Source organism: Sesamum indicum, linkage group LG8, assembly GCF_026168435.1.
Source record: "Sesamum indicum cultivar Baizhima isolate 11 linkage group LG8, ASM2616843v1, whole genome shotgun sequence".
Taxonomy (NCBI): domain Eukaryota; kingdom Viridiplantae; phylum Streptophyta; class Magnoliopsida; order Lamiales; family Pedaliaceae; genus Sesamum; species Sesamum indicum.
The window spans coordinates 21,402,785-21,544,395 of NC_142664.1; the positions used below are offsets into that span (position 1 = coordinate 21,402,785).

Sequence of the window (141,611 nt, forward strand, 5' to 3'; positions counted from 1 at the left end):
GGTAGGAGTCACTATTCTGGTTCTTCCTTAGCTTGCTTGATTCTCCTACAATTGTCAGAAAATCATTGTTATCACAACAGAGAGGGGTTCATTTAATCTTACCTATTAGTTTCTTCATATTTTTTTGGATGGATGCTTAATAATAGCTAATCCTTCAGTTTGTCTTTAAGAAAAGAAATCTTCCTTACAATTGAATTCAATTGTCCTTCAAGTAATTTGTATGACTGGATCAACATTTCCCTCCATGGACTGCATATCTTTGCAAAGAACATTGGAGCTACTACTTCTATTGCTACTTCATTCTGAAAGAAATACTTGCGAAGCCAATAGCTCTTTTCATCTACTGCACAAATACTCCTTAGTTTAAGGCCGAAAAGAGCTTATGCATACTCTTGAGCCTTTTCTGCTCTACTTCCTTTGAAGTATCTATTTTTTATGAAGTGTATCTCAATAAGCCTCCCTAGCTGATTTGCTATTGTGCTTTTCAAATCTCCGACAAGGATACTGACTTTGAAATCTTTTGGGGTATTGTCCCATCCAATCTTCACAGAACCACCAAACTTAACTCTACTAGTTTTATGAAATTTTTTTTGTCGAGTTCTAGGATAGTTGTCGTTATCTTTATGACTGCAAACCTACTCATCTATTAGCTTCTCAATGTTTCGGAAGTCGATAACATGCAGGTTGAGTACAGTGCCGAATGGATGCAATGGCTGGAGAGTGGTCTTTGCCCAAGGTGTATTTTCAAGCGCTCTCCTCGAATTTCTTCCTAGATTTTCTCTAAGTCTAGTTCCCACAAACGTTGGTGTGAAAATCTGTACTTTTCCTCTTTAAATGATCCTGTAGAGGATCATTGGAACCTTTGCTTCCCTCCAGCGGGGGTAGTGTTGGAGTAATTTCATTGATTTGAACGTTGACCAAGTCCACAATCCCAAGTTGAAAAAGTGATTAAACCAATTCTTGTAGATCTGATAGATCCGCCTTCCTTACCTCTATTATTTTATAGATTTGATTGCTTCAATCATCAGTTGTCTCTTGTTTTCGGCTTTAGAATCTCCATCGTCATTCCCTTCTAATGTAGAAGAGATATTGATCCAAGAGCGTCCCTGAACCACTCCTATCTGGATTTGGATGTTTAAGGGCTTTTCCTCTGATTTCTCTTTTATCTTCAAATCTATAATATCTTTGTGTAGATCTGGAAGAATCTTAAGGATCTCTTCCATTTTTTGGTTCAAAATTTCTATTGTCATAGGTACATGGATTAACCTATGTCCATAATCTTAAATTGTATTTTGAACTTCTCTCAGATCTTGGGAGCTTTTCAAGGTATCTGGCTCGAGTTCTTTCTAATTAGTTCCTTTAATCATAATTTTTGAAGCTATAATTGTGCAAGAATTTACCCATTCCACTTCTCCTGGCTGGGATCTACCATGGATTTCGGTGGAGTGTAATCATTTTACCACTTTTCCTAGTAGTATTTGGTTGACTTGAAAAGTCAACATCTCTTCCTCTATTTCTTCTTTTGTAAGAAGATTCAAGTCAATCCTCTTGGATTGCATGTCTCTTTAAAAGTCTCCTCCATTAGTTGAAAAAATATCTAAATGCAATATAAATAAATATCTTTTTCAATAAATCTAGACTAATACCATTCAAGGCAAGCATGTGCAAGTGTTTGCATTAAAATGCAAAAGGTAGTGAAAGTGGACTAAAATACTCATTTTAAAGCTAAAAAGGGTAAAGCCATCCATAATTCCGTCAGATTCGTACGGAGGACTAAAATTGCAATTTTCTTAAATTTACTGGACTGAAATTGTCAGTCCTAAATTACAGGACCGTTTCAATCCTAAAATTATAGGACCGAGAACGCCACCCGCCCTTAATTAGATACGGGACAAATTTTGCAATTTTCTCTTTTTTTTCAAATATATAATTTACTCATTTTTAATATTGTAAATAGTAATTATACTAAATCCTATTTATATATATATGTATATGTTCTTAGAACCAAAACACACCAAATTAAACAAGATATTATTATTTTCTTATTCTTTCTTTTTTCAACCTACCAAGAAAACTAGCTACTGTATCGGGAAAATCCTTTTTTTTTTTATAGTGAACCAAAATTATTATAATTGAATTACTCCTTTTTATACATAAGTATGTTATTAAAGTATACAAACAATTATGATCAATTACAAGATAAATATTATTATATTAATAATCAGATGTGATCAACCTACACAAGAACTTCCTGAGAGATTATTACAAGAAAAAATAATTTGGTATACGTTATATGTCTGTTATTGGATCCAAAACCCACCAGAAACTAGGATATTACTATTTTCTTTTTTCTTGTTGTTTCTTAAGAAAACGGTTACTGCCAGTTATATAGGAAATGAAGTTGACAAGAATATGGACTCTGATGTGTATAGTGGACTCTCACTATATATATATATATATATATATATACACCCAATGATTTTTACCAAATCATTATACATATATATATACCTCCACCAAAAATCATTCTACGTACGAACTTCTTGTCCTTCATTCCTCTCCATCTGTGCAGTGTAGTGCATGCACTTATGGCTTCACCAGCATGGCTTCCACCCTTGAATTCACACGAAAATTCCTTCATAAATGTTGAGATCGACGAATTGCAATCCGTTCGAAGTTTTGAGGACCTCACGTTCTTGATCTTGCTTCACGTCGATGTCGATTTCTACTCGGAGAACGATAAGCACACGGGGTTGGTGTTTCCGGGCTATTCCATCACTCATAACAGACCGATCAACGTAAAAGGTGCAGAATCACTGGAGGAGTCATTGTGGGATCTCATCCTGGACGAAGATCTCATCCCCTTCCCATTGCGCAACTGCTGTTGGACGGAACCCCAACTCCACGGCCGTCAGTGGCAGTTGCTTCTACTTACCAACGAGGATGAGCTCGTTGAGAAAATCTCTGATTTCCTTCGTCTGGTGCACAACAAACCAAAGAACAAGGACATGATGGCATTGGTGCGCTTGGAGATCCGGAAAGATGTCATGGTGCCTATGGAGGAATTCGCGTCGTGGGTTTCTTGGTTTGATGAGCAGAAGCGGATTGACCCCACATTTGAGTATGAATACAGCAAAGCCATCAGAAGACCGCGTGACATGAGCGAGGTTCAGCAAGAAGCGGAATCGTTAATGGCGAGGCGTCCGGCAAAGATAGTCAACGGGGAGCTACAAATTGTGGCTGTGAATGGCGGAAAAGATGATGATGGAGCGTCGATGTTGGCGAAAGAGTCATGTTCCATATGTTTGGAAGGGTTTTCCAATGGGGGCCGCGGGACGAGGCTGCCTTGCAGTCATATGTACCATGAAAATTGCATATTGAGGTGGCTGCGAACAAATCATGTTTGTCCTTTGTGTCGCTATGAGTTGGCCATTGACGAGTAATGTAATCTTGAATTTTGTTCAATGATTGATGTATCATTTCTTAATCTTAAATTTTGTTCAAAGATTGAGGTAGCAGTTCTTGATCTTGAGTTTTGTTCAAAGATTGATGAACGAGTTCTTGAATATATTAATGAGTTTTGTAGCTGCGGATATATCTTAATATGTTTCTTGATAATCTGAAGCTTATAGATTGGGTTAAAACATGTTAATTAGTTCCGTCATCAACTGTCATTAATTATGGAAAATGATTATGTCAAGAAATGTATATAATATATACACAGTTAGATTAATTTGGACATATACTGCATTCCCGCATCAAATATGTAGATTTTTGTTTGAGAAAATTATTTCATTTGACTTGATTAATTATGATTTTACAGTCTCTTACTTTCTGGTTCAGTTAATGTATACTATTGCTCATGTTTACGTTAATTAGAACTTATCACATGTGTTGTACGTATAGAAATACCATATGTTATTACTTATTAGCTACAGAATTTATTAATGAAGTACATAATTTATTATATTTTTATTATTAAAATATTAGTATATACATTTATTTTTTTCAAAAATTGAAAATAATTATTTTAGTTGATGAGGAAAGATTTGTTATTGATTTACTTTTAAATTTAATTCATACTATTACATGAAAAGTTTAGTCTTTAAAATTAATTTTTTTGTTTTGTAATTATTGATTATTATACAAAAAATTAACATCGAACTAATTAGAAAGTAAAATTGTCATTGCCAATCTATATTACTTAATATAAGAAATTTACTTGCTAATTAGTAAATTTAAAAATAAAAATCTACTTCCTAATGAATTCCATTGCGACTTGTTTAAAAAATATATTAATTAATGTAGATTAACAATAAAAAATTTACTTGCTCATTAGTTCGACGCTGATTTTTGTCGCAACAACTGAATCATTTTCTTGTTATGTCATGTTCAACTCACATGTAATCTTCTGGTCCAATGGGCTATAAAGTACTAAAAATTGTCAAAATTTTAAAATTACAAAAATCAATTCGTATACAACTAGAATTGCCACCACCACTAAGTTAAATGACTAAATTGCATATTTTTCCTGCCAAAATATAATAAAAGACTAGTCTAATAACATTGTGAGCACAATAATCTTGCTATATATATACATGCGACAATGTTACCAAGAGAAAGAAAGGAAAAAATATATATATACATTGATGGGCAACTATTGACTACAAACTAAAATCATGATAAATAATTATTATTAATTATGATTAAATAAATCAATATATATATTATTATAGGTCAGACTCAATTCTTGCAGGGGAGAAGAGATCTTATTGGAAGAATTGCCACGGGTAGGGTTTCGATGTTTCCGCTGCAAATGTCAAGTGGATGAAATAATTTTCACTGATCGGGGTAGTTTTATGATGAATTTTAGATGGATTATGTTATACTACATCCATTATAAAAAAAATATATATATTTATAGTAACGGTTTTTAAAACGGCTACATGAATATTATATAACAGTTTTTAATCAATTTGAACGGCTACTGAAATGGACAGCCTCTTGCGGCTTTTCTGAGTGCTACAAAATATGTGTAACGGTTTACCTGGTGGCCGTTACAACTGGCAACGTCCTTTATACCAGCCCTAAAAGCCGTTGCAATACTTGACCAAATGCAGAAAATGAGTTTGGACCCTTATTTGGTACTGTCGAATTAAATTTGATAAAAACATTTTTGACAACCCTGACACATAATTATAGGGGCCACCATCGTAATATGAACTAGGACTGACATGAGTAGAACAGGACCTTGTACCATCATCAGACACACCATCGTGGTAAGAAGAAAATCCAGCCGGCTACATAAAAAACCATCCTTTGCGCTAAATCCATCTTCGTTCATCAGCCTAGTGGGAATTACCCTCCTGCTGAGCAATTGAGGTTTGCTCTTCCTGCACTGGAGGGGCAGTCACAACATCAAAGTACTCCTGCATCATATTTTCGCCATGTCAATTCTAATTATAATATTTTGGCAAAAATCATTGCAGACATAGGTGATAATCGATATCATCGGGTGTTTTGAACGTTTCGTTTTTGCACTTTCAGCACGAACACCTAATTTTGTCTCCATCATATGTCCACGCAAACACTTGACCCATTTTATGAAAGTCTTAACGCCATCCTCAAACTCCAGTGTAATACCTGCCCTCCGATGAAGGTTCTTATCAAAAATTCATCTCCTTAGTTGCAGTAACATGATGATATATCACTATATATTCACACATAAATATAATTATATTTCGATCTATAAATTTATAAATATTACATTAGACTAATAATACATAACATATATATAAGTTCAAAAAATAAAAAAACCAAAATAATTGAACAATAATTTTATTAACAAAAAGGATTAAATGTGTTACCTGGTCAACCAACTCAAGAGATCAACAGTTGCTAGTCCAAGAACTAAGCAAATCAACATGATCAAGTGTATATACACGAAAATTAGAGAGAAATTGATATGTGTGTGATTAATAATCAATTTTAGAAGAAATAAAATGAAATAAAAACACCTTGCAACACACATATATATAAGCTAAGGTGTCCCGGCTTTTGGAACAGCCGTTAGAGCGAACAACATAGGCATTGAAATATAGCCATTTAAAAATATAGCCTTTATAAGGTCTGACTTTGGAACGGCCTTTATAATACATATGAAAAAAAAAAAACCTTCCATATTGGTATGGCCTTTGTACATTTGTTTACATAGATTTTGATTCGGTTTTATGTACTGTATCTGTAACAACTCTCTTTTGTTTTTTTTTTTTTCACACACCATTACAAAGTTAAATGACCGTCCCAAAAATCATAGAAAATTAGTAATGACCTAAAATTATTATCGATCTTTGTAACGGTCCGCTACATTTTAACATTTGGTACTTTACATGTTGTATTGGAAAAGCTTCCAGAATAAAAAATGCTGGTCGCCACTAAATCCAAAAATAATTTTAAAAGTTGTTACTAATTGTGATGACCATATTTATTTGAAACGGCTTTAGGGATATAACGATGTAGTAACGGTTTTGGTTGTTGCAAAAAAGTAAAATTGTTATTAGCTCCGACATAACGTCATCAAAACTTATTTCTTACAAACTTATTAGAAAGGTCGTGTGTATGACTGTTCCAAAAAAAATCATTACAAATTCTGTATTTTTTTTTGTAGTAATCTAACATTTTGGGACAAACGCGTTGAGATGGATAACCACCCCAACATTTGCTAAAGTTTCAAACACATTTTGCAATAGTTGTTTGTCGCAAATACCATAAAACAAGTAACTCGATTCTCGATGGCTAGAATATTTATATACTTTTGATGGATTGAATGTCGTAGTTCGTTTCAAAATATCATTTTATTTAAAACAATAAAAATTAATTTTATTATTATGTTTTAATTAAATATTATTTTTAAATTTAATTTAAAAGTTAAATAGAATGCAATTTAAATAAATGCATAATTAATAAATTAAAAAATATTAATAAAAAACTAGTAAAATTTAGTATGATTTTGTTTTAAATAAGAAAAAAAAATCCTATTCTTAAGCGACGTCCTTCCTTGCTCTCCGCAGCCCACTGGTGGGCTTGAACAGTGTCGTTTGCTGGGTTAAGATCATGGGATGAATGCTCGACCGATTTCGGATATGGTGAGACGCCAAATTAAAATATTTCATTATGTACAACATCGTCCCCTCCATCCGCTCAATGCATTGCTAGAGTCCGACGATTTTCGGGTCTGTTGTCGGTGTCGGTGGCCCACTCATCTGCGATGGTGCCGTAGTGGAGGTTTGAGCTTCTGAGCCCAAATGGAAGATTCAGCCCTTGTCTCGACCCCTAGCCACATCGACGTCCCATAACTGCTCCTCTATCACAGCGATCGAGGTTGCTGAAGATGCAGTCTCCAAACAAGCCGTCTACGCTTGGACGGACTGGTTTTTGGACAGTTTCTAGAATATCTCCTAAAATTTGGGGGGTAGGGGACCAAAAAAAAATTTAATTGAAAATGAAACTTGCATACTTACAATCACCAACTCCGCCCTGAAGGTGCTCCAATGGTCGCCCGCCTTATTTTTATTGCATCTCGCGAAGACCTCCTACCATGATTCTTAAATTGTAGTGTTAATGGTATAGGGAAAATCCTTTTTTTTTTTTTATAGTGATCCAAAATTATTAGAATTGAATTACTCCTTTTTATACATAAGTATGTTATTATAGTATACAAAAATTATGATCAATTACAAGATAAATATTATTATATTAATAATCGGATGTGATCAACCTACACAAGAACTTCCTGAGAGATTATTACAAGAAAAAATAATTTGGTATACGTTATATGTCTGTTATTGGATCCAAAACCCACCAGAAACTAGGATATTACTATTTTCTTTTTTCTTGTTGTTTCTTAAGAAAACGGTTACTGCCAGTTATATAGGAAATGAAGTTGACAAGAATATGGACTCTGATGTGTATAGTGGACTCTCACTATATATATATATATACACCCAATGATTTTTACGAAATCATTATACATATATACCTCCACCAAAAATCATTCTACGTACGAAGTTCTTGTCCTTCATTCCTCTCCATCTGTGTAGTGTAGTGCAGTGCATGCACTATGGCTCCACCGGCATGGCTTCCACCCTTGAATTCACATGAAAATTCCTTCATAAATGTTGAGATCGACGAATTGCAATCCGTTCGAAGTTTTGGGGACCTCAGGTTCTTGATCTTGCTTCACGTCGATGTCGATTTCTACTCGGAGAACGATGAGCACACGGGGGTGGTGTTTCCGGGCTATTCCATCACTCACACCAGACCGATCAACGTAAAAGGTGCAGAATCTCTGGAGGAGTCATTGTGGGATCTCATCCTGGACGAAGATCTCATCCCCTTCCCATTGCGCAACTGCTGTTGGACGGAACCCCAACTCCACGGCCGTCAGTGGCAGTTGCTTCTACTTACCAACGAAGATGAGGTCGTTGGGAAAATCTCTGATTTCCTTCGTTTGGTGCACAATAAACCAAAGAACAAGGACATGATGGCATTGGTGCGCTTGGAGATCCGGAAAGACGTGATGGTGCCTGCGGAGGAATTCGCGTCGTGGGTTTCTTGGTTTGATGAGCAGAAACGGATTGACCCCACATTTGAGTATGAATACAGTAAAGCCATCAGAAGACCGCGTGACATGAGCGAGGTTCAGCAAGAAGCGGAATCGTTAATGGCGAGGCGTCCGGCAAAGATAGTCAACGGGGAGCTACAGAATGTGGCTGTGAATGGCGGAAAAGATGATGATGGAGCGTCGATGTTGGCGAAAGAGTCATGTTCCATATGTTTGGAAGGGTTTTCCAATGGGGGACGCGGGACGAGGCTGCCTTGCAGTCATATGTTCCATGAAAATTGCATATTGAGGTGGCTGCGGGAAAATCATGTTTGTCCTTTGTGTCGCTATGAGTTGCCCATTGACGAGTAATGTAATCTTGAATTTTGTTCAATGATTGATGTAGATTATTTTCTTCTTAATGCAAGGAACCGAAAATAAATCAGGAATATAAGAAAATAAATGTCTTAAGCAGCTATCATTTTGAATTTATTAAAATTTGTTTCGTAATAATGCTATTCTTAATTGCATGTATAAAACCAAAATTACTATCTTTTCAAACTAATCAGAATTGTTTTCTTAGTTATATATAATGAAAGAGAATCAATTTTGAAAACCTTTATAAGATTTGCTACTTTTCTAATTTCTACTAGGTTCAGGGTTAATCCCATATATTGCATTCCCGCATAATATGTAGATTTTTGTTTGAGAAAATTATTTCATTTGACCTAATTAATTATGATTTTACAGTCCCGTACTTTCTAATTCAGTTAATCTATACTTGCTGATTAGTTTAATGTTAATTTTAGTATTAGATTTTTTCGCATGAATTGAATTATTTTCTTGCAGTGTCATGTACAATTTACATGAAATCTTCTGGTCAAATAATATATAAAAGTACTAAAATTATCAAAATTTTAAAATTATAATACTAAATTATAAATATGAATTCATATACAACCAAAATTGCCACCACCACTAAGTTAAATGACTAAATTTTCCCTGCCAAAATATAATAAAAGACTGGTCTAATTATATTATGAACACAATAATCTAGCTTTATATATACATGTGACAATGTTACCAAAAGAAAGAAAAAGAAAAACATTTATGGGCAACTATTGATTATGGACTAAAATCATGATAAATAATTATTATTAAATATTATTAAATAAAATATATGTATTACTGTAGGGCAGACTCACTTCTTGCACGGGAGAAGAGACCTTGTTGGAAGAATTGCGACGGGTAAGCACGGTTTCGATGTTTCCGTTGCAATGTCAAGTGGACGAAATATTTTTCACTGATCGGGGTAGTTTTGTGATTAATTTCATATGGATTATATTATACTACATCTACTATTAAAAAAATATATTTCATAGTAATGATTTTTCTAATGACTACATTAATATTATGTAATATTTTTTAATTAATTGCCACGGTTATTGTAAACAAACAGTCTTTTGTGTTTTTTTCAAATGCTACAAAATATTTGTAACGGCCTACTTGATGGCCTATACAACTTGTAACGGCCTTTATACCCGTCCTAAAAGCCGATACAATACTTGACCGAATGCAGAAAATGAGTTTGGACCTTTTTTACAACGGTCAAATTAAATTTGATATAGTTATTATTGGAACAGCTATTATAAAACATATAGCTATGGAATTGCTTCAACTTGGGAACAGTCTTTTGAATTCTCTTTTTTGGCCGTGCATTATTTTTTAACGATTTTTGTCCCGAGTTTTGTAATACTTTTTTCAGTACTCTTTGCAGAGTATGGCCTTTGTAGCTACTTGTTTGAACTATGTTTTTAGTTTTGTACCGACCTTTGTTACTATTTTTTATATTGCTTTAGTAATGATTTTTTGGTTGCCTTTTTAAAAATTGATAACTCTCTTTTATACCGTCTTTAGAACTATATTCGTAGTTATATGATAATAAATTATATTCCAAAAATTGTTACGAAAGCCATTAAAAAAATAAAATATTTTTTATATTATTTATTTGTATTTAATTTATTTTAGTATTCATTTTTGTAAAAGTAATTTATTGGGATTTTTTTATATATATGTAGTTTAATTTCTTAAATGTGTATTATAAAAAATATATTATATAGCAAGAAAATAAAAATAATTAAATTAATAAAATAAAAATATTATTCAATATTGTATTTTTATACATAAAAAAATCCTTATCTAAATCAGTCTCTCCATCGGTAGGGTCTTTCTCGTCCTCGTCAATGAGTGCTACGAGATCAGCTGGAGACTAGGACGGTTGGGGCAACGGAGGAGTGGGCCAGGTGTTCACTGTCCGCTACATCCACTCCTCAAGCCTCGTGACCCGATCATCAAGGTTGGGGCGTGGTAGTTGTGGTGGCGACGGCGATGGAGCAGTGGATGAATCGGGCTGTGATGGTCCAGCAACTGTGTAGTGGGCCTCGAGCCGAGGCTGAATACTCAGCCTCTCTTCCAGGCTCCCACTGCTGCTGGCAATCACAGTTTTTGCTCGATCGAAGCCACCGAGCCTTGAGAGGATGATGAAGGATCTTGATGACTGTTTGGTTGGGTATGTCGTTCCTCCATCATCATCAGGAACAACGCCTACGAATAGATTAATTGATTAGTGAAATTAAAAAATAATTTTAAATTCATAAATTAAATTATAACATACTTACCACACCTCTACTGCCCTTGGGCCTCTCCATTGGCCGTCTTCATTCTTTTTATAGCACTTCTCGAACACCTACTCTATTTGATGGGATTTTCGAGTTGTGCCTCATGTTCAAAAACCATTTAAAAAATTAATTACTAAATTATAAAATTAATTAAACTAATAGCATAGTTTAAATTATTTACCATTTTACGCTTGTCCGCCGCAAAGAAGGACAACCCCCTGTGGTAGATGGTAATAGCTGTGTCCGGGTTAGCCTTATTTTTCGTCGACTATGACTCTCTGGTTTTGCCCAGTAATCTAGGAGCTGGAGTCATATCTCCTCGACCAGCCACAACAGTCGGGCCAACTGATTTCGAGCGTCTGTGAATCGTTTATATAAGAACTTACCTGCCCGCGACTTGATGCCTTGAACATCTACTCATCATCGAAGTCCCACTAGTAAGACAACTGCAAATCTCAAATATTAGAAAAAAAATATAAATATTAGATAAAAATGTAAGTATTATATAAGAAAAATATCATTCTTACCTTTAAATTATTAAACCAAGATAACTGGTGCTCTTGTGAGATCTGCGGACTGTAGCATAGTCATGAATCTACAATTTAAAAAATATAAATATTAAATTATGGCGGTAATCCATTTTTTTAAACAAAAATCTGCGGACTGTAGCATAGTCATGAATCTACAATTTAAAAAATATTAATATTAAATTATGGCGGTAATCCAGCCAGATTTTTGTTTAAGAAAATGATTTCATTTGACCTAATTAATTATGAGTTTACAGTCTCTTACTTTCTGGCTCAGTTAATCTATTCTTGTGCTTATGTTTATGTAAATTAGGACTTACACATGTGTTGTACGTATAGAAATACATACTTAGAGGTGCATATATTATTACTTATTAGCAACGAAATATATTAATTAAGTACATAATTTATTATATTTTATCATTCAAACATTAGTATATATATTTATTTTTTTAAAAATTTGATAATAATTATTTTAGTTGATGAGGAAAGATTTGTTATTTGTTTTCCTTTTAAAATTTAATTGATACTATTAAATTAAAAGTTTAGTCCTTCAAATTAAATTTTGTGTTTTGTACTTATTAATTATTATGTAAAATGATTCTTTTATTGAAACAAACTGATGCAAAAGTAAAATTAATATATAAAAATCCAATAATGAAATAAAATTAATAGTCAAAGTCCCTTATCTTTGAATTCTTTATAAATGATTTAAGTTTAATAAATTGATCGTGTTATTATTTTACCTCTATAATATTATAGAAAAAAGTACAATATAAAAATAATTATATAATATTAATATTAAAATCAAATCAAATATATATTCAAAAATTTCCAAATTTAAAATTTTCAACAACACTTTTAATTTAATAAAATTGAGGATTTTTTTTTATATTTATTCTGTATTAATTCTATATTTACTTTTTGAAGTTTTAATTAGTACGTACATGTTCTTCATACTCTATTCATTTTAAATATTATTGTGCCCTAGTAAATTAATTTTATAAATATCTAAGACTTTTCTACCAAATTAAGCATGTCAAAATATTATTTGCCTATTTATTAGTTAGCTATATTATTTATCTTAAAACTAGTCTCGATGAATAATTAGAAATGCCAAATATTTTTTCTTTGATAGAATTCAATATTATAAATAGTTAATCCCTTATATAAGTTTTTTTTTTTTTCAAATCACCCTTACTCCCTCAAACTTTTTTATTTTTTATTTTTGGAATGGATTTTATTTAATTTGGAACGAGAGGATATATTTTGGAATGGATTTTGTAACGAGCAACTGCCCATTTGTGCTGTTAGGGTTACAAAAACTTTATAACGGGTTAAAAAAATTATATCAATAAATTCAATAAATTTTGATTAACGGATGGACCTATTTGTTAGACGGAAGCAAACCTTATAGGTACTAGATGTAATTTCCTAAACCAAATAGAATTTACGTTTAATTACATCAAAACCTCAAGAGATGAGAGTGTAATTATCCCTATATATTAGTGTTTATGTCAAATCATGTCTCTTTTAGAGAAAATAGCATTTTTGGTCCCATAAATTAGGCTCGTTTCACTTTTGGTCTCATTCATTTTGGGATTAATATTTTCAGTCATGTAACTTATACAAATTAGCACTTTTGATCCCCATCCACTCTTGTGTCTATAATTTAACAATGTAGGTCATGTGGACAACACGTTTTTAGGACAACATAAACCATAAAAGAGAAATCCCCCTTTCTTTGTCTTAATTTTCTTCAAAATTTATTTTTTTTCCCCTCCAATACTGTTATATTTCCTCATCAATTGGTCCAAGCTGGAAAATGCGCTAATTTTTTCTCCAGCTAAAAATACTTAGCCAGCACGTGGCTTATACCGTTAAAGTGTAGACAGAAAAGTGGATGAAGACCAAAAGTACTAATACTTGTAAGTTATGGGATTAAAATGCTAATCCCATAATGAATAGGACCAAAAGCGAAATGGACGTAACTTATGAAACAAAAAATGTTATTTCCCCTCTTTTATATATATTTGGCTTGCATTTGGGAAGGGCCAAAATGAGAGAAAAACATCATGATAAGGTGTCTTTGTACGAGCCCAAACATTGGGTGTGTTTCGATCCATCTCGGAGATAGGACGAAAATAAATACAAACATAGTGTAACTAATGTTTTTCTTATAAAATTATGTACACCATAAGATTGTAACTATAAGAAAAAATTATTTGTTTACTCCTTTATGTTTGTCTGCTATTAATTTTAGTCCATTAAGTTTATGTGTTTTAGTTTTAGTCCTCTAACTTTCAAAAATATGTAATTTTAGTCTTCTAATTCAATTTCTTATAATTTTACTCCTGCACAGTTTTTTAAAGAACAAATTTAGTTCATCTCCATTCATTTTGCCTCTCATAACTAATGCCCACATAGAAAGTATGAATTTATGAAGACTTTATTTTATTTTGAAAGCATTTAAAGGGTTAATGCTTTAAGAGCATTAAGATGGACTACTAAATAAATTTTATCATCAAAAGGGAAAAAGAGTTCTAAATTAAGTTAAAGGGCCAAATCTATACAAAATTAATAGATGAAGGACTAAATCTAATATTGTCAAAATTAAAGGACCATAAAGAATTCAGGTCAAACTTATAGGAACAAAATATTCTTTTTTCCCCTTTGCAAAATATGTGCAGGACAACAACAGAGAACTGTTGATTTTTTACTATTAACTGTGGTAATGGAATAAAGATTTTGCTAAGAGCTCTAAATTTTTGCAACAAATGAGGTGATGATGCCAAATTAACCTATCCAAAAATGTAGGATAAGAGAAATTTTGGCAAAGCTCTTTTTCCTTTCAAGCAACAAGGACTCATCGACAGCGATAACTTTTACAAGAATCTGAAGAAAAAATTAAGAACCTCAAGGAAGAGTTGCAGGAGATAAAGTCACTAGACATAAGTGATGAGAGCAGACTTTCCCTCAAAAATATCAAGAGACTAATCCAGAGGAATTTCAGCACGGACTCTCCTGCATGGTGGGATAGGAATAAGATTGAACCAACTCTGAATGTGACGTCCGTAGAATTTTTTACGTAATTGGAAGACTAATTGATAATTATTAAAAATTTAAATTTAATTAATAAATAAATTATAGATTGAATTTGAAATATAATAAAATTTGAACGGATTAAATTGAATTTCGTTATAGTATTTGAAAGTAAATTATACTAATTAGGAAGTTAGAAAGGACGTAAAAATAATTATTTAAAAAAAATTAAAAAAAAGAAAAAAAAAATAAGATGGTGGGCCGTGGCATGTGCTGCCACCGCCTCACCAATCATCCAATATATATATATACATATATATATATATATATGTATGTTAATTGAAAACATTCACACATTAACACACACACTCACAAAACACACACACACAGACGCGCACAATTGCGGAGGAAACTGAGGTACGGATTTAGATTTTATTTTTTAATAATTTACATAATTATATTATTTAAATAGTTCTTTTATTAAATATAGTTTATATTGAGCGATATACTATTTTATCGGAGTATTTTATGATTTTGGCTATTTAAATTAGTGTCGCATTAAATATCACATATGCTATAAAAATGATATAGTTGGGTAATTAAAATATTAAATTTGTTAGATTTAATTATTATTATAGCTAATTTATACAATTCCATTGGAATGATTAACCAAATATAAAATTTTATGTATTGTTGCTTAATTAATTGTATAGTAACGATAAATTGACAGAAAATTCATAGAAATATTTCGAAAGTTATATTTTAGAAATATTATGTTATTAATGAGAGAAAAGGAAGTTTCAGTGGTAATATAATTTACGAATGTTATTAAAAATGATAGTTATAAATATATGGGGGGTTTGGTTAAGTGAATTCTTATGAATTATTTGGTAAATTAAATATATTGATTATACGTATAACATTCTATTATAGGACGTGACGAAAAAGTAGAGGGTTGAGCAGTCCCTCATGAATCGAAGTATTTTGGAATTTACGGTAAGTATAGCTAATTGAATTTATATATATATATGTAGTATTGTATATATTATATATATTGATTTCTTGGATGCGAACGTGGACTTGGCTTTATATTATTATACGTGGCTTTTGTATATTGATTGTTTATATAATTAGTTGTGGATTATTTGTTAGATTACCATAATATTGGTGAAATTGTTAGTATGTGATATGTGATGGTAATGTAGAGATATGCAGGATATGATTATGTGATAATCATATAATTGATTGTTGATGAAATCAAATTGGGAGTTGTTATTGAGAAAGTGATTATTATAAAGAATAGAATGACGATTGTGAGTTGAAATAAAAGATGATGCTTACCTAGTTGGGAACACAGTCAATGATTTATGAAAATGTGATTGATGATAATGTGATTGATATTGAGATATGAAAAATATATGATTTAAGCTAGGTACCATGGCGCGTAGGATACCGGGGTATTTCGGGCAGCGGGAAATATCCTGTGATGTTAGCTACACACTGGGGTGGTGTGGGGATACCATGTTTGTTGTGATGTCCTGTGCTAATATTGCTACACAGCTGAAGTAAAAGAGTGTGGGGATATCACACAATGGGTATCATGTGATATATATGATATGATGATGGCCGGCGAAACCATTGACTGATGTACTCCAGCTAGAGTAAGTGGGGCCCTTAACTAATAAATGATAACGAATGAATATTATGTCGCGGATTGATTTACAGTTGTGAGTATGTATTACTGCTTATATTTGATGTTGCTATATGACGAATGACTGTTGTCGGTGTGACTGCATGTACGTGAATCTTTGTCTGTGTATGTATATAGACTAATCAGCTATACTTATTGAGTAGGCAGCTCATTCCTTGCCACGTACTTTTCAAGAGATAGGTCACACTGATTAGCCACATTGGACTTTGGGCGGTGCCGTCGTCTTTATTAGATGGGTCAGTCGTGACATTTGAAGTCAGAGTTTTTGATTGTTGGGTCGTTAAATATTCTGATCTTTTATCGAGATTTGTGTTTAAAGTTGTGGTATGATTTTCCTTGAGGTTATGTACATGAGGACATCTAGTGAGGGTAAATATAAACTTTTGATGATATCTAATACCTTTTGTGATATATATATTATATTGATAAATTAAAATTTATTTTACGGGTTGAAGGAGAATTATTTATAGAATGAGTTCTGATTAAAGAAAGGATGAAATAGTAATAATTAGATGTAGCGAGTAGGGGGTGCTACACTGAAAGTCAAATACAAATACAAATATGAGTATGTTCGATACAAGCCTATCCAAATGAACATGGAGGATAAGAAAGATAGGCAAGATCGATTATCAAAGAGCATATCAATCTTGGACTCATTGAGCCTAGAGTCTCTACTGACAGTAGCCTTGGCTTTTTGGTAGGAGACCTTGGTGAGATAAAAAGAGGTCTACCCAGGTTGGTAATAACTATCAAGGTATTAATAGAATATTAAAAGTTGATGGTTATTACATTCCCAGTAGAGAACACTTAATTGATAGCATTAAAGGCGCTAAAGTGCTTTCAAAATTTGACTGTAAATCTGATTTTTATCATATCAAGATGGAGAATCAATCAACGAATTTATTGTATTCTCTACACTGCTGGAATGTGTTTCCAATGAGCTAATCCATCCTAAATATTTCAAAGAAAAATGGATAATCTTTTTAAAAATTATTATGAATTTATGTTTGTCTACATTGACGACATATTGATTGCATCTAACAATATGAAATATCATATTAAACATCTTAAGATATTTTCTAATGCATGCCATAAAGAAGGATTAGTATTTTTCGAAAAGAAAGCTATTATAGCTGTCAATAAAATTGAATTTTAGAAATTCTTATTGAAGAAACATGTAATGAGTTACAGGGTCATATTGTGAAGAAAATCCGCAATTTTCCTGATGTACTCAAGGATAAAAAGCATTTGCAGAGCTTCTTGGGAGTTGTTAATTTTGCAGGTATCTTTATTAAGGATCTTGCAGATATAGAAAATATTTTCGACCACTTTTGAAGAAAACAGAAAGTTCAAAGTGGAAGTGGGAAGAAATTCACACTCAAAGGGTTCGTAAGCTGAAACAGGTTTGCAGGGACATGCTAAAGCTTGCCATATCACAAGATGAGGATGAATTCATACTCTATACAAACGGCAATGACTATAGATGGGCAGTAGTTTTGCTCTTGAAAAAAATTACTATCGGAAGAACCTTGTAGATATATAGGAAGGTTGTTCTTATGACAACAAGCCCATGTTCACATAACAACAAGCCCAAACTTGGGATATTAACGAGAATGAGTTCTTTGCAATTCGGAAGGCTTTAAGAAATAGATTCTATTTTTACTTGCTAAAGAATTCACATTAAAATTTAATAATACTAATGTTAAGGCGTTCCTGAAAAACAAACTAGAATCTAAAAATTGAGAAATCTCATATTTTCAAATGGCAAGCAGAATGTCAATATTATTGTTTTGATATTGTCGTTATAAAATCTATGATATGTTCTTGCAAATTTCCTGACAAGAAATGAAAACATATGAAGCAAACTCCATTATATTGAGGCTCAGGCACCTCAGAGAAAAATCTTGAGGAGCTTGACAAGAAATTTGGACGGTTAGCAATGAATGCCCAAGTAGCCTAACAAATACAAAGAGTTGATCTTGACACTGTCCAATCGAGATAAGAAGTACCATTGTGGCTTAAACCTCGCTATGGAACGACCTACAAGAACCAATTCGAAAGTCATCACCCTCGGGGATGACTCGCGAGTTGAGAGAGCATAACCCTAAACATCCACTTAAAGTACAGGACTACCGATTGCACAAGGTCATCGCCAGACTCTAGTGAAATGACAACAATTGGATCACAGAAAGTGCAAATTCCTTATTATACAAGTCAACCCGGCACCTCTGCGGTAAATGATGGAGATATTAGCCTTAGGATAATGACAGGCACCTCTAAGGTTAATACTAACAAGTTGAAATATTCTTCCTTTCTTGACAGATTTACCAACGAATGTGGAAAAAATTAATTTCTCACAAAGGAGTAAACCCAAGCAAGACTATAATTGAAGTATCCAAAAAATATAATAGAGTTTGGATGTTAGAAGGGTCCAAACCAGAAGATGTCTGACAATGGTATGATTTGACGCACTAGCTTCATTTCATACTATGTCTCCAAGTTTTCTGAAAATCTCAAAACTTTCGAAGAGGATTAGTGGGGTAGTTCATGATTCTTGGCAAAATAACCCCCACTTGAAAAGATGAGATATTCTGGAGTTAAAATTTATAATAATAACTCCGGAAACATCAGGAAATGGGTGTATCACAAATTGCACCTACTTTTGACATTCACTCTCCAATGGCCTATAGATAAAGGCCCTTGTGCAACCATTTCGGTAAGCAGTATCTCACACTTCATATTCAATTCTCAATTTTAAGTATCATTCAGCATATTCTGGCACTTCACATGACTTTTGTCACTCTATCATCCTATCCAACCATTATTCTCACAATATTTTGAGTTGTTCATTTATTTATTTAATCAAACAAATTATTGACTTAAGCATTGAAGTGATAATATTTATTTTACACATTATTCTGCTTTGATCTTAATATTTTCATGAAGAATTTTCAACCATGGTAGTGCTAATGACTCCCACATCACTTTGCAATAAATCATAAAACATTAATATGTTAAAGCAGCAAAAGGATTTGTACAGACGAAGGTCCAAGATCAGATCCTCGTGCAAGAATTGATTGAGTAATTGTTCTGTTTATTGTCATCTCAAGGTCTCCAACTGTATTACTATTTTCAGGACACTGAAATGCCAACATAAATACACTACATATTCCAAAATATTAAAAAATTATACTACTGTAATTTTATAAATATAAACAGACAATATTATGAAAGATTAACCTATTTTATAAATTCATATGTGAATATTTTACATCTTAAAATATTAAAACTTACAAAATATGTTATTTATAATATAGTAAAACTAAAAATCATTTCATATATCATTATTTTAATTTGTAAAAATAACATTAATTTATACTTTATAGATTCTATGCAAGTATCAATACCAATTTGCCAAAAGCTTGTCGTCCATCACCCATAAGAAAACCTTCAACCAAATAGTGAGCAAACAGGAATCCACAGCAAGCCTATCAACATGCTAATGCTCATAACTGCAGACGGCATCATTTTCATGCTTATTAAGGAAAAATTATCAGCGGCTTTTGTTGCTGGAATAGTGTGTTATATGTACAGAAAACAGGGTTTCCAAGAATATAAAAAAATCTATGACTATGATACAAAAGTTTTAATCATTTAAATTAACGGATATGGCTAAGAATCAGAGCTGCTCAAGAGAGTTCTGATGGTTTCTTCAGGCCTCCTGATCAAAGCCCTCCGCATCTGATGAGGAGGCAGAGAAAGAGGGAAGCCAGAGTTCTAGACGGGTACCACCGGCTGCAAAGGCTGCATTTGCTCTTGGAGAGATAACACGGACAACGCAGCCGTAGTTCTCCAGTATCTCGCAAGCAACAGTCAAACCAGCAACGAAGTTCCAAGTGATGTTATCTTCGATCCTATCTTCGGCACAGAGATCTAACCCAAATGGAGTGAGTGAATGCATCTGCGTCTGCAAGCAATTTAGTGGGAATGAACGAGATGGTATTTCAAGATCAACTAGACATGAAAACTGAAATTAACTCTCACCAAAAAGAAAGAAAGAGGGGAAAAAAAAAGAATCTGTACAGAAGTAGGAACTTCTTATACTTTCAATGGAGGCAGCGTAGTTGCAGGAAGGAGGGGGGGGGGGAATTATTATATTCCAATAGAAACTATTATAGTTAGATTTTAAATTTAGTTACTTAATGTAATACTGGCTATACCATTTATCAACCTTTAATTTCAGTTATTTCAATCACATTTGTTGTTATTTTACCTCCATCATATTATGAAAAAATAAGTAGAAGTAATTTTTATATACTTTCATATTATACTTTATTAATATGTTTTACTCTTTGTTTATTTTAAAAATTAATACATAAATAACTTAAAGAAAAATATATGAAAATTTAGTTCATGTTATTATATATATATATAGTAATACTATATAGAGTTTATAGATTATGATTCTTTCCTATCATGAAATATTATCTGTTTTATTTTAGAATGTTCCCTCATGCATGTCATTGTGATTTTTGTAAATTGTCATTTTTAATGGTAATTAAGTTAAAAAGAATTATAAGTTAACAATTCAGAGGATCAAATAATATTCTAATTAAACTTGGTACTCATGTATATTTTCATAATTTCTAATGAATAATATAAAGTGACACTTGTATTAAAATTTCATTAAAGTAGGTTTACATATTATATTTAATTAATATTCTAACTTCTCCAATATAAGAGCAACAAATTATTAATATGCACTTTAACTTAAAATTAACGGATAGATAACGGTAGGGACCAAAATTAATGGAATCTATAAAGTTGAGGAACTAAGTCTGATAACAGGGTAATATGAGGGACCAAATTTGGATAAGTGACATAGTTGAGGGACCAAAAATGATATTTACCCAAAAGGAAAAGTATTTAGAGTTATAATTCCTCTCAACTACTTAAATATATTTATCATTGTCTAAGTAGTTTTGAGGTATTAGGACTATTAAATTAGAAGTTATTCTTTTATAACTAATGTTAGTTTATTGTTGAAAAGATTACTTAAGTAAGGGGTATGAGTATCTATTCACAATGGGTAACAAACACATTAGGAGATTTACACTTTTATATATAGTACACATATAGATATGGATATAGATATAGACATATAGATTAACACTTAAAAAAGTTCTCAACTAGCAGGCAGGAAGTAAACTAATTACCATGAAGTGCATGTCAGGCCCATCATCATCGATGATGACGAGGGCACCACCTGCTGGTGCTTCAGTACAGACGATTTCAATTCTTCCCCCAACTTCTGTTCGCAACAAAGCACCCTCAATTAAATTGCTCAAAGCTTGACGCAAAGCAGGTTCTTCAACCGCGACTTTCAATGACCTTGATAGATCACAGAGTTCTACAACTCTTTGTTGCTCATGAGCAAGAGGTCTTATGGCTCCAACCAAATCTTGCAGTACATCAGAAATTTCACACGGTCTTCTGTCAAATATATAGTTTGTAAGAAACAATGTCCGTTACAGAAAGATAATAAAATGAATTGCAGAGAAGAATGGATTGGAACTTCAATAACATTATGTGAAAGCTACACTTGACAGGATCCCCGTGAACTTCAGGATTATTTTAAATTGTAAATTATCTATTTAATTTTAGAGTTGCTTTAAATTGAAACTAGATGATTATTTGTTGAAGATAAGCTAACCACAACATACATAAATTACTATAAGATTTTTTATGTTTTTTTCAATGAACATTTTCAAATAGAAAATCATTAAATATAAGCAGGTTTTGTTAGATGAAATTCCATCCTTCCAGAGAATTCCTCATATTGTTAGTTACTTTGTTCTATTTTCCTGCATAGTTAAATTTTAATTTCCTATCCAATGATTTCTCCTTCACTTAGCATAGACGAATTTCCTAACCTCACAGCATTGTGAAGTACAGAAAATCTATATGTAAATTCTATTTCAGCTGGCCCTCATCGGTAATCAATCTAATATTAAATTTCACTAAGACCTACAAACAGAAACATGTAATTACTTCCCAGGGTAAAGTTGGATAACGAGGTAAAAAGAAGGAAGACAAAAACACATCAGACACCAGACATGAGAAATATGCATAGCTTTATAACATATGGGTACCTAATTCCCTGTTGGTTTGAGGGTGCAAGAGCAAGAGGTGGCATAGGAAATTCTGAATCCTTGGGGATTGAACTAACAGACAATTGCCCACGAGATTCTAACATCTTACTAATCGAAGTCTCCACAGATATGCTATTGGATAACTGTGAACTCATTTCTGGCTGCGCTTCAGATGACTGCCGCATCTTCTTCACCGTTTCATTGTTATAACGCATTATATTGGCCTAAGGAGCAAAGGCAATTACTGAGAGAACAGTTACTGATGGGAATTTTTGAGAAAAATAAGTGAAATAGCAAATCAAAACAAATGAAATAGCATAAAGGGCAGGAGAATGTGAATAGAGCACAAGCTAAAGAATAGGAGAAAAGGAGGGGAAGATTGCTTCTGATTTTCAATGTGTTACTAGGCGACTGCTGTAGAGTCTCACTAAGAGAGTTAAGCATTTTATCATGATGTCACAGAACATGGGACTAAAGAGTAAATACGTTGCACAGTACTGCCACGTCCACCAGAAATCCATAGAAATGCATGTTGGCTTTGTTTTATATCTGTGTGTATCACATGATACAGGAAACCTGGGGTACCCTGACGGTGATATAGCGAGTCAAAGATACTGCCAAATATTGTCTTTGCATGGCAAGAAGCAGAAAAGCACCTTTGTCAAGTAGACAGCATCCTGTAGCTGTTGAAGAGTATCTCTCATATGATCACCTTGCACTAGAATATCTTCAACAATTTCGTAAGAAATCTGCCATGTCATGGTCATATTCATCAGGAACCAAAGAAGGTACTTTAAAAGTGTCGAATTTAAGTTTAGCACAACCATTTAAAGTTTCAGACAGACCCACCTCAGTTCTCTTCAAATGAAGAGACAACATCTTGCTCAAGGTTCGAACGCTTGAAAGAGAACCTCGAATCTGTAACCCAGAGATAGAACACATCATGATATGTTATAAATTATATGAAAACAAAATCCAAAAGTATCACATCTTACTTGCTCCACCAAATTACTCATCCTGACATTATTTTGCCATGATGATTGCTGCAGTAGCATTGCTTTCTGGAGAGTTACATAGAAAGGTTGAGGGGTTACCAACCAAGCATAAACAAAAATAGTCACCAGAACAAAAGTAAATAACCTAGAGCCTGATCGTGGCACATTCGATACGTGTGCTTAAATTTTCACCATATTTGGCATTAAACATTTTATTATTTATCTTTTTTTGCGATCGAATATTTTCTCAATTATTTAAAGTGTATTTGTTTGCATTTTAAGAATCAATAAACATGGTTGCAGAAAAAAATTGGAGAGACTAAAATTGGGGAGGTAGAGAAGAAATAATAGTCGAATTAAAAAATAGAGCGAGAGCATCATAACATGTTGAATAGAAGAGAGAAAAAGAAAACATAAATTTCCTCAGCATTGATCTTTTTAATGGGGTTATTTGATCAACACACTAAAGACATACCAATCGTGTTACTCTAGCACTATCACACTCAATAAATAGTATAGATGAACAAATCAAGGATGTCACACTCAGAGATATCAATTTCTGCAACAACGGCAGATATCTGTGATATGTAAAGTGATGGGAAGGACAAAACATTGCAATTGCAACATAGAGTCCATAACGAATGAGGGAACATAATCACGCATATGAAACCAACCTGATCCATGACATAAGCCATGGCTAGCGAACGGGTAATATTTATGGCATTCAGCTTTTGTTCAGTGGAAAACTTTAGCATATCAACTGAGTGTTCCTTGAAAGTTTGTACATCCAAAGATTGTGGATCCATGCTATGGGGCAATGAGAAAGATTTCCTAGAGAAGGCACTCTCTTTCATGTCATGCCATTCTCTTCCTAGAGCCATCTTAGGAAGCTCAGCAACTAAGAAGCCCACAACAAATGGATGTGTTACCATGGGGAAAACAACAGCACCAAGCTCAGGAAAAAACTCTGCCTACAGATGAAGAGAAAATCTATTAGAAATCTATAATATTAGAGCGGTGAATAAATGGACAACTAAAAACAAACTTCAATTTCATTAGCATTCACAACAAAAAGCAAATCCTTGCCTGTTGACTTGAAATTGCAGCTTCTGCAACTCTTAGTCCTGCTGGCATACTAAAGTTAGCAACTAAAACCACAATATCAGCTGCATGGACACCTGGGTAGAGAGTAATTCGCCGCAACTCCAGTCGATCCATGACATAACTACCAGCTGGTCTGACATAGACCTATGGTTAACATAAGGAGTATCAGAATACTATCATATAGTGCATATAAAGAATCAGAATGTCATGAATTCATGCCAGACAGATCACAATTTTCATGCAAAGAACCATATATCAAAATCTTTGAATTTTTACCATATGGGGAATCCTATAACTATCTGTGACATAATCCATTATCATGATACTTCAAGGAGCTCCCAACAATACTGGATGCTGATGGACAAAGAATAAAATCCAGTCCCTACTTTATTAATATTTATTTATTCACAGCTTTTTCATTTTGCCAACATAATGAAATACAACAAACTGAAAATTACACACACAATCCAAGTGACGAAAAAAAAAGTATGAAGTGAAAATTTTGTTATCAGTAAAAAATTTAACAAACCTAATTCTGTGCACTAAGCTAGGGCCATGTAAAAGTAATTAAATCCACCAATACCCTCCACTCTCTATTCATCAGAATTTTAATTGTTTTTCCAAATTCTCCCAATACAGATTTTTGGACTATGCATAATATCAGTAGTACAATAAAAATCAACTAAGCTCCGAACCATTAAAAGAATAAACAATAAACTTAATTTCTTTCCATCTTATGCGCATAACGGGAGCTTCTACTTGAATAGGAGATCCTGCTATACCGTTTAAGAAGTAATCCAGTACAGCCTTCAGTGTATAGGAATGGCCTCAGGCTCACAGTATAAGGAGTAACAATAGACTCTCCGTCGACCGCATTTACAATCAATTTTGTCCAACATACTTACAGTACACTAGTACCTAAGGCGATAGAAAAACAGCTGTTTTTAATCTATGTTACCTCAAGCACCAATTCCCACTCATAAAAGTGATAAATAAACCATATAATCTTTCATTTCACAAACTGCAGCACCAAAATTGATTTAAATAGCACAGCAAGTACATGATCGCATAAAATCAACAAAAATAAGCCATACCGAGAGAAGAGCATCGGGGTCAACGATGCGGCGAAAGAGATCGAGCTGCTCGAGGCAAAGGCGTTGAAAATCCTGACTCGGCAACACCAGCGCTTTACTCTTACCTCCACTGCGGCCGCCGCCTTCCTCTATCCTCTGCAGGAACTCCACCGGCGAAGTCGAGGCGGCGCGTATCGCCGCCGCGACCGCAGCCGCTGATGACACCATAGAGTCCCCATCCTGGGAGGCATCATCATCCGACGTGAAGCTGACTTCGCGGAGAGAGGTGGAAGCAGTAGCGGCGAGGGAGAGGGGGCGCTGAGCGGAGCTGTTGGCGGTGGCGCGGCAAGGAGAATGAGGTTGGGGTTTGGTGGAGAAGAGAGGGGCAAAGTTGTAATTGGGAAATGGAGTTTGTGGAGGTAATGTAAAGATCAGCATTTGCTTTGTGATGACTACTGATATTTCTTCTCACTCTCACTCTCACTCTCACTCTCACACTCAGCTGCTGCTTTTCCGTTTCAACTTCCGTATATAAATGGTCGTTGGTAGGCTTATGGACAATTTCTTTTTTATTTTTTCACATCAATATTTTTATAAATTAAATAATATATTAATTCAACTAATACTTAATTTATTTTTTTATAATATTTAATTCGTATAGTTATAGTCTTTGATGTTAAATTATATTTCATTTTAATTTTTTTGGACATTTGAGACGAAATTGCCAATACATAGTACAAACTGGTTTTTGAAAGTTGGTTTCCACTATAAATACTGAAGCTCGGAGCTCGCTAGATGGCCTACATGGTGCTATAGCTACCCAGTGAACAACATAATCTAGCCGTTCATAATAAACAAATGTGTCTATCTGTTCATTCAACACTGAGTTGATGTGTTTATTCAACCGACGCCATCTTTCTATTCAGGAGACCTTCCTCGACCATGGCAAAATGATGCGGCCGTCTGAGTGCATGTAAGGAATTCTTGAAATAGGTCATTGTTGAAGGAGTACTTACAATAGTTTCTCAATATTTTTATTAGAATAAGTTATAAGTTATGCAGTGTTTGAAAGTAAAAGTAAAAAATATAAAAATATTTAAGTTAGAGGTGTTTGAAAAAGTAGCTCGACATCTATAATTCCACCTATAAATTATAAAAGTTGATTGTGAGCTACTTATACTTAAATCAATTTAATTTAAACGATTAAAAACAAAAGTTGTAAATCAAAAGTATTATTTTCAACAATAAGCTAATAAACATTTATTTTAAGCATTTGCAAACACGCCACGACCCAATGAGGAAAGAGCTATTGGGTGTGGCAGGCCATATGCAAGGGAATTGGGGGGTCAGAATAAGCACCATTCACAATTTGATCAAAAACCCATTTATTAGCAGCTTGAGTGTAATGCACCCCATCCCAATTAATCACAACCGACGGATCCTTGCATGATTTCCCCACCATGATCTCTTCTCCATTCACTTTGATTTTGCTACCGCACCCAAGATGCTTGTTGTAGTTGTACTTTCCTCCATGCCCACAACAAGCTTGCAGAGGGTGCACAAAACCTGCATGCATTCCCACCAAATACTTTCTAACTTCATCAATTCATAAACTGTTGTTCAAAGAACCATACTTTTTGACTTTTAAGGTAACTTTCATGTCCAAAGGCTTGACCAATTTGTGCCCATGACTCATTTCCTTTCTTTTGTATTTTATTTTCTGAACTTATCATTCTTAAAGTTCATATTTTGTTTCGAAATAAACTCCCAAATACCCTCAAATCTCTACATTGAATTTTTGAATACGAAAAAAAGAACATCGATAAAGTGGACAAAATAAGACAGCATACCATGTTTCTTGGCTTGGCTGATGAGATCATACTTCACTGCATAAACATCAACATAGGTCAAGGCAGCTGATGAGAGGTCTTTCCTCAACTGGACAACAGTTTCCTTCAATCTGAGGTTGAAATACTTAGCCACCTCATTAAAAGGCGTTGCACAACCAACCTTATCGACTTGTGCGGCTGTGACCGGAAGAAGGTCCATTACGTAAGGCAAACAACCTACTGGTCCTGTATTGTGTATCCAGAACGACCTTCCTCCATGTTCATATATACTCTGTACGAATCGACCCGTCACACAAGCATTGAACGGCAAGAACTAAAACATAGAAGCATGTTGGTTTTACCTTAACAACAGTTTTGAACTGATCCAACACGTCTGGAACGTATGCTCTGACTTGATCGGTCGTCATGTTGAGGAAATAACCGGCTGTCAGGTCGTTTTGTCCAATATCAAATGTGTACAATGCGCGTGAAAAAACTTCAGCCTCTGGCAATAGTCCCTCATAAACACTGCCTGCAAACATTTAAACGATTTGCCATTCTGAGTGTTTGTCGTATGATTAGACTGCTTAATGAGAACGTTATAGTCATGTTACGTACCTTGCTTGCGAATGAGATGAGATCTGCGTTGGAAGTCGTTGAACTGATAGAACTGTACGTTTAACGAAAAAGGGCTGAAACCGCTCTGGTGCAGAGTTGTGTTTTGGGGTCTGATGGTTGATCCGGCTGTGGCGAAATTGGCTCCGTGAGTGAAGTTGGAGCCTAATGCATCGAGGTATGCACTGAGGTACGGCAGCCCCAAGCTCTTGGCTGGTATGTGAGAGTCAAGAAAGCATCAGTTATGGCAGATAATTCAAATGTATTGTGAGCATATAATTCAGACAACGATGTATAACTGCTTTGATTCACAATGTGTTTCACACACAGACAGATACATATTCTACCTTTCATAAGGAACTAAAAGCTGCTTATAGCTTTATGCTTAAATCAGCTTAAAGCAAAAGCTGTAAATCGAAAAAACCTTTTTCAACTTAATTTCAACAATAAGCTGACAAATGTTTATTTCATGTTAACCGCACAACCCTCTAACTGTTCTAGTAAAGTTAGATGAAACTAGACGAATAATAGTGAGTATAGTACAAGATCATCGAACTATACACTAATCTAAGACAAAATCGATGTTTCACTAATTTTATATTAGTGCAATAGATACATATGACAGTAGCATAGGAAATTCTAACTAAAATCGAGTTGGATCATATCCAATCAACTTACATAATAATTACATTCAACTTATCGTACGAACAAACAAGACCACATGAGAAACTAAGTACAATAATACTTCAATGTGATTTGCCGACTGCGCTAAACTCGAGCAAGAATTTTGTCGAAAGATATTTGTTAACTTTAAGGGTAGCAGTGTTTCTTATGATACATCGTACATGTAAAAATGAAAAACTGAACTGCAGTAACATTAAACATTATCTTTATTCCCTTACCAATAAAATCAATGACTAGTCGGCCGTCGGAATACCGCCCAGCCGGGCCGTGGAAGTAGGATTCGCCATTGGGCGGAGGAGCCTGGCCGAAGGCCGCCGACAGGCCGCCGGTGTCGGAATTGGAGTCGCCGAAGTTGAATATGGCCGGAAAATGACAAGGGCCTGTAGCAAATGCGAGGTGGGGAACTAAGCTGAGAGAAAGTAGTGAGAGAAGAAGAGTAAGCAGTAGTTTCATGGAACAAAGGAATTCCATTAGGGGAAAATTGAGTGATGATGATGAGCAATGGGATAGATAGAACAGAATCGAGGACAGGACACATTTATGCTGCTCCGAATTTTCATTGTACAGTTTTTTGTTTTTTTTTAGCTTTTCTTTTGTTTGCATTTTTTTAAAGTTCTTGGAATATGTATAATGTTGACGATTTTGTGGAATGTAATGATTTATGGTCGAATAGATATAAAAAGACTTCACATAAATTTTAAAATATATTGCATCTTTTATTTGATTTATTATGTACTGATAGTTTGTATAAAAAAAAATTATTAAATAAAATAAATAATATAATCTTTATACACAGTATATATGTTAAATGAAATAGAAGATGAAATAAAATTTAAAATAAAAAAAATCATTATTTTCACAAATTTGTGCAGAGTACTCTAAAGTACAGTAAACTAATACACTTATAATGAAAAACTCATGTTTTCATTACGTTTTGATCGTACCTAATCGATTAGGTTACAAATGTAATATTACATATGTTACATAATTAAGAACTTTTTTAGAGCGTATATTAGCCATGTAACAAATGTAATACAGTGTAATTAACTTATCCTGATCAAGCTATGTCTTTAATCTTTAATTAGTGCTTCAACATTTTCAAGATCTTAGAATAATGTAATTTTCTAGTTTTCCAATTTTAGAAAGTGCAAGAAAAAGTAAAATGTGTCTGCCTTTGAGCTATAGAATATAGGGTAGCAATTTAAATACAATGGAAAGAGATGAGATGAAATTAGTAAGTTAGTTAAAGATGGTGGTCCCATTGGGTGACAGTGTGTGTTGATTATGGGGGGGTTGCTTTTGCTATTTTTAGGGATTTCAATGATGGGATACCCAACCAACTTAAAATCAGATATGCTTGTAAGTGATTTGTGAGTTAAATTAGAGGATCCATATGTTGTCCATGATGACACCATACCCACCTCGAGATTCGCCTTCCAAACATAAAGAATATTGTAATCTTGGCTAATTTTCAAACGATGGCCACCACTTTCCAACTAGTAAGAGATGCAGGAGCAAGTGTTGAAGACTTTACTCCTTGTCCCAAGAACAAAAAGATGAACTAATTTGAGTTGTTTATACGATAAGTGTTTCTATGGTTGTGCTGTCGGGATGCAGTTCCAGGAGAGTGATTATAATATCTTTCTTTTTGTAATTGTGATATTTCGATCACTTGAGTGATAAGATTATAGCTCGAAACGTGTTGAGACTTCATCAAAATGAGTAGAATTTCAAAACATGGCATATTGTTATCGACCCTAATACTACTCCAAAGCACAAGGTAGGACGGGACATTGAGTATCCAAGGGGTGAATGTAATAACAAACACGAATTGGGAGAAGATTTGCAGCAACTGGTGTGGCAACACTACTGCAAAGCAAAGAAATCAATGAAGGCGAGGGGATGAGCTCTCAGGCTCAGCCCCACAGCAGATGAAGGACCACCACCAAGACAACACAGCCTCAACCGGCACTTCACCACTGATGTCATGTGTAGATAGAAAAGAACAAAGAAGAATGAAACATGCAGTGATGGATCCATTCACATATCTAAGCTTCTCATCAAAGGCAAGACAGAGTCCCCTCAAATTTCATTTGTTCTGTTGCCTAGTACAGAACACCAACATGGAAAATCAAAGATTCATTGTGTGGAGTTCACTTACATCTCAAAACCTTCAATCTTTTTCTTGCTAAAGGTATTATACAGTTGTAGGAAACCAAAAATCAGGCACCTTCATCTATACATTCCGATATTTTCACTACAATGAACTTTAAGCACATAATTGAGCAACCAATACCTCATTCCAATAGGAGATGAGATATCTCACCTTATCTCAAATGGGATTTAAATTAGAACATAGTGTTGAAACAATTAATACATAACAGAGATAACACTAACAACAAAGGGTGCGGCAAGTTGAAAAGTAAAGGAAAGATCAAAACCAGCTTAGTTGATGGCAGGTGTGAGTTACAGTAGAAAGCTGGGAACAATACAAAAAATAGATCCTATTCAGTGAGAGAAAAGGAAACGGCAATTTTTACAAATCATCATGATGCAACAATTAAGGCAAGAGTTTCTTGTGCCAGCACTCAGATAATGCTAGCTCTACTCCTCGCAGCAAAATTATGAGAAAACAAATAAGATACCAAAGTATTATTGCGGTCTAACAAAGCAGAAGAGAACTCGAAGAATCAACAGTCATTTGTCAAAGATATCACCACCTTGAGCTCGACCTGCGAAATGACATGACCACAGGCATCAATCTCATTAGTAATTCAATTAATAAATAGGCAACCATGACATAATGATGATTAGATTTAATACAGGATTTATTATCGCCCACCAGTACTAGCAGCTACATGCAAAGAAAGTCCACAGGCAACCCTCAGTCGACCATGCTAGCATCTAAAATATGTAAACTAACAAGATTCATTATGCAAGGGACAAGCCAACAGAATGCTGTACAGAAACAAGTGTGTCTTCAAGGAAATAATTCTCAGCAAGAAAGCGGCTACACTTAAATTAATTCTTCGACAACTCAAGCAAAGCCACACACTAGAATGATTCTACAACTTCTATTCTTCGAAAATTTTGAAGACCACAAAAAACAAATTATCCAGAGTTTCACAGAAAATTGTCGTACCATTTCCATGCTCATGAGGTATAAGGTCTGTAACTTAATAGACCAAATTTCCATATAAAAGTTTCAGGTTCGATAAAAAATCTGAAACAGATAAAGATGAAAGAGACAACAAAGTACCTATCCACGTCTCTGCTGCCCAAGAATCCTCTTCCCCCGCCACCTTGAATAGCTCTTCTGTCATCACTTGATCTTGTCCATGAATTTGTAGTGCCCCGTGATCGAGGCCTCTCATTGTAGTCAACAGCTCTGGGCTCTTGATACCCTCCATGTGTGAAAGATGATCTCTGAGGAAAGCTGCCTCTAGGGTCTTCATAGGCTCCCTGCCTGGAACGGGGTCTCTCATGAGAGCCAGGTCGGGGGTCTTCATAGGCTCCAGGACGTGAAGGAGGTCTTTCAGCAAAGCCAGATCTGGGATCCTCATATTGTCCACCCCAGGATGGAGGTCTCTCCTGTCTAGGATCCTCATATGTGCCAGGACGTGAACGAGGCCTCTCAGTATAAGCAGCTCTAGGTTCCTCGTATGCTCCGGGCATGGAAGGAGGTCGATCATTAAACCCAGCTCTAGGCTCCTCATTTGCTCCAGGACGAGAAGGAGGTCTCTCATTAAAACCAGCACCTCTACCAGCTCCAGACCCTGGCCTCTCGAAATTTTTCTGACTATATCGAACTTTGTCATCCAACTGACGGACCAACAGTTCCAGTTCTCCCTCCCTTTGATGTATAAGATCATGTATACTGGTTTTGTCATCACCAGATTTTAGCAGTAATTCCTTTTTCAAGTGTTCAATCTCTTCCTTTAAATTCTTTTCTTCCTCTGTCTCGGGCCTGCAACAAATTATCACTTCAGTTATAGTGATTCTATGTTTTTTCAATTTTGCTGATTTTCCTTAGTTACCCAGAAGAAAGATATCACCAATTTGACTATCTAATACACTTTATGCATTATTGTAACACATTACAAACAATATCTCCGAGCAATAGAAAATTGATCATGAATATCTAACTGTTGGCTTTGGTTAATATTATCTTGCTATCCTGTTATCTTTGCAAGCAATGAAACAGGCAAAATTCTCACGCATACGAAAAAGGAAGATTAACCATATTACTTGTGATATAACGTGTGGACAAAGTATAACAACTGGAATAGCAGTTGACTAGAAGAAAATGCCCCTTTATCCATGCATACTCAACGCTTAACCAGCCTATACCGATCTGATGACTCAATGCTTATTTTATTTTAACATCAACCTAAGCTCCATCAGATATTAGCTACTCTAGCCAAAACCAATACGACATCTGCAACAATAACAGATAAGTGATCAGAACATCAACAGGGAACACAGAGTTGGGAAATAGATTAATACCATGACCAATCATTTGGTTGTAAATACTTCTTTGAAAATCATATACGTCTTATTCAATTATAAAATAGCTGGTAGAATCTTATATCTGCCATGATTTTGTTAAGGATCCTACGTTTTTTATATTTAACTAAACTTAAAGAGATATCATATGGTAATCCACCTGGTAGTCTGCTTCTAATATCATAACAAGGGTATTCAGAATCTAAACTAAATTTTTATCTCTTAAATTATGCATTTTAAAGCCCGTTCTAGGCAGTATAATGAGACACTGAGCGAGCTCTTTCTAGATGTGTGATGCCAGGCCCCAGGATATTCAGCTAGGTTACTCTCTCTTTTCTCCGCTTCCTCTTGGTTCCTTTGGAGATTATAGTTCTCCTCTGACTTTTCAAAGACATCACATACGGTCCATCACCTCCACCCTTCATTCTATCCAGAAGTCCAAAACATTGAAATTTCACATTCCATATGCTGTTAAAAGAGCAAACAACATAAATCGCACTGCAATCTAACAACTAAACCATCCTCAATAAGACAATTCAAACCTGGCATCAGGCTATGGAAATTTCCCATGTACAGGTTGCTGAAAGAGCAGTACGATAAAACTAACACCATTAAACAACTGCAGTTCTACCTGGAGTCATATATAAAAAAAATCAAGCCTTAAAACACCATTGACATCTAATAGTTTTCACCAACCACTAATCACACTCTCGTAACATTCAATAATTACTAACATTAGCAACTGCTATAAACGGTAGTTGTTCTCATCCCAATTACACATCAATTTACAAACATGAGAAAGAGACAACAGCAACTACAACAATTTGTTTAGAACCTAATCATGGATGCATCTTGCATTGGTAATGTATTACAAACAGAGAGTGAAACTACGGCCACTCTTCATAACATACGACATTTATGTCTATCAATCAAATGGTGAGAACACACATCATATGACATTAATGAAAAAGCTTCTTCCTAATGATAAATTTGAAGGTCGGAGAATGAGGGAGAGCAACCCCCAAAACCAGAACTATTGATAACTTCTCAATCCCAATATTCAAAGAAAAGATCTTTACAGGTTCATTCCAAGGACTGCATAACTTATTAACCAGAGTTAGCCAATAAGGTATATCCATATTCTATCAGCATATAAGTGGCAGTAATGAGTTTTGAACCAACTGTTTCTGGGTATAAATGGTGAACAATTTAAGGTATACAGATATCGGTAATATTAATAGCTGATGCATGTGTGAACACCCAAAAGACAAGCGGACAAAGGTACAACCAGATTTTACATATAAGAAAAGTTAAGTGATGATATACATATAGATACAGACGGAAGAGCAATAAAGTTTTTGCTTCCTCAATTAAATCTTGTTATATTTGAATAGGATTCAAGTCTTGTTTTCTCAAGCTAACAGACATGTATAAATGTGCCCACTTCTCCATACACCTCCACTTAATTTATTAGGATGATTTATATCACGGTATCATCATTACTTGCAGATTTGCAGTTTGATTGAAGAATGTTACATAGATTAAATCACCAAAAATGACTACTTAAAAATCCCATGGAATCTTCTTCTTCATCACTTTGTTTTCATCTTTCACTCCCTTCAAAAACTTCATAATATGCAGTCCAAAACATTTGGTATACTTCCAACATAGATTAGAAGTATAAAACAGACAACTAAAGCAACTCTAAGAGGATAAAAGATTCTATAACCCACTAAATTATAGAAAGAGAATGTCTCTCTCAAACTTTCTTTAATCCTTAATCAAAATCCAAAAGTTCATAGTTCTGACTTTCAACATTTGGTTAAATAATTTGACAATAAAATTAAAGATATTCTGCACCTGCGTATTTCAGGCATCTTATATTGAAGGAGCCATGCATAGTTCATCCAAGAGAAATACACATCATGTATTCCAAATTTTAAATGATCTGAACAAACAGCTCATCCTTTATGCTACATATTCTCTCTCTTCATCAAAGGCTCGCCGCCCCCTCCCCCCCAGCTGAATGAGAATAAATACACTTGACAGCTGATTATTAACCACTTCCATCTTGCACTCACCCAAGACCAGCACATGTATCATGAAACTTCAGTAGCACTATAGAAGCTAAAATTTCCCCTGACAAGCATCTAAAACATGCAATTCTGTATGTGAAACATGAATAAGATACTTCTGCTATGAACTTGCAGGCATTTTATTCAAAAAAACCCTTAAACATTAATATGCCAATGCCCTTCAAAACATATAACTCTTTATATTGGATAGATTATTTGCAAATGTCAGCAATTAGTAAAAAAATTTAGAATAAAGTGGGAACTGAAAAATACAAAACATACAACATCGTGATCACAAAACCCCGAAAAATGCAATCTTTTCATGATAGAATGCTACAGATAAAACATATTTACACCAGAGAGTAAGAGAAGCATAATCAAGGATTACCTCTCAACTCGTCGATGCTCCAACTCAAGATCAATCTTCTTCCAATCCAAGCCCTTCTCCTCAAGCAAAACTTCCCTAGGCTTGGCATCACCAAATGGATTCACTCTCGGTTTTTGCTTTACCGCTCCTTCACCCATCCCTGGCATCAAAGCAGCTGTCACCTCAGACTTGCTTGACAGTGGACTGTCCGGCCTACTTGACTGCGAACTTGATGGCCTGCTTCCACTACCCGAATGCTGCAGCTTCTTTCCTTCAATCTCCGAATCCAACTTCTTCCAGTCCAACCCTTTCTCTGCCAATACCTCCTCCCTCGGCCTTGCAGCGCCAAATGGATTAGGCTTATTAACTTTTGCCACTACTTCAACCTCAATTTTAGGAGAGTCCGAAAATCTCTGTTCATTCCGAGTCCAACGATCAGGCTCGGGCCTGGAGAATCCTGAACCGAAGGTTGAAGATCTACTTTGTTGCTGTGGTTGTGAAATTGGCTTCTTAACGGAAGCCCAATTGTCCACCTCATCGGCCCGTGACCCAACTCCAGGGCCTCCACCACCGCCGAGTGAACTGTACTTTCCCCCCGGTCGGGCTTGAGGCGAATTGTATTCGGGTACCGTTTGTTTCTTCATCGAAGCCCAATTATCAACCCCATCAGCTCGCGACGGTTGATTCATCTCGGAAACCCTAGCTTGCGGCGGGCCCCCGCGCCGGTCCTCATCCTGAAATCCATAAGATCTCCTACCCTCGTACTCCCGCGGCCGACCGCCCCCGGATCCAGGCCGATTTCCATAATTAGAAAACCCGCCCCCCAATCTCCCAAACTGCATTTCATCCGGGGAGCGCTCCTTGGGGCCGGTGGGGAGGCGGAGCATCTCTTCCGTTGTCAAGCCGCGGCTGGCAGCGGAGCCGGAATTGCTCGACTGCTGCATCGTGAACTCCTGCAGGGTCATCTTGGTCTTTTTCTTCTGCTTGGTGGCGGTAGTCACGGATTCCTTGAGGCTGGGAAAACTGGCCGGTGGCTGGGCAGCAGCGGCCTTCTCGGCCGCTTCCCGCTCCTCTTCCTCCGCCCGCTCGGCCTCGGCAGCCCAGGCTCCGATGTTCCCCCATGGCGATTTCGACATCTCTATCCCACAAGAAGAAGGAAGATCTATGAATAATATGATAATAACAATAATAATAATAATACCTTTTTCAAATCTGAGATATTAAATATAGCAACAAACAAAGAAAGTTTTATGATTATTTTGTTGTAGAACCAAAAAGCATAAAATAAGGCCAATATGCGTAAGACACAAGCACTTCATTTCTATTCACTTTATATTTTCAACTTTCATCATATTTCAAAAATAAATATCTGGATTCATTTTATTGTTTTCTCTTTTTCTAATTATATCTTAATTAGATTGTATTTGCACTAATTAGCATAATATCTCATGTTTCATTGGTACCAAAATTACTCTTTTGTAATAAATAAATTTTTGCATTGTTTGGCCTTGTAACAATCTAAATATAATTATTACATTTCCCTAAAAAAAACTAAAACATAATTATTTATATAATAAATATTACTTCATTCTCCTCTATGGCATTACATTGTTTTATAATTACCAAACGGAGGGGGTTGATCCCCGACCGCTGCGCTCGGCCCGGACCTAGCTCAAACTACAACTTTCCGTAAGGAAAACTGGTAGCTCAACTCTAGATTTCAACTCAAATAACGTTTAAATCAAAAAATAAAATATTTTGATATGATCACAAAAAGCTTAGAAGAATTATTCTTGAATTATAAATTTGTTAATAATACATGCATGATCCATTGGCCTCTAGTTATAAAAGTATACCTTTGGCCCTTTCAATCAAGCAAATACGACATATATTTTTAAGTGTTAGTTTGTCATTTTAACTATAGTTATTTTTATATTTTGGCATCTAAACTTTTTTCTTTTTATCAATTTGTCATCTCAACTTTACGAAATTTTACACTTTGTCATTTATAATTGCTTTTCAATCAAGTTTTTTGTCAAAAAAGTATCACATTCAGTGCATATGTGATGTACTTAAAGATTATGTGATACGATATTTTTCACATATGCACAATATGTGATGTTTTTCTGTAGAAAAACAACAAAAAAAGGATCGTATATAGCAAAATACAAATTTCGCAAAGTTGAGATAGTAATGAAAAAAAAATGAGGGCAAAGTGTAAAAAAAGACATAATTCGAATGCTAAAATGTAATTTACCCTGTTTTTAATTGCGCTCATGTTTTTAAAAATGCTTTGGAAGTTATTGAAGTTATAATATTGAAATATTGAAATTTTACTTTTATTAGTACTAGAAAATAATCAATTATACTTTGATCAACTATAGTTAAGAACATGATCGCACACTATATTGAAATAATAATTTTTTATTTGATAAATTGATTTATTTTGAATTATAATAAGTAGTTTATAAATAATAGTGAGAAAAGATGGAAAGAGCTTCTAAGAAAAGGGAATATTTACCAAAACTAGACACATGTTAGTAGCTAGATAATATGTAGGAATTAAAAGATAACTTTGGTTGTAAATAGATTGAGTTAAATCGAACACATCATTATTTAAATTTATTTGAATTATTATTAAATTTGCAAAATTATATTTAAACTTGATTTCAGCATTTACCAAATATAGCTCAAACAAGCTTTTTAGAAAGTGACTTAAACTAGGGATATCGAAAAATTTCGAAGGTTCAATTAATGAGTATACGAGAAATTCTATTAAAAAAAGAAGCGATGTCTCGTAAAAAAACATAAGTCTTAGTAATGTTATTTGAATTCGAATATGATCTTTTGTGCAAAGTTAGTTATTGATATTTTAATACATTAATAGTACATTCTATCAAACATACAAAAAATAATTATATATTTGTACGAATCACTATTGACCTGAATATTTATATTATTTTAAATAATATTATTAATTAATACATCGAAATACATATATACGAGCTAAAATTTGTCATCCACATTAATATAGCACTTACAAAAAAATAAATATTTTTATCTATATTTTTTTATATATTTTGATTTGTCCCCTATAGATTTTTTCTCCAGACTTTATTCCCTATTATAAGTTGGTGAGAAGAGTTATTTGATTATCAAATGCATAAATGTCACTATTAAGTAGTCCAATTCAGATATCACTTGGCATGATACCTCCCTCACACACACACACACACACACACACATACACACACATTTTCATATATATTTATGTTTAGGTTAGTCATAATTAATTTTTTTTTAAAAATATAAAATTACGCTTTCTCCTAAAATATTATTGAAATTACACTTGCAATTCTTATTTATAATTGTACACCTTCCAATAAACTTTGAAGGAAAAATACAGACGTTAGCAAAAAAAATTATATAAACTTCTATTTTTTTGCTCCATTTAGCATTTTGTATGAATTATTGACAAGACAACTAATTGTTTCATTTATCAATCACTACTTCTATCAAATGACAATAATCAGGGAATAATATTTTATTACGATTATACCCTTTAACTTTCTTTATATTATACATGTCCCATTACCCCCTTATAAATATAAAAATATTATTAGAGTACTTTTTTTTAATAAAATATACGAAATGCTGAATGAGCATAATTATAGTTGTATTTCTATCCGAAATCCTAAAGGGAAGGTGCATTTGTAAAGGGAGAATTTTTCAAAGAGTAATTTCAAAAATTATTTCTAGAAAAAATATATTTTTATATTTTTTATGGAGTCTAAGTATAATTAATTCGTAATAAGTGTATGTGTATACTCTTATTATCAAAGAATTGTGTGCTTTACAAACTGACACTTGTATGCATACCATAAAGTCAATTGTTCCATTTAATAGTTGAAAGGGATGGGATGATTACCTAATCACTAGGGCACTACTTCTACTAGAAATCATTCATTATTGATCAATTATTTGCTTATTTACTACTAAGTATGGTCTTAGATTTTTGGGATAATTATATTTTTTTCATAAGATTTGGTATAATTATACGTAAATTCTCTATACTTTGGAAAATTACATTTAGCACTTCTAAGTTTACTTCTATCTAACAAATAAGTTCCCGCGTTAGTTAAAATTTGCTGAATTTACTGATATTAATAAAAAAAAACTGAATCTAAAATGATATTTACCCTTTGAGTCACTTAAAACTGACTTATTACATGTAAAACAGTTTTTTGGGACTAAACTAACTTTATAACGATGGAGATATACCTCCCCATATGCATTAACGCATGAAGATGTATGAGGGTAATTTGGTTATAAAAAAATTATTTGACTTGCTATCAATCAATAATAAGTCAATTGGTGGTAAATACAGAATTTTTTTTTTATTATTAATATCAGCAAATTTAGTGCATTTTGACTAATGAAGGGACTTCTTTGTTAGGCGAAAGCAAACCTCAAAAATAATAAATATAATTTCCTAAACTATAAGGAATCTACGCATAATTACACCAAATCTTAGAGAAAGGGAATATAATTATCCCAAGAATTTTCATTTGATTGTAATTTGCAAGATTTGTGGTTGGTTCATATCAATTTCAAAATTGATATATTGTTTACTCACAATTTTCCTTGTTTGAAAACTAAATATGTGGTTAATTATTGAGGCCTAGTTTGGCTCAACAGTTGCATAATTAATTATAAAATAATTAACTTTAAAAAAAGTAATTGTGATGTTTGAATTCACAATTTCTATAATTAATTATACATCTATAGATTCCAAAATAATTGCGATACATAATTAGATGAAAAATAGTTGAGAATGGGATTAATATCCACAAACTACAGGTTTAGCTAAATAGTATAAAAAATTAAATTTACAGTTAGACTCAAGTTCGACCTGCTCAATCGCAAGATCCAATGGATATTGAGTAATATACGTGTTCATTCTTGTGTGCAAATTTATGAATATTTTTTACCTCCTAGTTTTTTCTCTCTTTTTGAATTATGATTGTCTTTTTAAGTCATGTAAACATAAGAAACACAAACACAAACACACACATCTTGTATCACATTGTATATAGTAATGAAGTAAATTATATAAATCTCTGGAATTTAAATTGCTTAGTGTAAGTAATCATGTAAACGACTTATGGTATCTAAAATTTATCATAATTTATGATGATAATTAAAGTCGAACTGACTTATATTTTCTGCAACAGGAGGGGGGAGGGGGGAATGAGTCCTAACTGAGAGCATATAGATAAAATCTTAAAATTTATTTTATGATTATGATTTTGCAACATATTTACTTCTATTCTCTAAATTCCATTTTCCATCAATCATTCCTTGCCTCAGTGGTGAGGTTGAAGTGTCACTACAAAAAAATCATGAATTCAAGTCTTACGGATATAGGTGTTTAATTTACTTTTAATAATAGTATGCGTATATTATTTATTTATTTTTGTTTGCTTTTTGAAGAAATTGATTGATTTAAAAATATTGTTGTATTATATATTGAATGTTGTAATATTATATTGGATGCTTTTGAAATATCGATGTATTTAAAAAAAAAAACCTTTTTCCATTCAGTCTAAATTATATCTTGTAATCCAAAAGTCTAATTATTAGAAGGATGTGGACTAGATTTTCTATTTTATTTTATTGCATTTTCTTTTTCATTTAACATGTAGACATTATATCTAGAAAATTGTGTAATCTATTTTATTTAAAAAAAAATTATACACGTAATATATATGATAAATGAAAAATATATAATAAAAATTATAATAAAATGCAATCCAACAGATATGAGTGTACTATTGGCATTGACTCTCACCAGCCAAGGACAGTGCATACAATAATGTTCTTCATCAACAGAGTGACTGTCCTGCTTTCCACAACCCCCACCCCACCCCCCCCACCCCCGGCCACCCCAAAGTTTTCACAAAATTGTTTGGTTGACTTCGATTTCAATCACTGTTACGGATATTATTGCTAAATCATATATTATTTATAAGTATACTTACAGATTATCTATCAACACAACTCTTATATTGGTACTGAAAATTGAACCTATCACCATCGAATTGAAAATCACTCGTCCCTACAAATTACTCACCATTTATGATTTGATGAATTATATCAAATCCAACCTGCCTTAAATATTAAATTTCCCCCAAAAAGTTTATGAACCATACCTCTCCCATAATTCCTGAAAAGAAATGTCATATCAATAATGACTATGATGTTATTTTCTTAAAAAATAATTCATCCAAAACCATACTTCAAATCAAATTTTGATTTCTTTAAATTTATTTTTCTCATTGTTGCCAAAAATCACTTTCTTAGAAAAAGAAACATTCATCAAATCTTAGCCTCAATATTCCTAATTGTTTAGTTAAATGGTAACAATTTGACTAGGAAAGACAAGTGCAACAATTAATAATGCTGGCAAAGAAAACAAACCTCTTCCTTTTCATGTAGACTTGAAGAAAGGAATACACTTTTGGAATTCCACTCTTTAAAAGCTAAGCAAAATCACTTTCATTACCAAACATATGTATGATGGATACCTATCAATACACATTAACCTAATTTTTTTACATATGACTAATTGTCCAAATCTCGCCCATGTAATTTTTCGTTTCATTTCCAACTGTCTTTGTTATTTTTATTGTGAATTTGATCGTGTATAAGACTATCATATCACCCTATATTTGGGCTAATTTTGTTTAACAAACTAATTGCATTGAACTTACTATTTGCCTTTTTAGTTGGAAACATTGTCGTTCATCCTGAATTATGTAGGGGTTTTAGAATTACTATGCACTCTTTCATATACTAGGGGATTTCACTTGGAAAATCATTTACTATTAATGAAAGAGTACTTGAGTAAAAGTGCGTATATCCTTTCATAATAGGAATAAACACTATAGGATCCAATACAATACAAATGATATCACTTTAAGATTGTCGGATGATATTTTCAAAGTCTGGAAAATCAAACAAAAGATCCAAGCCATTGGTGTTGGAGTATGTAACCATTTGCCCACCACTACTTTACCACCGACTTTATGGCGAATCACTTCTAGAGTATACAGGGAATCTAAACTGGTTTAAGTTTGATCAAATTTAAATTATTTACATGACAAATATAATGTGATTGGTGTACCATGCACATTTTAAAAAGAATGCCCAATCACACAACAAGAAGGTAATTACTGGCCATGTGATTCTTCGATACGACGAAACTTGATTTGGATGAACATTTTCCATAAAGTATGAAAAACCATTCAAGACACTTGAACAACAATTTCAAGCATCTTCCTTTGGGAACTTCTCATAAACATCGTTAGCAATCAAACATAAGAGGTAGATTGGAATATATTCAAGTTCTTATGTTTCTTCTTTGCTATTAATATAGAATTCGATACACCTTTCTGACGAACGTATGTTAGTGTGAAAACAAAACTATGTCGTCACAAAACCCTTGACTATCGAATACTCACGACCTCCAATAAATAAATTTTTTGGAAGATAACGCTATTAGATTCCGGCCTCCCATCGCAAGATATATCTAAAACGCAGTAATCAAATTCCAAGAAATGGAACATTAATTCATATGGCCCCCGCCAAAGGAAACTGCCGGAGCCCCTATTCTGCAATGTAGACAAAATATGAGATATTTCTCTCATTAAAGTCTGTGTATGATTTTAGACTTTGACTTAAGAAACTATATTCTGAACCATAAATGAATCTACTTTCCTCTTGAACTGGCTAAGCATCTACACTTTGACATATTCTCTACTTTCTAACAATGGAATCTTATCTTCTTGCAGTACTATCTCTAGCCACCTTAAGCTTTGCAGACACTTGTTATGGAGGTGTGCTCTTTTCTACACTGCCCCAAACCCTAGCCGTCTCGGCTTCACCAACTGATGGCCAAGGTAGCATACTTGTGTCTATAAGTTTAAGCTTTGAAGTTCTTAGATTCTTTTGTGCATAGTATAAGTTGTGATATCCCATCAAACATCTGGAAGTGATTCTATGAGTCGTCGATTTTTGCTTAATTTTCATGCAGCAAGAGCCAATATTCTTAAAGATCCAACTTCTCTACAGAGTGTTAAAAGAGTTTCACCATGAATCTCTATCTTTTCTCTTATCATAAGTTTCGAAGTTGAGCTTATACTTCTAGTCTTGCTTTCTCTTGATAAGCAACATATTTTGCAGTAGAGACACAGGATTAGACCAGGCGGTCGCCCCCTTTTATCTATAATCTCAAGTTTTATATGTAAATCACGTGGAGTTCAAAAATTTTCCGTCTTTGATTTGAAGTTGTCCCTCCTTTACTAACCGAAATATCTATTTTACTTCCAAAGCTAATAATTGTGGCTATGTCCTGGAGGTGAGCATCGACGTTTTTCCACTTTTAACTGTCAAAATGTGGAAGCGAGAAAACTCTTTCATGGTTGCAAATGGGATCGGGTGAGATGCAAGAAGAAGTATTAAACACAAACTGATACACCACAAGTAAATTTCCCAACAAATTGATGCATTATTTTCTGTTGGTTTTCCTAAATTTTGGTGAAAAACAGAAATTTGCAACAGTTGATACTAGCACTGTTCACATCATGCTTGTTAGTTGTTACTTTACGAAAAGACTTGGTTCATCGAAGATTTAGTTACCTTATTCGATGAAAAGAGTAGGAATCAGGAGTTGAAACAATCGTTAATAGTATGTAATCATCAAGAACAACAGCCTCAATGGATACAATTTTGCAGTTCTAAAAGCCGGAGAGGATAATATAACAGTTACCTGGGGGCTGAATCAGAGTTTTCCAGATGGGACAGATTCGTCGTACAATGAAGTTAAGTTGATGCTTTGCTACGGACCAATCAGCCAGGCTGATCGTGGATGGAGGAAAACTGTGGACAACCTTAGCAAAGACAAGACTTGTCAGTTCACAATTGCTCACAGAACCTATATGAGGGAAACTCAGAACTTCACATGGATGATAGAGAGAGATGTCCCAACTGCAGTTTATTTTGTGAGAGCTTATGCCTATAATTCATCCCGCAACGAGGTTGCCTACGGGCAGACAACTGATGCCAAGAAGAGCAGAAACCTTTTCAAGGTTCAAGCAATCAGCGGACGTCATTCATCACTTGACATAGCATCTGTATGCTTCTCTGCTTTTGCTTTGCTATCTGTGGTTGGTTTTATGGCGCTGGAGAAGAGAGGAAGGAATTCAGCAGAGAATTAAGGAGAGACTGATGCTGAGGCAGTTAATAATTTCATATTCAAGAAAACATTTTACTTTTCCACAGAAGAGAACGTGATGATTTGAAAAGAGTTCTGTAATTCTCATACAGGTTACATTAGGCTTACTGAGTGAGACAATAACTTTAATAGCTACACATTTAATAGTATAACAGGAGGTTTACAAGATCGTCCTCAATCACCAGGTCGGTGGGTCGTATCCAAGATCTAAAGTTCTGCACCAACAAGGCATAGTCAGGGTTGGTTGTTCTTGGCCTTGCACTGACCCTTCAACACTTAAGACAGTGAGGTCATAATTAGAGAATGATAATGTAAGAAAGCAGTAAATGATCTCAAACCTCTCACATGTCTATTGAGCTATTTATACTGATCAGCCGCTTGGATGAGTCATATCAAAGTCGCTTTCGTTTGGGTTGACTAGACCGAAGTAAAAACACATGGATCCTTGGTTCGTTCAGGCATATTTTCCCATACGGGTGATCATCCCCACATCAATGCAGCCCGTAACAACTGTAAATGAGCGTATGGATATCAGACAAGAACAGCCAAACATAACACAATCTAGGAAGTCGTAACTTCGTCCAAAGTTAGCAAAATCTTCACTGTTTAGAGGTATAATTGCTCATCTATCTATAGATACTAAGACTAATGCTAAAGAAATGTTCCTTTGCAGTAATACCACTATTATGATTACAAGAGCAGAATACTAGCACTCATCACAGAGAAGTAAAAGAGAAAATATTAAACTATAAGATCACATTATCTAAACTTTCAATCCGTCCACCAAAATCTCAAATTTCAACTAAAATCACATACACAGCTTGAAAATCAACGGACTCAGAGATTAAACCTTGTTCCGCCTATCTGCCTCCTGCAAATTCATAATACGCATCAAAGGAAACAGAAATTTTAGCCTTTCCAGATTGACAGACCTCCAATCCCTCAGGAAGAGAATTAAAATTCTGAATCAATTCGACGCTGAATCTCACCATCCATTTTGAACTTGTTAAAAATCATTGAAGATTCGTGAAATAGTGAGAGAAGAGCTGCGCAGAGAAGTAACCTTGTTTGACGCCGTCGATGCGACTGAGCTGATGCAATGATTTGAACTCAAAGTCCATAATCTGCAATCCTTTCTGCTACACTTGATGATTGTTGCATCTGATCGGCGCCTACAAAATCAATCCAATTATTCCATACTCAATTGGAATAAACTTGTACCAAAATTTTCATCAAGTGAGCTCTAAATTATTACAAAAAAATAATAATAAAAAAATATACTTAAAAATATTAAATTAATGAACATAAATCTTCAATTCTTTTGTTAAAATTCAAATTAGATTAATTATCATAATTCAAACATAAGTTTTTAAACTTGATAATAATTCAAATAATATTTAAATAATAATGTATTCAACTTAATTCGAAACATTTAAAACATTGGTTCCACCATCCGTAACAAAAGAAATGATTTTGTTGAGTTTGGTTTCCTTGGCGGGGATTATATGAATAAGATATAAAAATATTAATTACTACAATCTAATGAATATGGATATCAATCGCTACAGTAGATAATTTGACATACTTCGCATTCCTTAACCCATGTCTGAACATCACCTTTCATTGTAGGCCAATAGAACAAGGATTTGACCCTCTGATACGTTCCATTAATTCCAGAATGTCCCCCTATGGCAGTATCATATAGTGACTTGATGATTTTTCCTCTAACTCCTCCATGGCTGCCTACACAAACCTTTCCTCCTCTCATCAATATCCCAGCTTCATAATCATTGTTAGTGAAAGAAGATGCATCAACAACCTTAGCCTAGATTATGGTCTGGAATAAGGTCTTACCATCATAGTTGTTTTATACTTCCTGCATGCATATGGGAATTTGAGTGGTGATGGCATCCAAACAAAGCTCATTGCCAACATATTCCACTCTGGGGAGAGCATCTGTAGCACGATTTTCCTTACCTTTCTTATATTGGACCTCATAGCTGAGGCCTAACAACTTTGTCACCCATTTCTGCTGCAAAACTGAGTCAATCTTTTGATTCAATATGTGCTTGAGGCTCTTCTAATCTATTCTAATAATGAAGTGGTTTTCCTGTAAATAATGTTGGCTAACAGTAAGGCTAGGAACTCCTTCTCATAAGTGGACAACCCTAAGTTTTTTAGGGATAATGCCTTGCTTAGATAAGCAATAGGTTGTTCCTGCTGCACTAAAACTGCTCTAATTCCCTTTCCACAAGCATTAGTCTCCACTACAAAAGGTTGAGAGAAGTTTGGCATAGCTAAGACGAGTTGTGGTCATCACCTTCTTAAGTTTATTGAAGGCTTCTTCTGCTTCAGCATTCCATTCAAAAGCATCATTCCTTAGTAAGGATGTCAGAGACTTACTGATGACTCCATAAACTTTGATGAATTTTCTGTAATTTCCAGTAAGGCCTAAGAACCCTCTGAGTGCCTTGATAGTGGTGGGGACATGCCACTTGAGCATGCACTCAATTTTCTGGGGATCAATAACAACCCCTTCCCGTGATATAATGTGTCCCAAATACTCAACTTTCAGTTGGCCAAATGAGCATCTACTCCTTTTAGCATAGAGTTGATGTGCCTTTAGTAACTCCAACACTTCCTTGATGTAACATAAATGCATTTCCCAAGTTTTACTATAAATCAAAATGTCATCAAAGAATACTAAAACAAACTTCCTGAGGTGAGATTCAAAAATAGGGTTCATGAGTGCTTGAAATGTAGAGGGTGCATTACACAACCCAAAAGGTATGACTAGAAATTCATAGTGTCCATTGTGAGTGATGAAGTTGGTTTTAGGAATATCTTCCATCTTCATTCTTATTTGGAAGTATCCTGATTTCAAATCAATCTTGGTTAAGTATTTAGAACCATGTAATTCATCAATTACAGGTATAGAAAAATAGTGTTTAACTGTGAGTTTATTGAGATACCTTTAGTCCACACAGAGCCTCCACCCTCCATCCTTTTTCTTCACTAGCAGCACTGGAGATGCAAAAGAGCTATGGCTAATAATACCAATATTAAGCATCTCCTTGACAATCCTCTCAATCTCAGTTTTTGTCCATATGCATATCTGTAAGGATGTTGTTTCTTAGGGATTGCATCAGGGATCAATTCAATACAGTGCTTAATGCTCTTTCTGGAAGGAGGGAGCTAGATTCTTTGAACACTTCTTCATATTGTTGCAGTAATTCCAGCACTTGGATGCCTTCTTCTGTCTGTTTTTGGATCTTATGGGTTGAGAGTAATTATCCTCCCGTTTCTTGGTTCCTTTTTCTTATCTGTTGGACTAGAGAGTTAGCAGATATAACCATAACAACTGATTCATTAGGTATAACTCTGAGGATTAGTTTCTGATCTGGTAGAGAGAGAGAGATCCTCAACTTGTAAAAGTCTAGTTTAACAGGGTTATAAGTACTGAGCCAATCACACCCTAACACTAAATCATACCTTCCTAATTTCAACAACCTAACAAGGTGAGTAAACATATGTCCTTGCGTTTCCTACCTAAACCTGGGGCATGTTGCTAATAAGTTGACTATCATTAGCAACCTTAACTGTCATGGGGGTAGTGTTTTCCAGCTTATAGCCCAATATCATGGCAACCTTCTCATCAAGGAAGCAACGTGGGCTACCACAATCTATTAGGATAAAAATGTCTTTATCCTTTACTAGCCCACTTTGCAGCTAACACTACCCTTCGTAGCATGTAGGGATACTGTCACCTCTTCTTCTACTTCATCATCCCGAACTGGTTGCTCCTCAGGTTCCCCTTGTTCATCTTCTCTATACTCCTCATCACTCAAGAGCATGTACATTTGCCTATATTTGCATCTATGCCCATGTACATAAGGCTCATTACAATGGTAACACAGGTTCTTTTCTGTTTTAGCTTTCACCTCAACTTCTATTAGGAACCGTTTGGGCTAGTTATAGCTCCTAGGTGGGGAGTTTCTTTTTGAGGTTTGAAAGGAGGTTTAGGTTGTGAATTTTTGCTAGGTTGATGAGATCTCTTTAAGATGGCATTCACTGTGTATTCCTGCTTCCTAGCAAGTATCACTACTTGCTTTAAGGGAGTGGTGTGGCAAGTAGGCACAAAAGATTTCACTTCTTCTTTCAGCCCACTGATGAATTTCATCATGAAAAATTGCTCTTCTAATTTCTGTTGAAAAAATGAGCATTTTGGTCCTTTAGTTCTTCAAACCTTTCTAGATAGGCATTAACAGTTGTTTCATGATGGAGTTTATTAAACTCAATCATGACTCTTTTACTATCTAGATTCTCAAACCTCTCAAGCACACTTAGCACTAACTCATCCCAAGTGCGAAACTCCTTTCTTTCAGTATACCCCTGGTACCAGGGTTTAGCTTTGCCTGCATATATATGGAGGCTATAGGAACCTTTGATCATCAGGAATGGGGATTAATTGGAAATACCTAGTGCACTTCCTAACCCAACTTCTGGCATTTTCTCCATCAAAATATGGAAACTCCATCATGGTTAGAGCACTGTAAGCTCCAATATTAGAGTGTGTGTAAGGAGTGGATCGGTCTCCGGTATACTTACAATTTGAGAAATTTACAGAGATTTACAAATGCTTAAATATATTACAGGCTTTCCTATAACAAATTACAAGTAATCTAAGAAACAGAAAAACAAACAAGAAACAAACCAGGGAACAAAACTAAAACAGTGGAAAGGGACATAAACACTTTTGAATAGACGGCTCAGGAGCCTTAAAATCCAAGGCCTACAGAGGCCAAATATCACAACCCTACACGGTTGCACAAAACAACTTAAAGCCACAGAAGGCTTTCTGAACCACTAAGGTTCAACCACAGAATCCACAGAGGAATGCCACAAATGCTATATCAAAAGAACCACAAAGGTTGAGCCACAATAGGAGAAGAGAATAGGAGAAGAGAAAGAGTACTGATTATTACTTAACCCTTGAGCCATAATAGACCAACCATTTAAAGAGGTTGTCCATTAATGGCCGATTTACGACCATTGATTGGGAAGACAAGCACACAGAGCCCCAAGGGGTTATGGAGAGAACCCTAGGAGTCAGGTAAAGAAAAAGAGGCATCGGGGAAGAGAGAAGAGAGAAGATTGATTAGGGTTAGTCAATAGGAGTATTTATATCAAGGGTAGGTGGGTCAAACCTTTGTGGATTGGGTCGGGTTGGGTGGATAGGTGGCCCAGTGGGCTTAAGTTGTTTGGCCGTCCAAGTGTAGGACCCAAACATTTGGTTTGGGCCATAATTTCTTAACAGTGTAGTTGAGTTTCTTGCCTGAAAATATTGTTGCCCTCCTATCTGATAGAGTTATGTATTGTAGCTCTAGATGTTGACCCTTTTCTACAGACTTTGTTAATCCTTCCCCCAAGATTGATTTGTTCCTATTGTATTGTTGCAGTTGTTCAACAACGCTTTGAAACTACTGTTGAACTGTCAATAAACTGTGCTCCACGTTCAGTACAGAAACCTGTAACCCCTCTTGTACCTTCATTACTTGGTCTAAACGACTGTAAATCTCATCTTCGTTGGCCTGCCTTCTGGCATTTTCATCCATAAAAATTATGTATGTTTTCTTTTGTGTTTCTTGAATTTCTTTCAATATGGTTCTATCCGCTATTTTAGTGTGTCTTAGGTATTTTAAGGTCCAAGGATTGAATGGCTCTGAGGCCAAATGTAATAATTTAACAGGAAATTGCAAAAAACCAAATCACAGAACAAGAAAAGGGGTGGGAAGTAGAGAAGAACAGAGGAGATGGGAAAAATAAAAATTGAAGATATTTCATTATGTCGTCTTCCTCATCAATCCTTAGCTTTTACATGGAATGGAGACAAAAATGCCAAACACTAAAGCTGGAATAACATTAAATTTGTAGAAATAAAAAGGCTGTAACAATCTAGCTTCCTATTGGTTGACCTTCTTCTTCACAAGGACGCAAAAGAACAACTCCACTCCATTTCTAGGCAGGTGCGCTCTCAGCCGTACACGTGTCAGCTGTCGGCTCATTTTGGGCGTGGCTTCACACAAAAATTTTCCAATTTCAATTGTGCTCTAATTCATCTTCAAAACCACGGCGTATCAAATTAGGGTGCCTCAATTTGCCCCCAGTTTGGATCCCGCTTTGATCGTACGGTCCTGATTAAATTCCATCATCGTACGATTCTCCTCTAAAGCCGCGTTTTGTCCTGAAAACGCGACACTCCCTTCTCCTCATGCGTTTTTTTCTCAATGCATTTAATTTGTTTGAGAATATCTGATTGATGCACAAATATGTTTGTGTTTGGACGCTTGTAGCCGCTACAAATCTTGGTGCTGCTCTGCTTTTTTTTAAATACATTAGCGTATTGATATTTTAATAAATTAAGCAACACATCAGCTCAATCAATATATTAATATAATTAAGATAATAATATAAATTATAATAAATTTACACATAGATATCCACATTAAATAAATTACAATAAACTTATATAAAATGATGCTAATACCACACCAAATTTGTATAATCATTCCATATGATCTCTCTATAAATAACAACTATCAGCATTTGGTTTTAGAACTCAATCTACACATCTTTTAATTTCATGTTTTTTTTTTAAAAAAAAAAGATAAAATTATACAGCCTAGGGCTAAAAATATGTTGTTGACTAAAACCATAATAATGTGGTAATAGTAAGATCCAGAGAAAAGCAACATTAAAATTTACAAATGATAAATCGATCTAAACAAGAGCCATTTTATTTTCATTATTATTATAACAGGAGTGCGACAACTTAGAGTTGAACCCAAAACCTCTCGTTTATTGAAGAAATGTGATGTCAACTCAACCTTATGTTGATGGCCAAACATAACAGGAGGGAAGGGGGAAAAACTAATACATATCAAGATTTCAGACAGCCATGAAATAGCATTGTCTTGTTAGGTATAAGTGCAGTTTAGGACAAAAAGAGCACATCCATGGATTTCTACTTGGGTAGAAAGTGTATCTCTTACAACTCCAAAGTCTTTCTTACTCCATTCTTCTCTGCATTTGCATGAAACGGTGCTGAAATTTTTACCAGGAAAAGCCTTAGCCAAGTCGTCCATCCTCATCGACACCACAGCCTTGTTGTCATCCAAATTGAAGAACGCAACGTAGATTTCTCCTAATGAAATCAAGTCTCTTGTTAGATACAGAATCGGGTAGTCGAATTACTTGAATCTAAGACTTAAAAGACAGAGCTATTAATCATCCATGCTTTAGAAGGGCTAAACACAACAGGCGCCCCAGAACAACTATAAACACCCCGGAACAAAAACAAGGCCAACGCGAGCCTCTAAACTTTTAGAAAAAGGGAAATACGACCCCTTGACATGAGAGGCAATGAGCTTCTTCAAAGAATCGCGTTGCCCTTTTTTCTTCTTTAAGGGGACTTTGTGCTTATTAGTGTTTTCACAGGGGGTAAAATGCAATAAATCCAACTTTAGAATGTTACAAGAGTTTCAAAGGAGTCATGGGCGTAAATGACGCAATCTCATTACGTTCTTTCATCGATTTCTATCCTGATTAGCTTTCCATCGACGAGACAAAGCCCAAAGAAGTACTTGCAGTTTTACATTGCTAAAATGACCATGAGGTTTAAGAATAAGATCAAACCTCTTCTTCCCGTTGCAACCCAAGCACGAACTCCATTGGGACCAGAATTAGCTGCAGGAAAGTTGACTCAGAAACTAAACACAACAAACTCACGACTGAGTAATCCGAGGCATGCATAAATAGTATTGTATGGAAATATCACCTTTTACTTGCCGCATAGATGCACATAAACCGGAATAGCTATTCATCAGGGTACCATTATGCTTCAACTCCCACATCTGTTTGAATCAAATGATTGGCTGTTGAGTATTTTCATGACAAGAATTCCTTGTAAGATATTAAGGCCATGCAAAATACTCTCAGCATGCTTATTTTTTAGCATGGAATGATTTCTTTCATAATGAAGAGTTGGAACTACCGCTACAGCATGCATGAGAAACAGGGTCGAAAAATGAGACTAGAAATTACCTGGTTGACATCCCATCCGCAAGGTGAAAATGAACCACTTTTTGATTCTTTGGAAGTAAGCTTTTGATTTCTAGAAGCACCAAGACAAGACTCGGTCGTCTTGGTTGCCAGTAGATGGATTTTGCCGTCATAGTGGTTTTTATATGTCAGGTATTCTTCTCTGCAAATAAATTTAAACCATAAAATTATACAATGCAAGTCATAAATTTATAACAACATTTAAAAGAATATGATGCTCAGGTATAGCGGTATTACGATGACAGAAGAGGTTTTCTTTTGTATAGGCAAAATGGCTCTTGATCTCCACTCCTTGATTTCTCTTTCCAGCAGACTTGATCAAGATCATCATCATCAATAGCTTTAGGTGACCAGCCTCTTGCCTCGACATCTTTGCAGCTAGTGAGGCCTAAAGCAAGGGCGCCCATGACACTGTTTCTTTCTAGATATCTTGATTTGCATGTGAATGGACGATTTCTTACTCGACGAAAACGACATTTTTTGTTTGTAATATAGGGAAACTGCAATTTTTTGTAAGATGAGAATTAGATTGGAAATCTGCTGGTGTCGTGTACAAGACATGATAAAGTCAAGGACATGCCTCCTTATTGTTTGAGCTGAAGGAGTTTATCTCTAAGAGAGTAGGATTTGTGAGTAGACTGAACGTTGCATCGTCAAGCTGTCGCATATCTCCTCCGAACATGAGAGGAGACTTAGCCATTGACCACAAGGTCATCTGTCCAAAGCTCTCAAATATGCTTGTCACTTCAATTTTTTATGTTACCAAAAGAGAAACCACGAGCAACCATCTACATGTACCTGAGATCTCTGTTCATCAAGATTGAGATTACATTTTCTATGAGGGCCTTCATTTGAACCTATCAACAACAAAATCAAAATTCATTCAATCTAAAACCCTTTTTATGAATACTACAACAAAATGTATCAGCTCGACGTCATATAACTAAAATGGTTTCACAAGTACTACGACGTGGGTTGAAACTAAAACCGTTTTCTCTTTTCCAATTTTCATTCTGAAAAGTAGAGGGTTTCACCTTGATCAGTAAGCCATCCAAACGGAAGCATATCTAAGTCCGGCCAGGACTTGCCACGTAGTCCTTTAGCTCCAATCATATTAGCAGCAGAAAAATCCCTTATCCCACCAGAAAAGAAAGCAAAGAATTTACTAGGTAAAAGTAAATAGACAGGCGTGCAATAAATATACAAGAATGAGTATGATTAAGAACATATGTTCATAGTAAAAGTCCAAATAAAATCAGTAGGTACAGAAGGAACAAAGTTGACAACAAAGTATGGTCTCAGAAAAAAAGTGCAAGACAATGAATGTACCTAGAAATATCAAAATGGGCAGCAACATCTCCCCATGTATCCCAATCATCCCCTGTAATTCTGTACATGTTGACAAGATTGTTTACGTCCCTCGCCATTGCTGGTGTCACGCTAGTTCCAGGAGATAAGGAATACAGGATCGGGCGGTTAAGTTCGGTCAAAACCTGCATGATCTCACCTAGAATGTTAAACTCAAACTTCTTACCCGCAAATGTCTTTGTGCTTTGGATCATCCTTATTTTTCTCTTTGATTTTTTGAATTAACTAGTGGTTGACTATTGCCAATATGGACTGAAGACAGTAAGAACAGAATGGACATTATGCAGTTATACCTTTGAAACATAGCTTATCTCATCTAGATCAAAGTCCGCTCCAAATACGCAGTCATTTTTAACTGTTAAGAAACAGAAGCACTTAACAACCGCTCAAGTAACAGAACTTAAAAAGTCAGGTTGAGTAAAAACAACTTATACAACATATAATTTCACCGTATTCAAATTCTAAAGAAAGAAACTAGAAGCATAAAGAATCCTCTTTTTCTTTGGGAAATCTAAACTTACCAAAATCAACACCCCAATCAGCATATTGTTGATACAGTGACCTCAAGAATGCTCTTCCAGCCCCCAATTTGGTATTCACACTCATGAAACCATTTTTCATCCATGCGCAAGTCCTCTCCTTCATTCCTATGTCTTTAGCTCTCCACTGCCGGCCGGACTCTTCATAAGCTTTGCCCTGTGTATGCAACAGATCGGAAGGAATAATACACCCAAATATTTCAATTTATGTCTATGTTGAAAAAACATCCTTATATAAAAGTTCTTTCTTATAGTTGACGACTCTCTGTGTTACAATAAACTCAATTAAATGCAGCATCTTCTAACCAAATGCATAACTGGGATAGTCTAAGTTATGATAAGTCGCATTACCGTCGTGACATCCAGGACAGGTGTGTTCGCATTGAATGCCTGTGTACTGATACCTCTCATGACATGAATTCCGAACTTCAAACCCATGCCGTGAACTTTCTTAGCCACTTCCGTGAACCCTTTACCACCTCTGGATGAAGGCCATCTATCCGGGTCAGGCATCATCCTTCCCCATTCATCAATAACATCAAATCCCAGAGAATCAACATAAGCTCCTTTCACTTTCCTCCTATACCAAAGATAATCCACCACCACGTACTAGAAGTCGTGTGGTGCAGAAATTTTAACCTTAAGATCAGTGGCAATTAAACACAATTACTTATCGATCAACTCTACTTGGTATATAAGAACTAATTGAACTACGTTCAAGAACCACTCAAGTACCTCAAATCCATGTGTACGGAGGCGCTGAGCCACAAGTTCAGCATTTTGCAGGAACTCTTCTTCAGAAATCGTCCAGCAAAACGAATCGTACGAGTTCCAACCTCTTGGTGGTGAGCTAGCTTGCTCTATTTCTCCCAGGCTAACAAAATTGCATCAAACCATCAAAGTATCATTCCTTTTTCATTGAAATCAAAAGGATTTTACAATATTCTTATTCTTTCTTTAAACACTGAAAACAAACAATAAAGGGCATCCCAATTCCCAAGTGCATCAGCAGTGCACAACCAATTATAGATTCTATCAAGGTAAGCACTCCAAACAAGTACCAGAACCAAAACATTTCCCCTAAAGAAAATATCTCTGCTTTTTAAAACTGATAGCAGATATTCCATTCAATTGTACTTTCGTCTTGCTTCCAGTAAAAAGGGTTGAACTATCAAGAAATTAACAACTACAAGGAACTCCCACCATTGAAGAATTGACTTTCAAGAACTGGGTCTCCATTAACCACACACACACACACTTTTATATCTACTTATGAAAAATTTAACAAAACAAGAAAAATGGGCTTAATTAAACAAACCAACATTTCGATATACAAAACCGGTCACAGAATCAAGAAACTAGCTAAAAGTATAGAGATAAAGATCCAGAGAGGACACATACCATTGAAGTAGAAGAGTGGAGACGAGAGTGAGAAAGAGCGAGCTCAAAGAAACCACTCTCATGATCAAATCACTACATTCAGGAAAACAAGAGAGAATCAAAAAGAGAGAGAGAAAGACAAAAATAAACAAATAAAAAGTACCAAAATGGATAAGGCCTTCTCTAGTGCATATATACATACATATAAAAAAAGATCAGAATCGAGACCTGTCTGCAGGGATTTTTGCGTTTCTCAAAGATGACGATAGTGATCATGCTTGACGGCGTTAAACGAGGGAGTTTGACGGCGTTAGGAGGAAGGAGGCATAACGCCTCTCCAAGAAACGGGACCCCGTAAGCACCGGTTGTTCGGAGGTGAAAACGTTGTGGGCTGTTGACATTTGTCATTTTGGTTGTTTGATCACTTGATGTATGAAATTGAAGACTCGCGCCACGCTATTGCTAAGTTATGTTTGGTGGCATGACAAATTCCGGATTCTTGATTTCATTTCTCCTGCAATGTAGGTAGTTTTTTTGTTGGATTTTTTATTTTAAATTATAGGATAATCATATTTATATCTCGGTACATAGTTTATTTACATAAATTACTTATATATTTGAAATCATTCATGATTAAAAAAAATAGGATTAATTTGTATAATGATGTTGATATTGAAGAGTATTAGTGTAATTTAGCAAGTAGGAGTAAAAATAATATTAATATTTTGATGGGCGTATATATAATTATCTAACATGTGAGAATGATTTGTAAGTTAGAAATATAAATATAATTATTCCTATATTCTATTTTATTTTCTTTAAATAAAATAAATTCATAATATTGATAGACATAACGTGTATATATTAAATGTAATAAGATACAAAACAAAAGTTCCAATACGATTTTGTTATATATTTAAGCTAAGTCTCAAAATAATTTTAAAGATTATAAAATACTTTATACGATTTTTAGAAAACAAAACTTAAAAAATGCAACAAATAGAGAGCTTTAATTCATCAGGAATTCCTAACTTATTTTAAAAAAATATTATGATTATTTAATTTTAATCATATAAGTTAGGAACTTGTCATTATTAATATCTTCAAGCTCCATGCTTTTATTCCTTTCCAAATATTTAAAAAACCTTATTATTAACTTTAAAATCAGCTCAAAGAATACATGACTTAGAATTATGTTATTTTATGCATTTATTCTTTCAAATAAATACACTTAAAACATACATATATATATATATATATTATATGTGGATTCATTAAAAGATAGGGCTAAAGAGACTTAAAACATACGTATATTGTATTGTTTGCTATCATACTATACATTCGTCATGACGAATAGAAGAATATTTAAGGGCAAAATAGATTTTTCTCAATCAAGAAGAATCAAAATAAAGTCACGTATTCGTAACCTATCAAAAGCAAATTATCAAGTCGTCTATGGCTAGAAAAGAATTTGCGACAATTTGAACCAGCCCAATTGATACATTAACAATATAAGTATTGATATAAAAATATATAAATTCAAAAAATTTTAATTCAAATTGAATTTGATTGGATATGAACTAATTTATATGTTAAGGACAATATATTTGCAGTATAATTAGTAAATAGTTTAATAAAAGTGACCTATCATATGATAACTGAATAATACTTACTTTATAGTCTATTTAATTCGATCAAATCTAATTTGGATAATAATTTTTTCTCCAAAATCATGTTTAATCCATAGTATTTTAAATATTTTGGGGAGGTAAGTATAAATTCCCCAAACCTCAAAGATTTCGCGAAACGCTTGACCCAAAGGACGATTTCTAGTACAAACGCGACATTTCTGCCCGCAAAACCCTCGAAAGCCAATTGAAATCCGAATCCAAGCGCAACAGTCAGCTGGAAAGCTTAAGCAGGAATGATTCGAGCGGCGGCGAAGCGAGGGTCGGCGTCCCTCTTGGCTTTAGGTTCACTGAGTTCTCAGCTACAACAATGGCGGGGTATCCGGGTGAAGGTTCTGAACAACAATCTGGATCAGGCCTTGGCTTTAATGCAGAGGAAGATGCAGTCGAGCGGAATCGAAAGGATGATAAGGAGCGAGCAGACCTGCCATATCAAGAATTCCGAGAAGCGCGTTTTGGCTAAGAAGAATTTGGAGCGCAAGATTCGTTCACAGGACCTCGCCCGCAAGCTTAAGGCGATACTCGTTCAGAAAGTCAGGTAAAGTGTATGAAAAGCTTGATTTGTCGTTGGGGAACTGATTTCGATTCATAATTACTCATGTTGCACGCGTTATTAGTTGATTTTTGGGGGAATATGGTGGAAATGTGGAAGTGGAATTTGTGGGCTTTTGTTCTTCGTGGTATTTGATGTGGAAAATGGAGAAAATTTGTTTGCAATCAGCATTGTGTTGCGGATACTTGAGTTTATATATAGTGTGCTTTTTGTTCTCTTTTGCTAATGTTGAAGTATTACAGGATGTAACTATAATGAATTATGTGGAAGGTATTGAACTTTCTTCACTATGGTAGAGTTAACGAAACATTATTTGTAATATTCATCTGAAAAGTTGAGGATTTTGGCATATGAATGGTGAAATTAGATTGGTAGTGGCAGTACTAAGTATGGGAAATTAGATTATTGTTGGCATGTGGAGGGATTACATATTTTTCTGTTTGATTGATTATTCTGCCACCTCCACTGCTGATTGACCAAAGGCGTAGACGGGTAGACCCTGTGGTTGATTTTATTGGTTTGTTGTTGTTGAGTTGGATATTAGAATCGTGTGTAGAAATGCTTTGATTGCCATGATTCCTACCCATATTTGGTATTAGCTCAAAAAATCAGGAGTTGACACGGAAGAAATATGTTCTTTTTCACTTTTTCAAATGAAACAAAAAAATAATGGACATGAATGGTGAACACAAATACCAAGGAAATTATTTGTGAATGTTGTGTGTCCTACAGCTAATGGATGATGAACAATCTCCTCTGTCAAGCAACTAGGGGGGGCTACAATCATCCAGATATTTTACGTTGTATTGTAACTGATGAAAGTTTTTCCTTCACTCCGACAAGATTAAAGATTTAATAGACGCTATCACATCTTCTCTCGATCTCGGTCTTATTTTCTGTCTTTTCCTTCTTTTTCCTATTAGTTACAACAAACCCGTCTTGTGTGCTAAATTTTTTTACCTTGATTTCTGTCTTGTGGCGTGGTTTAATGAAGCTGTATCCTTCCAAGTCCATGAAACAAGTGTATCTTAAAACTGCTCTTTCTTTTCCTAAAGCAAAGTGTGTGAGGCATGGGAGTAAAGAGGTTGAAGGTGAATATTATCTTACCTCTTTTATTTCTGATGAATGGCAAGTGCGAATTCATGACAGTTTTCACCTCCATATTGCTGTGAAGTCTTCTTATAGACTTGGAATTCTGCCATAAGATTGTATGTATACAGAGGCGATACATGATATTCAATTGCTGCTATTTATCTTTTCCATAGTCCAAGGACAAAGGAAATGATTTAGTTTGGTGATGAATCTTGATAACAGAAGTAGGAAAAGAAGATTCATATGGTGTACTTCAGATAATATACGGAGAAATGTTTTGTTAAGCTGAATTGAGTCATAAGGAAATATTACAACTGATATAGTGTTCTGTTGGTAACACATTCTCACAGTTCGTATTAGTTAGTTTCTTGAAAAACAGTTAAAAAACTAGGTGCTTTATTGACTGGCATGTTGCTTATTCTCTGTCCTTTCTACTTCACTATTCTTATATTTCAATACTCTGCAGATCTGTTTCTGTTATTTTCCGAATTCTGTTACATTGTAGATCTTAGAACACGTCTTCTTTTCTAAACTGACGTAGAATTGTTGCTCTGCTTGCAGGGGTCTGTAGACTACAGTCGAAGCCCAGGGGAATGCTAGCTGCTCTGGATTTTTGCCCTGTTGATAAACTTTCCATCAACGGTGGAGCTTCGCAACTAAACATACAGATTGACTATTTTATTCCTAAAATGTTCCATTTGGCATGGTTAGAAGTTCTGAAAGTGAATTTTCTTGGTTGATTGTCATGGCATAGTTAAAACTTTTCATACAAAAGGTTTTGTGACAATCAAATAATAGCATATTGCTGTTGTCTTTCAAGCTAACAGAAGGCATCTCCCACAATGTTTTCCTGTGTCTTTAAACTGTACCCTGGTGTCTGGTTAGGATTCTAATGAAGCAACTCTGAGCGAAACAATACCACATTGTATGTGGTTGTGAATTTTTAAAATGTAAAAATATTCTGACTAATTCCGTTTGATTCATTTAAAGCTTGTTTAAATTTGATTTGAGCAAATATATTTGAAAATCATGCAAAAATTTTAAGGACAACTGTAGTGGTTTTCTGGTTGCGTGTATGAGTTAATTAGCATAAGAATTTTGTCTTTAATTAGTAACTAAAATTAGTGATTAGGATTTTTGGTAGAAAATGATGATATGTTGTTCATGAAGCATATGAAAGTTCATTTTTGCCCTTGTGTTTACCAGTTCAGTGTTTGTGAATTTTTGTGGATCAGATCACTCCTACAGGTAATTATGTAAAATTAATTTATCTTGAAATTAATATGCAACTCCCAAGTTATCTGGATATCTACCTAAACTCGATTTTTACCTCAATTAATTTACCTAGGGACTTGGGAAGCTTGCAATTCAAGGGGGTGTTTGTAGTAAATTCTTATTTTGTGGCAGGAATAAGTTGTACAAATTTTAACTCAGAAGTATTTGATGGATATAAATTAATTACATGAAAAGTATAGTACTTTATAGTCAAAGAAAAATGATCAATTATATAAACAAGTGTCTCACATTTGCGATATATTGATTTGGTTCAATCTAACATATTCCGAATAATAATTTTCATGACAGGATTATATTTTTAATTTCACAAAATAAGGGTCGAACACTTTTAGTCATTTACTTTATGAAATTCTTAAAAAGATTCTAAAATTGAAAAATTTTTATACACTTAGCCTTCTATTTTTGGAGATTCTAAAATTGAAAAAACTCGACTACATTTAGTCTTATGTTCTACCCTCTACGAGATTATGGGACTAAATGTGCTCAATTTTTAACTATTTTAAAAATTTAGTACACAAATGGACTAAATGTGTCATATTTGAAATTATTTTAAAATCCGGAAATAGATAATTAAACGTGCTGAACTCGGACTAAAATTAAAGTTCGCCTAATTTACCCCAGTTCTTTGGTTTCCCAAACACAGCCTAAGGAACAGGAAAGGGGTTTTGGTAGTCCAGCTTGACCTGTCCCCTCCGTCTCTCTGTCCGAGGGTTTAAGAACCCCATTTTCTCTCCCTGACTCCGAATTTTAGTCTGTCTCTCTCTCTCTCTCTCTCACCACCATAAAGCATACACACATACAACAGAACACAGAATCGAGGGAATCCGATCCTGCATGGTCGATGGAGGAGAGCAAGAGAATTCGACTGGTGTTCATAGATGATGACATTTTGAGCGAAACCCAGAAATCGGATGGCTTGAGTCGCAGCTGGGTTCTGTTGAAACCCCACCAACACGCCTCCGTTTCCGACGTAGCCTCTCATCTGCTCCACGCTTTCCAACTCCACCAATCCTGCCCTCATGGCCTCCTCCTCTCGGTAGAAGAACCCACTTTTTTTGAGTCCATGTTTTATGGGTTTTTACGCATGATTTTTCACAGTAATGCGCGCTTTCTTCTTTTGTTGGTATTGTGTTCTGGGTTCTGTTCTTCGGAGAATGTAATCTCAGTCTGCCATATAGTTAGAAATTTGTTTCCGAAAGTTTCTTTCTTTCATTGATTGCGTATTACGGATTCGTTTGGCAATGAAAATGTGCTTCTTATTATGTTGGCTTTGGTGATAGTCTTTTGTTCCCGACTAAGATGTATGTCTTTGACAGCTTGCAAGAAGTTCATGCATTGATAGAATAGTTACCAAAGAATATAAGGTTGTATTTGCATGGAGGATTTGGTTTTGAGGAAGAGAGTTTGAACTAGGATTTTTATTGACTAAAAGTATATTGTCATTTTTGAACTGGTGCGACGGATTTGCTTCTTTGGAGAGGAGTTCTTAGTCCTGAAATCCTGAAATCCATACACACTCTAAAGTTCCTTTGATCTGTAGGCTTTGGTTACAGTTAAGATCCTGGTTTTGCAATTTTTTTTCTTTTTTGAAAGAATTAAGTTTTATTTGTTTTTCATGTTGCTGTGGTGCCCCATTGTTTGTTCTCTCAAAATTGTTGGTCGATGAGTCAACTACTCAGACCTCTTTATTTATTTTTTTCTTTTGTGTCTGTGTGAATTGGGGTTAGTCTCCTGGCCTCTAAAGCACAGTGAAAAGGCTGAAGCTTATGTCAACCTAATTTCTGTAAAGAATTGGCCTAATTTGCCAGGACTGGTTACCCATGCCATGCTGGTGATCAATAGTAAAACAGTAAACAGACTCATTGCTGGGACAGTGAAACTTTGGAATCTTTGTGGTTTTTATAGGTAATCAATTTTTATTTTCAATTTATGTTTATTGTTGATTTTATCTGGCAGATATCCAGCTTTGTTTTACCACCTTTTGAATCTACTCGAATATTAAAGGACAACGAAATTGTCAGGTTAGTTTAGATGGTATGTAGCAGTAAATATAGGCTTCTCTCTTTTAGGAGCATATATGTGGAAAAGGATATGATTGACATTTTGACCTTTGTTTGTGGAGTCAGAGTCAGGAAGAGAAGAGACATTTTATCTATAGAGGGAAATGATGCTGCTAACAAGGTTGAGAAATTGGAAGCTGCAGAGAAGCAACCTGTAAATAGTGGTGTCTTGCTTTTAGCCAACAAGGAGTTTGAGAATGAAAAAGGTGGTTATGAGAGTGATGACCCCGAAGGGGAGTTTGAAGAGGATGATGAAGAAGACCTGCTGGAAGATATGGAAAATCCATCTGGTGGAAATGCAGATCCAAAGAATCGAAAAAGAAAAGCACCAGAGAAACTTCAAGGCTCTAAGTATGTATTGCGCTGCCCTTTACCTTGCTTGATTCTTGCTTCAGCATGCATGGTATAGTTTTCCTTACACTTTCTGCTTCTAATGTCCTGTGGAATGTGTAAACTCTCTCTCTCTCTCTGTGTTTATTTTTATTCTATAGGACGAAGAAGCAGTGTTCCGAGGCAACTGGAAATGTTGCAAAAGATGTTCATAAAAAAAAGTTTGAGAACTCTTGTCAAGATGGAGAAGTTACCAAAAAAAAATGCCTCTCCACAAAGGAGAAAAATGATCATTCTGATGAAGATGATATGGAAAACAATGCTGAAAATGCTAATTCAAGTGACAAGAGTCATGTGTCTGTGCCGGACATGAAGCGGTAGGCTAATGCCAATTCAAGCGACAAGTTATCTTTTTATTGACTTATTTTATGTTTCCACCCTTCTGCTTATCTTGTCAAATCTTTATTATGCACTCATATCTGCAGAACTGATGAAGTTCAAGAGATTGGTAAAGAGACTGAGGGTTTGAAGACCCCTAAAGAAACTAAAAAGGTCATCTCAATTGCAACATCTATGGAAAATCTGTTGGTTTGTAAGCTGTGTGCTGTTTTTCTACTTTGTTGTTAATAGCTTTTGCTGCAGAAAGTACACAAGTCTTTAGCACTTCAATTTAATTGGCTCTCCAGATGTATTTATTGCCAAGAGCTTGATACTTGGAATAAATACGAAGAATACTGTAGTCTCAGGAGTTTGTTTTGAATAATAAGCTTTGCAAGTTCACAAAAATCCAGTTTGCTTTCACCAGCATGTGTATCAAGTAATCTTTTATCTTCTTCAACTTCACCTTTTGTCATTGTGAACAAGAGATGCTCTCAGTACTCAATTCGCATAATTGGGATTCTACTTTTGGCGCACATGATTTACATGATACGTATTTGTTATTTGCATTACTTGATTTCAAGTTGTCATATACTTCAACCGATCATTCTAGTTGTTCTATTCCTGATATCTTTTCCTTAAATCCTCCTGAAACCCATGTGATATTGACCCTTTTCATTTACAGACTCCAAGCAGAAGTGCGAGGCGGAAGTATGCCAAAAGGCGTTGGTTGCGGGAGATGGCAAAAATTCAGAAGCAAAACGCTACCTGCGAATCAGAGGGTCTTGTAAGTTATCAATACTTATATGATACTCCTTTAACACCAATAACCTAAAGTTTGTGAGACTCTGACAACATAATTTTGCAGCGGAATTGGAAAGAGGACAGAGCTAAAGCTGAGAGAAACAAGGTGGATGGTCAATTGAAAGGGCTGGTTAGTGATCATACTCTTTCTTAATCCCTATCACTATTCAAATAAAACTGAGTCCGCAATCTTTACAGCAAAAGTGGAAAAGAAACCAAGCTGCTGCTGAAAGTAATGAAGTGGATGGCCAACCAAAAGGACTTGTAAGTTATCTTATTTTCTTAGAGATGCCTCTTCATCCTTGATTCTTACTGATATTGACATAAGTTCTCAAATATACAGCTACACTGGAAGCACTCTCCTCAAACCAATTGGTTTGTTAAGGGGAAAAAACGTGACAAACAAAATCAAAAAAAATATTTCCATAAACATCCAAATCAAAATGGTGACGTGCATGAGCAGCAAAATCAAAGTACTGACGAACATGCGCAGCCAACTCAAAATGGTGATGGTCATAAACAGCCAAATGAAAAACCAGGTGATGTGCATAAACCACCAAGTCAAAAAGATAATGGTGTACAAGAACATCCCAGTCAAAACTATGATGCATCTGAGCTAACAAATCAAGAAAGTGATGAGGAGAATGAAGTTGTTCCCATTGTAATAAGGCCAGGACACATCCGCTTTGAGCCTTTGGGGAAAGGTCTACTTTCCATTTATATTTTTTTTGTCTCTCTTATCTGAAATAGTGACTCTTGTAATTAAATCTGAATCTTTTTCATCTGATTAAGCCATTGACAAAATTTTGATTCACTAGTTATTCTTATTGATTTTGTTTGAACAATATTTTGCTGGCCTTTTGATCTTGTTCCTAGGAGGACATTATTTTCAAGTTACCTTCTCTTATTTGCTGCTTGGTTTCCCTTATTAGCCGCTTGGTTTCTCTTATTTTAGCCGCTTGGTTCTCTTATTAGAGTCACATAGTGAATAGATTTTCATGTTTCTCCTTGTTCAGAGGCCCATTTAACTGTAGACTGCGTTTTAATCTATGCCCTATTCATGCATCGACATCCTTAAAAATTTGGTGCTCCCTTTCATTTGCATGATTCATCCATGCGTTCTTGCAGAATTCTGACTTGTGAATTTTTTTGGTTGATGCAGAACAATCTGATCGAGAAATTGACGTACCTTCGGTATGTTCATTGTGTCTATTTAGATGTTGCTCACACCAATATTTTTACATTCTTTTGCATCCCTTTTTGAGAAAGGATCATTTTCATGCAATTCACTTGTTTTGACTTTAGTGTAATAGTTAGTTGAGAGACTTGTTGCAGCCACCCTTTTGGTTTTATTTAGCCCTGCCTGGGGTCATACAGGGGTATGCAAGATACCGGATATCTGTGAATGGGAAAATAATTTTTTCTGAAACATAATTTTGGCCCTAGTATTAAGCTGTCAAATATGCTGATTTTAACTATTTTGAGGTTCACCCATTCTTTCCCACTAGTAATTGGATTCATTAGGTTTGAAATGAGTGGTTATATGAGAATATTTGTGTCTTTGATTTTTTACTTTTAGCATGGAATGTAGTTGTTAACAAAATTGGAGACCTTCTACGGAAGGAGAAGATTCGGGCAGTGAAGCTCAACTCAAGGCTGTCTGATTATTGGTTCTCTCTCTCATAAACAGTCGGAGCACACTTGATGTGCGTGCATAACTTAAATTTTTATTGTAATTATTTAATTGAATAAGAAAAGGTTGAATAATTAATCAATATTGATAAAATAAATTAATTTTAATGTATATGAATAGAAAATTATTAATAGAAAAAATTGCCATTTATGGAAAAAATAAGTAAAGTATGGGCACTTTAGGAAATCTACACTTTATCTACCAAAGTAGCTACTCTAAGGCCTTGAAACTTAATAAATACTACAGATGAATCATTTGAAATGGATATGCTTGATAAAAGATATGATCTCGCGAAATTTATTGCATGAGTTACAAGTTTAATTTTATAAATGTTTGAAATATCAGGCTTTAATTTTTTTTTAAAAGAATAGCAATCTACACAATTCTGTTAAGTAAGGCTGTTGAACATTCCAATCTCAGTTAATTATTTAAGTGGGTGAATTTGTACTCGCAATTATCAAGTTCATGATTGCGTTAGTACGTCCTTTGGTTGGGCTTAACCTCTGAAACTTGAGATATTTTCTTCTTATTTGGTTTCATCCATTTTATTTTCAAATCAGTCTAAGACTTGAGATCACAATAAAACCGTTCACTATGTTTGGTTTCATTTTTAACTTGTTTTGATGTGTTTTGTGGAGATAGAGAGAAAAATAAAGATAAATAAGTATGTGTTAGAGATAGTGCATATGTTTGGATTTATTTTTGGAGATAATATAAAATAAATATGATATGTTTGATGTTGTTTAGTAGGAGACAAAAACTACTGTTCATTATCAAATCATGTCTCTTTTATATGTATTTATATATATGTATGAGTATGTATATAATTTTTTTATTTGTAGGGCCTATAATTAGTGTAGACTTATTTTGACAAAAAACAAACGAGGCATTGTTTCAAAACATCTCAAAAACACCACCAAAACTTTCAAAACAAATCAAGACAAACATTGTCCATGTTTTGGCCTATCTCGAAGATGAAGCAAAATTGAAACCAAACATTATGGTTGTTTCTTTCTTATATTCTCCCAACTGTAGTTTTGGTTGTTGATCCCATCTTTCTTCGTTTCTTTTAAGCAATAAAATACTAACAATAGAATGAGCTTATGATCTTGTATTATGCTTATTTGGATATGATTCTCAACCACATATATCTTGTATTAATCTTATCATCTCATGTTATTTCTAATTTCAGTCTAATTTGCTCAAGTTTAGTTTTTTTTTGCATGATCAGTGCCAATATTATCTTATTGTCCCTAGGAATTAAAATTAAATGGGGGTACTTTGGATGGTAACACAAGTTTCAAGCAACTTTCTTGCTTGTATAATAGTATAGATATGGGTGGAAATGCACTGTTCTAAGGAGTTCTCTCCTTGGTTTTCTTCTTTACATTTTCTATGGATGTTTGTCATTCCAATTGTTCTGTATTTCCTCTTAACAATGAACCTTTGGATTTTCCATCAGGAAAGCTTCCACTGGAATGGAATTACTAGTAAGAAGAAAGGCCAAAAATGGGGGAAGGAAAATCGTTCTTTCACTCCACGAAATGATATTCAAATTTCAAACAAAGAGTACACTGAAATATTGAGCAACGAAGAAGAGGCACAACCGGGTGAAGGAGTTGACTTTGATAAGCTCCCACCCCTTCCTAGCATCCCTAAGGTAGTTCTTTGCTCTCTTCCCCCAATGATGAACAATTATGATTTGGTGGCATGCACATTTAAAATTTCTCTATATTATGAGGGCCTATTAGATTCTTACAAGATCCTTCAGCAGTTCATATCCCCCTCCTCACTCCTTAACTCTTCCCCCTGAAATGGCGACCTCCAGCAGTAGGACTGACACTTGGAGCTTCTTAGTGCATTTTCCAGTAAGTAACAAACATCTCTGACTGACCAATATTTCTGGTCACTTTGCAGGAAGGAGATCTCATTGCATATCGTGTTCTGGAATTATCATCCTCCTGGACCCCTGAGCTTTCTGCTTATCGAGTATGAGTCAATTAGAGTTGGATATGAAGTGAATTATCCTTACTATCCGACAACATTAATGGGTTGACATCATCTTCTTTTGACTTAAGGTTGGAAAAGTGTCCTGGTATAACTCTGAATCAAATCAAACAATGCTGGTGCCAGTACCACAGTATCCAATTCGTTCGAAGAGTGGTGATGAGGATGAAGTTGCACAACCCGATAGCTCCCTTTACAAAGAAGATGGGTCATTGGAGGTAAACAGTGTAGATGGAGAGTATTCGGTCTTTCTACTATCTCCTATATGGAAATGTAGGTAAAGAAATCATAACTTACGTATGGTTGCAGCTGCTTGATTGTATTTGCTACCATCCATCCTGTGCAGATTGATTTTTCATCGCTTATTGATGTCCGTATCTTAAACGTTGGGAATTCGGCATCACGAAATGAAGCACTCAGTCAAGTGAGTGAAGGTTCTGCAGGCAATAAAAACGCTCCAAAAGCAGTGTTGCCTAGCAGCAACGGCCAACAAATAGATATACCCAGCCCAGGTATATGCCTATGTTAACTTCAATACTTTGAACCCTGTAGGCTAAAATTATCAATGTCATCCATTCTGATGATATTCCATTCGTAGATACAACAGAATTGAACCAGGGTAAAGAAACAGAGCCCCCTTCTTCAGGTACTTACTGATTGTCATTATATAGTTTTCTTATATTTGTTTGGAGGACCTGAAACCAATCAACATTTTTATAGAACTTGGTGCAGTGAACATCTGGGACCAAATCAGTGAAACTCTAAATGCTAAGAAGGAAGAACTTTCTAAGGAGAAGGGATGGGGCACGACTCCCAAGAAGGTACAACCTTCACAGGAGAATAGTTGGGGCAAGAATGCCAAGAAGGTACAACAATCGCCTGAAAGTGGTTGGGGGAAGAGTGCCCAGAAGGTACAACCACCACAGGACAATAGCTGGGGCAAGAATGTCGAGAAGGTACAACCATCGCCTGTAAGTGCTTCTGGGAAGAATGCCCAGAAGATACAACCACCGCAGGACAATAGTTGGGGCAAGCAAAGTTCGGGGGGTAAATCATGGTCATACAAGGCTCTAAGAGGCAGCGCACTTGGCCCAACAGTGGCTATTCTGAGGTCGAGAAAGGATATATGAGAGGGGAACGAGCCTACTCAAGCATCTCCTTCTGTTTGACTTTGTGTTCCGTGTCAAAAACCTCTTTCTTGCTTTTGCTTCCCATTGCCTATGTAAAATACTACATCCTTAAGCTTTTTTTGTAAATGACCATGGAGATCTTCATGAGATGTGCTTAGTTCAAATAATGCGTTACCTGGGAAGCTAATTTGTCATTTTGGCAATCTCACAGTGCTAAATTTCAAGTTGGCAAGCATTTTCTTTACCAAAATTTCTTATTCTTGCCTTTTTGTTGAAGAGGAAGAAAGCAAAGTGACTCCATATAAACACTGATCAGAGTTTGAACCTTGGAATTTTCTTTAGTTTCTGCACATGTTTCCTCATTTGATAAACACACAGTAGGTTGGTTAGTAAATACAGATCATGCCCAGAGTTCCCGTGTAAAAGAAGCGAGACCCACGTGGAGAAAAATACCATATTGTTAATATCTCCAGCACAATGCGTACCTGGTGTCAGTGGTTAACAAAGCAGGAAACTATAACAGCTGGAGCAAGAAAGAGAGAAGGTACAACACTTAAGAGAAAAAAGGAACTCGTGGAGGCGAAGAATGCTTGACTTACGCTCTATGCATTCGTATAACTTAAAAGAAGCAACCTATGTAGGCTAGAAAGATAGATAAATAACCGATTAACAAGATTACAATGTGAGAACTTATTGCGATAGATTCTTCAATGTAAATCCTACCTTAAACATTCAGAAACTTATTCCCTGTACATTCTGTACTACAATTAAAAATGGGATCTTTCTGCTTACATCTCACAAGCAGAACCAGGAACTCGGCTCGCTTTGGGATGCCAATGCAACTCATTTAGAGCTGCGGCCACAGGTTCAAAAATTAAAAAAAATCCTCACTATCTGTATCATCAGAAAATTTATTTAACCCGGTTCTCCAAATCCTTGCCTGATTTGTTGCGAGCCAGATGCTTGAGGAGCAGTGCTGGTTCCTCTCCTTCCTTGACTATCTGGAATGACATAAAATTGCAAACTCAAGAATTTAGCTATTGATAACACAAGATGAAATGCATTTCATCACATTTTTGGCTGAAACTTAGAGTGAGGATTTAACATGTTCTAAATACGTATCTAATGGTCCATTCTACAAGTAAAGATGTTACACAGTTACAGCTAAAAAGTGTTCTCAAGACATCAAAAGGAGCTTTAGAAGATTTCTAGATTCAGCAAGAGGACAATTTAGTATGGCTTGTATGTCCGGAGAGGTTAGCAGTTAGGGATTCTGGTTGACCACCAGATATCTAACTACCAAGATTACAAAAATCACCAGCAAATATGCTTGCAGCACGGTAACATAGAGAACTTTTTGCCTGAAGTAAAATGGAAGTTTCTTTTTCTCCTTCAAATGCATTCAAGTCAATGGAGCGGGCAAACAAACAAGAAGGAAACATTTGAGAGTCCAGTAATACCCTATTGTGAAGTTGACCAGAATTTATTCAGCAATCAGATTTCAGTAGAGAAAAGGTCAAACAGATTTTGCCAAAATTAGACCTTCAAATGATAGATTGTTAAGTTGTTTAATTGGCACTTCAAGGAAACAATCTTAGGTTTTCACTTCCACTTAGCTTCGTCAGCTATATCTATCTTGACCTACATAGCTATCTACAAATTAAAGGTCCTACTATTTGCTATGGAGTTGTTTATGTCTATAAGGTGCTTATCATTTTCGACCTGGAACAATTTCATCTCCAACCCACGGTGAAAATCTATGACGTAACTACTAACTTTGAATTTGTAATTGTCATTTTCTTCCAGTTTGTGTAAGTCGCTGAAGCTCCATAGAGTGTCAGTTTTATGGTATAATGGAACTGTTCGATCAACAAGACAGGGAAATCTGAAGAAACGCCAGACATTTAACTCAAATTATCTACTAGAATTGACACTATCTTACTACATCATATCTGTTACTCAGAAATATTTGTAACCTGATTTGACCAGTATTAGGATTCAAATAAAAGGGGAGAGAGAGAAAAAAAAATCCCTTTTCTCTTTTAATTTGTATATACAAAACAACGAACATATCAGTAAACATAATAAGAAAGGACATCACTTGATTTATATGTTTGTGTGTTAAATACATCCATGAACTCACTTACAGTGTTTTAAACAAAATATTTTTATTCATATAAATATGTACACAAACATATATTATCATAACTTATTACTCCAGGTCTATTTTATAAATGTCCCTGATATACATTCATACACACGCATCAATGAAAGTTGATATATTAAAGGAGTTAGTTTGTCTGAAACTCATGGTGAATTATGATTATGGTTCCTCAATTCAAAAGTTGAACCTCCTTGATTTAGTAATAGGTTTCCTGCCCTTAATTTAAGAAGTCATACAAAACCCAAAATGTCAATACCAGGCAGTTGGAGTCCCAATTGCAAATGCTATTCCCACAAAATTGTAGGTTTTATAGTAAAATATATAACTGTAGCATCATGATGAGTGATCTTTATCTGAAGTGCACCATACATTCTGACATCAATCATGATGCATCTACATTATTTAGTATGGATATGGAGTTCAATTTCAGTTTCTGAACTCTTTAGGCATGTAACTATTATAAAAGACATATTTGTTCCAAAAATTATGGACCTTTAACTTCTTACAAGAACCAAAACGAATGACACACTCTTTACATTTTTTACACGCAAAAAGATTAATTTTCAGAAGATAAATTAAATCATGGACAAATCAGGCAAAAAGAATTATGAAACTACAGGTTCTTTTTAATTAATAAGCACAAAATGAAGTATAATGACATTGTCTCAGTGGAAGAGGACTAAGTACCTTAATTTCAGCATCCATGCTAAAACCCTTCTTGACGAGAAGATCCCGATTAATTGCCTCCATATCGGCATGTCTATCTTCACAATTGCTACCATTCCTGATCAACTGCCTACAACTGCTCTTTGCTGACACATTACGCCCTATCCATACATATAAAACATCAGCAGTTTTTGTGCCAAAACTTACTGCCGGCATACGTATAATATATACGGATCTAGAATCCAGTACGCAGCCATGCATGTCTATTTTATGCATAGAAGGCCACTGGTAGAATACTAAGTTAGTTGTGTCAGTTACTTTATTTGTCATATCATCTGATGCAAGATGAAAGATGCCATACTTATTTTCGTCTTGTACTCTGCTTAAAACTCCACCAGCAGCCAAATAGCTATTAGGAACTGAAAGTGGCTCTTCCCCATCCATCTCAAGAGTAACCTCACATCTGAAGTTGTTGCATTCAGCAGCCCTCATCATACCACCTTCCAAGTATCTTGTCAATTTTTCTGAAATCCGAGATGCTTCATCAGTGGGAAGCAAGCTCATCTGATGAGGAATATTGCTCCCCCTATGCTCCATAGGGGATGGTGAAGTTTCTCCAGAGGTAGAACACCAACCCACTTTTGAAGAGAGATCAGCAGAAATTGCATCTTCTGCTGGAGGTGAAATCTCATTATCAAGTAAATGTGTACTTTCATATGCAGAACTGACACTATCGTCTAGAAGACCACTCTTCCCAGGATCAATATCACCTAATTCAAGACCATAAGGTGATGGCTGAGCCGATACAAAAGATAAGTCAGACCAGTTAGATGATGAAGGTGAGAAGGTAAATGAACTTGAGTAATCAGAGGTTGAAGGTGAGAGTGACGGCGACGTCGAATTGGACTTTGGTTTATTTCCAAGACAAGAAGGAAAAGAATCCACCAAACTGAATGATGGTGACCGTGATAGAGAAGCTTCAGAAAGTGAAGCCGGATATCCCACTTCTTCAAAGTTATTTTTAGTCCGACCTGGGCTGCTGGTTAGATACGAAGCAAGTGAATCAGGTGAATCGCACTGGTCACTTGAAGGCGTTGAAAGATTAGCAGATGATATAAAGTTGTCCCCTTCTTTACAAGTATCCATTTTCTCCAGTCCATCACGTATCTGCGAGGCACTGGAGCTCAATTTGGAAGAGGTGATAAATTCTTTCACAATACCATCGGCAAATTTTCTCCTTAATCTATTCCAACCATTCTCTCTAGCAGGAAGGCATGTCTCAGATCCTTCTCCTGGGAGTGGAAAAGGCGGTACAACCCCGCCAGAAAGTGCTCTGTGAAAAATTTCAAAATCTAAATCATACTCAGCGAGCTTCCTTTGATCGGGACATGGATGAACAGCAGCCCGGACCAAGTCAGACACTGCCAATGAGCTCTTCCCCTCTTCAGAGTTCACTTGACAGACACCTGCTGAACTTTTTCTGCAGCTGAGAGCATCCCAGAACTCAAATTTCTCTTCACCTTCTTTCACAGTGATAACTGGACCCTGGGCCCTCTCATAACGAATAACTTGGGAGGCAGCAGCCCTGGCATTATCTGACATCACTTGGGAGCAATGCTTCCCAGTCCAGATATATAAAGCCGAAGGAATGTGGATAATGAATGCTCCACGAGAATCAAGTTTATCAGCACCTGGTTCACACAACATTTTTGGTACGAGGTGAAGGGGATCATATGGTGAGTGAGGTGCCATGCGGTACATCCTAAGAACAGAAGTTGGGCTTGCAGGCAGTGCATGTACACGCTTCTGGCACTGCAAAAGTTGGCAAGCAAATCCCACATTCGGGTTAGTCACTCCTCTGGCTGCTTTTACGTGCTGGAATGCATCATCAAAGCTCTGCCCCTCTTTCCACATAAGATATGCAATCACCAACGAGGTTGATCGAGATACCCCCTGACAACAGTGAACAAGGACACGCCCACCTTGTTCTCGAACATCTTCAAAATAGTCAAACACATCATACAGTATACTCGTAATGTCTTCAGAAGGGCAGTCCTGCAGCCATAGAGTCTTGTAGACAAGCTCCTTCTTAAAATATTCTGGACAAACAAACCCAACACAGTTGAGCACATGTGTTATCCCATTCTGGCGTAGGATTTCACGATTTTTGGCAATTGCATCACTTCCCAAATAGATGTGATCTAAAATCCTTGAGCATTCCTTATTGAAAAAGGCCAGTTTGTCTTTCCTAAATTCAAATTCTCGTGGAGGTTGATCTGAAGTTGAATTTTCACGGGGTGTTATTGATCCAGGCTTTGCACCAGGAGTGGGAGGATTTGGCCATATTCCAAGATCATCCGATCCAGCTCTGGGCCATTCCTCAATGCTTGGTCGGATGATAGACAGAGGCTGAAGTGGCGGCAAACAAGCCCGTGCCTTGCTGTTCCATTGTGGCTTAGAAGCAGACTTTCTTGGTGGACGTTCAGTCCATGACACTGAGCGCGAGTATGTCTTCCAACTTCCACCAGGAGCTTGGTCCTTTTCTTCTTCCCTTATCATTTCAAAAGTTAAGCTGCCACTCTGTAAAGCCAATTGAACACATATGAGCATGATTACGAAGCCTATATGGCACATCAAAATTGAGTCTCAGGCTTTCAAAAATAATAATAATAACAAGAAAAAAGCTCATGCAAAAATTTAAACTTTCAACAACAAACCCTCTAATAAATTTCCATGAAAACCAGGGGAAGCATCAAAATTGAGTCCTGATACCAAAAAGTTGTCACTTTCAACAAAGGTACCAAAATTAAATATTCCTCCAGGATAAACCTTCACAGAAAGCCCATAAACATAATGAACCCTAAATCAGGTCTGCAAGGTTATGAACCTAAAATTTTAAAAAAATTCCATCAAATTTTCCAACCTAAAACCCTTGACCGTAGATCCTTTCCCCCTCTTGACCTAAAGAACTGAAGAAAAATCAAACCCAACCACGACCCAGTAAAATCCACCAAAACATAGCTATCAAGTGGACAACAATTTCAACACACAAACTACAAAATAATAGAAAAAAGCACACCAACTAGAACCCATTTGAACCAAAACCTTAAAATAACTAAAAACCCACAAATCAGCCCCCAAGATTATCAAAGACCAAAAAGAGACAGAGCCCAAACACAAACACGAACACTTACACGAACTAGTTTATTTCTTGCTGGACATACGCAGCAACCATTTGATTAACACATAGGAAGCATGTGGAGAGAGATCATTATCGTTATCGTATTTATGAGGAGAAAAAGAAACAAGAGAGAGAAAAGAGAAAAAGGGAAGGAAGGATCCGTTCAACGAAGAAAGTGTATTGATTTTAGAGAGAGAGAGAGAGGGTCTCAGGTAAGGCAAACAAAAAGTGAAGAAGACAGGTTGGCAATTTTATAGATCTGGAACACGAATTGGTCAAACTGCCACGTCATCTTTGATCACCCAATAAGAAAAAATCAGGTTTTCTTATTTTATTCCCTTTTCTTTTTATTTTTGCATGGGCAATATTTTTTATAATTTAGGAGGATTTTTTAAATATAATATTTTTTTATTTAATTAGTTTGATGGGATTATGAGAAAAATATTTGATTAATTTAATTATGGGGGACTTTGTCATTAAAGAAGCATTTAATTTTTGGCTTATATTAATATTTTTTAATTACTAATAATTACTAAATGTGGTTCTTGAATTTACGAACTTAATTTTTTTATTTTAAATATTTTATATATGTTGTGTGTATAAAATTCACATTAATTTTATAAATAGTAAAATTTTTATACACATGAAATGTAAATAAACGATATAGGATATTAATAATATATTTTAAAACATCGACCGTATCGTGTAATTAAAATATTGGATTCAATTAAATATGATTGTAAAAAAAAAAAACTCCTCGACGAATTAAAAATTTTAAGATAAGTTACATCAATACTTTTTTACATTAAATTTAAATAAATTGAGTAAATTACATCGACATTTAATTTTTTATCTTTATAAAATTACATGACACCCCCGTTAAGAAGTGTTAGCACAATGTACTTAGTGGGTAATTTGCCCAATTATTTTTTCTTAAAAAGATAATTAATTAGATGATTCAATATATCAAGAAATTTAGATTGAATTATATAAATTATTAAAATTAATAAATTAATCAATAATTATAAAATTATTTATGCACACAAATATAGAATTTCCAAATTGGTAACCTCTCAGAAAATATAGAATAGAATCTAGACAACGTTATCAATCGGTCAAATCAAGAAACAAGATAAGAATATAATAATATTTAATGAAATGATTAAGGGGATTAAATTGTTTGACTGTTAGACTGCTAATCACAAGAATTTTTGGGAGAATATTGTTGTTAATATATGAGATTTAGGACCATAGACACTGACCATATCATTGTTTTAATCTATATATGTTTGAATATTTAATATGATACTCACAATATAGTTTCCTTTTTGGGTAAAAACCAATTTTGCCCTATTATGTTACACATATTAGGGAAAAAATTATATTCAAAAATAAAAAAATTGCAAATTTAATTTTTTCTTTTATTATTATAATATTACGTGTATATATTGTTCGTATAAAAAGATTAATAAATTTTATTTATATATATATTATATGTATGATTCATACAAATGTTTAATAAATATATTTGTATATAAATTAAATATGTAAAAATGAATTTGGACCATTGATTTGCGAAAAATAAGATACAAGCCTTTGATTTAAGTAAGATAATATATGAACCACAAATCATTATAAATTTGAATCATTCATTTGTATTAGATAAAATTCAATAATTATGAAATAAATACATATTAATAATTTTAAAAAAAATGGTACAATTTGCTCGTGCAGCCTACTGGTTGCACGAATAATTTTTTTTTTTTTGTATTTTAAAAAATATAAGGAGTCAAATTAAACTTTTATTTTATATGGGTTTTTTTTTGCTCGATATGCATAGCATACGAGAGGCGCTTGTAATTTCATTTTCGGAAATTCACTTAATAATTCAGAAGGACTATTTTTTGGCAAGAAAATTCAACAAAAAATCTATATCCAAAAAAATCTACAAATAGTACAAAAAATTGAGTGCATCAACTTTGTTTTATTCCCTAAAATCCAAAAATAGAATTACGTATCAAATTATGCAAGTCATAATCTTTCGAAAAATGAATTCCTGCTTGAAATGTGCACAACTGTATAGATAAATATTAGAACACAACAAAATAAGTTAGTTTTAGATTTACTCAAAAGTCTTGAACTAAGACCTTCAAAATGTCGAATAGTTGATGGTGGCGATCTCGAGTTTTCAGGGTCAAGTGTGATAAAAATGCAGGGATCTTTAATCCTATTTAAGTATTTGAAATCCTATAAAGAATATTTTATCTTCTAGATGCCTTTCTTGCTAGAGCCAGTCACCATCAAATTGCGCTCGGGTATAGTATTTTTCACAATTTTTGTATTATTTATAAGATTGGAATAGAAAAAAAAAATTAAAAAAATTATTTTTAATCCAAAGATAATTTGATCAAGAAATTAATTGTTGGAAATTAGAAGCTGGTGGATGATTTTTTCAATTGAAAAATACTTTCGTAAATATTATTGAATATTTAAAAATAAAATATTTTATAGTCTTTCAGTAAAAATTTTCCTTTGTTTTTTAATCAATCCAAAGTTGATGAAATCGGAGAGATGTCGCAAATTAAATTATGGGGTCAACAATTTTGCCGGTGGAGTTTCAAAGCTCAAACCTAATACAAAATAGAATAAATTGACCAATGAACAATAGTGAAGTTATGGATTCGAATTCCACGAGATGTGTGGTATTTATTTCATTTTATATGTGTTTATTGTGATTTATTTTATTATTTTTAGTGATATAATATATTGATGAATCTGACCAATTTGTTCAATTTATTAAAATATTAATGTAATTACTGTTTAGATAAAAAAAAAATGAAGAAATTGACCAATTATACTATGTGGATTGTTTCATGTTCATCACCCAATTAAAAGTTATTTGCTAGGCTCATTTTTGGACCCATGCCCTGATTTATAAGCTAAATTATAACACTTGTCACAATTATGAATACTATCTCGTTATTCGAAAAATTATAAATACCCCCTCATTATGTAGCCTCTAAACAGTGAAGTGGATATTATTATTTTACCCTTATTGAATTTTTTTAAAGAATATCAAAAAAATTGAGGATGGGTAAAATAAATAATCTAGTAGGAATATTAATTCATAAAAATATTTCAAAAAAATTATAAAATACATATAAAATTATAATTTATAATCTAAAAGAGCATTTTGGTCAGTTCACCACAAAAATTGAATGAAAACCTAACGGATGTTAAAATTAGAGGATATTTGTAATTTTCAAACAAATAAGGAGGTATTCGTAATAATGCAAAATTTCAGGGAAGGTGGTTGTAATTTACCCTAATTTATATGTTGATAGTATGACTACATATAAATACACACAAAAAGAAAATAGAAATTACTTTTTATTTAGATAAGTGTCACACATTAGTTGCAAGCGATGAGTTTGAGTAGTTTGTAAATTTTAAGATCATTTCTCTGTAGCGAGGTGTCTTTTTATAATAAAATTGTGAGGTTCGTACAAACCTAGAATGAAAAATATATCGCGCAATAAAGTACTGATCGAGTTGCAAGTCGCATAATTTTTTTTTTTGGAACAATTAAATATAAGGTGAATTTGAATAATACAAAGACACACTCTAACAGTATAATAAATTTTAAGTTACATACAATTATTGATTTAAATATATATATATATATATATATATATTATATGGATATCCAACTTGAAGTTATAATCTCTAATTAATAGCGCATTTATTAGTAGTGGCGACTTCTCACTTTTTTGCAGTGATAATAATAAAAACAAGGCAGAGCGAAGAGAAAAAGCGTGTGTTAGGTCACATGTATGTCGTGGGTTGAGGATTGTTACCTTATGTGGGGGGTACCGATGCCATTTTCATGTCCATCTTTTCCTACTTGTCCTAACTTTTTAGCTCTGATGCATACATTTCTTGATTTATTTTAGCAAATCCTGTTAATAGGGATGTTTATAATCAAATTGAAACAAAAGATTCGGTACGTAGTGAAATCGAGTCTAAAAATTCGATTCGATTTTGATTATTAATGTTGACTTATTGAATCGTATCGAATATTAAAATATTTATTTAATATTTTATTTTTACATATATATTTTTAATATATTAATTATTTTTATTCTGTATTTGTTATTTTACGTATTAAAATTTTAAAATACATAAATGGCAAGTGTAATTATTATCTTCAATATTTAAGTTGTATTATTTTATTATATTTTTAATAAAAATTTGATTTTACTGAATATCGAAAAAGATAGATAATTACTCAAATCAAATCGATTAATTTGATTTTGGTATTCGATACAATATTTTGATATATCGAAATTTTAATTTACCAAATAATTAAACGATTAAAAATTTTACTCGTCACGAAATGTTCATTTCACTAAAGTTTGATGGAAAATTGTTCAATAAATATGGCTACAAACTCTAGATTCTGTTGTTGGAATTCATTATATTTAAGTGAAAAACTACTGACTTAACCATTATGCAAGTGGTAATTTACACAGTAGGATTTACCATCAACGTTCAAATATTATGGCCTAACATTGCGACTTCGACAATGTGGTTGGAGTTCTTATTAAAGTGTTTTATGCTGTTGCATATACATTATAAAATGTAATTATCGCCTAATACATTAGAATATGGGATAATTGTACTTTCTTTTTTTGAGGTACGATGTAATTATACGTAAATTCTTTATAGTTTGAGAAATTATATTTAGTATCTACTTTTGAAGATTGTTTCGTCTAACAAATAAGTCCAGCCATCAGCCAAAAAAATTTCACTAGATTTGCTGATAATAACAAAAAAACTGAATGAAAATTGATATTACTCTCGATTGATTTGTTACTGAGTTATTACAGGTTAAATATTTTTTTATAACTAAACTACCCTTATAACGGTGAAAGAATATCTCCTCACATGCATTAATGCGTGAAGACGTATGAGGGTAATTTGACCATAAAAATATTTTTTTGACTTGCAATAAATCGGTAATAAGTCAATCGGTGGTAAATATAGTTTTGTTTTCAAATTTTTTGCTAAAACCAGCAAATTCGATGAATCTTGATTAACGGAGGGACTTATTTAGTATATGGAAGCAAACTTCATGAGTGTTAGATGTAATTTCTCAACTACAGGGAATCTAAGTATAAATTACACCAAATCTTAGGAGAAGGGAGTGCAATTTATCCCTAAGAATATTCATAATGTTTAGATTCGTTTTCTGAGTGTTGTGTGGAGATAGAGAGAGAAAAACAAAGATAAATAAGCATGCGTTAGAAATAGTATGTATGTTTGGATTTATTTTTTAAGATAATTTAAAATAAGTATTATATGTTTAATGTTGTGGTTTGGGAAATAAAAATTACTATTCATTATCAAATAATGTCTTTTTTTTTATTATATATGTATGTATTTATGCTAAAACAGTTTAAAACACCTAAATAAGGTGTTTTTGAATGACGACAAACATTGAGTATATTTTAACTCGTATCGGAGATAACTTGAAAAACAATCATAGTGATTGATATTTGCAAAATCATAGTAGAGAATTTTAATAGATCCATTGCACGTGGTTAATATCATTGTACAAATTATTGATATAGATGTAGTAAATGCATATACTTAGAAGTTATCATCTACTTAAATTTCTATAAAATTTCATGAAAATATTAATTAATAAGCATAAAGAATATATAATATAAAAATGCAATATTTTTTTATTTGAGAAATAGTTGAAAATCCCACTAGTAAGTAAGACTGTCACTAGTGCTATTTTAAGTCAAGGAAGGTGGGCTACAAGTGAAAAGGAATCTCTTCAATTTTCCCCCTTCATACATTTAATTTAAAAAAAAAAGAAAAAAGAAAAATAGAAGAAACAATCTTTGAAACTTTTTGAATAATTCTAAAGAAATGTTCACTACATACTACAATAATACAAGACAAAAATCAAACATTATCATCAATTCCTCATGACTTTTTATATATAGTCCAATTTGGGCTACTCTTACATGTGATAAACACCTACTTCCTTATTATTTATTTATTTTTGACAATGACGTTTATCGAATATTTTTATTTAAAAGAAATGAAATTGGCAACATTTATTTACTTATTTGTTTTTGAATTTTAAATTTGTTTTTAAATTATACGTATTAAAAGAATATAAAAGTTATATGCGTTTAACAACGGGACCGAACTATATATTTACTTATTTCATTTGAATTATTTATATTGGTAAATGTAAGAAAAAATAATTATGTTGCTCTTAATTATATTTTATTACCTCATTTTTTGGCGTGTTGGGATTGGATTGGAAAGAAATCAAAATTATGTGTCAGTTGAATATTTGAATTTTTATTGTTGGGATTGGAAAGACAAAAATCAATTGTAAATTACGCAATTAAAGAAGGCAAGGAGGCAAGACAAGGGTTAGATGCTTCTTTTGCAAAATATTATGGTGTCTTTAACATTTTATTTCGATTTTATAAGAGGGAAGTTTCAATTAGCTCAATCGAAATTAATATATTTTCTCCAAAAAAATTTATTAATATCATTTATTTTTTTAACAGAAACTATTTAATTATTACTTCATAAGATAATCACTTGTAATATCATTAAAATAATATTTTTTATTTGAAAATAAAATCTTCAAAATAATAAAAAATATAAAACTCAAAAACCTTTTTTTTTCAATAAATAATTTGGTTTATTTTGCCAGCCTCCCACCGAAGTTGGTAGGAAGCTGCATATAATATTTTGCTTAAATTAAATTAATTTAGATATTTAAAAAAGTAAAAATTAAAAAATAAAAATAATATTTTTAATTTATTTTCGATGATAAATTAATATATTTTAATATTTGAGAACACGTGATGAATGGGCTGAGGCCCATATTGGAGCCCAATAGCTTAAATAAAAATAATAGGCCCACATTGTAGAAATAGAAAAGTTGAGAATCAGAGCTCTCAAACTGCAGGGGCAGAGCGTGGACTTGGTTTTGGGCCCCCAAGTCCCCCTTTCTTCTCCTTCTCTTTCGCCGTCTCCACCATCGCCGCCCGAAACCAGGTGAGCTCACTCACACACACACACTCCGGAGGCGCGGGGAGCGTTGGTGGAATGGGCCCATTGTTCTAAACCTAAGAGCGAATTCTTCTCTTGTTGCATTCAGATTGAGTGCGGAGTTGTTCAGATTCTTTCAGCTCCCATTTTCAGGAAGTGGAGCTCAGATGCATGCGTTTCTGAGGGACCCCACTTCGATAAATGTATAAAGCTCTTGGCAAGCAACGACTCATATACCGTTCTCGCATCGCCAGCTACGTGAAAGCCGGCCTCATTGATCAGGCAATCCAAGTGTTCGACGAGATGTCTCAATCAGACTGCAGAATGTTTTCGGTAGATTACAACCGGTTCCTTGGTGTATTGATAAAGAACAGACGGTTCGATTTGTCTGAATATTACTATGATTCCATGAATCCAAGAGGGTTCTCTTTGAATTCCTTTACTTACTCAAGATTCATTTCGGGGTTGTGTGAAGTTAAAAACTTTGAGCTAATCTTTAGGCTTTTTGACGATATGGATAGGCTTGGGATCGTGCCTGATATTTGGGCTTTTAATATTTATATGAATCTCTTGTGTGGTGTGAATTTAGTTGATGAAGCTTTGAAAGTGTTGAGATTAATGAGGGAAGAAGGGAGGGAGCCTGACGTAGTAAGCTATACGATTATTATTAGCGGACTGTTTAGAGTTAAACGGCATGATGAGGCAGTTCAAATATGGAAAATTATGATAAAGGAGGGTATTAACCCTGATAGTAAGGCATGTAGGGCACTTGTGCTTGGGTTATGCGACATTGGGAAAGTTGATTTGGCTTATGAGCTCACTGTGGGGGATCTGAGAGGAAAGGTTAGTTTTAGTGTAGTAATTTATAATGTGCTTATACATGGGTTTTGTCGAATAGGTAGGATTGATAAGGCACTAGCAATTAAGAACTTTATGAGGAGAAATGGGTGTGAGCCTGATTTGATAACTCACAATGTATTGTTGAACTACTGTTGTAATGCTCTAATGTTAGATGAGGCTGAGAAATTGATGGACAAGATGGAGAGGAGTGGTGTACGACCCGATAGTTACAGCTATAATGAGCTTCTAAAGGGCCTTTGCCGAGCCAAGAGAGTAGATAATGCATATGTATTGTTAGTTAACAAGATGGAGGCTAAAGGGTTTGTGGATGTCGTCTCATACAATACAATTATTAAAGCTCTTTGCAAAGCCGGTCGTTCTAGAAGGGCTTATAAGCTCTTGGGGGAGATGGGTAGAAAGGGAATTGCTCCTGATTTGGTTACATTCACTATTCTGATAGATGCTTTCCTCAAAGAAGGCAACTCGATTGTAGCCAAGGGCCTTCTCGACCAAATGACAAGGATGAGCCTATTTCCAAGTCTTGCATTGTATACATCCATTGTTGACCATCTATGTAAGACTGGTAGAATAAGCATGGCTCATAGTATTTTTCATGATATGGTGGAGCAGGGAATTGGCCCCGATGTCGTGTCCTACAATGCACTTATAAATGGATACTGCAAGGCATTTAAGGTTAGTGAAGCCCTGCATCTTTTTGAAGAGATGCAGACTAGGCGGGTCTATCCTGATGAAGTGACGTTCAAATTGATCGTTAGAGGTCTCATAAAGGAAAAGAAGCTTTCTTTGGCTTGTGGAGTCTGGGATCAAATGATGGAGAAGGGATTTACTCTTGATAGTTATTCGTCGGAGACTCTAATCAACGCCATCAATTTGAAAGAAGTTCCTGAGGTAACTAGTGCAGTGGTATGTGTGTCGTATTCTTATTCTTTCCCTCCTGTTGACCATTATAGTCTATTCATGTGTGTTTCGGTGACGTATAACTTTGTATTTACCATTCTGCAGTTTAAACTTGCAATAGCTCTAAGCCATCAGTTGGTACTTGTTTGGGTCAAATGCATGGTATGATTTTAATTAGGAGTAATACTGTACGAAACTGGAAATCTTCTTTTCAAATTGTAGCTGACAATGCTATACCTGGAAATTTCACGGATGAAACTATCTCTTATCAATAAAATGAACTTAGGTTGAATTGTTGCCACACGCTATCAAATTTATTCTCAATTTGTTGCATCTCCCATGTCCCTAGGCATTTATTATGCCACCTTTAGGAACAGAACTAGCAGGTCTGCAAAATTGCTGCTTCTTTTTGATCCTTGGAGGCATGCCTTTCATAATTAAGAAAAGTTGGACTTGTTGCATTGTGCTATCAGACCCTTATATGTAGATCTAGCCAACTGATTTTGAAGACGTTGCGTTTACGGTAATGTGCTTGAGTTGGTATTAACAGTTTGAAGTGAAAATATAAACTGATGAGTGAAGCACAATAGCAGTTCTTTATGGCAGGAGTCGGGTGCTGCCCAAAAAAAAATCTCTGAATATGATCTATTCCTATCCTTTTACAGTGTGTTATGATACTATGAAAAGGTGTGATGATACAGTTTCCTGTCTTTTCTGTACTTATGTTTTTCTTTGATTATCGGTCAATGCAGGAATGAGCCCTCTAACCATTTCTTGATGAATGGAATGTGCAACGGTGTAAAAGTTTCGTCTTTTGGGTCAGCGGATCTGCCCGCCACTTGCTTAAATACTTCCAGAGTTGGGTAGCTATATGCCCCCCTGCATCTGATGCAGCTGACACCTTTCTATGCCCCTGTCCTCGATTGGAGGTGAAGTGGTTGAGTCATATCTCATTTTTTATGTTCATCCCTATTTTTTGTTTTCATTTTAAAACATATTGACGAGCCTCTGATTGCATACTAGTTTTAACTGAGAGGTTCATATTCATCTATGGAAATTAGCTGCCATGGTATGGTGATTAAATGATATTTTTGTTCTCTATCACTTCAAATAATGTCAGCTGAAGTCAATAATGTACTTAGGTAATTTGACAGTTCTACTTCTGGCCTTTGCTTATCATAACTTCTATACTGTACTATATGCTTGCTATTGTCGGCTTATTTCTTACAACATCAAACTTTTGAGTTCGTAGAATCTCTTGTGAGTTTACAGGATCTCTTATGTAAGAAACCAGTGGGTTTAATATATTCACTTGTTTCTCTAATGTTCTTCCTTGTACTAACTCACGAAGCCAGACATAGACCAATCTCTGTCTTTATCTTTCTAATTCTATTTGATCATTCTAAGAAGCAACTGCATTAGTGCACGGACTTTGTTTAGATTCTTTTGTGAAATCACTTCATTGCGCCTTGACTCCTAATTGCTTACAGTGAGTCTCGCATATGCCAATTACACCACAATCACATCCCTTGTCTCTCAGCACTCTCTGTTTTTACTCAAATATAATGCAATCCTTCTGCTATGGATGGAAAGCATATGCATATTCACTCCAAAAGCTCATCAATGGCATTATATTGACATCATTTATCACACTTTCCCTCTATAATGAACAAATTCCATTTCTTTTTGTAGCTAACTAGTGCGGGATTGAGAACCAAGTTTCAATATGGTCCAAAGAAGATCCAACAGTAATCTCTAGAGTCATGAAAGATGTTGGTAGCAAGCATTGAAGCAATTTCTAAGGAAGCAAAAATCTCTAGCAACAAAATGATATTCAGACCAGGTACGTTTCTGAAACTTAAAAATAGAATGCTGATAAAGTAAAAAATAATGCTGGTTCCTTCTGTGTTTTTGCTTAACTATTGAAGTGTAACTCTTTTCATTTGCTTACCAATATATGGTGAAAATCTGTAGAACTATCCTCCTATATTCGACCATGAGTGTTAATTAGTTCAAGTTGTTCCGAGCAGCAATAAGATATTGGGGATGCCACAAATGTCAGAGAATCTTGCAGAAGACATTGGTGAAAACATTAGAGGAACGGATTGGTCGGGCATATGAAATTGCACGGGGAGATGATAAGTTTGTTGATGTGGGAGAGAAACTTGTCATTACTGGAAGAGAGGAAACCTATCGACGAAGTATGAAAATCTGTCCGATATCAGTGCATGATTGATACGAGGAATTGGAGTTACTTGGCTGAACAATGCAAGCAATAAGAACACAGTTCGACACAAACACCTGCATCGTCTTCCTGAAGTACATCCCATCCTCCTTTTCTATCTACAGAAATTAAACTTGTACACTTTTGTATTCATATATTAGGACAATCTCATGACAAACTTGAATTTCCACCAAAACACTTCGAGTCCCTGGGTTTTAAATGTTTGTAAACTTTAAGGTTCCCTTCACTGTGGATAGTGACTGCATATACAGGACTCCCTGTATTCACATCCCAGCACCATTCAGAGCCCTTCTTATGTCAGGGCTTATGAAGTATAAATAGTTCAAAATCAGTTCAACTTTGTTTTTCCCATATGGAATTCCACAATGTTTGAACTAGTGGCACTACTTATGCTTGTTGTTCAGCATTGTCTTCAAACAATTTATAGAATCTGCCCATCGACCAATATTCACGTGCAACAAACATTCATTTGCTCTTGTTAACCATCAAGACCATTTCCTTAGCAAAGATTAATATCTAAAAACTTTGGCTCTACCTGTCCAACTTGCTGCTGAAAGTTCCTTTCTTGTATTACATGTTAATCTGAGCACCTTTTGGATCTTCCCACTCAGTTCCAATTTAAATCCAAAAGGTTCTCAAAAGCTACAGACTCTGTAATAAGTATTCCTTAAGGCCCCGTTTGTTCTTATATACTATTCTGGGTTTACCACTGTACAGGGACTATACTTTTTCACTTGGCATCAATTTGGTTACTTGCCTTCCATGCTTAACTAATGTCTGATTCTTTCCCTCTCCAGGAATTCTACTACTACTAGTACCACTGTACCAGTTGCCATTTGAAGCCACTTTTTTGCTTCTTGGCCAAAGAACAAAACTCAATACACTCTGTTGCCATCCCTTCTCACTTCATTTCCCCACTCCAATTCCTGGACATCCCAATGTACCGCCAACGTGAGACAAATCCTCACTTCCTCCCACGCCAGAGCGATCCAGTACTCGAGTTTACCCCACAAACACGACCTCCGCGCTCAAGGCCGCAGGGCCGCACGTCGATAGAACCACCTCATGGCCCCACACCTCAACCTCCAATGCCACAGAGCCACACTTCAATAGAACCACCTCACGGTCCAAGGCCTCAACCCCCAATCCAGCAGCCTCAGCCACAAGTGAAGGTACCGCCACCGGATCAAGTTAATGCACCACCTCAACCCCGCCAAGAATCCAGGCCTCAACAGCCGCATTCTCAGCCACTCGGCTCGCAGCCTTCTGGAGGTGGCCAGCATTCAGCTCCACAAGGACATTCGGGCCACCACCACCATCATCCTTTTCTACGGGCACCCATGTCTCGACGGACAAGGCCTGTAGCCTGGCTGGTGGCAGCATTTTGTACACTCTTCTGGATAATCATCATTGTTGGTGGCCTCATTATCCTCATAGTCTACCTTGTGTTCCGGCCACGAAACCCGAGGTTCGACATCTCCACCGGCACATTCAATGCCGCCTACCTCGACATGGGCTATCTACTCAATGCCGATGTCACCTTGCTAGCCAACTTCACCAATCCAAATACCAAGGTGAACATTGATTTCAGCTACGTTATCTTGGATCTTTACTATGAAAAGAACTTCATCGCCACACATTACATCAATCCATTTTCTGTGATGAGGATGGAATCCAGGTTTGCCACTGTGCACATGGTGGCTAGCCAGGTGAGGCTCTCAATGGGACATAGCATGGAGCTACAGAGACAGATGGAGGGTGGAAGAATTAACTTTGAGATCAGGGGTATGTTTAGGACAAGGTCTAAACTGGGAGGCCTTTTCCAGTACTCATATTGGTTGTATGCGCATTGTGAGATCGTGGTCACGGGCCCTCCCACTGGAGTTTTGATCGGAAAAAAATGTGAGACAAAGAGGTGATAGGGAGAGAAAAAAGGGAACAGAGAGCAAAAATGGTGCAGTGTTTTTCACCATTCCTGAGCAGGGTTGATCATTATTTGCTGGTCATGAACCTCAAGATTATAACTTTCTTGTCATGGTTGAACTTGTATTACCCTTTGTATTGATTTCTTTGATTTTATTCTGAAAAGTTGGACACCAGTTCTAATTTCGTAGGTGTCCATCTGTTGGTGAACGATCCAGTGTTCCAATTTTCTCATTCCAACAAAGAGAATGGAATGTCTTTAACTTTATAGTGACAAACTCAGCAAGCATTCCAAAATCTGTTTTTACAGTGGATGGTTTGGTATTTTATGATCCCTACCTTTAAGAATTTTATTCTGCTTTTTTCTTTTCTATACCTCTGAGGAATTCCTTAAGAAGCAAGCAATTCTCTCCTCTTCACATCAGAAGAAAACAAAAAGGATTAGAAGATGGGCGGGGTCACTCCGCCCTTGACAATGTCACTAAGCTAACTAGACAATAAAACTGACGTGACTTCAATCTCTATTAATAAAACTGGGAAATCAGTCAGCATAAGCCACATTAAGTCTCTCCTCACTTGAACAATTAACTAAGAATGAATATACGGGTCGTAATAATGTACAACTAAATTGACGTCTTCAAAAGGAAGATTTTGCTATTACCTATGGTCGTATCTTTTCAATTATCGGAGATTCACAACAGATACAAAAGAAGCCAGCACGAAAAGGAAATCAAAAAGGGTCACCGGGCAAAAGAATCAAAGAAGTGGTTCAGAAAGTTCCATTTCATTGGCATTTTGTTGTGGTATTTCAGGCCGACGGGCGCCTACATAGTCCAAGCCAAGCCATTGCCACGGCCAGCAGACATATCGTAGCCTCCTTAGACCAGTTCTTGATGTTTCTCTGGTATCAAGTTCATCAAGTTGGCGAGTGAGCTCCTCCACCCGATCTCTCAGCCTGGACGCCCTCATATCCGCTAATCTCAACGACTTTTCAGCTGCATCTCTTGCTGCCATGGCAGCTTCCGCCGTTTCTTCTTTGAATTTTAGCTTTTTCTCTGACTCGATTACAGCTTGCCTAGCCTCCTCAAGTTCCTGACGCACTGATGCCAACTGCAGAGCCATAGAAATTGAAATTCAATCAAAATGGTCATAATAAGGACAATCTACTGTCCCTTTTCAACGTAATTTTAGAATTAGTATAGTGTTGGGATGAATCGACAGAAAGTAAATTGGTATGCCTAGTTCCCCACACAAATTCAAGGTTTTCTCCTTATAAGGGAAGTGAGTAAACATCTTTTAGACAAGGCCATCTTATGAGCAAATATAGGAGAAGCAGATGGTTTAAGCAGAAGAATCCATTTATCATTTCATATGTAAACCTATGGTCCTAATAGATAGGTTAATTGCAAACTTCTGATGGAAAAGGTTGCATCAATACTAAAGTTACTGTAAACATGATCGGGCTTGAATTTTCTTATAATAAGGCAAATTCTCCACCTTCCTTAATATATTTTCTTCCTATGTATAAGTTCCAGAATAGAGGAAACCCACCCCTCTCATGCATATGTACAGACGCAAGCTAAGGAAGTCAAATTCATGTCTTACTTTGCTGGAGAACTAAGTTAAGACCTAATGACTTCTCAATCTCAATGTCAGAAAATGGTATACAACATCCAAAAGGGAAAGTGGCACGAGTAACCCCAAGTTGTCTCATCTTAATAATAAACAGGTTAGAGAACTATTTGGATGCATAAGAACTATAACCAAAAAGCAACTTTAAAGTAAATAGAAAAGCATATTGTAATTGAAATAATGATAACAATCTCAGCAGCAACCATACAAATTCATTACCAATAGTAAATCACAAAGCTGAGCAGTCCGTGCCACAGGTAACTTGACAGGATATTGATAAAGCCAAAATTCATAAAAGCTTTGTGCTTTATGAATACAGAGATACAGAAGAAACCAATCAAATTTTGAACAGCATTCCTTCTACAACTCAAGAAAAAAACTTTAGCTACATTGCAGAAACCTACTTTTTTCTACATATCCATCAATTTCCTTGAAAATGTGTGGTAACATGATAAATAATAGAATAGAAGAAAGATAATCGAACGGATGGAATCAGTCAAATCCATGAAGATGACCACCAATGACAAGTCAAAAGATAGCACAATCACCATATTTTCACAATACCTGTGTCATATAGTCCTTTTCAACTGCTTTTCCTGCATCAGCTTCTTGCTGTGCTGCTACCTTCCAGCGTGTGATTTCTTCTTCAGCAGCAGCAATATCCATCATAAGCCCTTCAACCTTGATCAGAAAATAGAGGACTAGATTTAGAATGACACATGATGCCTAGCAAGAATTAAATACCAATTCTATGCAATTCCAGACCATCAAAAGAAGATAGAGATGATTCGGAGAGTCGGAATTTTTAAATGGTTGATATCATCAATGACACAGAATCTCTAACATACATTTTCATTAGCCACTCTTTCCTTCTCCTCAAGCTCTTCTACACGTTGTTTCCACTGATTGAGCTCCTTGGTTTGAGTATCCACATGCTCCTTATATAAATTTGACTCTGCCCTTAATTTAACAACATTAAACGTGCACCACACTATCAGTTAGGAAAAGTTCAGAAGTACTGCAACATCTAAATAAGTTATTTGCAATTATGCATGACCAGAGTTCCACAAAATACAACTTAGCAACTACTGTTCATATTATAGTAGTCAGTTACAGTGGCTATTTAATTTTGAAATATTTAGTCTGCTTTTGCTTGATGCATAAGCTATAGCAGTTATACAGTTTCCAAGGCCAACAAGCTTGTATGTAATGAATACTTGTTTGAATTCGTTGAGTTTTGAGAAGATGATATCAATTGTATTCCCAGATGGGTACAAGACTTCATTTCTTCAGATCCATTCACCAAATAATTTGCCTATTAAAAAAAGGGTATCCAAGTAACATTCAAATTTCACTGAATATATAGTTGTTAGGTGAGCAAGTGTCAAGGATGTCCTGGCTTAGGTGCAAGGCACGTGCGTTTTGAAGTAAGGCACATAGCTGTGTTTCTCCGCATACATAATTTCAACAGTATAAAGCATAGATAAAAAATTTAAAGATAACAAGACAACTTAGTCTGTCAACAAATATAACCTACAGACAGTAAATTCGAAAACTCAAACATAATTCAACCAAAAGAACACAAATATACATTTGAACGAATCTAGTTTTAAAGGTTCAGCAGAAAACACTAACATAAGTCCTAACTGTTCCTAAATGCAACAAGCCCAATTGAAATATGTACAACCACATTGGTGTTGTTGATGCCCTGGAGGCAGAGTCCTTTGGACCAGATTACCCTCCTATCTGAACAGTAGAATAAGAGACAAGATGTCTGGAGTTTTTCTGACTGCTGCTGGCTTGTTTGACCCATATTTGACATTTATCTTGACTAAAAGATATTGCAAACCTTTTTAAGTTGCCTTCAGAGGGAAGAATATTGGGGAATTATTCCAAATGACACAATATTAGAAATTGAAATCCATTATAATGACAAGAACATAGCTCAAAATGGGACCTCATGAATTTGATTTTATTTGCAACAAGTTTGTTAGTCCAAGCACAACATTAGGGTTTTCTTTAACAAAGATTAAAAAAAAAAAGAACCCACGAGCCATGATGGGCGCTAAGATGCAGACCTTGTCAAATCCTATAGAACACGCCTAATCTTGCACTTGCCTGGCTGCCTAGGCGCACATTTAAAACCATGCCAGGATGGATCAAGCATCAAAAACATATTGTCATTGTAGGCAATTAGCATATTTGTGTCAATATTTTATTCAATAAATTAGCAATGGGAAACATCAATGGAGAGTCCTAATATCTAAGTTGTCTAAAAAACTTGATAGCAGAACAAAATAAAATTTGAACAAGATACCTTAGTTCCTCAACCGAATGTTTTAGCTCAATGATCTCAAGCTGAGACTGCTTAATTATATTCTCCAATGCACTAGCCTAACATGGAGAAGAGTATTAACGACTGCAGAAGAAAAGTAAGAACAAGCGCGGAAGTTAATGCTTGAAAATCCACATACCAGAGCATATACTTCATTTTCTTCAACCTCGTCAGGACTCATTTTACCTTTAGAACCCTGAAATTTGCTGAACTTATATTCTATCCCAGCCTCCTTTAAACCATTTTCTGCAACTTTAAACAATTCGTTGGTCTTAGATGATAAGTCCACAGACATCCTCCTAGACAATGTACTTCTTAATAAAGACCCAATTTGTTCTTTCTCCTTCATTAGTTGGTCAATAGTTTCATTTAGACTTTTCACTTCACGAGTCCTCTCCTCTACCAAGTCTCTTGTTTTCTCGACAACAATTTTACTCAACTCATTTACGGATTCCATTCCTGCTAAAGCCGCCTTAATATTTTCCTCCATATTTGTTTCTTGAGCAAGGAACAATGATTCTGATAATTCTGACGACTTCTTAGCATCAACTATCTTCATAACTTTACACATCTCTCCGTGCACTCTGGACACATAATTCAGTTGATCAATCAACAAGGGTTTTTGTGTCTCCGTCTTTGACTCATAGTCACTCACCAATAGCCTCAACCTTGAAAGTTCTCTCTCCATTCCTTCTTGTTTCTCGGAAGACTCTCTTTCAAATTCAGCTAACTTTCTATCCTTCTCATCTATGGTCCGTTTCAAACTCTCGATTTCCTCACTTTTCTTAGCTACTTCCTCTCTCAACCCACTAATAGTAGCCTCAAGTTGTGAAACCTCAATGGCAATCTCATAATTCCTCTGTTCGACCAACTCCTGGGCCTCATTTCTCGACTTGACACTCACTTCAATCTGTCTCATAAGCTCTTCCACGATCTCATTTGTTCTCTTAATCACACCATAAGCTACTGCAGGCAACCCTGAGTACTTATTCGACTTTGGCAACCCATTACCTCCAAACTCCTTGTAACTACTCACTTTCCTGGATATCTTCTCCATGCCACTCACTAGCATCGAAGACCCTGTCTCCATCTCCACCCTCATAGACTCTCTGGCTTTTCTCACCTCCTCCAGTTGCTTAAAAACCTCATCTTTTTGCCTCAACAAATCTTCTTTCAACTTAATACCTTCACTCAACTCCCCACCAACACTCTCCAATTTCTTCAAAGCTTCCTCCTTTTCACGCAAAGCATCATCCCGCTGCCGCGAACACTCATCCCGTTTCTTGATCGCTTCATGGCACAGCACTTTAAGCCGGTTAAACGAAACCTGGAGATCATTCTTAGCGTTCTCCGCCGCCTCACGAGCTATTCTCTCACGATCGAGCTCCGCAAGAATTTCCCTGAATTTCTCCACAGATATGTTCTCCGGGTTTATAATATCAACAGGAACCGGCTCATCGGCCTCAACATCGCTTAGGACGGCATCGTTCTCTTCATCGCTGGCGCTCGCCATCGTTCAATATTATGCAAAAATAAACACTACAATTCCCACAAAAACCAAACTCCCACTACAGAAATTCTTCCATACAAAACTAAAAGCCCATCATCAGAACAACAAGATCAACAACAGCTGAGCAACAGAGATTGGGGTTTTTGATTGGTTTTGTCAATTAGGGAAGAACCTTCAAACACTGATCAGATGAAAGATTAAATTGAACCCACCAAACTGATGATGGAGATTGACCCAAGAAGTTGGTAGACAAGGAAGATGGAGATTGCAAGTTGAGGATTGAAATCGCGAGAACAGGAGGAGATCATACCCCGGCAGATCAATATATGGAGTCCAAGGTCGGAGACAAATACCAAAGATAAAAACGAAATACCTAACAAGAATTCTTGTTTGTTTCACCTTTTTTAATTTCATTAGGGCCAAAATTCTTTACTTATCAGTCATCCCAATTTGAATCAATCAATTCTAAGATTGAGTTATCGTCGACAAGTTTTTACTAAATAAGTTCTCTTACTTATATAATTTATTTATTATTATTAATTATATTAATATATTAATTCAATAAAAATATTGTTCAGAACATCAAAATAAATATATATTTGATATGGGAAAGAATGTATATATGAGAGAAGACAAAAACAAGTGCTTGAAGAGTAGATCTCGAAAATAAATTAAATTACTTGTATTATTTTCAAATATTTGTTGAAATTCTGGTTAAATAATTATACAAACACTATAGAGAAGTGATTTGATGAAAGATGGGGTAAAAGCAAACTCTAACCTATTTTGCAGCTCTTTGTCATAGTAAATTTTTTATACTATTATAAAAAAAAAGATTTTGTCATATTAATTTTTTAATATTTAAATTTATTATTTATTTCATTTGTTTCGATTAAAAAGAATAATCAGATCACTAATTTTAATATTTTTTAATAATCTTGTAATTATATATTTTTTTCTCTTAACTGCCCATTACTCAATATTTCTCTCCCACCTTACTCTCTATATTTATTATAATTTATAATTATAATTTATTGTATTTTATAATTTAAATCGCGTGCAACGATAACTAGTCATAAGCAAAAATGAATAATTGTATTCAATTTTAAGTAATCACAACCACACAGCACTATTAACTATAATTTTTTACAAACAATATCAAAACATTAACCATAATTAAAAATCGTTGTGAACATTCCCACCGCAACTAAAATTATACCAAATTTTTATTAGCCATAATCTTAAATTTTGTATTGATTTTATTTATCAAAATAAAATATATCAATTTATTATAAGTTTTAGGCTATAGTTATTTATAGTATAGGAATGATCAAACACCCCCTTAATGAGTAGTGCAAAAATGATTCCAATAATTACGATTAATTCCTGTTTTTAGATAAAAAAAAGAAAAATGAAGAAATGAAGAAAGGTCAACATGTCAACCTAATGAGTAAGAGTATCTAATATGTTGCAAGAACATGGGGTTGACGAAGTCAGTTACACTAGTCTACTTGACTAAAAGCCTGACATTTTTTTTTTTTTCGGTTGAGGCAATTTTTATTAAGTAAAAAAATACAATAGTATAATACAATTTGTAAAAGCCTAACATTTCTTAATAAGAAATCAATGTTTCACCGGCACAAATGATCATAATCAACTGACATCAGACGGATGGTGTGCCGAGGACTGAAGATCAGTAAAAATCGTTCGATTCCAGATGGCCTCTTAGCTGCAATCCCTCGGGTTCCTTTCTGAACTGGTTTGACTCAATGTAATCTCGAATAGACATTTTGACCTTGCTCAATTTGGCGCTCCATGACTCAGAACCGCCTTCTTTCAATGCATTCAGAAAGTCACGAGCAACGATGTGAAGTAACTTCTCAAACTGATTCTTGTATCTCCGGTAGAGTGTGAATCCAGCCATCTGGACACCAAAATCTTTTTGTATTGGTATCGCGTAAATGACTCTCAAGTGGTATGAAGAAGATTTCAATGTCAACTTACTTCAAGAAATGAATGCAGTGCAACTGCAGTGTACAGATTTGCCGGGAGGGAATTCAAGAATCTTGCAAGCCATGCCCAGCCTTCTCTAAGTCCATGCAGGTTCTGAAAGCCTCCAACTTCAGTCTGTTATAACAAACAAGAATGTCAAAACATTGTGTTGCCGTTGTATCAGGCCAGAAAAATGAGCAGTGCAGTTTCTTGAAAATTTCAGGTACTAATGGAGGAGGAGCAAACCTGCACAATAGCTCCATATAGTTTCATATAACAACTCAACCTTTCAACATAATCATCGATACTCTCAATCTTCCCATTTTCTTCCTCATAACCAATAGCTTTGAAGTAAGCATCTTTGGTTTTAAATTCGTCCTGAATGAGTAAAGAAAGTTTGATATCAATGGAACCTACTTTCCAAAGCCAATGCGTACTCTAGAATTTAGATAATTTTTTTCAACTAGCACAACGTAAAATGAGAGTCAAGTATATGAGGTGCTCTTGAGCTTGATGAACCCATTCATACGATGTGACAGCTTGACAGACAAGATACACAACTTGAAAGTTTATACAAATAACAAGTTATCGGTACATCGAGTTAGATGAATCACCTCTGAGTAACTTATGTGCTTTGGAACTGTGTAGATGCAAACTCTGTTCAACTCTGCAATCAGAACATCCATGGCCAGCGGGATCTATGCTTGAAAAGGTTGCCAAAGTGTAAATCAGGACCGGAGAACAGTTATATATCGTTCTGCAGCACTGATCAATACTTGCAATTTTTTTAACTAACAACTGCTATAAATTTCCGCAATCATAACGCCCTATGTCTGCAACGCTAGAAAGACCCTTGAGGGATAAGTCAGGGCATGCCGCTCTCAAGAATGGTTTCAGGCTTTGGGTAGAGTTAAATTATATACATATGCAAAGACGAAAATAGAATTATTATGCTCAAATTATGTATTAAATTCTCAAAATATGTCCAAATATCATGTCATAGATAGAACGCCAGAGACACACAAGTGAGAGCAAAAGAATATAAACATGGATTATATAAGTGCACTCCATGGGAAATTATTGCTGAAATACCATACATAATTGAACAACTCAAGAAATATAAACATATTATAGATATATATTTTAATAAGATTATTATGAAAGAATATTATGTTTCTATTATAGGTGATTTATTTGAAAATTTTCCATCTTATTATAATGTGGTAAAACACATTGGAATGAAGATATGGTAGCCTAAAGTGCTGGCAGCAGTCGTTATACAAAAATGTGTAGGGGTAAACATGCAAAAAATCAAAGTTTTGCTTAATCTTGATTCTAGATCATTATTGGGGCTGAACCATTTCAAGTGGCTTGATTCTTTTAAGGGAAGTGACAATCATGCCACAGAAAAATGTGTTATCTAATAACCTTACTTAAATACTATATTAACTAATTATACAACAAGTAGAAACGGGACGATTTACAGTATTTTTTACCTTAGATGTTACGAGAACAATGACACGACTAGTAGCAAATATGGCATTGGAGCTCCTTTGATTTGTGCAGTTGGAGACTATCTGCAAACACAATGTACCATGTAAGTAAGGACATCTGTTCCAGCCTATTATGAGCATGATAAGGTTTTCGTACCTTACATACAGTAAATACAAATTTTCATTCCAAAGCCAATAACGCAAACAGAAAATACATAATACATTCGCCTATTAGTCAATGACAACCTTTTCAGCAAATAACTGGATACTGATGGATTCAGGACATCCTGGACTGCTAATCAGCTTCACTAATTCTTCTGCTCTTGTTCTGGATCAAACGAATACCAAATGTCTTTACAGATTATACAGAAATTTTAAGGCTTTGATGCGAAAAATAAAGGATGCTAAAGCTGTGTATTAGAAAACATTTACTGCAAGCAGAGGGCTGGTTTAATCCTACTCACCTGACATTTTCTACAGTAGCCGAGATTGTTTTAATTTGTCTGCCTATATGCTGTCCATGTCTGTGATAATCCTGCATAGAACAGACAGCCATTGATTGTTCCCAAGATGCAAATGTATATGGCTTTGGGCAATGTTGAAAACCAACGTAAGATTATGAATTCTAGGAAAGAGCTAAGACAGATCATTTTAACATGAAATACTCATCAGTCCACAGTTCGAGAACCCAGTATACTTTACTGTTACTTGACAAATTCTGCAAATTCAGTTATTTGATACATATGCCGTCCATTTAAGAATTAATAGGATAAAGCAACTATGGAATTTCAGAAATAAAATCATTTCCGTTGTAATGGTTTACCTGATTAGCCCTCACTTTGAGATCCTTGTTTTTTGCAGATAATTCTTCATAAATTTGTTGCCTTCGCTTTTCCAGTTCAAGAGCATTTTCTGAAGCCCTAATTACATTTCTTGCTGCAAAAAATTTGCCAATATCGCATGAGAATGAAATCAACAATGACAAGTACTCGTATTTGCAGAGAAGCATACAGAAACCTGATGATTGGACTTCTTTTTTAACATCAAGTCCAGAACTCGGTAGCCCAAGAGTTTTCTTAGAATCTTGCGCTGCATTCTGAGCAGTATTCCTTAAGGTCTCAGCAGCACGTTTCGCTGCAGCTTCTTCTGCAGCTTGCTTCTCTGCTGCTGCTTTAGCTCTCTCAGCCATTTCGGCTTTCAGTCTGGCCTGCATTGTTCCGCAATAAATCTCCGTTAGAACCAGCAGATGTATTACGAAACAAGACATAAGTGGAAGATACGATATCACCAAGATCAAATTCTCAGAACCATCAAATTAGAAAAAGAAAATGTATCACAGTGCGGCAAGACCAAAAACTTGGAAAACTTCAATTAAATTGAGATACATAGGAGAGAACCTCTTCTTCTGCTTTGATCTTTTCCTGCCGCAATTTTTCTTCCTGAAGGGCCTTTTCCTTTCTTTTAGCCTCCTCACGAGCCGCATCATCCCGTATTCTTCTTTCTTCTTGTTGGGATATGTGCTCATGATCCCTCTGTACAGCTGTAAGGTGATTATCGAGTGCTTCTGCACTTTCACAGTTAAAAAAAGACATCAGCATAGCACTCTACTCAAATCAACCATAACTCTGTATATATAAAAAGAACACAACTGTAAGATACCACTTTCTTCAAATTCTAAAAGAAAAATAAACTTATATCAAGATCTCCCCCCAATCGACATCATTTATCTGTCTACTATCTCTATCAATATCATATATCTATAAATCCTATTTGTTGGTCATGTCCAGCTTTCAGAAGTTCCATGTAGAGATAGATGAGACCAGCACAAGGAACATCTATGGTACTTCAAACCTGCCATTCTCAGATTGAAACTGAATGGGCATTTTTAGTGGAAAAAATTCAACATGTATGAAGAACTAGAGTCCACATCAACTTATTTCAACATTAAATAGAAAAAGTTTAGATACCAAGAATTAAACATCTTACATTGTGCGTTGATACTGCAAATCAAATTTTCTCTCTCTTTCCTGCTGGAGTTCTCTATCTCTATCTACTTTAGTTATCGAAGAGGCAAATTTCTCACTTTCATTAACCAGCTTCGTCTCCAAACATGATATTTTGGATCTCACTTCCTCCTGTGCAGAAGGCAACAACAAAGATTAATATCAAGCAACAACAGAAAGTTATTTCAGCTCATGCTCTGCCAAGTGATATTAATATGATCGCTGCATTGAAAATTCTGAAGTCCAAAGCCATGAAAAGGCCAATGATTCATTGCTTCTGGGCATAGGCAGCCCTCAATGTTGTATGCTATCCTCTCATATTGACTGTACCATATGATACTCTATAACTACCTTCAAATGAGAATGAAGCTTTTCATGAGCTTCAGATATGTTTTGACAAAATTATAGAAAGAAAGGCTCAAGCGAAAATGCATTTAAACAAGTGAGACCAGCGAATTAGTGAAGTCAAATTCATGCCTTCATCAGTCAGATTAGAATTGACGGAAACAGAAAGTTCAGAGTTGTTAAGCATAAGTACTTCAACCCACCGATACACTAAGCTGAAGTTCATGTGTCAGCTCATGGAGTGCACCTTCTGCTAATCCCACTTTATCCATCAGATGACACTGAAGAGGCATCTCATTTTCAGAATCATCACTGCCAAAAAAAAAAAAGGGAAGAAAAGCATTGAGCATCGGATGTGCACTAACCAAAACTATTATAAATGTCCAAGTTTTTAATCAAATTGGAGGACAAATAACAATTTCATGGTCTTTTTTAATTTGATTCAATTGTAAAATAACACGACATGTGTGTCTAGGGAATAGTCGCTTCAAAGCGAATTCTCCCTAGATACATCTATTGAATAAAATTCTGAATTTCTTTCGAATATATGAATTGTGCTACAGATTCAAAACCTATTTTCATCTTAATTAAAAAAGACGAAAAAAAATCCAATAGATTTAAAGCTTCTTTTTAATAGCAATGATGAAAGTACAGACTCTACATCATAAACAGTTCTAAGAACATACCTGCGTGAGACAGTTCCTACTGCTACTTATATCATTTTGGCTTGTCTTGTGGTATAGGGTAAACAACCTCTAGTTAACCCGTTCTTTGTTTAATCTTCTGAATACTTAACATTAAGTAGTCTATTTTCCTATTGAACTTTGTTAGTGAAACCATGCGTATGTATCCAGTAATGAAATATTAAGACATGTCTAGATGTTTAACTTTGATAGTGAAACCATGCGTATGTATCCAGTAATGAAATATTAAGACATGTCTAGATGTTTTATAAGATTCATAAATGTTGTCAGCATACTAACATGGAAAAAAAACATAAGGAAAAAAGATAATCTAGTGAGTCTTCCACACTGTCTATCACTGCTTCACATTCTACCACTGCAACAAAGCAGCTCATGCCAGCTGAATAGATCTTCTTGACTTGTATCTCTTGTTTTATATTTATCTTATTTCATGCGAGACAGAGAGGCGGATTTATTACATATCTTCATTTTCTTCCTTTGCTTTATTTGGATTGAGGGAGTTCAGATGGTTGGAAGATGACTGTACGAAAAACATGAAGGTAAACAAGACATAATTAATTAACACCTCTAATAATGACTGTAATTCGAATTTTATGTTTAGTACTTTCTTTGCCCTCATTTATTCTTCAAATGATCATTTAGTCAAGCACGAACCTTATATACAGTTCATCACAAGCAAATCTCCTGCCAGAAACCATGGTCGAATGATCAGCCTCCTCTTCACTATCATTGTCGGTGTAGTCAATTTCATTGTCAGGTACATGCATTACAAATCCCCTCGTGCCACGATAACTGTCCTTTGAAGCTCTCAATTTTCTGTAAAATATATGTAGAGCATAAACTATCACAAATTATATGTCAACTAACAAGAAAAGTTAAAGACATACCTAGGTTGCGTTTTAGTAAAAGGTACAGGAAAATCTAGAGTTACATTGAGCTTCTCGTCTATTGCATCAAGCTCTGACAACAAATTGTCAAAACTCCAATCAGGCTGCGGATCAGCGGCAATGCCATTGACATTTTGTGGAGAACGAAGTTCCAGTTTGACGGCTCCCCTGATTTCAGCAAGATAAAACTATATATTCAACTTCCCCCCGTAAATTTCTTCAAAAAACAGATTAAAATTTTAAGAATGCAACTATGCAAATGTCTAATTCCCAACATACAACAATGAAGCAAATGTGAATAGTAATTCAAAACCGACGCTTTATGTTGGAAACAACAGTTGAAGCCAGCATGCACAAATGCAGCCAACGTGAATAAAATAATTCAGAACGGAAACTTCTCGTTGCAAAAGAAACTGAAGCAATCAACTATGAATCATATCAGATCACACACAAGATTCCTATACTTTTAAGCTAAAATATTAAAAACTTACATTGTTTCTCTCTAGATGCTCCTTGTTCTTCTAGAAATTTCTCTGCTCGAGGATCTCAAAAACACCAAAATCACGAACTTATCGTACAACAGCGATTAATAACGTAAATACATTCAAATAGGATAAATTACAAGAAGTGACGCTTCGTGTGAGCTGCGATCAAGTGGAAGGGGCGCAGAAGGGCGCAGCCCAAGTGTTCGATACTTTGTGTAAACGGGAATCAAGTAAGGAGTGGGCGCTGGACCAGGTATTCAGCAAAGAGCATATATGAAATTGGAAGAAAACACAGGGACAAAACAAGAAAACCAACCCGTGCGAGCATACAAGTAGAAGTAGGATCAACTATTCTCGTCTGTTCTTGGCCTCTTCTACTGTTCACCTCCTTCTTCCCCTAAATAATGTGAATAAACCTCAGGAAGACTACTATCACAATTTTGAAGAAAATTCAAATTGACGGCAGTAACTGAGGCCCGGAACAAATGCATACCAAATTGCCTGATTCACATCGATGGCGACAAACTTAAACGCACCCCGTCGCGGCGCAGAAGTGGTCCTGCCTTCGCCCGGCCGCCGCCGAAGTCCCTGTTGCTGCAATTCCGAAAAGTAGCAGAAATTCCGACCAAGAATTTGATGCGGCAAAATATCAAATTAAATTTCAAACCAAAATTAATAGGTTCTGTTCCAAAATTACTCTTTTTTCCCCCCTTAATATTTTGGTTATAATTTGATTACTTAAATATTAACTACAACAAAAAAGTTATTTATTAAAATTTACTTTTTGTAATAAAATTAAAAAATAGTGTTACATAAATAAAATAATATATCAGTTTCACTTTAGTTTATTAAATTGAAACTAACAATCGAAATCAAACTAAATATCGTAAATCCCAAATCGAATTCTTTTATACTGTCTCCATAAAATTAAATTGAAGATTCGGTACACTAAAATATTTTCTTGAATGTTAAAAAACGAAATAATCGGTTCAGTCTTAGTAATTATCGAATTTTGTTGTGCGATATTTTGATTTGATGTTTGATAAACCAAATTTTTGTTAAAAATATAAAAAAAAATAACTATTAAAAATAAAAATTAATTTTTATAAGTAAAATAAAAAAAATAGTATAAAATAATTAATATATAGACAAAGTTGGCAATTATATGTTCCCATGGTTTTTAAAACAATATCAAGAAATGCTTGCTTAAAAAACAAAAAAAAAAGAAATGGTGAAGTAATCGACTAGAATTCATACATACCATATAGTCAAAATCTTACATTTCGTGGTCCAATGTTGGATGGATTGAATTTTTTTAGTTTAAATTTGAGAGATAATTATATTATTTTTATTTGAGATTTAATGTAATTATATGTATATTTTTTATAGTTGAAAAAAATTATATTTAATACTCCTGATGTTATTTTCGTCTAATAAGAAAATTCATCTTTTAATCAAAATCCACCAAATTTGTCGATATTAGTGAAATGATTAAATAAAAATTCATATTTACTTATTACTTGTTAAATAAGCTTTAAAAGATTTTAAATTATAAAATTGTTTTCAACATTTTATTTCAATTTAATGTGAGAATTTAATTTGTATTTATTTATGTTTATGAAAGTATTATTATAATAACTCAATTGAGATGTTATGAGGTCTAATAAAAATTTGACCATTACGTTTTATATATTTATATGGCCTATTCACAATTGAGTTTATTATAGGCCACTTATTTTGTTTTACTTTTTTTCTTTTTTTAATAATGATCAAATTCTTTAATCTATTTAAAGGGTCATCAACCTTAATTTTCTAGTTGGCACATTGAGAAAATGAACTTTTGTCGTGATATCCCATGAGTTTCAGAAATACATTTTATACTCCCACAAGTTATGAGAGTTTTGACAATGTGATTATGGATTAGCACATAGTGTCTTCGTGGTCGTCCGCATGAGATAATGAGGTTTTATTCTGAAATCGTGCTCGGCAATTAAATTTGTATGTACGGAGGCAATTATGGCTTTAGAGCAGCGACGAGTTCGTAATTCTTCATCAGTGTAGCTTTTTTAATTTTCAGTCGTATTTGCTTTATTTCATCATGTCATATATTATTATGATGTATTCTACTTATATTTGATTTTTTTGATAAAATAATATAAACACCAATTATATAATTTTCACTACATTACTAATTTTTTGTAGGTCAAACACATTTTTTTCTGATCAATCTAACTTTATACAACTTCACATGCTAATGCATACATAAATATAGATTTTCATTCAATTTTTTTGCTAATATTAACAAATTTGGTTAACTTTGGATAAAAGATGGATTATTGCTAAATAGAAACAAATGTAAGGAATAATAAATACAAGTTTTCAAATCACAAGAAATTTATATATAATTACACCAAACCTCGTGAAAGGGTAGGATAATTATTCGAGTTATTTAATTTTTTATTATAAAAAAAATTATATTAATATAATTTTTGTAAATGTATTAATAATAATATAACGAGTCGCAATTTAAAATTGAGACTCGATTAAATGTAACTTTAATATGTTAATTATATATAATTAAATGAAATTATATAATTAATTATTCAAAATTCAATTAAATAAAAGGAAAACAAGCCCAAGTCGTGCCCTAGGGTCTCTCTTGCTTGGCGGAGAAATGGAACCTGTTGGAGAGGAAGAAGGGCAGCTACGACTTGGGCTTTTCTTTAAAAAAATTTTTTGCCCAAGTCGTGATTTATTGGGCTTGTTTTTTTAAAAAAAAATAATTCTTTAATCTTAAATCGCGACTCATTATATTTTTATTAATACATTTAAAAAAATTATATTAATATAATTTTTTTGATAATAAAAAATTAAATAACTCGTAATTATCCCCAAATTTTATTATATATTCTATTACATTTAACATATATATGCAAATTCGTATAGATATCGTATATATATTGAATAAATAAAAGATGCATCAAAATTTAAAATAAAGCATCGAACCAAATGTTAGCAGTTGTGAAGAAGTGTTCTTACACTTGTGGGCTGTAAGACTGATACATTTCCTGTTGATACTGACATACAATCTAACAATGGTAATGTTGTGATTATACAAGTAGCTGCGTACGCTTGTCCATCCGAACGACAACAACTGCAGTGTCCCTACAAACAACGGATCAAAATTGCTGACACCATAAAATCTATTGCAGACATGATCTCCATCTCACAAGTTTTAGTGACTGAATCTGATCAAGAACCAATGACATAACATCCTAATCAAATGATCAAGACTACTTTAATCCTCAGTTCTCCAAACATTTTTCCCTTGTCGTATATCTCTACATTTTGTTTGGATCGATGGATATGAAGTTATCATTCGAACTTCCTAATAATAAATTATTTTTTAATTTATTTGGATAATTTCGTATTTCGGAGAATTTCAAATCTTTCAATTTTCTTGAACTATATTTTTTTCGAAATACGGATTGATGTAGGTAAGTAGCCTACAATAGTTACAGACGAGAAACTCAAGTAGCATATAAGCCTTAAAACCTCCTATCTCTAGAAAGGCGTCTTTTTAGAACAAAATCGTAAAACTCATACAAAATTAGAAAAGACAATACCTCATGCATGCAACGGGTTTCCAATCGAGTTGCAAGGTGCATTATTTAGCGTCATCTATGGGAACGAGGTCATGTGGCTGTCCCAAGCCCCTCATCTATTGGGTTGATGATGTAGGCAAAAGTCTCGCATTGGTTTTATTCAAAGAGCTTAAGTGACTTGTAAGTCCTAAAATTTCCTATCTTTCGCAAGATGCCTTTTTAGAAAATAAAAATCGTGATCCTATTATGGAATGAGGTACCAACACTTAATATGTACTCACTTGAAATCATTTCCAAATCCAAATCCATCTGTTTGAATGCTTAAGGTTTCTACTTTCTCTGAGGAGCAGTAATTGTCTAAAGCTATTGCATGAATGAGTATTGCCTTGCAAGTCTTGCAACCTTAAATATTCAATTCCTTACAACCAAAGCAAGAGTGCTCCAATCTCTTTACAGTTACACACTTTTTGTGTCATAGTTTTCTTGGCGTGCTTCCCACATCAATCATGCTACAATGCATCTCTTCTTGTCACAGATCAATCACTACGCTACCTTAATTAGCACAAAAACTAGGTTAAATTACAATTCAAGACATTATGTTCACGACAACTAAACTCCCCAAGAACCTAAAATGGAAAATTGGGACGAGTCGTATGGAAATATGTTCTAACAAAAAACATTACTATTGTCCCACTTGTTGCTAACGATATATATCTTTAGAGGATATGAAATTGTTGGAGTTGCAAAAAAAATATTACACGTTTTAGTCCTGACAGTGACTTTGGAAACTATCTTAGTATAAATGAGACATAGAGAGAGTCTTGATATGCAAGAAGCAAAGGCAAACAACATGGGGAAGCTCTTGTGTTTCTTCTTATGTTGTCTTGTTTTTTATCTTTTGATTGCAGTCTCCACCGTTGCGGCTCAGCCGCTCTCCACCGACTCCCGGTGGATTGTGGATGAGACGGGGCAGCGTGTTAAGCTGTCGTGCGTGAACTGGCCATCGCATCTTGAGGTCGTGGTGGCGGAGGGGCTGAGCAAGCAGCCGGTGGACAAGATCTCAGAGGAGATCAGGAGCTTGGGGTTCAACTGTGTGAGGCTAACATGGCCTCTTTTCTTGTTTACTAATGACACATTGGCTGCTCTTACCGTGCGGCAGTCGTTGACGAACCTTGGATTGTTCGAAGCCGTTGCAGGTTTTCAGACCAACAATCCTGACATCATTGATCTTTCTCTCATGGATGCTTACCAGGTAACAGATGAAACAATGATGCTCTTCCTCTGTTTGTCAATGGTTTCTGCTGTTTCTTGTCTGTTTCTTTTGGTTTGTGTTGATATAAGATAGAAAACACGAAAATTTTAACTCGCACGAGTTTGATCAGACCTGAAGCAATTATATCGTATTTGGATTCAGCTGATATTAATTTAAATTATAAGAATTTTTCAGAAAGAAGATGGGATTGAAGTAGAACCTTATCAGCTTATCAGGTTAGGACAAGAATGAGTGCTGCATAAGTTGCTTGCAAGAAAGTGAAGGTTTCTTCACAATTGGCTCATCACTTCACACTCCAAACAATTGTTTTTTTCAAATTATTTTGTCCCATTTTGGGCAGGATTAAAAAGTTTAAAGTGGGTGGATATATTCCAAGTTTTGTACACATTTGTGTTTGTTCAAGAATAATCTTATTTTATACACTCAACTAATCAATTATTGTATCATTAAAAAAGAGTTTTTTACATACTAATTCAAGAATTTAAAATTCTGCAATAAATTCTATTTTGGTAGTGGAAATAAGTTATAAGTTAAACAGCAAGAAAATTAAAAGAATTTAAAAAACAAAAGTTAAAAATAACAAAGAAAATGACATTCGAATGTTGAAAATAACTTGATATTTATATTTTATCGATAAATTGTAAAAGTTGGTAGGAAGCTGTTTATAACTTTAACTTAGACCAACTAAATTTCAGCAGTTTAAAACGAAATATGTAAATAAGCTGGTAAGTATTTATTTTAGCCTTTGCAAATACCCTTGAATCAGCTAAAATGCTTGTGGAGATACAATTCAACTTGATTACCGTAACTCCAACAACACAGTAGGAATCAAGCCTTAAGCCCATCAGAACCTCATCGAATCTGCCTACCACCACCCGATAATATACTCGCATAAAAACAGCAGATATTCGAACACATAATATTTAAATAAAAATTTAAGAACAATCAAGACATATTTATCTTTGATTTTTTTTTAAAAAAAAAATATATTGATGTTATCAATTAGGTAAGTGGTGATGGTGACTGATAAAATAATGAATATTGGAAGACTAATAATGCACCACTATTGCTCCATCACACTTTAGAACACTCTCAAAGATATTTTTATATTGTCTGAATATCTGTCCTATCCTAAAGAAATTAAAGCAAAAGAAAAGTCAAGAAGCATATTAATAAAAGTTCAAGATCCACAAATCATAGGATGCCATCTGGAGATCTGGCCTGTATTATATACTAACTCTTTTTTTAAAAAATAAAATATAATAAAATAGTTAAGTTCAAAATTAATTAAACATTTAGCATGTTGGTAATTTTTCTTTTATATTTTTTCATTATTACCCTTAAAAGCAGGTGTTTGAAAATTAGTCGCGTCGAATCACTACTTTAAATCAAAAGGGTAGTTTTTTTTCGAACATTTAAGAAAGAAAAAACATTCATTTTGAGTATATGATTAAAAGTAATAAACGAGAAGGCATTTTAAAAATAAATTTTTACGAAATCTTATTTCTAAACCATCTCAATATATATATATATATATATATGCTGCTTACAAGAAATTGATTATTTCCTATATTCATTACCAATGAGAACAACCTTCAAATTATGATAAATCAGTGTTCGGGTCCATCAACCACGATCCAAAAATTCAATACAAAACTAAAATTTTGATCGCGATCACTGTCAGTTATATGTCGACATCTTGAGACGTAACTAACGATTTGACCTTATAAATGGTGAATAGTCGTCGTACAATTATAATTAAATGTATATGTGTATGTATATGATCAGGCAGTGGTGGGTAGTCTTGGGAAGAAAAATGTGATGGTGGTGCTTGATAACCACACAAGTAAGCCTGGTTGGTGTTGCGGGGACGGTGATGGGAATGGGTTCTTCGGAGACGAGTATTTTAACCCTGATCTGTGGGTGAAGGGACTAACCAGGGTTGCCACCACTTTCAAAGATACCAAGCATGTCGTGGGGATGAGCTTGAGGAATGAACTCAGGGGCCGCAGACAAAATGTCTATGATTGGTACAGGTATACCTACCACTGTACTACTCTATTACTACCACTTATAATTTAGGGTAAATTATAATTATTTTGTCGAAATTTGGTATAATTATAAATATTTTTTATTATTTAAAAAATTATAAATATCTTTTTTATTTTAACATGCGTCTAATAACGAGCTCATTCCGTTAAGTTTTCATTCTGTTTTTGTGGTGAACTGATCAAAATATATTTTTAGATTATAAATTATAATTTTTTAATTTTTTAAAATATTCTTATCGACTAATATAACTTATAAGTTATTTATTTTACCCACCCTCATTTTTTTATTTTTTTTAAAAAAATCAACATGGGTAAATAGTAATGTCCAATTCACCATTTAGGGACTACATAATTATTTTTCTACTTGAGAAGGGTATTTGTAAATTTTTAAATAACAAGGGCGTATTACTAATTATACCAAACCTCAGTGGAGGTAGTTGTAATTTACCGGATAATTTATAAAGAAGAATTACATTTACACCTTCTGATTTATGGTCTCTTTATATAAATTATTTTTGTTTTTTAAGAAATTATACAAAAATCATCAAAATATCAACAACACTGAACAAATAGCTCCTGCTTTTGAAAAATTATACATATACTTCCAAAAACGTCACATCATTACACAAACTTACCTTACTTTTTGGCCGCTCGAGATTATTTATGTAAATAGACCATAGTTTAAGTGTTGTAAATGTAATTATCCCTAATTATAATATCATGAAAAATTACACTGATAGTTTCAGAGATTGAATCTAATTACATAATTCTTTTTCTATTTCTTGTCAAAATTATAAGTACACATTTTGAAATGTAGTTATAATTCTATTTATTTTTTCCAAAATTATATCTCCTCTGAAGTAAGTTACACCAACACTCTTTCAGAGAGTGTATCTATAAATTTTATGAAGGATATGGAGTGTTTGTATAATTAAGCTTAATGTTAAAAAATGTTGATATAATTTACCATAGTATTAATAAAAACAAATAGCAACGGAAGTCATTAAATCACATTTTACAAGTATTTAATAGAAAATACCAAAAAAAAAAAAATTAATACTCCCACTTTCTCATTATTATTGTAATTGTAATTTGACTTAGCATAAAATTTTAGATCAAAATATGAAAGTTTTTTAGTATTTTTTTAAAGGATGATTACATAAATACCACATTAGATTTAGGCATATACAAAAAATGATTAATTCTTGAAAAATTATATAATTTTTTTCTGAAGTACTTTACATTATAAAATTATTTTATCTGACTACTCGATCTTTAAGAAAAATCTGTAAAGTAAAATTAACCTATAATTTTTCAAAATTTAGATTTCCTTTATCAATTTTTTTTGGTGTAATATGCTTAAATCTTTGAAGGTGTACATAATTTATTTTTACAATATCCCCCCCCCCCCACCCCCCAAAGTAGTCTTCAGCGTTCGTGGGCAACTTTCAAAAGTCTTGACAAACTTGAATTTCAAATCATCACAATCATTCATATATGATTCACTTTAGACTTTTTGTGATTTTCAAACGATTTTACTCTCATTTATATTCCTAATAACCCCAAAGTACCCTTAGCAAATTATTCATTAGAGAATATGAGCAATAATTTCAAAATAAATGGAGCACGCCGTGGAGCAAAGTCGTGGAAAATTCTAACCCAAATTAGGTTTGATCCAACTTGAAGTAATTGTATGGCAAATATAATATACTTATCGTGTGATTGGTGTACAGTTCAAAGAAGTAATAAATCACATGACAAGTACACTCTAACTCGCAAGGCCACAGGTACATGCAAAAAGGAGCAGAAGCAGTACACTCAGCGAATCCCAATGTCCTGATCATTCTATCCGGCCTGAAATACGACAGAGATCTCTCTTTCCTGCTCAACAAGCCAGTGACCTTAACCTTCTCAAAGAAGCTAGTATACGAGCTACATTGGTATGGCTTCTCGAATGGGCAGGCATGGGCGACGGGCAACCCCAACCAGGTATGCGGGCAGTTGGTGGCTGAGACCGCAACGAAGGCCGGGTTCTTGTTGGACCAAGGGTACCCCTTGTTTGTGAGTGAGTTTGGAGTGGACATGAGGGGCGCTAATGTCAATGACAACAGGTACTTGAATTGCTTCATGGGATGGGCAGCTGAGTTGGATGTGGACTGGGCGTTGTGGGCTCTTACAGGGAGTTACTACATAAGGGAAGGTGTGGTTGGACATGATGAAACATATGGAGTTTATAACTGGAACTGGTGTGATGTTAGAAACCAGACCACCCTGCACAAGATTTCTGCCCTCCAGTATCCTTTCAGAGGTACGCTAAACGATTTTCATTTGACAAATCAGCATTTTTACGTGTCTATTTGATTCACTAATGCTCCAAAATATAGACAACCGTGTCGGTATCACAGCGCTTCATAAAAACTTCCACGATCATTTTATCCTATGTCTTATGTTGTATCGTGTTTGTGTCATTCTGTTCGTATCTGTTCATGTGCTACCTAAGCTCACGTTCATATCTTTTTTTTTTTTTTTTTTTGTGTCAAAACGACTTAACCACAAATTTTGTGTTCAAAATTGCAGGACCAGGTTATTCAGAAAGACGACCACACAAGATACTCTTCCATCCCATGACAGGCCTCTGTGTAAAGAGGATGTCCTTCGTAGAACCCCTGGTTTTAGGTCCATGCTCTGAGGCAGAAGCATGGAGCTACACTCCCCAGCACACCTTAACAATAAAGGGAACATATTTCTGTCTGCAAGCAGATGCATTAGGACACCCTGCAAAACTCGGTATAATCTGCACTGACTCCACTTCAAAATGGGAAGCTGTCTCAGATTCTAAGATGCATCTATCCTCCAAACTTGAGGACGGTACCAATGTGTGCTTGGATGTAGACTCAGACAACAATGTCGTCATGAACAACTGCAAATGCTTGGACAACAAGAACAACAAGTGCGACCCAGCTAGTCAATGGTTCAAACTTATCGACAGCACAAGATGTGGAGCGGATAAGAGTTTCTTCCTGGAGATCAACTCAGTTCTAAAACTTGTTGCGAACAACTTCCTAAGTAGTTTTGGCTTATAGAATGAGTGACAAGTACACGTTCAAGAAGCATTTAGAATGAGATGGAGCTGTTCGGCATGTTCACTGATTGTTTGAACTAAGATTCTAATCAAAAAATTAACTGTTGATCCAGAGTAGCACTGAGTTTCTCACAAAAGTCAGAATAATTATCGACTACGCCCTTACAATTTTGATATAAGAACCATCCAGAAACCGGACATCAAGAGACCACAAGACTCCAAGCATGAAGTTTCTTTGAATTCTTCCACTTTCCAAACATGCAATATGCTACCAGATTTCTAAACATTACATTCAGTTCAAACCAAATGTGGCGCCATGTCAAGGTTGTAGACGTGGAACAGAACTTCCGGTAATTTCAAAAGGAGGAGATGTAACAAGGTCACTCTGATGAACCCATATGATTATATTGGTTTATATTCTACACATATCGAAATTGTACCAATTCCATATATGGAGATAACATGAAGCGAATGGGACGGGTGTGCATAGCGTAACATCATGAAGTAACAATCCCCACATGCTCAAATGGTCAGGTAGAAAATAAAGCAAAGAAAACGGAAGAAGAGATTCATGTAAAGTGCTGTAATCTATGATAAGATTCAACATGGATACAAATTTCAACCCAGATAGAACTCCAAGCACAAGTGCAGTGAGGCTCAACGTAAATCTGATGCATAGCATGAAGGAAAATCAAAATGTTAACGTATCAACGCACATCATTCTTCCATTGCATCCCCGCCTTCAACAACTTCGACCAGCTCTCTTAATGGTGTGATCTTCGTGAGCAACACCTCTGCACGCACAAAAGAAAGAAGTCGCAGAAATTGACTTAGATTAAAGAATACCATGCGATGAATATTTGTGATAAGGTAACTTGTATATATAATGCAGAATTATATTGGTCTCCAAGAATAACTAAGTGAATGGTAATGCTAACCAGTCTTCTTGGCAAATGAGTAACCCTTCTCACTGACATACGTACGAGGGTTCGGCAACATGTAATTTCTCAAGTACTCTTTCTTCCCCTGGAGAACAAAGCATTAGTAGAGCTCGTTGGAGACAACTTGGCATATATCTAAGAAAATTAGGTGGAGATTATCAAGAATTGCAGAGCCAAACCTTTGTTATGACACAGATATCCACGTTGCTTCCACTTCCTAGATCATTAAATATACCGGAGCATATTGCTTCAGCCACTAATTTTACTCCTTCATCCCTCTGCAAAATCCCTTCTTAGTTTAACTTCAGAAGTCGTATTTATCAAGTGATAGAATGCTACAAACAGATCTGACGAACTTACAGTCAGCCCTTCACGATATTTCGATTCAAAAACAGCCATTGCAGCAAGAGAGCCAGAACCCATGGTAGCAAATGGTAGAGTGTCAGTTGAACCATGTGGATAAATCTAGGAGAGTCATTCTACATGTTAGACCTCACAAGATTAACAATACATTTGAGGTGCCCATTAGCAAAAAGTAACTCACAGTGTGCAAGTGAGGGCCTGTCACATCAACTCCACCAAGCACCAAAGCAGCAGATACATAGCCTTGATAGCTGATTCAGAAGCAAAAATCAAGGTTTTTAAATAATACTCTTCACTTGCAGGATGATGATGGATTATGCTAGAAACACAAATCTCAGAATAAAAGGTGACCTGAAAAGATGAGACTTCAGAAGTGTGAGAGCTGTCACAACTCTGGATTCACGACCAGTATGATAGCGATGCAGCTTCAGCTGAGAGCTAACCATGTCTGGTGAAAGCATTACAACATAAAATAAGTAAAAGATTAGATGCGTGCTAAAAGTTTTACAGAGGAGCAGATGTGTTAAAAACCAACAAAGCATGAGATGAAACCTGTAACAGCCTCTGTATCAGCAGCAGTCCCAGCTCCACAGCAATAAATATTGGGAGCCATATAATGAATCTTCTCACAGTTCTTATCAGCAACAATGGGACCCTCAGTGGCTCGTGTGTCTGCTCCAAGAATGACACCATCCTAAAGGAATAGATGTTTGTTAAGTATAATTAATGAACTACGCAATTAGTCAACTGTTTCACTTGATTCATCCAACAGCAACCAAGGACCAGCTCTGATACTTAGAACTGTAACATACATACTGAAGGATACTAGGCTATTAATACACTTTTATCTTAATTGATGCAAGGTATAGCTTTCTTACCTACATTTCAGGATAAGACTAGACAAGGTTTAAGCTACTCAGTACAGGACAATTGAAATAACAAGATTTAGAGCAAAGAATCTCACGTAACATAAACACTCTGATAGAACACAGATGGTTTTCTGCTGAAAAAATATCCCATTAGACATCCCAGGTAGACAATTAACCACAGATGGAGCCTTGTATCTATACATATTAGATAATAATAATAATACAAGTCTACCACCTAGCATTGGATATTATGACTGATGTACAAATGCCTCCATCCCCACTGGATAAGGATCAAATTATTAAGTAAATTTGAGTTAACTAAATTTAGTCTCCAAAAATCCATAGCGACTAAAGTCACCTTAAAGTAGAATAAGCAAGATCCATCACGAAGTTAAAGATGAGAAATTAGGAACTCTAACCTTCTCATTAAAAATCAGGGAAAAATTTAGAATTGCACTGTTATCTACAACTAAGTTTATACATCAACCAAATAGAGCCCGTTACTCTTATCCTCAACTTACAGAGAAACGTTAAGAAGCCATTTTCCAAGCTTCTTAACAGCCACCACCTGCTTGCATCATTTCTAATATAACAGAAACCGACCCAGATGCACGCTAGCATCGGAAAAACTAAAGAGGATTAGTGTCTTAATCTAACAACTACAAGTGACACACACGCATAACCAAAGAATTTAAACAAGTAGGAAAACCAATTCTAATGAGGCAGACATCAGCTATTCAGTAGTCCAGCAAGAATAGAGGAATCAATTGTTTACACAGCTGATCTCCTCGACCAAGAAACATCATATACACAATCAGTTGCTGCAAAAGCTTCTACCCTGATTACAAAAACAATAATTCACAAGGATACAACCTATCTACACAATCTTTGCATGCTAATGCTCCAAAAAGTAAACATAAAGTTTACCAGTCAGACTAGAGTATCAGGTACTCAGACAGAAGAATGTTATAGTATTGGCTTCTCAATATAGCTACATTATGCCGTGTTCTACAAACAATTAATTATCAATTAGTTTGGAACATTAAAACTGACATTCATCTTCCAGATTCATCTATTGGATATCATGTAGGGTTATGAATTGGAATACATTATACATACTGCTATAAGGGGAAAAAAAGCATTGGCATGGAGACTCTTAACACAATGGCAACAAGGAATCCAGCAGCACCCAACTATTTTCAACACCTCAAACATAAAATACAACTAATTCAGAACCTACGGAACATCACTGCCAGATTCTCTGAAAGAAATCCAAAATCCAAGATATAAAAATCAAGTACTATTTCAATATCCAACACAGAAAATGCCCACAAGAGAAGTTCTAACTCTGCACCCAAGCTACTAACCTCACGAAGAATAATCCCATATGTAACGGAAGAAAGCACCCATCAAAATTAGCAAAACCCTAGGTCAAAGTAAACCCAGCTATCCAAACACATTACTAAATCAGTCAAATCAATAGCAACAAAAGGAATTTCAGAAAATAATAAGAGGAAGAAGAACAAAGGGACTAAACTTCTACCTGAAAAATCAATCCCACTATTGTGGTTCCGGTTTTCAGAAAAGAGGGTTGCTTCAAACCCTTCTGCACAAGCATCTCATTCCTCCTGCAGAGATCGAACGAGAAACCACCCTTTGGCGGCACAGATTCTGCTGCTGTCGACATTTTCAGCAAGGATTCTTCGAAAAATTAAATCGATTTTTAGAGAACTACAGAGCCCTAATCAAGAATTTACGGAGCAAAGTGAGTGCAACTGTTGTTATAAGGTATTCTGAGCTTGGGGGAGAAGAAAAGTGAACAAAGAGAGGACAGGCGGGTCAATCGGTTTGGATTCGGATATTTACATGGGTTTGGGTTTTAATTCGAACCCAAATCTTTAATCCCAAAGGAAAAAGACAAAATTTGAATTTAGAAATTAAAAAAGACAAATAGTATAATTGGTCCCTTAAATTTGCATTTAAAAATATGTTTATCCTTTAAATTTATTTTTTGATATTAATTAACTAAAATAATGTTCTTTGCAAAATAAAAGTGAAAAAATATTTGCACACTTAAATGTCTAATAAATAGGGCAAAATGGGGGTTTATTAACCAAAAATAACAGTAAAAATTATTATATATAATATGTATATATGAATGCATACACCTCTTCATATTCTTTTTAATACCCATTATGTTATACACCCTTTTGTATCCCCCATTATAATTTGTAATTAAAATAGTTATGATGTATTTTGTAACTACAATTTTGGTGGTCTATAAATACCACCATGTATTTCATTTGTATAGTAATTTTGGAGTGAACAAAGAAAGTGATTTTGGAGAAATACATATATTGTTTTCTTTATATTCTATTAAGAGTGATAGGCCAATAAACTTAGAATTTCTCTAAGTTTATAACACGTTATTAGCACGACGTTACGTTACGATCGATCAAGGTAAAATGTTAATTTTATTAGTATAATTTTTATTCTTTGTTTGTTTACCTTTACAATATCATAGTTACTTTTATTCTTGAATATTTCATAATAAAATATGAGTAATTATATTGTATATTTCAATGTCTCTTGAAGTAGACATATATATATATATAAATTCTCGATTTCATCCCCTGAAGTGGATGTGATATTGCCTCCAGAAGTAGGCATATAATTCTTGATTTTATCCCCTGAAGTGGATGTGATATTGCCTCCAGAAGCAGGCATACAATTCTTGATTTTATCCCCTGAAGTGGATATGTTCTATAAAATTTCATTGCTTCCTGAAGTAAGTAATGAGTTAAAATCATCTCCAGTAGTAGGTGAAATATTTTGTACCAATTATGTGCAATATCATCCCTGAAGCGATGATAAGTATATGTTTAATTTTCTCACCACCTGAAGTGTTTTGAGATAATGGCTTGATCAAGAAGCCCGATGCTTCTTCGTTTATTTATTTCATTTCTGATAATTTTTTGATAACATAGTTTTGTTTCATATGCCCATGTATGTATTTTACATGTTTTGCTAGTATTTGCAACAAAATTTATTTATTAAGAAAATGATTTGGCATGAATACCATTTAATTGCTATTTGTAACATTATAAGATTTAAGGCAAACATTTTTATTTAATTCCATGTATACATGCCATTATAATTCATACTAATTACATGGTAACTTATATGTAACTTAATGTTAGTAATGTTTCATGTCATTTTTACTTTATATCATGTGTAATACATATTATTTTACTTTTATGTATATATTGAATATTATGCTAAAAGTGCATATTAACTTGTTGTAGCTTAATGGCCAATCTCACAAAATTGGATTTCGTTGCTCTTGATGTTTCTGGAAAAAACTACCTATCATGAGTTCTTGATGCCGAACTACATTTGGCAAGTAGCAAATTGGGAGAAACAATAAAAGAAAATACTGTTGCTTCTGAGCAAGACTGTGCTAAAGCAATGATTTTGCTTCGTCATCATCTTCATGAGAGCCTGAAGTCTCAATATTTAACAGTCAAAAGTCCTTTTCAACTCTGGAAGAGTTTAAAGGATCGATTTGACCATCAAAAGACTGTAATCTTACCACGTGCAAGATATGAGTGGATACAATTGCGACTGCAAGATTTCAAAACGATTGCTGAATATAATTCTAAAATGTTTCGAATTGTATCAAAGTTGAGGTTATGTGGAGAAGATGTGACGGATGAACAAATGTTGGGAAAAAACATTTTCTACTTTTCATGCATCCAACCTTGTACTCCTGCAGCAGTACAGGGAACGTGGGTTTCGACATTACTGAGGATTTCCACATGCTTGTTGATTAGATTTATCTCATGTCATTAGTATGTTTCTATTATTCAGTTACGTTTACTTTTATTGATAGGGTATTTCTTTTAATCTTGTAATGCTTTTATATTTTATGAATGAAGTTTTTCTTTTACTTATTATATGTCTATTTCATTTATATAGAATGGATCAAGCCATTACAAATCTCAATGACAAGGAACATTGTCTTGTTGATAGTGCAACTACGCATACAATTCTGAGAAACAAGAAATTTTTCTCAAACTTGATAATGACAAGAATAAATGTGAGTACTATTTCAGGAGTTAGTAATCTTATTGAAGGCTCCGGAAGAGCTACAATCTTATTACCTGAAGGAACAAGATTATATATCAATGATGCCTTATATTCGAGTAAATCACAAAGGAACTTATTGAGTTTCAAGGATATTCGACAAAATGGTTTTCATATTGAAACCATGAATGAAAATGGTACCGAATATCTATACCTTACAACATATAAAACTGGCCAGAAGCAAGTTTTAGAAAGAATGAGAACATATAGTTCTGGTTTATATGGCACATTGATAAGCTCCGTTGAAACACATAGTATCACTAACCCGAAGTTAGTTGATCGAAGTATTTTTACTTTGTGGCATGATAGACTTGGTCACCTGGGTAAAACAATGATGTATAGGATCATTGAAAATTCACATGGACACCCACTAAAGGACCTGAAGTTCCTTGTTAAAAGCGATTTCATATGTTCGGCTTGTTCTCTTGGAAAACTAATTACAAAGCCATCTATGACAAAAGTGAATGTAGAATCTCCTATGTTTCTTGAACGAATTCAAGGAGACATATGCGGGCTAATAACACCGTCATGTGGGCCATTTAAATACTTTATGGTGTTGATTGACGCATCAACACGTTGGTCACATATAAGCTTGTTGTCAACACGAAATGTTGCTTTTGCAAGACTGTTAGCCCAAATTATTAAATTGAGGGCTCATTTTCCTGATTATCCTATTAAAAGGATACGGCTAGATAATGCGGGAGAATTTACTTCTAAATCCTTCAATGATTATTGTCAATCAATTGGGATAGTTGTAGAGCATCCAGTTGCTCATGTACATACTCAAAACGGCCTGGCAGAGTCGTTAATTAAGCGGTTATAATTAATAGCTAGACCCTTATTGATGAGGTCAAAATTGCCTTCATCGGCATGGGGGCATGCAATATTGCATGCAGCGGCTCTAATTCGTCTTAGACCTACCGCTTACCATAAATTTTCTCCATTACAATTGGTCTCCGGAAGAGAACCAAATATATCTCATTTAAAGGTGTTTGGTTGTGCGGTGTATGTTCCGATACCCCCTCCTCAACGAATTAAAAATGGGGCCACAACAGAGACTGGGAATATATGTTGGTTTTGAATCTCCCTCAATTATTAAGTACCTTGAACCAATGACCGGTGATCAATTCACTGCTAGGTACTTGGATTGTCAATTTAATGAGACAGTATTCCCGGCATTAGGGGGAGTAGATAAGGAGATTAAAAGGAAAGATATTGCATGGAGTGCAACATCTATGTCTTTTATGGATCCACGAACAAATGATAGTGAACTTGAAGTTCAACGGATCATACATTTGCAAAGTGTTGCAAATAGGCTACCAGAAGCATTGATAGATACCAAAAAGATCACAAAATCATATATTCCGGCTGAAAATGTTCCAGCTCGTTTAGAAGTCCCTGAAGCGATTCTTAATAAATCAAATGCATCTGAGTCACAAATACGCAGGAAGCGTGGTAGACCACTTGGCTCTAAAGATGCAAATCCTCGAAAGAGAAGGGAACATATAGTCTCAATTAATCATGATGCTAATGTGACCACTAGTGTCTCTAAGGATAAAATCCCTGAAGCGATTTTATCTGATGACTCTAAAAGTAATGAGCAAGATCTCGAGGACAGTTATGAGATATCTATTAATTATGCTCATAACAGTTTAGGTTGGTATCGAAAAGAAATTGAAATGAATGATATTTTTGCCTATTCTGTAGCCGTCCAAATCATGGATGAAGATGAAAATGATCCTCAAACTATGGAGGAATGTAGACATCGAAATGATTGAAAAAATTGGAAAAATGCCATACAAGATGAGCTAGACTCTCTAAATAAACGAGAAGTATTTGGACCTATAACTCCAACACCAAAAGGTGTCAAACCTGTTGGCTATAAGTGGGTGTTCATACGCAAGAGAAATGAACGAAATGAAGTTGTAAGGTACAAAGCTAGACTTGTGGCCCAAGGCTTTACTCAAAAGCCCGGAATTGATTTTACTGAAACATATTCACCTGTAGTGGATGCTACCACACTTAGATTTTTAATCAGTTTATCAGTAATTGAACAACTACAAATGCAGCTCATGGATGTGGTAACTGCATATCTGTATGGGTCATTGGATACAAATATCTATATGAGAATCCCTGAAGGATTAAAATTGCCTGAAGCATTACAGTCAAAGTCTCGTCATATGTACTCCATCAAATTGAAAAGGTCCTTGTACGGACTTAAACAATCAGGACGTATGTGGTACAATCGTCTTAGTGAGTACTTAATAAAGAAAGGATTTTGCCATAATCAAATAAGTCCATGTTTATTCATAAAGAAGACAGAGTCGGGATTTGTAATCATAGCTGTGTATGTTGATGATTTGAATATTATTGGATCTCCTGAAGAGATTCGACAAGCAGCTAATTACTTAAAAAGTGAGTTTGAGATGAAAGATTTAGGCACTACAAAGTATTGTCTCGGCCTGCAGTTCGAACATACTAAGGGTGGAATTTTCATTCATCAATCGAACTATATAGAAAAAGTCCTCAAGCGTTTTCATATGGACAAAGCTCATCCATTGAGTACACCTATGGTAGTTCGATCGCTTGATGTTAATAAAGATCCATTTCGTCCTCCAGCACATAACGATGAGATTTTAGGTCCAGAAGTACCATATCTCAGTGCAATTGGTGCATTGATGTATCTTGCTAATAATACCCGACCAGATATAGCATTTTCTGTTAATCTACTAGCAAGATATAGTTCAACACCAACAAAGAGACACTGGAATGGTGTTAAACACATTCTACGTTATTTACGTGGAACAAGTGACATGGGACTATATTTTGAAAGGCATGATAATGCCAAAACAACCAAATTAGTTGGTTATTCAGATGCGGGGTATTTATCTGATCCACATAAAGCTATATCTCAATCTGGATATGTATTCATGTATGGTGGAACTGCTATTTCATGGCGTTCAACCAAACAGACTTTGGTAGCCACCTCATCAAATCATGCAGAATTAATTGCATTATACGAGGCTGGGCGTGAATGTGTATGGCTTAGATCACTAATACATTATGTGCATGAATCATGTGGACTACAATCAATCGAGAAAAGTCCACAGTAATATATGAAGACAATGCAGCGTGCATCGCCCAAATCAAGGATGGTTATATTAAAGGCGACAGAACCAAGCACATATTACCAAAATTTTTCTCCACTCACGAGCTTCAAGTGGAAGGCAAAGTTGATGTTCAACAAATTTCATCAAGTCAGAACTTAGCAGATTTGTTTACGAAGGCATTACCAACAAAGGTGTTCAAACAACTCATACGTAATATTGGCATGCGACACCTGAAAGATATCTGCCTCAATTGAGGGGGAGATTATACAACTGTACTCTTTTCCTTAGCCTTGGTTTTTATCCCATTGGGTTTTTCCAGGCAAGATTTTTAACGAGGCAGGATGTACATGATAAAGAGGTATGCATTCAAGGGGGAGTATTATATATAATATGTATATATGAATGCATACACCTCTTCATATTCTTTTTAATACCCATTATGTTATACACCCTTTTGTATCCCCCATTATAATTTGTAATTAAAATAGTTATGATGTATTTTGTAACTACAATTTTGGTGGTCTATAAATACCACCATGTATTTCATTTGTATAGTAATTTTGGAGTGAACAAAGAAAGTGATTTTGGAGAAATACATATATTGTTTTCTTTATATTCTATTAAGAGTGATAGGCCAATAAACTTAGAATTTCTTTAAGTTTATAACAAAAATATCAAAAATAATACCAATCGCATAAATAGTGCGTGTTCATTAATCTCCCTTAGAATCTAATTAAAAAGGAGTATTTTATTGTTTTTTATATGACACATGAACTTTTTATCTATAAACATAATATAGGTCATATGGGATTTCACACTATTTCCCTAAAACACTAGAGGTGTATTATGGAATTTATCTTTTTAATTTTGAATTATATCTTAATAAATATAGATTTATTTTAATTTTTTTCTCTTTTGCAATTTGGACCAAATCAAGAATCCATCTCCGAGAGTGAGAAGCCTAAACCCTCGTTGTTCTCTGGACATGGCTACAACAATGCATAAGCTCCTGCAGAGACCCCTGCAACAAGCCATATTCCCACACCTCAAGCTTCACAATCCGCTAAAGCTTTTACCTTCTCTTCTGGACCCCCAACCAAATCTTGACACTCCGCCGGAATACCACAATGTTCACAATTTCAAGACTGAAAAAGACTTCAACAGAATTTCAACTTCTTTAGTTCAAGAACAGGCTGCAATTTACGATAGGTTCCATGCTTTCCCCAGTTTTTCATTCGGGTTTTTCTTGGACCCCAAATTATCATCTGGGCTCTATCAGATTGAAGCTGTAAAGGCAGAAAAATCGGATCTTGATGAGTCCCAGATTATGTGGGCTGACAGTGTAAAGAAGAAGAGGAAGAAGAAGATGAATAAGCATAAGTTGAGGAAGCTACGCAAACGCCTCCGTGGCCACGCTTGAATTGAAAGGTTTTAGCTTTTTGAAATTATACATTTTCTGTTAGTTCATGAACTTTGGCATTCTTTGCATTAAGTATATGGTTTTCATATTATGTTTGCTTATTTGGAAGGGATTTGTTAAATCATGGTAAGTTGGCTGGTGTAGAAAGAAGGATGCCATCTAAGTGAATATATCTGTGGTTGTTGGCATAGAATTGGGGAGTGATGACTGGAAGTAGAAATGATCTAGTGTAAATTAGGACTACATTTCATAACTCGAGTTTTGAATGCCACAAATGGCAAGAGGATTTCAAAGTTTCACACTTTCTCCGGATGTGCAAATAGTTCTTGGAAATGATGTGTGCAATCTATGTAGAATTAGACCCGTATTTATATGGATAAAGGTACAGTTTGGTAAAGAAGTGTAATGTCTCGCTGAATAGAAGAGAATATGCTAAACAAAAGACCTTGATTGCTTCGTTGTGAGCGGTAACTGTAATTTGAGATTAACCTTGTCATTTCATATTTGTATTACATAATGTAGATGAATTTTTGTCTTTTGCTGGAGTGATTTACAGTAAAATTACTAACACTGATTCATCTGGTCTGAGTGTTGCAGTTATATTGTTTTGGGTTCTAAGAAGAATTATATTCTATTATTTCACGTAGGCCTTAGACTTGCATATCCTATTTGGTATTCTCTATTAGCAATGTATTCTGATAAATGATTGCAGTATCTCATGAATACTTCCATCAGCTTCACCAACAGTTTGAAAATGTGCGTTTTTCTCATCATTCTTTCTGGTCGATAAATTGTTGGAATAGCTGCCATGTTCTGTCATCTTTGAGTTCTTATGATGACAATTTTTCTGAAGGATTATTACCTTGATTCTGTTGATGTTATGGCCAATGAAGGCTGTTTAGGTGTTTGCATTGAAAAGTACAAGCTGCAGAAAATGAAATTACAGGATGTCCAGATTATCACTGGAAGATTTATTCGTGGAAAGGACAATTAGATTGATCTGATGTAGTGGTTGTACAGTCAACTATAATCAAGAGCATGTGGGGAGTTGAAAAAGTTAGGTTGGGCTATAATCTAGATGGCTAAATGTGCACTAGCAGCTTGACAATAACATGGAGTTCAGAAGATAGAAGGAAGTAGTATTAGTTATCGGTTGTATATACTGATCCATATCTGGGTGAAATACTTTTACGAGTTCTTTTTTTAAAAAATAAATTTGAGTCTTTCTCGTCTCACATACCTCCAGTTTGATTGTCTAGCATAGTATTGAGCCTAGCATTTACAGAACCATATGTACCCAACTTAGTCAATAGTCTAGGTTCAAGAAGATGTCGTGACAAAGGTCACTATTACATGAAGAGAAGATGTATGTTGTTGCATTTGGATGCCATAAAGTATAATGGCCTTAGATTTGAGGTGCCCGACCTTCTTTGCTCTTTCTCATATTTACTTGAGCTTTTGTGTTTGTCTTCCATCAATTTAACCTATGACTCAACTCTACGGTCTTGTTCACCTGTATTCTTTTCTTTTGGACTTTGTGCCTGGGTTCTCGACAGTGAAGTAAGACCAAGCTCATGAGCTTATTATCCTAGGTCAGAACAAGTCGACAGGATCCCCTTTGTTACATCCCCATGTCCTCCGGTGTGGGGAATGGGGGCGAAAAAAGTAAAGAGAGAGATGGGGTTTGTCTCGCTTTTGGCATAGCAGGCTCCCAATAGCAGGTTTGCACGATGGGCTATTAGCTCAGTGGTAGAGCGAAAAGCATGCTAACCTCATAATCCAATTGTCGTGATCTCTTGTAAACCGCAGTAAGATTGCAGCACAAAATATAGTCAATTAAATTACTTTTGCTGGGACGTAGTAGAGCTCGAGATGGTATGGGCAGAGATAAGAAGGCACTCTCCTATCACCAAAACTTGTGCTGAAAGACTCAAACTACTAACTTGCACACTTCTTTCAAATTGTGTGATTCAGAGACAGAAATGGACTTATTTTTGCATTGCACGAGGTCATGAGCCCTGTGTTCAGATTCATCATGTTGACCACGTATCATACTTCCGAGGCCAACTGTCATCACTTGAATCACATATAGTGATAGCTCTAGATATTCGAGACTTAGACATTCTTGTTTATTAGTTGTTAGACCTGTCATTAGGAAGTTAGAAGCAGGATAAAAAAATTTAGTGGACTTTCTGTTCATTCTCAGCCCTTTTACTTCCAGTGATGGAGAAAACTTAATTAGTTAGCAGTTAGCACCACTGAAACTAAATTCTGATATTTTAGATACCGGTTTTTGGGTTTTTTGTTGCACGAATTTATTTGGCCAGCACAGAAAATTCTCTTGGTAGGAGATCCATGGCACAGTTTGTCATAAATTGGCTCAACTTCTGTTCTTTCTCCAGTTTGTTTCTTTTTCCAGGTTGCTAAATATTCGTATTTGTATATATGCTACAGGACCCTAAGCTTGTTGCTCGCAAGATTCAAGAACTTAGAAGATCCGACAAATAGAATACCAAGGAAACGGAAATGGATATCTTGAAGAAATAGCATTGCTTTCGTCTTTCTTTTTCTCTTTCCGACTATTTTTCAAGTCTTTCGAACCCGATATCCAGCATCATTGATGAGAGTCACAATGAAATAATGCTTTTTGAAAGTCTTCTTTCTCATGTCAACCCTGCATTTTGCTGTGCGCATTTTTCTTCAATAAGTTTTGTGCTTGCATGCATTTTTGCAGGGTGAACACTTCTTGGAACGTGATAGTATTGTCATTATGTACACGGTACAAAACCAAAAAAATGGTCCACGGCTGCTTGCTGCGGATGTTATGAGCCCCATGGATTGATTTGCAGCACATTTGTGTTTGTCATTAGGTAATCCTACAAGTAGTACTACTAATATTAGTTTAGTACAAGATACCTACATGTGTATTTCCATGAAATAGTTGAACATTACCACTTATGCAAACATAATTGAGAGATGAGCGGCATGTAATTATCGTTAGCTTGAAAATGTGATCTTTATAATTTCAAAAGAAACTATAGTCAGTAATCATACTAATTCCAGAAGAGAGATGTGATTAACCAAATGTAATCCAAAACCATTTCTCCATTAGTGGCCCAAACTTTTGCTTGATAAAAAGTTGCAATTATCATGAAGAGTCAATATTCTGTGCCTAGGTCTGATTCTCCATTGAATTCTGTCATGCTTTTTACTCATTTTGTCCCATGAAGTGTTGTTATCATTTGCTAAAGTTGGGAAAAGATACATATATAGCTGAACATTTGAAATGGCTACAACATTACAGTCTCTCAGCTGATTCAGAGTTCACATGAATAACACTCTGTTATTCATGAAGAAATCTCCCTACATTCCCTGATAAAACTATACTACAGTACATAAGTCACAAGCCATGAAGCTCCCAGCAAGCTAAGAAGGAAGGCCATGTTGTAACCTGATCAGTGAATAATATGAACCACGATTTCCAAGATCAAGAAGTTGAGAATGTGATCCTTTCTCCACAACCTTCCCATTCTTGATCACCGCGATGCAGTCTGCCTTCTGTATAGTCGACAAACGGTGAGCTACGATGACACATGTCCTGCTGACCATCATCTTCTCTAACGCTTCTTGGATAAGATTTTCTGACACGCTGTCCAATGCACTGGTTGCCTCATCCAAGAGAAGGATTGATGGATTCTTGAGAATGGCACGAGCAAGGGCAATCCGTTGTTTCTGTCCCCCTGAAAGCTGGACCCCTCTTTCTCCACAGTAAGTTTGGTATCCATTCTTCAGTGAACTGCAGTAAAGGGAGCTTTTCTGTCAAAAGAATTCTGCTGAATGTTTGGTAAAAAGAAAAGAGTTGCGTTTGTACCTTATGAATTCATGAGCATTAGCAAGAATTGCAGCTTTCCTGATTTCAGACTCTGTGGCGTTTTCATTGCCGTATACTATGTTTTCATGGATGGTTCCAGCAAAAAGTGTCGGCTCCTGACTCACTAGTGCTATGTGGGATCTTAAGTCTCGCAAGCTGTAGCTTTTGATGTCTTGTTCATCAATGAGAACAGTTCCTTTGATTGGATCATAGAACCTTTCGATCAGTCCTATAATGGTTGATTTGCCTGAGCCACTTTGTCCAACAAGTGCCACGGTCTTTCCAGCTTCAATCCTGAGACTAAGGCCCTGGAAGATCATTTGCTCCGGCCTGGAGGGATAGGAAAAGTAAACACCATTTAGATCTATCCGGCCTTTTAATCCTTTCTTGATCTTGAAACCATAAGGATCGTCTGGCTCTATCTCAGTTTTTCTCTCCAAAATGGAAAAAACAGATCTAACAGCGTTGCTCCCTTTAGCCAGATCAGACGACATGCTTCCTGCATCAGCAATGTTCTTGCCGGTGCTCATCAAGATGAAGAAAGCTTGAAATAGATGCTTTGAGCTCACTAATCCTTTGTTCATCAGCCTCCCACCGTACCAGTACGTCAAAGCTATAGCAGCTGTTGTTAGAAACTGAGAAATAAACAAGCCTATCCCAGAAAACCATGATTGTTTTATGCTCTCTTTTCGTGGCCCTCTCAGGGTTTCTGCAAACAGGGCAAGAATCTTACTCTGAGAACAGAAAGCTGTTATGGTCCTGTGATTGACCACTGCCTCACTTGCAAGCTGGCTTCCTTCGTTCTGCGCCTTTTGGGACTTGACAGACATCCGTTTCATCAGAACACTTTTCGAATAAAAGCTTGCGATGATCAGAGGCTGTATGGAAATCACAACTATGGAGATTCTCCATGTTAGGATCAGGCCAAGCATGAAAGCTACAGAAGCACTGGTAAAGACCTGAACCAATAGCGAGATACGATCTCCAACAAGGCATCGTACGAGGTTGGCTTCAGTGGACAGACGTGCACAGACTGCAGCACTTGTGTTCTCGTCCAGGTCAAACCAGCCTACCTCGAATGTGAGAATGTTATGAAGAACCTTTTCGCGGATCCTCTTGGTTAGTCGCTCTCCCATGATTGCGAAATTGTAATGTTGGAGCAAATTGGCAAAGAAGCTGACTACAGCTATACTTAAGAATATCTTGCAGTAAAATGAGGTTTCTGATTTCATATGTGATGTGTCATTGTGGAAGTATACAGAGACAACTGAGCCCAAGCAATAGGCATTAACCGGCTGGACCGCCCCAAAGCTGACGGCTCCTAGACACCCTAGCAAGGCTCTCTTCCACTCAGGCGCATTCATGCGAAACAACTGCCAATGTGAAAGACTGGGAGACGAGGTGGGATCCAATGATTCATCATCGCTGTCGTAGTAAGAAATCGTGTTGATTGAGGGGACTATGCTCATGGTTAAAGCTGGGCTAAAGGGGGAAGAAGGGCTGTTTTGCCAACTTGCTCTAACACTGTAAGAAGACCTGGGAGTACTGCCAGGTATATTCCTCCTGTTACTTCCCTCTATAGAATGATCAGGATGAGAAAAGGGTTCGTTTTCTGTTGCTGACTGCTGCAGTTTCACCATTTTAGAGTAAACTCCACCTTCTCCTTTTTGCATCAGTCTATCATGAGAACCTGATTCAACAACTCTTCCTGAGTCAAGGACCACAATCATGTCAGCGTTACGGATTGTCGTGAGACGGTGAGCAATGACAATCGTGGTTCTTCCAAGTGAAGCCTGCTCAATGGCATCCTGTACTACTCTCTCAGACTGGGTGTCAAGAGCACTAGTAGCTTCATCAAGTAAAAGAATTCTTGGATCTCTAAGCAATGCCCTTGCTATTGCAATCCTCTGTTTCTGCCCTCCGGATAACTGAAACCCAAACTGCCCCACCTGATATCAGAAATCAAAACTTCAGAAACTCAAGAACAAATGAAGAACAACGAATGTTATCCAATACTGAAGCATAATGATGGCTTTTACCTGAGTTTCATATCCTCCCAGTAACTTAACGATGAAGTCGTGTGCATTTGCAGCCTTAGCAGCATTTACAATCTCTTCCATTGTAGCGTATTCCTTTCCGAACGAAATATTTTCCTTTATGGAAGTTGCAAAGAGAATCGGCTCTTGATTCACCAGTCCCATCTGTGATCTCAACCATTTAAGCTTGAGTCTTTTAATTCTGTGCCCATCAAGCAGTATGTCTCCTTTCATAGGATCATAAAACCTTTCAAGCAAGGAAATAACTGTGGATTTCCCAGAACCACTTCCTCCCACAAGGCCTACAGTCTTACCAGCTTGTACTTTGAGATTGAACCCCTGAAGAATCGGTGTATCCATTCTTGATGGATAACTGAAATAGACCTCCTTGAACTCGATTTCTCCATGTACATAAGCTAAAACTTTTCCGTTCTCATCTTCTGAGTCTATTTCAGGAACACGGTCTATCATCTCAAAGATTCGCGTGGCTGCAGCTGAAGCCTCTACGATGAATGACAGATTAGGCAGCGCACTCATGCAAGACCTGGAATTACAAGAATATGTAAGTTATCAGTGTAGAACTGGTCGAAAATTTTTGTTCTTAACCAAGTTTCCTTGTGAGTGTGTGTGTGTATATGTAATGTTCTGCACTGATGTAATCAAGAAAAAGGGCTTACAGTCCTCCGAGGACAATACAGACAGACGCTATAAAAACACGGCCACCGCTTTCTCCTCTCTCAATCACAAGAACACTTCCAGCCCAAGATTCAAATGCCCAAACTGCAAAAACTATCCCCATACTTCCTATCATCAGCCCTTTCGCAAAACCTTGCTTTATGCCGAGTTTCATGCTATCTTGAAGAGCACGGCTGAATCTATCAAGCGTTTGTCTCTCGCCCACATAGGAATAAACAGTTCGGATCGATGATATACATTGTTCTACTACACTGCCCGCAACCTCATAAGCATCTTTGGCTTTGGCTCCCAGACTCATCATCACCTTCCCGAATCCTACTCCTGGGGCTATAAAACACAGCGCACACGGTAGGGAAGCTAAGGCTAGGCGCCAAGAAAGCAAGAAGGCAACGATTAGGCCAAACACAAATGCAGAGAGGTCGACGAGGCAGTTTGGTATCTGAATGGACAAGAGTAGTAGTCTTAACAAAGGAAACCATGTAAAATAGAACTAAACATGGGAGACGAAAAGAGAACCTTCTCAGCTATGACAGCTTGAATCGAGTGTGCGTCTGCTGAAATGCTCGATACGACTTTGAAGGTGGTGGAAGAAGCACCTTGGGCGTCAAAGAAAGCGACGTCTTGTCTTAGTACTGATCTCAAGTACTCCGTTCGTATTCGAGATGTTTGCCTCTCGGCTGTTCTTGTCCAACATAGACCTTCTGCAAAAGCAACCATGCAACATCTAATAAAGAGATTGATCAAATTATAGCATTCACAGCATTAGATATTCTGCTGATGTATCAAATTTCATGATCGAGTCTTAAATCGCTAGTTGAATGATGTCAGTCTGCGGAGAGTTTTGCATACCAAGAAACGCAGAGACTCCAACTCCAAGAGCTACACAGAGCAGCCTCAGAGCATACTACATGAAAGATAAAAGACATAAACTGTTTGTCGATAAAAGAGAACAACAAAACAAACCAAAGGATTCTAGTATTGGAGATCAAGAATCATATTCGAGCAACATTGTAAGTGAAATCCATACCTTGTCCACCACTTTGTTGGAGATGGACTGACTGGAAGTTGCATACTCATCTATGATACCACTTAGAACAAACATGTTAAGCGGAGACATGAGGCCGTCCCCTATGCTCCCCAAAGTACCAAGCAGCATGAGCAACTTATCGACGCCATCAGCATACTTGAAGAGCCCGCCTTTTCTCCCCATTTCCAGTGACTAGACACTAACGGGATCCCCAAGAACGATCTCTTTTCAAACACAGTATTCTTCTTAACACGGTACCAAAAATAGCGAAAACGACTGTATATTTTTGCAGTACTTATTTCTACTGCCTCAATGTGGACTGTCTCAAAGTCCATGCCTGTCCCTGTTAGCCGGCATAGTTTATCAAATCATTGGTTGTATCTGATGTTTGTTCCCTAAACTTGAACAAGTCATTTTCCTCATTTTTTGGCACATTCCTACGTGGCTTTGGTTAATGGTGAATGGCATACAGACTAAAATCAATCTGTTTCTGCAGAGGAGCATCTTCAGCAGCCGACAAATCCATGTTTCTTGTACCATAACAGAATTTCTTTTTGGCTCATCTCTTCAGACACATGTTAATGGTATCTTACCTTAGTGAGATTCATCACAGAATGAAATCTAAACTTCACTTGGACGGCCTGGATTTTGTGGGATTATTTGGACGAAACAGTCATCTCTTATGCATTCAAGAATGAACTTCATGTGTTATTAGCATGATTGTCTTTTTTCTTCCCTCATTGGCGTCTCACTTCCATGCATACTATTACAGCAACACCTGAACTTGGAAAATTTCTGGTAACATGGTCATGGCAACATCCATTTGATCTCATAATCAAGATCCAACCTACGTTATCTCAATTTTGTTGAATTAAGGACTTAGCCTGTTTGCATGTTTGATTCAGACCATTTTGTCTGACATCTATAAAAGTTAATGAGCAGCCGGCTGGATATGGTAAGAGGACATTTCATGCTGTCATGGAAGTCACCAAAAATCTTGACATAGTAACCAACGAGAGAGCGGTCAACATGTTTATAAAGGAATAAGTTGTAGAAAAAGTTACACAATAGTAAAAATTGAGAGTATTTAAGAACAAAAGTTAGAAATGGAAAAACGTCGCAGTATTCATACTTTTGGAAAAATAATTAATACAATTATACTAATAAGCTGTCGAAGTTAGTGGGGAGCTATTTATACATATAACTTTTTGCTTAAATCAACTTAATTTAAGCAGTTCAGCAACAGATTGTATAAGAACTCTTTTTAGTTTATTTTCAATAATAAATTAATAAATGCTTATGCTATGGTAGTTATCTATTTCTCATATATTTTTAAAATAATAAATAATAAATAAAAAAATATAGAAAAAGAAAATAAATGTTTTTCCCTTAAAATTCGTATCGTCAATATTTTTAACATGTTCTCACAACTTGTAGCTTTTATTTTTTTTTAAATATGTTTTATTGATCGAATTAAATATATATTTTTAAAACAATAATGAATTATATATACACATTTTAATGTGGCACGTGCCCTCATACTATATAAACAGGAAAAACAAAAAGTTGCAGCAACGGCGTCGTAGCATACACATAACCTAGGCTGACTATCCAACAAAATTTGGGGAAAATTAGTGAATTGGAGCCTCTCCATCTCATATTGTTCCCAACTGCTGAAATAGTGAAGATGGTGAAAGTCGCGACGTTCTTCGGAATGTCATTTGGCGCCTTCCTTTTCTGGCAAACCATGGATAAAGTCCACGTCTGGATTGCCCTTCACCAGGACGAAAAGGTATGTATGTATGTATGCATCATTGGTTTCTGATTATGATAGCTAGACTGCAATGTGTTTTTGATTCTTTGTTCGGATTAATCGGTTTTTTTTTCTATTTTGGGAGGGAGAATTTTTGGTGATTTAATTTGAGATTTTTGGGTTTTTACTGGGATCGGATTATGTGCGTTCAGTTTTCTATATTTATATTCTATTGATTTGCCTTTAGCACAGCTAGGGTTGCGTTGATTTTCTGTTTTTTTGTGCGTTTATATTGGATTCGATTTTTTTCAGTGTAGGAAGGAATTTTCTGAGCTTTAGGTTTTTGAGTTTGGTGTTTTATTTGGATCGGGTAGCGTCCAGTTGAGTTCGTGGAATCAATAACTCTTTTTCCTGATTTTTGGCTCTACTTTTCCTGTTCTTGAAACAATTGGAGGAGAATTTAAGACATGATTTTTAGATTTTGCTTCGAGTGTTTATAATTTGCAAGACGGTATCTGGGTTTTGAAAGAATGTACACTGTATTGTGAATGGATGCGGAAGCTTGAAATTTGAAACTTAGATTTCGAATTCTGCATAATGGTGACAACATTTTTACTGCGTTTCTGCGAATTCTGTTCCCAATGTGACTTGGGACTAAAAGTTGCCCCGGTATGGTTGATTTGTTGTCTATTGTTGCTGGTCTGATTTAAAAGTTATCGTGATTATCACTTGCTTCAGTGCTGAGGTTGAGTTCTCACATCTCCCTCGATATTGTTGTGAAATGCAGAAGGAGAGAATGGAGAAAGAGGCTGAGATCAGGAGAATGAGAGAAGAACTATATCAGCAACAAAGAGAGAGGGACTCTCTTGCCTGAGCGGTAAGGAGGTGCGATTGCGGTGCAATATCAATGGCCTGTTTTGTTCTGTCTTTTGAGCTGTCACCTGCATTTGACTTAATTATCATAAAGCATGAATCTTTTTACCAGACGTACTATTGGCGTTCATGTATTCTTGAGTTGCACTTTTCAGCAATTGGTAAGTTATGCAGTTGGGCTGCATGCTGTAGGGCCTCCAGTTGTCATATTCAGCAATTGCTTTTAAAATGATGAAATAATAGCATTTGTTGGTCCTGGTTGATTTATGCATGTTTTGGTCAGAAATGAATGATCTTCTTCATGTCATGTTATACGAACTTTGTATGATTCAAGTTCATCGGCTTATTTCTTTGTGTGTTCATTTGTTTCTCCATTTCATTGTAGAATGGCATCTCACATGCAAATTAGGATTAGGTACTGCTACCTCTGGATTTTTCGTCGGTGCACGCCGTCTCTTGTTCCCTATCAGCACTTTAGATTGAGTTTGGATGGGTGATTTGGATTTGAGAAAAGGATTTCGAGTAACTTCAGTATTAAATCCACAAAAATGATGGAGATATATCTCTATATGGGTGCTAAAAGGATTCACAATCCATGTCCAAACAAGCCCTGAAGTTGAAATCCTTAGCTCCTAAATTCTTCAACCCAAACACAAAATTAAAGAATTTATGCAGAAGATTAATTGTGTATTTTGTCAATGAGTTGTTTCTTGAACTTGTCTCCGTGGTTGATGAGATGAGCGAAAACCTAAAGACTGCTTATATAGATACATTATGAGTTGGAAAATGAAGCATCCCATCTTAAATCACACTGATAGGACTTCAGATTCACTGTAAGTAGTGAAGAAGCTAAAGCCCAAACTTGATCTAAGCAACAAATTAGTGCCTGTTTGGCCCTGCGATTAAGCAGACTTGTATTTTTTTTTTTTTTAAATAAATGCAATTTTTTATACCGTTTCGCCCCTTTTTCGTGATTATTTTTTGCATTAAATTATACCAAAATCACATTTTGATAAAAGTTATTGTTCTCTCAAATAGACATTTTCGGCCTGCTCATTACTTAAAGAAGCTCTAGTAACTAGTATCTTAACTATAATTTTATTTTCATGAAAATCATTGACTTCATTGATTTTTAATACTTCTCTAACTTGTGTTTTAATTCAATACTTGGTGGAATTCTTGACATAGAACGATGCTAGTTTTGGAATTTAGCTTACAATTTACAGTTTTATAATCAATTATAAAATTTGAATCCAAACACCTTAATCACTTTTGCTAAAATCAATTGTTCTGAATCAGTTCTTTCATAATCAATTATTTGATAATCAATCATGTAATTGTCGGGCCAGACTAGGCGTAATATATATAATTCTCAAACTATATGAAGTTTATGTGTAATTAGATTTAATTTTTGGAAACAACGGTGTAATTATTCTAAAAAAAAATGTATCTGAACCTAAAGTCACGATTATCGTGTTGTCTCTTAACTTGATGTGTTTGAATAACAATTCCACAGTTTTATAGAATCATTCTCGTCTCAACAAATAGTAAACATCAAAATTAACTCATTAAAGATACATATGCTATATGCTAATAAAATAATAACAATAATAATTAGATCGTTTACTTACTACCAATAATAAATAAATAATTATAAATATTTATAATAATGAATAATTAGAGTAAATTACAATGAGTTCTCAAATATTGTTATACTTACAAATACTCTCCCATTTTTTGAAAAAATTACAAATATTCTTCTAATTTTAATGACTGTTAAATAAATACCCCGAATATTTATAATTGTGAAAAATCTTAGAGAATTTTTTATGATTTACCCTCACAATTATAATTAATTAAAAAACTGAATTTCAAAAGTGGTTACGAAGTTTGAACTTGTGTTGGTCTAAAACTTACCTCACTATTTAACTAAATTTAGGTCTTAAAAGCTTGTGGAAAAAAAATAAATAAAATAATGATCATTATATAGCAAATAATTTGTAATTGATATTGTTATAAATAAATTCTAGTTACCATGCTTGAAGAGAATTAGCAGGGGTAACCACAGTAGGGTTTTGATTTTTCAAATTATATTGTCATCGACGATTTTACAAAAAAAAAAAATTATTAAATGAAAAGCATGAATTTACACAAAGTAGAGCGATTTTGTAATTTTAACACTTATGACAAAAATAAAATATTGAGACTGGCGAAAGTAAAAATATATATTGTTAAAACGCATTAAATGACAAAAAGTAATAATTATTATAATAATTGAAGTTAATTTATTAAATTATTTTATATATGTAATTTAAAACTTTAAATAATATATATTTAACAAGGATTTGATATTTTGGAGTTTTTGTAGTACTATAAATTTAAAATCATGATTTGTAGAACAAATCATAATAAATGGATTGATATTCAGAAAAAAAAACATTAAATAACTTTATATTAAATAGATTCGAAATCAATTACTGTTGATAAAATATAGTCCAAAAATAAAAATTCAGAAATTTAAACCTTTTGTGGCGTTGAATTGTCCAACAAATTGTTATTATAAATTTGAAATTCTTAATTTAAAATCAATAGATCCAAATACAATATTTAAAAAAAAAAAAAAAAGAAAAAAGTTTATGAGAAAACCCAAACAAAAAAGATTAAAAAGAAAAAGACAAGCAGCCGTACAAATGTTGTAATTACCAATGGCCCGTCGTTCTAAGTGTGGTGTGTCTCACTCTCCCTCATAACTAAAGGACAAAAAAGTAAAAAGCTTGTAAATAAGTTTTTAATAATTATTTATAAAAAATTAATATAAATTATTAAATAATAATTGTTAGCTTATTATTAATAGATATTTACATTTCACGAATATATTCTATAATTCCACACTCAAAATGAGTCCTTCTGCTCCCAAATTATGGGATTTAATTTTGAGATAATTACACTCTTTTTTTTCTTAAGTTTAGTGTAACTATACGAAAAATTTATGTGGTTTAAAAAATTACATTTAGTACCCTTACTTTCGTCTAACAAATAAATTCTTCCGTTAGTCAAAAGTTCTTGAATTTACTGATATTAACATAACAACTTAATAAATTTTTTTTATGATCAAATTATCATTACATCTTCAAACGTTAATAAATGTGAGTAGTATATCTTTGCCATTATAAAGAGTATTTTCGCCATAAAAAAATTATTTGTCGTGTAATAAGTCAATCGAAAAAAAATTAATTTTTATTCAATTTTTTTATTATATAAACAAATTCATGAATTTTGACTACTCAAATATATTAAATATAATTTCTCAAATTATAAATATTTTAGTGTAATTATACCAAACTTTAAGGGAGGGGACTGTAAAATTATCCCTTTTAACCTTTTAACCTTTTATGGATATTAAAAGTAATATTTTTAATCTTTTTCCACTTTGTCTTTATGGAAAAGATTGAAGTTAGAGTTAAATATTTTGTTAACCAAACTAAATTTCATTGGTTTATTATTATAAATACCATCAAATGGCAATAACTAATATATTAATTGATAAAATTATTGATTTTAAGTGTAAGATAAGTTGCAACGAGCTCTCTTTAAACTTTATATAGTTACAATTATCCTTCATTGATTAAAAAAATTATCAATACCTTCCTAGTTTTAACAGTCATTCAATAATTAGTTCAATCCCTTAGCCCCTATTAAATTTTAATACATTTTTGTGATAAATTGACCAAAATATTTTTGTGGATAATAAATCATGATTTTATTTATTTTTAAAACTTTAATGAATTTTTTTATATTTTTTCAATATCTTTTATCCTCTGTCAAATTTTTATTTAAAAAGAAAAAACAACAAGGACAAAATTTACAATTTTATACATTTATTAAGTGATTATATAATTTCATAAAATGTCATCGATATTTATAATTTTTTGAATAATACAAAATATTTATAATTATAAAAAAAAATCATTCTAATTTAATTCTTAAATTTATTATATAAGTGTAAAGAATTATAATAAAATAAGATAGCATGCATTATTTAAGCAAACCTCGTTCTCCTCGACAGCCCGACTTCCTCCTTGGGAAAAGACCCAAAACTCTTGTGGACTACTTTTTCTTCTTCTTGTGCTTCCACACCCCATCGTACTTTTTAGTACATTTGAGATTTATTTTTATATAACAAATAAGTTATTTTGTTAGTTCATATTTATCAAATTTATTGATATTAATAAAAAAAAATTAAATGAAAGTAGATATTTATCATCAATTGACATAACGGTGAAGATATGTATCCTCTCATGTATTAACGCATGAAGATGAATGAGAGTAATTTGATCATAAAAAAATTTATTTGACCTGCAATAAGTCAATAGTAAGTCAATTGGAGAGTAAATATCGATTTTCATTCAGTTTTTTTGTTAATATCAACAAATTTAATGAATTTTGACTAAATGAGGGATTTATTCGTTATACGAAAGCAAACCTTAGAGGTGCTAAATGTAATTTTTTAAATCAGAGAGGATCTACGTGTAACTGCACCAATCCTCAAGGGAGTAATTTGTTCATTTATAAATACTGAAAAGTAAATTGCTATTCAACCACCCAAATAATGTCCAAAAAGCAGTGATTACTTTGACACCCCTTCCTTTTATCTTTTGGTAATTACATAAACACTCCTGAGAGCATTTATATCATTAAAAATTTGAATTGAAGTTTGACCGAGTCAACATCGGCATTTTTTAATTTTAAAGGCTGTTAAGGGTGGTTTCTGTAATTTTTAAAAAGGCAAAGGTGGTTTGTATAAAGGACAATAGGTGAGGGGGTGTAAATATAATTATTCCAAATCATAATTCACGACCCAAAATTGAATTTGATTAGTTCACCACATAAATTGTATGGAAACACGTAGGCTAACGAAATGGGCTCGCTGTCAGATGAAACGTTAAAATTAAAAGTGTAGTTGTAATTTTTTAAATAAAAAGAATGTATTTATAATTATGTTAAATTTTAGAAAATATGATTTTAATTTATTAAAAGTAAATAAATAAAATAATAATGATAATAATAAGTGAAGTTAAATTCATGGTATCAAATCAAATAAATAATCTGATTCTGGTTCTTGCCACCCGCACCATCACTTCCATCATACATTCACATTAATAATTTTCTTGGGAAGGAAAGAAAAAAGTTAATGTCGTCAACACCCAAAAACGCGACATAGCAGAAAGCTGATGGTTTCGTGTGATACAAGGCAAGCAGCTTGAGCCAGCTAAGCTAAGCTTGTCTGTGCTCCCATGGTCATGAATGGATTAATTGTAGTTGTAATTTTAATGAGCCGTCAATTTGGAGAGCCGACGGAGCAAATGTCACAGAAGCCGGCGTGCGGTGCGGTGCAGTGCAAGCTAATGGCAATCAAATCATCATCATCATCATCATCTCCTCTGCTGTTACTGAAACAACGCCTTTTGCTGCTGCTTCTACATGATCATGGAGGAGGTAATGAAATTTTATTACAAGCTCATGAGTTATTCTTATGCATGGTACCCACCCCTCCCCCCCAACCACCCACTTGGACTGATTAAACTAACTTTATAAACGTGATTATATACCTCCCCACATGCATTAGCATGTGATATATGTACAGATAAATCTGTTAGGGTAAGTATGAATTTTTATTTAATTTTTTAATTAAAATCAACAAATTCAGTGAATTTTGATTAATACAATGATCTATTTATTAGGCAGAAAAATGTTAAGGGTATCAGATGTAAATTTTCAAATTATAAAAAATTTAAATATAATTACACAAAATCTCAAAAGAAAACGATGTAATTATTTTTAAATTTAATGGGATCTAAACTACAAAGAATGAAATATTCTATTGAAAAAGAGTAATTCGAAAAAAAAATCAAATAATTTTCCATAATGCCATTACATGGCGTATTATAATCTTATTTGTATGAAAAAATAATACAGAAAAATTTAGAAAATCACAAGAGGATATAAAAGCAGATGCAAGGTGATGAGTATCCAAATACCACACCTACAAAAGGACCGAAACACCCCTCATTAAGGGCATTATAGTCATTTCGCGATCAGGATCCGCGTATATTGTAGCAGGCGGGTCGCATTTGACCCGACCCGGATTGCGTACACCGACCGAAAACCCGGATAATGACCACCGCTCGATCAGGATGCGCACCGACAAGATAAGGCCACGTGGCCCGGTACTTGACGTACAAATGTGCGCTATAAATAGACCCCGACACGCCATAAATGAGGTAACTGATACGTATTAATTGAGACCGAATTCCTTGATCGAACCTATTTCATTCGACCAACCTAACTTGAACGTCGGAGGGTCATTGTCGGGGACGTGCCCGACGAGCTCACAGTTCGTGTTTTATTCTCAGGGAACCCAAAAATCTGGTTTTGGACGAATTGGCACTCTGAGTGGAGATCGAATCAAGAGATCGCATTATTCGACCCGGATCACAAGGGGAAAAAAATGTTATTACAATGATATCAAATCTTATATATCCTACAATATGTTTGGCATCAAAAAAATAATAATACACTATTTATATTATTTTCATGAATAGAGTGAACTTTTAATTAGTGCAGACTTCGTTAAACATGGTCAATGGTCCGTCGCATTAATATTTGGGACTAGAGCTGGCACAAAATTATTTTTTAATATTTATTATATATTTTAAATATATTAAAAAATATTTATATTTTATTTTTACTTACATATGATATACAAAAATAATACTTTTATAAATTAAAATAGTAATTTAAAATAGCTTTTATGTTAATTAACCGAATCTAACATAATACTAATTTTTTAAAATATATATACATATTAAATACCTTAATATCTTTAATTATAACAAATAATAATAATTTTATGATTAATAGATATTTAATTTAGTATACTATTGATTAATAAATAAGTTGTATCTACTAAATTAACATTACATTATATATATTTTAATTTTTTAGTTAATTTAATATAAAATTGAATGAAACAAAATATTTGACATACCAAAATTTTAATTAATCGAACTTGTTGTTCAATGTAGTTCGATTCGATTCGGTTAATTGGGATAAACGCCCTACAAATTGGACCAAACATTTTTATACCCCAATTTGATGACGTGGAGCTTACTGAACACACCACGTGTCGAAACCCCAGAAGATCAACAGAGAAAGGGGAATAGCGAAAAGGGGCAACGCTGACAAGATGAAAAGGGAAGAGCTGCGATTCTGTGAAAGTAGACATTTTATGCAGAAATCACAGGGAACTGTTGTTTTTAAACTGTAGGGAAAACAGTAACGGCTCACTGAAGATTGGGCCCTGCTCCCTCACACCACTGGATACTTATCTCTCAACATGGGCTCTGTTTGGTGGGACAGAAATCTGAAACTTTTCATTGGGTGTATAAAAGTTGATTTTTAACAGATATATATTGGACTGGCCAAATACGCCGCAAGTGAAATTATAATGATTAATGAAATTATAAATTATAATACATAGAAAAAGGTAAATTATATGAAATATCAAAGAATAAAAATTAAGTCGCATTATAAATGATTTCGATAGTGATATAAAGTCTGAACATGGATTATGTATTAGGTATCTCCTTACAATATCAGAAAAATTCTAATTATAATCTTTCAAAAATTAAGTGTCGAGGTGAATTTCAAGAGAACACTAAATTCTATAAAAAAGATTGTTCCTGGAATATAGAAGATTAATTGGCTGAATTGTATGATTTATCATAAATCGTTGATTCGATGCTTAGGGTAATACAAACTAGATATGAAATACCAATATGATTGAACATTTTCAAAATTCAGCTAATATGTCTCGTTGTCTTATTCAACTGGATCAGAGAAACTGTTAGGGGGCTCCAAAACAAAAAGTCATCTCACGTGCAGGGCCATATTCTTTTTTTGTTTTATTTTTAATCTAAATAACGATATTCAAACTCAAAATTCCTTGTTTGCTCTGATTTTGTTAACATATTAAACGATCAGCACATCTAAAAATCTGAATTAATAGATTTAAAAATAAAAATTTACCACACGAGAAAGAAATTAAAAATTTTAAATATAGTGGGGGATAGGGAAGCATAGAAAAGCGAGCGTTGGGAATGAATAGAGAGGGAAGTATGAAAGGAGAGTGCATCAGTTAAGCCACTGCGGAACTCAGTTGGCTTTGGGCCAATGCACACACTCTTTCTCATTCTTCTCTCTCTCTCTCTCTCTCTGCACATTGCTATCATCATCACCTACCCTTCTGCCTCTGCTTTTTCTTCCTACTCTCCGCATATTGTTATTTGACCCTAATCCATAAATACACATATAATAACACTATGTATTT

At 34.7% G+C, this 141,611-nt stretch overlaps 16 protein-coding genes and 3 long non-coding RNA genes across 36 annotated transcripts; 9 read left to right on the plus strand and 10 right to left on the minus strand.

Moving 5' to 3' along the window:
• Window positions 1-15,192: 15,192 nt before the first annotated feature.
• On the plus strand, window positions 15,193-18,207 carry LOC148787302 (uncharacterized). The gene is made up of 2 exons (XR_016066902.1): window positions 15,193-15,266; window positions 15,783-18,207. It is a non-coding gene; the product is annotated as an uncharacterized LOC148787302 (long non-coding RNA).
• Window positions 18,208-20,063: 1,856 nt separating this feature from the next.
• On the minus strand, window positions 20,064-26,409 carry CSK (chloroplast sensor kinase). 2 transcript variants are annotated; one of them, XM_011088364.3, is made up of 9 exons: window positions 25,906-26,409; window positions 24,794-24,955; window positions 24,382-24,678; window positions 23,708-23,773; window positions 23,562-23,630; window positions 23,369-23,461; window positions 22,713-22,936; window positions 21,777-22,050; window positions 20,064-20,527 (listed from the first exon to the last, which is right to left on the minus strand). In XM_011088364.3, the coding sequence occupies exons 1-9, from the start codon at window positions 26,320-26,322 to the stop codon at window positions 20,273-20,275; spliced, it is 1,857 nt and encodes a 618-aa protein (XP_011086666.1). In that variant the 5' UTR covers window positions 26,323-26,409; the 3' UTR covers window positions 20,064-20,272. The 2 variants fall into 2 exon arrangements, with proteins under 2 accessions (XP_011086666.1, XP_011086665.1); XM_011088363.3 differs by having other exon boundaries at window positions 21,777-22,053; window positions 25,906-26,408.
• A 691-nt stretch (window positions 26,410-27,100) lies between these two features.
• LOC105168667 (GDSL esterase/lipase At3g26430) lies at window positions 27,101-29,580 on the minus strand. The gene is made up of 5 exons (XM_011088799.3): window positions 29,231-29,580; window positions 28,332-28,541; window positions 28,076-28,245; window positions 27,735-28,005; window positions 27,101-27,450 (listed from the first exon to the last, which is right to left on the minus strand). The coding sequence occupies exons 1-5, from the start codon at window positions 29,481-29,483 to the stop codon at window positions 27,191-27,193; spliced, it is 1,164 nt and encodes a 387-aa protein (XP_011087101.1). The 5' UTR covers window positions 29,484-29,580; the 3' UTR covers window positions 27,101-27,190.
• A 1,855-nt stretch (window positions 29,581-31,435) lies between these two features.
• LOC105168323 (eukaryotic translation initiation factor 4B2) lies at window positions 31,436-37,182 on the minus strand. The gene is made up of 3 exons (XM_011088365.3): window positions 35,982-37,182; window positions 32,272-32,979; window positions 31,436-31,744 (listed from the first exon to the last, which is right to left on the minus strand). Exons 1-3 carry the CDS (start codon window positions 37,094-37,096, stop codon window positions 31,726-31,728), a joined length of 1,842 nt encoding a protein of 613 aa, XP_011086667.2. The 5' UTR covers window positions 37,097-37,182; the 3' UTR covers window positions 31,436-31,725.
• Window positions 37,183-43,226: 6,044 nt separating this feature from the next.
• LOC105168324 (uncharacterized) lies at window positions 43,227-46,659 on the minus strand. Of its 8 annotated transcripts, none has more exons than XR_016067060.1 (4): window positions 46,319-46,659; window positions 46,072-46,233; window positions 44,791-45,765; window positions 43,227-43,633 (listed from the first exon to the last, which is right to left on the minus strand). It is a non-coding gene; the product is annotated as an uncharacterized LOC105168324 (long non-coding RNA). The 8 variants fall into 8 exon arrangements; XR_016067062.1 differs by having other exon boundaries at window positions 46,106-46,233; window positions 46,319-46,656; XR_016067061.1 differs by having other exon boundaries at window positions 46,072-46,126; window positions 46,245-46,644.
• Window positions 43,685-45,433, plus strand: LOC105168325 (high-affinity nitrate transporter 3.1). Its single transcript, XM_011088367.3, has 2 exons — window positions 43,685-43,921; window positions 44,757-45,433. Exons 1-2 carry the CDS (start codon window positions 43,792-43,794, stop codon window positions 45,236-45,238), a joined length of 612 nt encoding a protein of 203 aa, XP_011086669.1. The 5' UTR covers window positions 43,685-43,791; the 3' UTR covers window positions 45,239-45,433.
• A 5,369-nt stretch (window positions 46,660-52,028) lies between the features above and the next one.
• LOC105168326 (Melibiase family protein) lies at window positions 52,029-57,031 on the minus strand. 5 transcript variants are annotated; one of them, XM_011088368.3, is made up of 15 exons: window positions 56,892-57,030; window positions 56,685-56,756; window positions 56,019-56,157; window positions 55,635-55,892; window positions 55,266-55,440; window positions 55,038-55,099; window positions 54,706-54,869; window positions 54,411-54,508; window positions 54,175-54,233; window positions 53,957-54,091; window positions 53,614-53,876; window positions 53,359-53,518; window positions 53,093-53,168; window positions 52,951-53,001; window positions 52,029-52,459 (listed from the first exon to the last, which is right to left on the minus strand). In XM_011088368.3, exons 2-15 carry the CDS (start codon window positions 56,744-56,746, stop codon window positions 52,233-52,235), a joined length of 1,929 nt encoding a protein of 642 aa, XP_011086670.1. In that variant the 5' UTR covers window positions 56,747-56,756; window positions 56,892-57,030; the 3' UTR covers window positions 52,029-52,232. The 5 variants fall into 5 exon arrangements, 4 of the variants coding, with proteins under 4 accessions (XP_011086670.1, XP_011086671.3, XP_011086672.1 ...); XM_011088369.3 differs by lacking the exon at window positions 56,892-57,030 and adding an exon at window positions 56,866-56,884; XM_011088370.3 differs by lacking the exon at window positions 56,892-57,030 and adding an exon at window positions 56,827-56,845.
• Window positions 57,032-58,479: 1,448 nt separating this feature from the next.
• LOC105168327 (Ribosomal protein S21 family protein) lies at window positions 58,480-60,839 on the plus strand. Its single transcript, XM_011088371.3, has 2 exons — window positions 58,480-58,889; window positions 60,558-60,839. The coding sequence occupies exons 1-2, from the start codon at window positions 58,588-58,590 to the stop codon at window positions 60,565-60,567; spliced, it is 312 nt and encodes a 103-aa protein (XP_011086673.1). The 5' UTR covers window positions 58,480-58,587; the 3' UTR covers window positions 60,568-60,839.
• Window positions 60,840-61,903: 1,064 nt separating this feature from the next.
• Window positions 61,904-69,888, plus strand: LOC105168328 (sphere organelles protein-like protein). Its single transcript, XM_011088372.3, has 16 exons — window positions 61,904-62,328; window positions 63,249-63,313; window positions 63,419-63,703; window positions 63,844-64,059; window positions 64,168-64,234; window positions 64,746-64,847; window positions 64,929-64,994; window positions 65,063-65,128; window positions 65,208-65,568; window positions 66,027-66,058; window positions 68,020-68,217; window positions 68,475-68,546; window positions 68,636-68,782; window positions 68,911-69,076; window positions 69,163-69,210; window positions 69,285-69,888. Exons 1-16 carry the CDS (start codon window positions 62,134-62,136, stop codon window positions 69,692-69,694), a joined length of 2,496 nt encoding a protein of 831 aa, XP_011086674.1. The 5' UTR covers window positions 61,904-62,133; the 3' UTR covers window positions 69,695-69,888.
• Window positions 69,889-70,332: 444 nt separating this feature from the next.
• On the minus strand, window positions 70,333-75,927 carry LOC105168330 (protein-tyrosine-phosphatase MKP1). 3 transcript variants are annotated; one of them, XM_011088376.3, is made up of 3 exons: window positions 75,719-75,927; window positions 72,546-75,104; window positions 70,333-70,695 (listed from the first exon to the last, which is right to left on the minus strand). In XM_011088376.3, the coding sequence occupies exons 2-3, from the start codon at window positions 75,081-75,083 to the stop codon at window positions 70,606-70,608; spliced, it is 2,628 nt and encodes an 875-aa protein (XP_011086678.2). In that variant the 5' UTR covers window positions 75,084-75,104; window positions 75,719-75,927; the 3' UTR covers window positions 70,333-70,605. The 3 variants fall into 3 exon arrangements, with proteins under 3 accessions (XP_011086678.2, XP_020551859.2, XP_011086679.2); XM_020696200.2 differs by lacking the exon at window positions 75,719-75,927 and adding an exon at window positions 75,242-75,655; XM_011088377.3 differs by lacking the exon at window positions 70,333-70,695 and having other exon boundaries at window positions 72,546-72,685; window positions 72,886-75,104.
• A 6,765-nt stretch (window positions 75,928-82,692) lies between these two features.
• Window positions 82,693-87,148, plus strand: LOC105168331 (Pentatricopeptide repeat (PPR-like) superfamily protein). Of its 3 annotated transcripts, none has more exons than XM_011088381.3 (4): window positions 82,693-84,558; window positions 85,305-85,481; window positions 86,245-86,395; window positions 86,527-87,148. In XM_011088381.3, the coding sequence occupies exons 1-2, from the start codon at window positions 82,996-82,998 to the stop codon at window positions 85,308-85,310; spliced, it is 1,569 nt and encodes a 522-aa protein (XP_011086683.1). In that variant the 5' UTR covers window positions 82,693-82,995; the 3' UTR covers window positions 85,311-85,481; window positions 86,245-86,395; window positions 86,527-87,148. The 3 variants fall into 3 exon arrangements, with proteins under 3 accessions (XP_011086683.1, XP_011086681.1, XP_011086684.1); XM_011088379.3 differs by having other exon boundaries at window positions 86,583-87,148; XM_011088382.3 differs by having other exon boundaries at window positions 82,693-84,543; window positions 86,583-87,148.
• A 587-nt stretch (window positions 87,149-87,735) lies between these two features.
• Window positions 87,736-88,998, plus strand: LOC105168668 (uncharacterized). The gene has a single exon (XM_011088800.3). It carries the CDS (start codon window positions 87,736-87,738, stop codon window positions 88,714-88,716), a length of 981 nt encoding a protein of 326 aa, XP_011087102.1. The 3' UTR covers window positions 88,717-88,998.
• A 213-nt stretch (window positions 88,999-89,211) lies between these two features.
• Window positions 89,212-94,605, minus strand: LOC105168332 (paramyosin). The gene is made up of 5 exons (XM_088883274.1): window positions 92,827-94,605; window positions 92,670-92,746; window positions 91,201-91,312; window positions 90,917-91,033; window positions 89,212-89,830 (listed from the first exon to the last, which is right to left on the minus strand). Exons 1-5 carry the CDS (start codon window positions 94,198-94,200, stop codon window positions 89,477-89,479), a joined length of 2,034 nt encoding a protein of 677 aa, XP_088739400.1. The 5' UTR covers window positions 94,201-94,605; the 3' UTR covers window positions 89,212-89,476.
• A 1,103-nt stretch (window positions 94,606-95,708) lies between these two features.
• On the minus strand, window positions 95,709-102,823 carry GLE1 (nucleoporin GLE1-like protein). 2 transcript variants are annotated; one of them, XM_011088385.3, is made up of 17 exons: window positions 102,600-102,822; window positions 102,423-102,503; window positions 102,113-102,154; window positions 101,622-101,789; window positions 101,389-101,550; window positions 100,234-100,342; window positions 99,669-99,817; window positions 99,080-99,251; window positions 98,700-98,889; window positions 98,506-98,618; window positions 98,147-98,217; window positions 97,929-98,010; window positions 97,686-97,766; window positions 96,804-96,887; window positions 96,436-96,567; window positions 96,202-96,324; window positions 95,709-96,121 (listed from the first exon to the last, which is right to left on the minus strand). In XM_011088385.3, coding segments are annotated over exons 3-17 (1,869 nt in total). In that variant the 5' UTR covers window positions 102,115-102,154; window positions 102,423-102,503; window positions 102,600-102,822; the 3' UTR covers window positions 95,709-95,890. The 2 variants fall into 2 exon arrangements, with proteins under 2 accessions (XP_011086687.1, XP_088740330.1); XM_088884204.1 differs by having other exon boundaries at window positions 102,113-102,503; window positions 102,600-102,823.
• A 3,456-nt stretch (window positions 102,824-106,279) lies between these two features.
• Window positions 106,280-112,234, plus strand: LOC105168334 (Cellulase (glycosyl hydrolase family 5) protein). The gene is made up of 4 exons (XM_011088386.3): window positions 106,280-106,963; window positions 108,773-109,020; window positions 110,823-111,343; window positions 111,613-112,234. Exons 1-4 carry the CDS (start codon window positions 106,514-106,516, stop codon window positions 112,116-112,118), a joined length of 1,725 nt encoding a protein of 574 aa, XP_011086688.1. The 5' UTR covers window positions 106,280-106,513; the 3' UTR covers window positions 112,119-112,234.
• A 451-nt stretch (window positions 112,235-112,685) lies between these two features.
• On the minus strand, window positions 112,686-116,117 carry LOC105168335 (proteasome subunit beta type-7-A). The gene is made up of 8 exons (XM_011088388.3): window positions 115,834-116,117; window positions 113,974-114,115; window positions 113,773-113,869; window positions 113,603-113,672; window positions 113,419-113,523; window positions 113,238-113,336; window positions 113,056-113,143; window positions 112,686-112,911 (listed from the first exon to the last, which is right to left on the minus strand). Exons 1-8 carry the CDS (start codon window positions 115,975-115,977, stop codon window positions 112,835-112,837), a joined length of 822 nt encoding a protein of 273 aa, XP_011086690.1. The 5' UTR covers window positions 115,978-116,117; the 3' UTR covers window positions 112,686-112,834.
• Window positions 116,118-122,390: 6,273 nt separating this feature from the next.
• On the plus strand, window positions 122,391-125,619 carry LOC148787303 (uncharacterized). The gene is made up of 2 exons (XR_016066859.1): window positions 122,391-122,974; window positions 125,421-125,619. It is a non-coding gene; the product is annotated as an uncharacterized LOC148787303 (long non-coding RNA).
• A 773-nt stretch (window positions 125,620-126,392) lies between these two features.
• LOC105168336 (putative multidrug resistance protein) lies at window positions 126,393-130,944 on the minus strand. Its single transcript, XM_020696325.2, has 7 exons — window positions 130,597-130,944; window positions 130,419-130,473; window positions 130,086-130,270; window positions 129,551-130,008; window positions 128,877-129,417; window positions 126,838-128,786; window positions 126,393-126,762 (listed from the first exon to the last, which is right to left on the minus strand). The coding sequence occupies exons 1-7, from the start codon at window positions 130,777-130,779 to the stop codon at window positions 126,393-126,395; spliced, it is 3,741 nt and encodes a 1,246-aa protein (XP_020551984.1). The 5' UTR covers window positions 130,780-130,944.
• Window positions 130,945-132,176: 1,232 nt separating this feature from the next.
• On the plus strand, window positions 132,177-133,584 carry LOC105168337 (uncharacterized). The gene is made up of 2 exons (XM_011088390.3): window positions 132,177-132,388; window positions 133,137-133,584. Exons 1-2 carry the CDS (start codon window positions 132,284-132,286, stop codon window positions 133,221-133,223), a joined length of 192 nt encoding a protein of 63 aa, XP_011086692.1. The 5' UTR covers window positions 132,177-132,283; the 3' UTR covers window positions 133,224-133,584.
• Window positions 133,585-141,611: the final 8,027 nt, after the last annotated feature.

Coding starts and splice junctions, on each gene's coding strand:
- CSK (XM_011088363.3), bottom strand. CDS start 26,322: ATGCTGATCTTTACATTACCTCCACAAACTCCATTTCCCAATTACAAC. Junction 24,679..24,793: donor CTGCAATTTCAAGTCAACAG/GCAAGGATTTGC, acceptor CTTCATCTGTAG/GCAGAGTTTTTTCCTGAGCT. Junction 23,462..23,561: donor TTCATTTGAAGAGAACTGAG/GTGGGTCTGTCT, acceptor ATGACATGGCAG/ATTTCTTACGAAATTGTTGA.
- LOC105168667 (XM_011088799.3), bottom strand. CDS start 29,483: ATGGAATTCCTTTGTTCCATGAAACTACTGCTTACTCTTCTTCTCTCA. Junction 28,542..29,230: donor ACTAGTCATTGATTTTATTG/GTAAGGGAATAA, acceptor CTCACATACCAG/CCAAGAGCTTGGGGCTGCCG. Junction 27,451..27,734: donor CAGCCAAGCCAAGAAACATG/GTATGCTGTCTT, acceptor GAATGCATGCAG/GTTTTGTGCACCCTCTGCAA.
- LOC105168323 (XM_011088365.3), bottom strand. CDS start 37,096: ATGTCGAAATCGCCATGGGGGAACATCGGAGCCTGGGCTGCCGAGGCC. Junction 32,980..35,981: donor GAGCATCGACGAGTTGAGAG/GTAATCCTTGAT, acceptor AATTTGTTGCAG/GCCCGAGACAGAGGAAGAAA.
- LOC105168325 (XM_011088367.3), top strand. CDS start 43,792: ATGGAATCTTATCTTCTTGCAGTACTATCTCTAGCCACCTTAAGCTTT. Junction 43,922..44,756: donor TTCACCAACTGATGGCCAAG/GTAGCATACTTG, acceptor ACAATTTTGCAG/TTCTAAAAGCCGGAGAGGAT.
- LOC105168326 (XM_011088368.3), bottom strand. CDS start 56,746: ATGAGAGTGGTTTCTTTGAGCTCGCTCTTTCTCACTCTCGTCTCCACT. Junction 56,158..56,684: donor TCCACTCTTCTACTTCAATG/GTATGTGTCCTC, acceptor CAATTTTGTTAG/CCTGGGAGAAATAGAGCAAG. Junction 55,100..55,265: donor TGATTGGGGTGTTGATTTTG/GTAAGTTTAGAT, acceptor GTTTCTTAACAG/TTAAAAATGACTGCGTATTT.
- LOC105168327 (XM_011088371.3), top strand. CDS start 58,588: ATGATTCGAGCGGCGGCGAAGCGAGGGTCGGCGTCCCTCTTGGCTTTA.
- LOC105168328 (XM_011088372.3), top strand. CDS start 62,134: ATGGAGGAGAGCAAGAGAATTCGACTGGTGTTCATAGATGATGACATT. Junction 63,314..63,418: donor AAGGACAACGAAATTGTCAG/GTTAGTTTAGAT, acceptor TTGTGGAGTCAG/AGTCAGGAAGAGAAGAGACA. Junction 66,059..68,019: donor GAGAAATTGACGTACCTTCG/GTATGTTCATTG, acceptor ATTTTCCATCAG/GAAAGCTTCCACTGGAATGG.
- LOC105168330 (XM_011088376.3), bottom strand. CDS start 75,083: ATGATAAGGGAAGAAGAAAAGGACCAAGCTCCTGGTGGAAGTTGGAAG. Junction 70,696..72,545: donor GCATGGATGCTGAAATTAAG/GTACTTAGTCCT, acceptor ATGTCATTCCAG/ATAGTCAAGGAAGGAGAGGA.
- LOC105168331 (XM_011088381.3), top strand. CDS start 82,996: ATGTATAAAGCTCTTGGCAAGCAACGACTCATATACCGTTCTCGCATC.
- LOC105168668 (XM_011088800.3), top strand. CDS start 87,736: ATGTACCGCCAACGTGAGACAAATCCTCACTTCCTCCCACGCCAGAGC.
- LOC105168332 (XM_088883274.1), bottom strand. CDS start 94,200: ATGGCGAGCGCCAGCGATGAAGAGAACGATGCCGTCCTAAGCGATGTT. Junction 91,034..91,200: donor AAAGAGTGGCTAATGAAAAT/GTATGTTAGAGA, acceptor TTTCTGATCAAG/GTTGAAGGGCTTATGATGGA. Junction 89,831..90,916: donor AAAAGGACTATATGACACAG/GTATTGTGAAAA, acceptor ATGGCTCTGCAG/TTGGCATCAGTGCGTCAGGA.
- GLE1 (XM_088884204.1), bottom strand. Junction 101,551..101,621: donor TTTACTAAAACGCAACCTAG/GTATGTCTTTAA, acceptor TATATTTTACAG/AAAATTGAGAGCTTCAAAGG. Junction 98,619..98,699: donor AAAAGAAGTCCAATCATCAG/GTTTCTGTATGC, acceptor AATTTTTTGCAG/CAAGAAATGTAATTAGGGCT.
- LOC105168334 (XM_011088386.3), top strand. CDS start 106,514: ATGAGACATAGAGAGAGTCTTGATATGCAAGAAGCAAAGGCAAACAAC. Junction 106,964..108,772: donor CTCTCATGGATGCTTACCAG/GTAACAGATGAA, acceptor GTATATGATCAG/GCAGTGGTGGGTAGTCTTGG. Junction 111,344..111,612: donor CCTCCAGTATCCTTTCAGAG/GTACGCTAAACG, acceptor TCAAAATTGCAG/GACCAGGTTATTCAGAAAGA.
- LOC105168335 (XM_011088388.3), bottom strand. CDS start 115,977: ATGTCGACAGCAGCAGAATCTGTGCCGCCAAAGGGTGGTTTCTCGTTC. Junction 113,524..113,602: donor CAGGCCCTCACTTGCACACT/GTGAGTTACTTT, acceptor TGACTCTCCTAG/ATTTATCCACATGGTTCAAC. Junction 113,337..113,418: donor AATATCGTGAAGGGCTGACT/GTAAGTTCGTCA, acceptor GGGATTTTGCAG/AGGGATGAAGGAGTAAAATT.
- LOC105168336 (XM_020696325.2), bottom strand. CDS start 130,779: ATGGGGAGAAAAGGCGGGCTCTTCAAGTATGCTGATGGCGTCGATAAG. Junction 130,271..130,418: donor TGGAGTCTCTGCGTTTCTTG/GTATGCAAAACT, acceptor TTGCTTTTGCAG/AAGGTCTATGTTGGACAAGA. Junction 129,418..129,550: donor TGTATTGTCCTCGGAGGACT/GTAAGCCCTTTT, acceptor TTGTAATTCCAG/GTCTTGCATGAGTGCGCTGC.
- LOC105168337 (XM_011088390.3), top strand. CDS start 132,284: ATGGTGAAAGTCGCGACGTTCTTCGGAATGTCATTTGGCGCCTTCCTT. Junction 132,389..133,136: donor CCCTTCACCAGGACGAAAAG/GTATGTATGTAT, acceptor TGTGAAATGCAG/AAGGAGAGAATGGAGAAAGA.